The sequence below is a fragment of the Melanotaenia boesemani genome, chromosome 3, assembly GCF_017639745.1.
Source record: "Melanotaenia boesemani isolate fMelBoe1 chromosome 3, fMelBoe1.pri, whole genome shotgun sequence".
In the NCBI taxonomy this organism is placed as follows: Eukaryota; Metazoa; Chordata; class Actinopteri; order Atheriniformes; family Melanotaeniidae; genus Melanotaenia; species Melanotaenia boesemani.
Window position 1 is genome coordinate 18,365,673 of NC_055684.1, and position 144,179 is coordinate 18,509,851.

Here is a 144,179-nt window from a genome sequence, read left to right on the forward strand (position 1 = left end):
CTGCAGCCAAAGACGCGTCATCATGTCACAACATATTTTATTCATTCACCTTTTTGTTATACACAATCATTAGTTCACTTATGCTGCACAGTTAAAAATCTGTGTCTTTGTTTTTAGCTCTGTAGGTCTTTAAACACCTCTTAACTGCAGCACTACATGAGAGAACCACAATATATTTTTCTGGGTGTTTTGATGTTAGGAAGTTTGCTACTTCATATCATAAATAAGGCTGTGACTGGCAGCTTCCGCTTAATTGTTGCTTCAGCTTCCCTGCCAAGCCAGAACCATGTGCAATCTGATTCAAACATAGCTTTATTTACAACCATTAGTCCTTAAAAGTTCCAATTTTACCTCTCAATCATATTTACTGTACATGATGGGCTGTATAAATCAGATCCAGAGTCCAGTTAGAGCTGGACATAATTCTCTGGAGCCCAAACCCAGATGTTCACATTTCTTTGACACAATAATTCATCAGTTCAGTCAAAGGGTCTTTTAGCAGTATGTGATGCATTAGCCACTGTCTCGTAACTCTCCTTAAAGCTGGCTCCTGGGGTCAGATTTTTTGAGCTTCTTACCAATTAATGGCAGTTTTGTGGTAAACAGATCCATGCCCCCTGCGCCCGCAGGAATCACTATCTTATTTCATTCTGATTCCACTCTCCATCATGTGTTGGGAGCGGGACATGATGGAAATGACTCGTGACAGTTCTGACCCATTTGAAGGTCTTTCCACACAACATGACTCTGTGAACTCTTTCTCACTCACACTGGTCTTAATGTCCTTGGTGGCCACATACAGTTTTCATCTCACCGCCACCATTACAGAAAATGTGCAGTGACCTCCTGCCTCCAGAACTGTTGAAGTGATGGGAACATTTGCTGTGACAGACATTTGGGTTTGAGCTACTTTGAATATTTGTGAAGTCCTGCTTTTTGTATTAGCTATTCAACTTTTACTACATCTTACATCTTAAATATAAAGTATTTGTAAAGAATATGTTTTAAGGTGTGTGTGTCTAAGTGTTAAACAGACATGAATAATAGAAATTAGAAAGTTCTTTGAGGTCTAACATTGCAGACATTTGTTTAAACATTCACAAAGCTGGTCAGTGCTGCTAACATTGAAGTAATACATTTATGCAGGAGTGGGTTTATTTGTTTTTAAACATAAGCCTTTTACAGCCCGTGCTTTGAAAAATGCAAAAAAATAAACCATAGCGTGTTCTAGATGTTCACTCTTTTCATAGGTTGCCAAAAAAAAAAAAAAAAAAAAAGATGAACCACTGAACTGTTTTTGATCTGCAAAAGAATACGATCACACATTTTGAGGCACTTCTCATGAAACTGTGGTGTGAAACTGTAGTGATGACAGCCATGGCCAACGGCATCTTTTTTTCTGATTGTCTCTCCGTCCATCTGTCCAATATCACAGAGACGCCCTGAGAGAATTTCCTCAGCTCCGGCGCCAAATGCATGCTTTGATTTAATTAGATTTTGGGGGTCAAAGGTTAAGGTTGCTATGGCCACACAATACATCACCATGGCCATAACTTACAAATTCACATACTCGTCATGACAGGATTGAACAGATGTTGAATAAAATGATGAACTGATGGCAACTAATATGCATAAGTTCAAAGGTCAACATCATCATAATATTCTACAATATGAATTAATAACTTTTTCATTCATATTTAAACTGATGTCTGCTCTCATGGCTGTAGCTTTAAAATCTGTCAAAAACGGGTTAATCTGCCATCCAGTGAACACAAATAAGATATTTGTCCTCTTTTTTTAAACAATATAACAGTGTGGACAGAACAAGGATGACTAAGCTTACTTCAGTAAAGTCAGATCAGTTTCATTGTCTTATCTTTTGACCTTACAGCCAGATGCGGGTAAGAAAAAAAACCTCTACAAATGTGCAAAATGGAAACATGGATACAAACTGCATCTTCGTCCATGCACAGTTTTTCATCTAATTCTTTATAACTTACTAGAGGCAAAAGGGAATGAGTTGCTCACAGGGGCGTAGCAATGAATTATAGGCCCCATGAAAAGTAGAGGGCTGCAGGCACCTCCACAAATCCTCTGTATCCCTCCTCAATCATCATTAACTTCACAAAAAACATGTTCAATTTTCTGCCTGCAACTCAAACGCAGATTTTATAGTCCTAAATTAAGAAATGACTTATGTTCTGTCTGATAGCTGCACATACACACCATTAACAGTCGTATAGCACTCTTTAATCTCCCGCTCACCCTTTTTTCCTACCCCAGATATACATTATTATCCCCTGAGCTTAGATTAAAAGCCTTTCAGTTTGAACAATTGTTTGCTGTTCTGGGCTCGGACTCGTCCAGGTGTAGGAGGGTGGGGTGAATTTATGGGTGGTCGAGAAAGGGTTTGGTGCAGTATCGGGGTCCCCCCTTTACTGAACTCCTGAACCCCCTAGTCTCCCACTTATGGAGTAAACCTCTTAACACGCGCCATTCTCCGCCGGGTCAGGCCGAGGTCTCTCGCCTTTCACGCGTTGGCCGCTAATGAGGTTTCAAAATCTCCAAGCGGGGTAAAGGGAGTCTGACCTACGCTGAGCCATAGAGAGATGGCAGCTCTCTTGGCCAAATCACTTCTGACATAAAACCACAGAACAATGTGCAGTAGGCTGGCTCGGGGGCTACACTGAGAGAAGTGACGGTAACTCCAGATTTACGTTGACCTCAAAAATTATCTCTGAATTTGCAGCTCCTTTATGATGTGGAAGTAATGTTACAGTTGTATAAACGTAAACCATTTACTAATTTTGGAGCCATGTCTTTTAATACCTGACTGAGTGCAGGACAGGAGTTTGGGTTGTTTCTAGGTGACATTTTTACAAGCCTGCATGTGGGCTAAAGGAATTTCCCTGCATGTTGTAATGCTACAAGCTAACCATGCTTTTAACCACATATACTGGACAACTGTATGAATATTTTAAACTATTTAAATGACCTAGCTTACAGAATCCTGCTGTTTAGAGGCAACACTACTGATAAATCCATAAACTTTTAAAAGTGTTAGTTAATTCATTTAGGCCTACACGTACACATTAAAAAATGATCGCCATAGCTCTTAAAATATGCAGCTGGGCCACACTTTGTTTTGGCTTGTTGTTGGAAATTATCAGCAAATGTGTTCCTTTATTCATCCCTCTGAATTTGTTTTTTAGCTTAACCCTCTGAATCAAACAGGGACTACATGTCTGGGTATTATTTTAGACCTAATAAAACTTGATAGATGCAAGAGTTCTCTATCAAGGAAGACACTTAACATTTTATACGTTTGAAGTTTAAATATCAGGATGTTGCATGAAATTTAAAACTCTGTCTAGACATCTTGATTTTGCCGTCCCGCCACATCTAAACACTGATTATCAGCTCACGTCCGGACCACGTCAGGCTCCCCGCTGCCTCACGAGCCCCTCACAAGCTCCAGATCCTGCACTACTGGCTTTCTGGTTATAACTGCAGGTTCAGTTTTATTAATTGTGGAAGAGACTGCAAATGATTATAATAATAGAATATCACACAGGTTTTGTTTTCCTTCTTTCTTTTTTTTTAACACATTCTACTAAAATTTCTTAGAACCGGTTTGGATTTTATGTTATTTTTACACTTTTGCTTTTTAAATTTCTAATTGAGAATAAACATTTATTTAAGTAAATATCATTATTTTATTTTCTAATTCTTGTCTTTGTATGCTCTATAATTTTGTCTTTAATCTCTTGCTTTTTCACTCAGTTTGTATTTTATGTCTTTATTTTATTATTACTCTGTAGTTTTAAAATAAAATATTTTCTTTATATTATTTATTTTTAATCAAATTAATATTAATTTTTTAATTTAGTTTGCTTTTGTTTTTTGTACTTCCTAATTTTAATCCATAGTTCACGTTTCAATTAAATGCATTTCTTTGTATTTAATATAATCTTGGTTTACTCTTATTTTAAGTAAGACTTCCTTGCTATTTAATTTTATTTTCTCTTCCTCTTTTTCTTTCACTGTATTTTTAATATGGTGTATTTTTGCATTTTTATTTTCACTGCTATGAAATAAAATTTCTATTTACTGTTGTGTACTTTAGTTAGTAAAAAAAAAATGAAATTTATACGAGGAATGAAAGAAGCTATTTTAAAATAGGTTTTATGAGTAATTATAACAAACATTTTAACAAGTCTGTTAAAAACAAATCTATTATCCAGTTTATAGTAGAAATAATTTCATATTTTATAACTGAATGAATTTGAAAAGAAAGAACTTTTTTTTAGCCAGTTTACACACATATATCACAGAATCAAAAATGAAGGAATTTGACATTTTTAGGTTTTGAAAAACATAACACATTTTTTTTGTGTGTGTATCAAGGCTCAGTCTTTCATAAATGATCTGAAAGGTTTTAACATTGAGAATTCAAGTGTATCAAAATTAATATTAAAATATAACTCTTGGGGAAGGAAAGTAGATGGTTTCTACATCAGTTGTAGTGAACTTTGATGTCCTGCAGACATTCATCTTCAGCAGTTAGATGCTTTTCTCTGTGCCGTGGTGATTCCTAATCCTTGTTTACCAGCTCAGAGAGCGGTCGGCCTCAGCTATCAGTTCTCGTTTGCTGATTACAAAGAAGAAATTCAACTCAAGAATTTATTTTCAATTTTACAAACAACTCTTTCTTTTTTTTTCTCTCTCTCAAGATAAAAGTTTTTTGCTGTTCTTTATGAATATTAGCTATAATATAAACATGTTTTGGTTCCTCTACATTCCTCTCATTAGCAAAGAATTTGTTTTACATTAAAAATGACATTTTCCCTAATTAGTTTTAATATATATTATACAATTATTTTCACCACAAACAACATTGTAATGAATTAAAAAAAAGATTATTTAAGTCTGTAAATGAACTATTCATCACTTCTTCGTTTTTATAACAGATCTTATTTTTTTTATTGAGGAGAGTCAAGTTGGGCTTTCCATTTTAGAAAATAAACCAATGACAATATTACAAATAATGAAATTGTTACATCATTCACAGGGTTACAGTCAATATACATTTTTACAGAAATACAGGATCTCCCACATCAGTCACAGTGGTCTGAACCGGCACTGGTCTATTATGTGGGCTTTAACAGACCAGGGGAACACAGACATCCCCTGCCTGTTATAACCAAGAGCCAGAGTGGTAGTGGTGGAGGGTGGGTGTGTGGGAACGGGTGTAGAAGCGGGGGGGGGGGGCAATATGGAGTAACAGAAGGGAAAATAGGGTTATACAGGAGAACACAAGTGCCAGGATGATGTTGCGGTATGAATGGTTTTTTCTAACAGAGGGAAATACCCAGGCTTGCTCTGAGCAGCAGCCGGTGTTTGTCCATCAGCAGTGTGCTGAAGCACCCAAAACACTGGAGACCTGCCTGCTGCAGCATTTACAGGCTCACAGACAGCATTCCTAACCGAAAACCTCACTCCAACAAGCTACACTTGCACATCACATCAGTAGAGGGAGCTCCAGTGTTTCATGCCGCAAGCCATTTAATAGGAGCCATTTTCTTTTCGCCGCAATAGGAGGCAGACTTCTTGCTCTGACCCTGATGTAGTTAAGTGGTGCTCAGATGCAGCCCAGCGGGTACAGGCCGGGAAAGCTGGTGTTTATGCACACTATCATGTAACTGTAACTCTGAGAAGTAACGGTTTTCTACCATCCTTCAAAAAATTGGCACACAATGAGGGGGAGGGCTGAGTGGTTTTACTCTGCATCACAGATGAATTAAAAAAAAAAGGGGGGGGGGGGGGGGGGGGGGGTAAGATACTGTTTTCTGAAAGAAAATGCAGCTGACAAATGTTTAAAAGCAGAACTTAGTGTCACAACTGCACTGCATCCGATTCTTTTTTTTTATATATATATAATTTTACAATTAAAGAAACATTTTGAAAGTTAAAAAATCCATAGTTTCAACTTTTAGTCTGAACTGCACTTGAATGTCCAGTCCAGTAATGGACAATGATGGAACATGAAATGTTCAGTCTATTTTCAGAGGGAATAAAATAATGATTACAGTGAACAAAAATTACCTTAAAAAAATGTCTATTATAAAAAAAGTGTAACATTTTTCAATTCTTAAGGTTGAATACCTTAAGATGAGATAAGGAGATGAGATTCGTCAGTGCTCAGCTTGAACTGCAACAAAACAATTTTTCTTTTGTGTAGTAAGACTTGGCAGATAAAGGTAAATACTCCATAAGTTGTTCCAAATTCTCCCAAAGTTTTTCTTTTTCCTTTAAATTAAATTTTAAAAAAAGTACCGTTTGCAACAAGAAAATAGAGACGGTACACAAGATAAAATTAATTTAAGCTCTACTCTCCTCTTACAATGTCTGCCCATATTGCTTTTTAAAGCAGTTTCTCAAAGCAAATGTCAAGGATAATTGCTTGATTAATAACTCAAAGTCTTAGCAGCATTCATGGACAAGCATCTGAATGAGCCATAAGGGGGCTTGAGCAGAAAAAAACCCCAAAACAAAACAAAAAAAAACTCACCAGCCTTTCGCATATTTGAGTAATTTCTTGCGCATTAAGTGCTTTTCCTGACGACGGAGTATTTGCCGTGCCATGAGAAGACATCCTGCCTCACTGAATAAAACTGATGAGCTGTTAAGTACTGAGAAATGGAAAAAGAAGATAAGCTAAAGGTCAGTAAAAAAAACAAAAAAAAAAAAACATTGGTGGCATTTAGGTCACAGCATTGCCTCTCACTTGCTCCTCAGCTATGAATTAACAGCTCATGATTCTCCTCCTCCAGTTTCCTACAGTATGTTATGAAAAGCTTCCAGGGAAATATTTGCTCTGATGTGTCATACTGCAGATGAAAATAACCAAGCAGAGGATTGTGGAGCAGAAAAAAGAATGAAAAATCAATCCCTCCACTCTTGGCCATAAATTCTATGGACACCTGGGGAAAATGAAAGGTAGGATTATAGTGGTGCAGTAACTGAGGCTTCTTACTTTCTTTTACCTTGGCTTTGGTGCTAAAGCTGTCTGTAGTGGCAACCTTGAAAACTCAGTTCAGCATCTGAGGATTTGGTACAAGCAAACATGGAAGCATTGTCCAGTCTGGAGGAATCTCAGCAGTATGCAGCGTCAGGACAAGACATGACAAAACCGCCCCGCTGTTGAGCGTCCAAGCGTCTGCTGCTGTTGGTGCTTTTAAACACGCTGAGACGAAACGGGACAACTGGCGACAGCCGACTACGTGGAGATCAGAGGAAGCGGCAGACAGGTGGCCGACGGGCATGTGTGTGATCAGGAGGACAGAGTGGCTGTGATCAGGGTGCAGCCTCCCCACTGTGACCAGACACATCTGAACGATGGCTCACAGCTGGACATCCATGTCTGGCTGTCAGGCCTCAGAAAGGAGCTCAGTGGGGGCTCTGCACTGCTGATATCACTTATTGGCTGCCTGGTTCACCATCTCTGGGGATTCTCCATATTGCCATATTGCCATACCTTCATAACCCTTACAACAGGTTACTTGCAAGACGACAGACATTGATTGACAGCATCTGTACCCATGAGACAGCATTGCAACAACAACAAATGCAAAAATACCATCTACAAAATGAAACAAAGACCTGTTACAAGGTAATGCTGGTTGTCTACATGGTTTTATGCACCGGCATTATTTATCTTTCAAAAATAAATTCAAAGCATTGATGGAAGATCTGGAGTGTTTGCTGGAGTCAGACAGTAGACTTAGTGCAGAAAAAAAAAAAAAAAAAAAAAAGGAATAATAACAATTTAATAACATCCATACAGAAATTGCAATTATATGACACACAATTTAATTTTTTTTTGTTTAACAAATGTCTGACTGTATTCTATTCATGAATCTGTGTGAGGGTGAAACAACTGTGTGGTATCAAAACACTTTTAACCATAAAATATCTTCTCAAAAGGAAAACTGGAAGAGTACTTAATATAATGCAAGTATGTCACATCCAAGCTATTACCAAACAGAGTTCTAGTAACTGGAGCAAATCAAAGCACTGTGAAATTAACCACTCACTCAGCATGCTATCAAACACAAGTTCCGACACTTGGGGAGCCACTGCTTCTTTGTGCATGTGAAATGTGTGTGTGCAACATTTGCATGTATGCACAGACGGCACTGGAGATGAAGGAGGATGCTATAACAGGACCTACTGTATGTATGGTGAGTCTAATGTAAAGAGTAGATTTCTTCCTGTGAGAATCTCTGCTGGAAGTAAGTTTTGCTGTTTTTTACAGAAGCTTTTTTTTTCTTCATTACACAAAGCAGCTAATGGTGACAACAACTCATATTCCTCCCTGTTTTCAGTTCTTCTGCGCCTGAACTGAACAACTTGAAAAACCTTCTCTGAGTCATCATGTAACGGCAGGTCAAGTGCATCTGATATGTACAGTACAGGATCAAGACGAGAGTGTGAAAGGGAAGAGTTTTATTTGGCAGGCTATGAATATTTCACGGTGAAAGAAAGGTCTTTTGTGAGGGGAAGCATAGTGAGAGGGACGTTTTGTCACAAAATGTCCAACAATATAGAAAATTCCTTACAGTGAGAAAAAAAGGCTTTTTTCCCTTCTCTTTAGGGTTGATTTCACTGCATGAATTGTAAGTCTGATAGAATGTGGGTTTGACATCAGCCTTTGCCACAAGTTGTCCATTTCATGGATTTTTGTTTCATTATGTTACTGGTGAAACCAGTTGGACGCGTGTGTCGGGTTCCCCCCGGTTTCCTCACGGTTTGCCTTTCAGGAGGTCACAGAGAACTCCGTGTTTCCACATGATGTCCAAAATCAAAAGCAAAGACAATATCCACACCTTGTTGAGGTTGTTCTCCTCAACTCTCCTTTTTTTTTTTGCCCTTTTAAAGGGTAGCTTTCCTACTCAGTTCATCTAGTGTACAACCTTATATCATCTATAAATTTAGATAAACTCCTTTCCTTACCAGTTTTTCTTCTTTTTTTTTCTTTTAAAAAATTCTTTACAAAATTATCAGGACAAGCAAAAAAAAAAAAAAAAAAAAGAAAGATAAATGTTCAACATCAAATGAAAATTGGTGAAAGATTGAAAAATTAGTTGCTGGTCACTTCTAACCTCCCATGTTTCTGGTTCTAAAGGTGGGTTTGGCTGTGGGCTGCCTGGATCTTCATCGTGTGGACTTCTGTTGTCACAGCTCCCCACAGCTGATCCCAAGCTTGGAGGGAGAGTTGGGGTGGAGGGAGAAGAGGAGAGAGGGCATTGGAGAGGAGAATGGACCTGATGGTAGCCTGGTGGGAAGACCAGATACACTGTCACTTGAAAACAAGAAAAAAAAAAGAAAAAGAAAAAAAAAAAGAAAGAAAAATCCACTCCTTCCTCCATTCCCAGAGCCCAGCATCCCAAACCGGCTTTATTTTTTTCTCTGATCCACTCAGGAGGGTCAAACCTCCACAGACTGGATCTGGTTCATCTGTGCCCGCATCATCTGGACACTGTTGAGGATCTTCTTTTGATGTCCTGCTAATGTCACACCAACCCTCAGGATGTCACTGTAAAGCACAGAAACAGATGTTACCACGGGCTATGAACAAGCTTTCATAACTCATCTATACATCTGTATTCACATCTCATTGTGTGTATTTGTATAAAACTCAGTCTGGCAAGTCTCAACCAGGAACAGCAGGTAATAAAAAATGCTGTCACATGGTGATATGACGACATAAGACATGACTGTGTGACAGAAAAAAAGATATAAAAAGTAGGAGCACAATAACACAAGCATTAAATTAGTTTTGCCTACAAAGAGTTGTGTGTTCATGCATTTTTGAGGCCAGGGTGTTTTTATTATCAAACACACACATAAAAAAAAATAAAAAACTTTGAAGGTCAGTTTTTCTGTGAGTGAAACTTCTTGGATGATGTGGTTAACCCCGCCCATCCTACACATCTTAAACAAATACTTAGAATGACAAGCTCGCAACATCTCTTTAACTAAAATCTGCCATAGACACAACATTCATGGCAGAGGTCACATGATGCCAAAATAAACAGTTCAAGACTGTGTCAAAGCTAGTGGCATCAGCAAACAGTGTTTAGTCACTGCTGAGCAGTCACTTATCCATGAAACAATGAATTTCCTCTCCACTCATGCTGAATCTCAGCAGTAATCACATTTGTTGGATTATACATCTGCTTTGTTCAGAGAACTGAAGCTAAACATCTCTGTGGGCTGATTTCTGGCTTGTAACATTGTTATCCACCAAAAGGAAGTGATTTATATCCATTTCTCTACAAGCGAGACAATTTTTCTTAAAGTTCTTTCACTTGGCATATACTGGTGTTTCCGCTCAATCTTTGAACTGAGGTTAAAGAGAGGCCTGCTGAACACATGGCAGAGAATAAAGGGCACTGCTACGCTTCTAGCTATTGTGCCCACTGTTCAGGCTTGCAACTACAATATTACGATCTGATAATTACATCCAGAGCTTGCATCATTTATAGCAGACCACAGGCAGAGTTTGGCTCCTGCTCTGGTTTTATACTCAGACTCTGAAAACCCACTTAGAGTTATCATAGCGAGTACAAGGAATCACTAGCACTTACTCCATGGTCATCTGAGACACTACATCAAATGTAGAAAAGTCAGAATTGGCAAAGTTGTCTTTGTACTGGCCCATCTTGATGGCATCCAACCACTCATCCACAGTGCTGAAGGTGGAGAAGTCTGGGATACTGCGGTCCAAGAGAGGGAGATGAACACTGAGGAGGAGAAGGGGGGACAAGTAGAAGCCATTAAGAATAATGATAATAGAAAACAGCGGGTCTAATGTTGTAGTCCAGACCACCTGCGTATGATTCAAACATGAATAAGGTTACATTTTCTAAATAGGAGATGGAAGTTAGAGAATCCCACAGGGATAAAACATGAACCAACATTTTCCAAAGTGATTCCTCATAATTTTCCAAATGAAGTGACAGGCTTCAGGAAGCCAGTGTATCCACTTGGTGTCTGTGGAAAATCTGGCCCATGGTTCTGCCTTCCACCACAAATTAAAGCAGAGACTGGGATGAAGGGAATCAGCAAGCTCTGGCTCTTAAAGAGAAACTAACACCCAAAGCACAAATGCTTGAAAATGTTTTGTTTTGAAAACTCTTTCAACCCAGGATTTGCCTAAAGCATTCGTGGGAAGGATTGGATGCATCAAACCAAAAGGCTTTAATTTACATAACCGCTCGGCGCCAGGAGAAACAACAGACACTGTGTTTGGCAAATGTGAAATGTGCCATGGATGACAGTGTAGTAAGAGCATGAATTTCCTGTTAGGAATGAAAGCTTTCAAATTGATGGAATTTCAGATGCACCGTATGGTTGGAAATGCTATTCATATCAGTGTGAAATGATGTTAAAACAAAAGGCCTGTCTTGTGGGATGCCTATGGAAAGGAGATAAAACACATATGCAAATACCACACGAAGAGTGAAGAATGCAGGACAGGAAAGAGAAAACCACAGAGAAACATGGGAGGCAGCAGTAAATCACATGATACAAAAGCAACACTCACCCTGAAGTTAGAGGGGTCATGGCCTTCAGCGTGTTGGGATTGCGGATCATCTTGTCAAGGTTGTTAACAATCTGGCTGAACTTGGGCCGGTTGTTGCGGTCCTTCTGCCAGCAGTCCAGCATAAGCTGGTGCAGCGCACTGGGACAGTCCATGGGTGGGGGTAGTCGATAGTCCTGCTCTATGGCATTGATGACCTGCGGGGGAAGACACAGATGTCTAAGGGTCGCTATGAGGCTCTATGAAGAGGAGATCAATTGATGGAGAGGAGAGAATGTAAAATACAGTTCTGGAGGAAGTTCTGATATCTTTTCCAGTCAAACATCAAAGTGTGAAATACTAAGTTGAAGTAATTGCAAGTCCCGCATCAAGTATTCAGGAAATGCTTTGGTTTATTTAAAGTGCAGTAGTGTAAAGTACCTATAAGACAGCTGTCAGAGTGCTTTCAATTTGCAGAATTAGGAAGGATTTACAGTGGCAGGACTAAACTAATAGCTACTCAAAATGGGACTAAAGAAGGATGAATTGTTTGCCCTCTGAAACAACTCAAATCTAAACAAAAAAACGATTGCAAGTTCAATTGAACGTCATATTGCAGATTATTACTCTGTGCTGCATTTGCATCATTATGGGGACTGGATCTGGGCTCCATCATGAACTGTTGCAACACAGATGTTGCAGCTTAAAGGTAGTGACAATGTGAATAACTGTTTACTGTAAGTTATACTAGAGTTAGATACTAACTTATCTAGTGTTGTTTTAAAGGGGAAGGACTGCTGTGATGGATTTGCTATAATACAGAGAGTGCTAATACAATTTGAGCCATGATAAGTTTTTAATATTTTACTATATATATTTTATTTTAAGTTAAGTTAATGGTATTTGAAAGAAAATCCTAAACTGCAGCTGTGTATAATCCTAAAAGCTATCCTACAATCATGTCTAAAATAAACTAACCTTTTCACCTATTTAAAACAACTGCTGTAGCCACTATCAGTGAATGTGCATTTCTGCATGTGTCAAATGTATCATTATGTCTTAGTACATAATAATGACTAAATATATGTATTTGCACAGAAATCAATAGATTAATTGTCCTTGTAAGAAGCTGTAAAGCATCAGATGAATAAACCTTACTCCACCGACTTGCACTCTGCCAGAAGTGACTTTATCTCTGGCCTGTACAGTGTATTTAATGCTTTCTCTCCATAGTGTCACATTACAGATGTGTCTGACACTAGCATACAGAGGTGGTGCACAGTTAACAGAGAGAAACAACCCGGAGGACACTTGTGAGGAGAACGCACAACCTCCTGCTCATTATCAGGGTCATTAAAGAAGGTCCATTCAGGCCCAGATTAATCTCATTCACAAGACCTCCAAACGGGGACCCCGATGGAGCAGAAACACTATCTGGAGCTACTAATATGATAACCGTTGAGGTCCTCAGTCCCTCTCAGCACATTAGTGTTCTCACTTTCAATTTGAAACTATTTTCATTATCTCTCTTCCCATAATTTGCTCTCTCCTCCACTACCCAGAGGGAAATAGAAAATGGAGGCTCCAGTCAAGAGCAGAAATTGTCCACTGAGCACTGCTGTGCATTTCAAATGATCTGATTATGTCTCTGTGGTGAGTGTGGGGGAATTTTCATATAAAACCCATGTGTTTAGCTAAGGGAAAGCAGATACCAATGACAAAATGCTTCTCTGAGGAATTTGAGGCAGTAATGAAACTCAGAAAACCTAAAGTGTATTTGTGCAACGAAGCCTTGTTTAATAAGGTTTGAGGGGTCATTAAGACTTGAAAGTTAACAGCACATATAAAAAGATGACAATAAGCAGGTTAAATACATACATCTTGATTGGTCATGTCCCAGTAAGGCCTTTCTCCATAGGACATGACCTCCCACATGACAATCCCATAGCTCCACACATCACTGGCAGAGGTGAACTTCCTGTACTGGATAGCTTCGGGCGCAGTCCATCGGATAGGGATCTTCCCTCCCTGTGAACACAAAGGCCACAACCTAAGCATGGGAGGCGAGACCGAAATCTGACCGTCACAGTGTCCTGGCTCCGGAGAGAGACACTGTTCACAGTTACAATACTGATGGTAATCCAAACTGGGAGGTGGATATAACAAAACCCCTGGGAGGAAAGTGTGGTACATGAAATACTGCAGAAGAAGGAAGCAGAGAACAGGTGAGGGATGATGTTTGTCTTGATAGGGGGGCAGAGTGAGAGTGAGACTGCTGTGTGTACATCAATCCTCAATTTAACCCTTACAAAAGTTTCTCCAAATGAATGGGAGTCTCTGAGTGTCAGGCAAGTGCTTGCTGACAGAATCAAAATCTAAGAAGACTAACTGCGTCAGCTTTAGTGTGTCTGAAAGTAAGATTTAAATATTTCATACCAGAGCACTCGTGTAAGTGGGATCTGATGTATCATCTTCCAGGAAGCGAGAGAGGCCAAAGTCTGACACTTTGCACACAAGGTTACTGTTGACCAGGATGTTTCGGGCCGCAAGGTCACGGTGCACATAATTCATGTCTGCAAGGTACTTCATGCCTGAAGCGATGCCACGTAGCATACCAACAAGCTGGATCACGGTGAACTGGCCATCGTTTTGCTGGGAAACGAAGACATTGTGTTATTATATGGCTTGAACTGCTTCAACACTACAAATTTCATTTCTTGACATTGTTTGAATTCCAGAAAGCTCCTCTAAGGTAATCAAGTTAAGATTTTTTTTTAAAGAAAATAATCCCTTAAAAATAGTCTATACAAATAGCTTAGATGTAACTCTACACATTTGCCTAATTTAACATATGCAGGTCAATAGTTAATTAGTCCTACTTCTACCCACACTGTTTGCTTGACCCCATCTGCACACATTCCAGTTGACTACAACATTACAAAGCTAAAAATGTGTTGCTAATATTTCATAAATCAGCTCTGACAAGTCTGACACAGCTAGCTGAAGGGATTAGCTCCTTGGGTTAGTGATGCATAAAACTCTGCCTGTTAGAATCAGTCTTTTTGAGAATGTCATTGGTCCATTGCTGTTCTGAAGAAAAAATGTCCAGCCATGGTGTTGAGGGCTTATTTCACTCACAATATGCATTCCAGCATATAAAAAAAGCACCATATGGACATGTTAACAAGGCCAAAAGCTTGAGTTTCACCGGAGGCAGCCTTTAACTAGCAAATTGTCTGCCATGTGTCAAGGTTTTTTAAATTGTTAGATTTCTTTTCTTTTTGCTTGGTAAAATATCACCATACCTTCACCAACAACCTTGATTACAATGGAAAAAATGTAGATATGTATTTTCTATTGAAATAATTAACATCGAACCACATATGAGAACATTTATTTTAGCAGTTCATTTAGTCAAGTTCATTTGGACATAAAATATCTACATGAAACCCAACCAGTATGTGGTTAACACAGAAAAGTGACTTTAAAGTATTAGTTTCCATAAAGCAACCCTGCAGGATGCTAACATAATGGTTTGGTCTGAGCTGAACCAACCTCTGCAAGGCTAGGCAAGACTAAGCTGGGTCTGGCTGTCTGTCTACAGCTGTTACCCTCCCTGGTTTGGTGACGGCTTTACCCCATGCATGGGGAAAGTCTGGAGTAGTAGTGCAGCTGTGTCTCCAACTGTGCACACCTGCACTCTCCCCACCACCCACCACGACTCCAGGCAACCGCATGATTCCGGAGAATGGAGCACAAGAGCACGAGGCCAAGTGCAGACAGACAGAATGGCTAAGAGAGGAAACCAGGAGAACAGGCAAGGAAAACCCAGAGCACAGCCAAATTCCTTTAACCTATTTCTCTTTCAAACGCTTTGCTGCTCATTAGCTGAGTGGATGCTTCTCCTCACGTCAAGCTGCTCCTCCTCATGTAACACAGTAATTAACCAGAATGCATTATTCATGAAACTTTCTCACAAATAGACATTGCCACATAACCTGAGTGCTATGTTTGCATATATTTTAATTGGAAAGATTCCTCCAAGTCTTTCTGGTCAGGTTAGGTGGAAGGTAAACCTTTAGTAGGAGTAAAGGTCTAATGTAAACTATATGAACATTTTTGACAATAAAGTCTGACGTTCAGTTCCTTCACTCTTCTCTGAGCTTAAAGTTGGCTCCAAGTACCATTGCCAAACAGATCAGCATTGACTGGAGGGACCTTTATAAACTACCAACCACCAATCTCCCCAAAAGAAGCAAACCATATTCAACGGCTTTGACACTGTCAGCAACTGTTGTCAAACTGTCACTGATAGGTGCTACAAAAATTCCCCGCTGTTTTAAACACAATGGGCTGTCAAATCTTTTTAGCAAACAACTTTATATGCACAAACAGCTTTCACCACAAGATCAAATTCTTAAAAGAGCTGATGTTTTGCATCTCAGAGGTCTGAGGCAGAATGCAAATAAAGGCTCTGAAGTCAGCCTGAGCAGCGTGCTGACAGGAGCTTGTATGTCAGCTTCTTGAGGATGCTTTTGATGTAGTCTTGGAGAAGGGAGCTGACACTAAAAAGCAAGGAGAATATTAAACTGTTGGGAATTAATTAAAGGGGGAGGTTGTTTTCAGGCAGCTTAATGTTATATTCAGTAAATTTCAGATTTTTTAAAACAGGTTTATGGAATTAAATGCCTTCTAATTGTGCACATAGTTTTATGTGTTTACTAGCATCTAAAAAAGTACACATGGCACTATAAAGTAAAAAAAAAAAAAAAAAAAAGTATACTTCTTTGCTAGTCCACTAACAGTGGTACAGCTCAGGTTCAAAAGTGTATATACGCCTTATTGCTGGAGAGTCTCATCACCAGTTATTCTCTCAGATTGTTTTAGTGCAAGTTTTCTCTTTAATTTTGTTTTCAAGGTGAGCAGCAGAGCAGACAGGAAGTCGATCAGATCCAGCTACATGGCAAATTTCTTCTGGGTAATCCTGATCAGAACAGCAGGTTGCACTGCCTTAGTGGGGAAGCCCATAAATTGGAGGAGACTGCTGCTGTCTCTCACACCTGCTCAACATGCTCAAATGTCTGTTGCTGGTTTAAAAAAAATCATACAGCAAAAAAAAATGATCAGTGCTGTAAAAACTGGGTGAGCTTTGCTGTGCACAAGCATGATTTGGAACTGGTACTTGTGGTTAGCCATGGTCTTTTCTTTATACAGAGTCAGCAGTGAGTATAAACATTTTTTTTTTCTAAAAAAGGGGAAATATTTTTGGTCACATTCAGTCCAGTCATACCTGTAGTGGACATAATATTTGTCTATAAATATAGAATGTGGTCCATGTCTAAAGGAGCACATTTAGTGGAGAACTGAGTTAGTTTATGTAACAGGTTGAGGAAAAAAACATGAAAAAAACTTTTCTCCAGGATAGACTAGCATACTTTTTCAGACAGGACTGATAATACCACTAAATAAGAATACAGTCAAAGATAAATCTTACAATCAAATTTTTACTCAATACTTATAATTTAGGAGTAAAATCTGTGGCATTCCACAGTGCTGTGATCCAAGCTCAAATATTGAGACAGACTTAATGACCACTCTCTTAAACTGTAAAGTTGCAGTTAAATACTAATGATGACTTGTCTGGCATCTCATCTCAAAGCCAGTTTCACTTTTAAACAATTGACATCTCATATTGAGTCTTGCAAAGTATCTGAATTATTTATGTGGGTCATAAATAAGGGAGTATGGACAGTCCTCTGCTATATCCTTCTCTGGTAAGATTATGAAAATTAAAGATCCAGTGAGGTTGTGAGCTGTGCAGTATTTCTTGCTGGGCAGTGCTACATGGCAGAAATGATGGCCTCTGGTTAGTTTGTGACAAAAAGTTAGCAGACAACTCAGCGATTGTCTAGAGACGCAGACACTGTTAGAAAGAGTCATCACAAACTCTTTACTAAAATCTTCATAACAATTTTTAGGCTCTGAATGCTTGAAACGACTACAGCTCAGAGCTATCAGCTGCTTTCTTTAAAAACAAATCTTGCTGAGAGTTAATTAAACTGTTTGTACTAAATATAACACTACCTTGGATTATCATAATTAAGTATCAATAATATTTGTAAAACAAAAACAACAACAAAAAAAATGGTTTCTCACTCTGAGGAAAGTGTCAAGAGACCCATTCTCCATGAACTCGGTGATGATCATGACAGGACTGCTCTTGGTAACCACGCCTTCCAGATGAATAACGTTAGGATGGTCAAATTGGCCCATGATGCTTGCTTCGCTCAGGAAATCCCGTCTTTGCTTCTCTGTGTAGCCTGATTTCAGGGTCTTTATGGCCACAAACATTTCCCTTTTACCTGGGAGCTTGAGGTTGCCACTGCAAACTTCCCCAAATTCTCCTATTGAAAGGTTCAATGGACAAAAGGAAAAAATTTGATTACACTCAGAGTGATAAGAACAACTGAAGTAAGCAGCTTTCTTTCATCTAATTCTATTTAGAAGTCAGCTATAAATATATTAACATCCAGAGAGATTTGTACATTACCTGCACCAATGACCTGTTCAATCTTCACGCAGGATATATCAATCTCCTTGGCAAACTCCCTCACAGCCTCATTGGGGTCCTCATATGTGAATGGATCAATGTAGATCTTCATTCCTGGAGTCACTTGTAAGAGAGGAAAGACTCACTACAACGTTTGCTCCTTGTGGTCATACATTACATTCCTAGTGACCAGACAATCAAATGCAGCCAGACACAGCAACAATTCAATCACCTCGAATTCCCACATTCTTGTGCCATTATGGAATATTTTCTACTGACATTCATCTAATGAAGGTTGGAAGATGGAGGGGGTAGTGTAATTACAAGTGGTTGTTATGACAAGTGCCTCCTGGCTACTATATGGCTGTTCAGTCAGCAAGGACACAGCATTTTCTAAGCCTCTCAGCTGTGTCATGGTGCGCTAAGTTATACATAAATTTATATGTATATGTATGTGTATATCATCTCCAGTGAGCAATAGTTCCATTAACACTTAGGAGAGAATTCTGGGTCCTATATCAGCATCGCTCAGCTCCACTCCTGGAAATAAATTGGCTGTCCTAAGCCCTGTTGCCAGGTAAATTGGCTTAAGGTGGCCTTTAAGTGTTCAGGGACTTAAGTGTCCTGAGTTTTAAATCCGATTATTCTGCCCGTACCTCTACATCAGACCTGAGGCTATTTGAATGGATACTGAACTCACGCCTGAGCTACTGCAGAGCTAGAGGAGCATGCACACTGCCTCAAAACCTGGCACACTACGCTGAGAAAACATGCTGCAGAGAAGAACAGATGGAAAGGATCTTATACCAGGCAACCCCCCAACCTCCCTCCCATTACTAAACCCTACAATCTCCTCTCAAGCTCAAGCACTGTTCAACAGACCTCCTTCCTGTAATGGCAAAGACCACCAAAAACAGGGGCAGAAGCCTTGACTGTGACTGGTGTGAGGACAGGATGCACACAAGACACATTGGCTACTGAAAATAGCTGTGAAATACCCAAAGCTCTTTACTGGCACACTCTTCACTGATGTACAAACTGGACTTATTTGCACAGTGTAAAAGGATTCTGTTGAGAAAGTTGTTACCTTTTGGGTTGAATTTATTTTTTGAAAAAGATGAAAAGAGGTGGTAACTGCACAATAAAATAAACAAAATAAAGATGGGGCCATAAACTTAGGATGGAAATAGTTGTATGCTTTTTTAAACTAGGCAGGAAAGAGACAGATTAGTTTTAATATCTTAGACGGTGGCAGGCTGAAATGACTTCTCAGCTATTTCTCACAGACTAATCTCCCGCATTATTACCATTTCAACTCTTTGCTACTGCACTGTATGAGGAAAGGAAATCATTGAGTAATTTCATTCATTCACCAATTCTTTTGAAAATTTTGACAATGGAAAATGACTCGAGCATTAGCATCCTAATGGCTTTAACACAACTGAAGACTGACCTATTTCTACCTCAATGGATTTAGTTAACTATGAAATGTGATGTACAGAGCACACACTTGAACACTGATTTTGACACGGTTAAATCCAGGCTCTAAGTAAGCACCATCAAACAATGGGCAAGATTAGTCGGAACTGGGGAGCGGGGACAGTGAAGCTGTGCTGTGTAGGGTCTTAGCCAAGGACAACAGCAAGCAAGGTGGTAGCCATGGAGACAGGTGTGTGAGGCAGCAGAGTACTGAATGTTTGCCATGGGGATGACTATGTGACATTGTAGTCATGGAGACAGATGTTTCTAGTGCTGCGGGAGAAGCCGAGGGTAAACGTGAGCAGAGACGAGCGGTGGTTTACTCACTGTGGCCGCTGGTGTAGTGCTGCAGTTTGTCTGTGTATTCAGAATCGCCCCTGTCAAAGCCACGCCTGCTGGGGAAAAGACAAAGAACTCAAGCTCTGGTTCAAGAAAAAGGGAGAAGGGAGGGGTAGAGACATGAATCAAACACCCTCAGGTCTGCCAGCGCTGAAGATTCATCAGCTACGACAGGACTTAGAAGGCTTGGAAGTGTTATTTTTATTTTTTGCTGCACTGAAAGGCATGCTGCTTTGCAGTCATGCAGAGAAAAACATGTGTTCATGTTTATTTCCAGAGCACACCACTTTGGTAGCTGCATCGATTGTTTAAAAATGATGGTTTATCAAACAAATTGTCCTTTTTATTCTACAATGAAGGAAAAGACGGAAACTGTATTTCAAGAGTATTAGTCAGAATGTCTTTATTACAGAAGACATTCTTAACCCATTTCAAATAAAAAAAGATACAGTGTAAAAGATACAGGATCAAATTTTGGCCAATTTACCCTAACTGTATGAGTGTTTATTATTTTCTTTCTTTTCTTTTCATTTTTCTTTTTTTTTTTTACAGTGACTTAGATTTTAGTACCTCAAAAGTCCAAGACTGCATCCTACACATAAACAGAAAGCATCAGCATCTGTCGTTGAGGCAGTGCATATGTGAGATTTCTGAAGGGCATATTTTAAGTAATTTTACCAAAATCTTTGCATAAATCTTACAGTTTCTATTTGGCTTACAGTCCACTGCACAATCTGCTGTGTGTCATTATACAATAACTCATGACAAAGATGTAGTGTACACACAAAGGCTTGGGGGAAATCCACTGCAATAACAAGAGGTATGCTGAGAAATTCATCTTCGATATCCTCCTTTAAGTTAAAATGCAGTACAGGTGCAGACCTACATCTTTAATATTAGTGGCCCTAGTGGGATGTGAAATCTTAACCTTGGGTTATAAACTTTTGATACCCACTAATCTGCAGGGTATATCGAGCTTTCATTTTTAAAGATGGTAACTATAGAAACGGAACATAAGTTTACTTATTTCCCTAGCTATTTCTGATCTCATTCAAGAGAATGGTATTATAAAAACTGTGACAGGACTGACTCACCGGTTACAAACAATAATGATGACGACCACAGCAATGAGGAACACCAACCCTGCAGCAGCTGAGCCAATGATGAGAGGCAGTTTCTCCTGAATGCTTGTGTTGTATTCCTCTGTAAAAGAAGATGCACAGAGATAAACATAATGCTTTGCACATTCACATATGCACAGTCATGCAGACACACAAGCTGAAACATATGGGGAAGCATCTGAGCCCCTGCATATGGAGGGTGCAATGGGTGACAGACAAGCATACGGCTGGGTGAACCAATAAGCAACTTGGCATCTTGACTGCCTGCATGGACCATTTTACAAACCACGCTGAATGTGATCAGATGCCACAGATATGGACAAATAATCTGGCAGAAAGCGTGTGAGGAGAGGAGGGAAAGCATGTCTGGGTGAGACCCAAACTGATCAGACAGCCAAGAATGAGAAACGAGCTACTGAATGGGCACAGAGACAGAGAGAGAGGGAGCCCAGTAATTTTTTTTTCTTTTGGAATACCACAAATCAGACACAATTGCATTATTTTGGTAAGATACACTGGTTTCTGAGTATGAGTTTAGTCCACTAAGCATAAATACTGAATTCAATATAGCAGATGATTTATAACAGTATTTTTTTTTTTTTGTAGGTATAACCAAATATTTTTAATGCAAATTATTTAGTAAAATTACAACTTGTCTAACTGCAACTCTAAATGAACGCTTTAAACAGTTTTCAAAGTATTTTTTTTACATAATACACCAATTTATCTTCATGTTGTGCTTGTTTATCCTTTTACATTCAAATCTCTGCAGCATTTACATCATCTGTTTAGAGATCTGTGCGTGTGACAGAATCAAGGATGTTCGTATGAGGATTCAGGTTAATGATGGCCCCGGGCACAACAGAATGACGGAAATTAGATGTTTAGAGGGAAAAACCCAGGCAAAGCTCTTACATTAACCCGCTTGGATGATGTTTACTGGATGTTTTATCCATTTCCCAGTTGTGTTATAGTAGACAATATCATTTTTACCTGATCCTTGACTTAATGGATTGAAGTAAATCATACAAAATCTATGTCCAGCATTTTTCTTTAAATAATTATCTTTTGTGCAACAGCTAAAAGAAACAAATCTTACAGGCTGAATTTGAATAATGTAATGTTTACCACAATAACAAAAAAAAATATTTAAATAAAATAAAAAACAACTGGCAGTAAGAATATTGTTTTTTTTAAGTACTTAAACTGTGTAACAACATGCCGCCTTCTCATTCCTGCAGCTGTCTGAGTCCATACTGCACAACATGGTGTGTTGAAAAGCCATGCATGAAAGGTGATAAGAAGTCTGCGTGCTCTGGTGAGCATTGGCTGAGTTCTCACCCTCCGTCATGGTCTGGAAGTACAGCTTGCCACTGTAGCGTCCAAACCCGGCCACAGTGCGGGCCCGGACCTGGAACACGTATATGCTTCCTGGCTTGAGGCCACGGATGACCACTGTGTTGGTTTGACTTCTGATGGTGGTGGAGTTATACTCTGATTGGTCCTGGAAACACAAAGACAGCACGTTGACTTTGGGCAGCTCAGTAATAGGAGTACAATTGCATAGGCTAACAACTATGAAATGCCACACAAATAAATAGCATTTTATGCTAAATCTGGACTCAGGAGACAATATCATATTACGATATGTAAAAATACATGAAATTATTTGAGCTAAAACATTACGGAAAAAACGTTGTGGTATGCAAGAGACATCTCTACATTTAGTTTTTGTCAAGGCAACCTTAGATGAACTAATATGAAAATTGTTGGATAAAGTAGACTGAAAAAGCCAAACATCCAGCAGCTGCTTTAAAGACAGCAGAGGTGATGGCAGTTTCAGGTCAGGCAGCTCCTCTGAGTCACGCTCCTTGATAATCAGAGCTGTATTCCACTGCCATACTTTCCTCCTTTCCAGAAGCCTGACAGGTTTGAAGACTAAGACTTTTTTTAGCTACTTCTTTCAAATACATTTCTTAGCACACACTTCTGAGCCACAGCAGGGGCCAGGACAATTGTTTTCGCAGCTTTCTCTAACACTACCAGAAAAGGGAATTATATTAAAATATTAAAATACTTGGCAAATAGACAGAGACTTGATAAATGCCGTGTATTCATGCATCTGCACAGGATAACAAATACATATGTTGTTACATCTGTGAATGTATACATGTACTTCAATAACCAATGAGCTTGAATCTACAGACATTTGTGACAGTGAGTGTTCTTGTGAGAAAATATTCTGATTTGGAGAAACTTGCCCTTCAACAACTATTTTTACATCAGTCAGTGTACAATTGTTTCAACCACAAGTCTCAGCGCATCAGTCCCCAGTGGTCCGACTGTAGGGCTGAATGTGGTTTCCTTTCCCAGTGACTGACCATGATTCTAATTGGAGGAGAATGAGCAGAGGTTCTTAGCGATGTTCAGAAGCTACATGCCTTCAAGGATCTGCTGCTTTGCAAACGAGTGTGAGGAGTATCTGAATTTAAATACGCAACTGTAGAAAGACTTAGAATTTAAAGAACAGGAAATTAATATATACCTATGGATTAATAAGGATATAGAGTAAAAAAATGTGTCCATGCACTGGAAAGACTGAGTGCATATTATACCTTTTCATAATACTGTAGTTCATAGTCCAGGATGATGCCATTTGGCTGGTCTGGCTGAGACCAGGAGAGGGTGATGCTGTCCACAGTACGACTGACCTGATGCATTATTGATACAGTGGATGGAGCTGTGAAGAGACAAAAGCAGTGTGTTAACTATGAAGCAAATCAATCATCATCAACTTCACAGTCATGCTCCTAGATTTTTACAGGAGCTTTAATCTCACAGTATATCACCGGCTTCTGCAAAGATGTAAAGCCGTAAAATCTGCAGTATATAATATTCTGTAGTCTCCTGTTAAGAGCATCATGGCTAGACATGCAGTGCAAATTGGCAAGTCGCAACACTGACTAAACCACATAAGCAGCCTCATGGGACTTCCCAACATCAACTCGTGACTTTGATGAGATGAATTTACGCTTGTGGTGCTAGTGATAACAGACCACCTTCTGCAAATAAATCATTTTAAAATCACCGGACCACCATGTAATACATGAATGACGGTGCCTTTTGTCACCCACATAAGACAAACATCATAAATCATAAGAGATGCCACCTAACATCCCCTTTGTGCTGTCTTTTTTTTTGCCATTTATTTCCCAGTAGATAAAAAACATGCAGCCATATTGCAGAATTTGTATCTACTACAAACTCTTACATCAGTAAAAACAAATTATCCAAGTTCAGGATTTTAAGCGTTATCAATGATAGATTTGTGATAAAAAATACTTTGTTTTAAAGTTAATATTGAGTTGTGTAATATTGTATGAGTTGTGTAATACTAAATATATATTATCTGAAAAATATGCTGAACCATTTTTATAATCCTTAAAAGCAACCATCGGATGACCCGTGATTGTTGTGGACAGTTGCAGCTTTTAGTCGCTCACACAGTAATGCGCAAACTCTTGATCAATGGCTTGTTGCAGTTACTTTTTAAGCATGAAATCAGAAAAAGAATTATTTGTATTAAGTGTATTAAACAACAATAAAGTCTGTACAATTGTAAGAAGCTACAGTGTAAAGGCAGTATATGGTAAAATATGAACACATTTATTCTTCAGCATCACCTGAATCCTCCAGATGGACTTTAAGCAGTCTTCAGGAATATATATTCAGGTTTCTTAAAGGACATTCCTAAGCTTTTCTTTGGACATTGGCTAGTTTTTATTCTGTTCTCTGTCGCAATGATCCCACACTGCTTGAGTCGTTATGTAGAGATCGGAACTCTGAAGAGGATTCATTTCTGCATAAGGCATGTTGCCACTGATTTTCATTTTCTTAAAAATGGCCAATTTTGACAAAGCTACAATGAACAATAGATGGATCAACTAAAAGAAATCTCTTCTGTCAGGTCTTGTAGGTTTTTTATTAATTTTTTTTCTATTACTTAACAGCGTTGCCTTGAGATTCTGTCCATTTTCTCCAGATATGTTTTCGTTTTAAGCCTGACAGTTCTTCTTTTTCATCCACTTCTCCAGTTTCAACAAATAGTTTAAGGACATATTGCCTATCATGTCTTAGATGACTTTTTATATTGCTTAAATGAAGATTAAATAAATAAAACACAAGCACAAGCACAGCTGAAAGAAAAAAAGTTGTCAAGGCCCAAAGGAAAACTTTCAAAGACTCCTAGAAACCTTCTAGAAACTATTGATCGAGACTACTTTAAAGATGACTAGTCTGGCTCCTTGTAAGCAAAATATATATATATATATATATATATATATATAAAAATGAGGGGTGGCTCAAGAGCTTTTTTTCTTTACAGTACTTTATGTCTGTAAAATATGCAGCATATACCTGTTTTATAAAGCAATTTATTAAGAAATATTGCAAAAAAACTTTCAGAAAACTGAGCATAAGAGGAAAATGTTCATATTGCTTTTACATCATGTAACTTCATATAACTGTTTAATTTTATTTATCATTCTTTTTAGCAAATAATAATAATAATTAAAAAGAAGTAAATAATTAACCTCCAATGTTAAATTTATTCAGTTTCAAATTTGATTTATTTTAAACAAACCAAGATTCAGTGGTAATCTTAATAAATTGTTATGTCATGGGTGGTCTACTTTAGTCTTTCCAAGTCAAGTGACCTTAAATATTGTCAGGTCAGAGGGGGGCGTGATCACCTCACGTTGTCCAGCAACCATTATGATTAGTTCAGGGTGCAGCGGGTCAGCGTAAAGCTAAGAGAAGCTGAGGATAAAAAGCTCTGTCTGGGAAGCTTGGCAAGGCCTGCAGGCCTCAGTGTCTGAGCCGCTGTGTGTGTGAAAGGGTAGGGTGGGTTGAGGTGTCAGAGAAGGAGGGGTGCCGGGCAAGATTTATGTACACCAAGCCCCACGTTCATCCGTTTCAAACCCGTGCTACACACACACTCGCACACACATAGCTCTCAGCCAGCAACACAGTGGCTCCCCTGAGTCCCAGCAATAAAGTCAGAAGTCTCTCCCTCGGCACGCGTTCTCTGTGGAAAATCCATTGACTGGAAAACTACAACAGCCACGCCTCTATGATCTAAGTCTCTAACGTTGCTAGCATGTGGTTTTTACATATTATATATAAATTATTTATCTCCAGTCCATAAAATAAACTGATTATATTGAAATATCAGGCAGAAACATTTTTGCATGTATTGTGGTGGGGCAGTAAAGAAAATACAGTAATGTAGGTGACCAGTGACCACAGTTACTCAAAGCCAATAAGGTTTATACCCTAACTAGCAAAGCCTTGTGTCTTCTCTCACCAAAAGAAAAAAAAAACATCCGTCTGAAGCAAAAAATTATGATGTCTCACATCAAATGCGGCGGCCAAAGGACTGAGTATGTTATTATGTGCTGCTGTTGGAAGATAATTAATGGAGGTTCTGCATTTCTTCTCCAAGCAAAGCCGTCTAACTGTGATGGCCTGTGACTTTTCAGTGTATGCACATCGTGTTGCTGTCCTGAAGCCAGAGGTAGAGTCATGTATACAATATCCAGCCAGGACACCAGCCTCAGGAATCTCCTCCATCTCAAAGTACTCTCTAGTTTGTTTAGTCACAAGACGACAGCCTAATAAGGCAAACAGTACCTCTAAGGGGAACTCACGAGTATCTCATTACGGATGTACGTATATTCAAGACTGCCACATGGCCTTTTCCTGCATAGCATTTCCATTAAACACACGGAGCAGCCATGCCTGGAAACCTGATACAGGGCCAAAGAAACAAAGGCGGCTCATGTATTCATGTACAGAGGATGGACACATGCCAACATGAAAAACTGTTGGAGGAGCACACTGTGGTTTGCTTTTGTTAAAGGACAACTTCCAGACAGCCAGAGTGGCAGTCGCCATGCCTGGCCTCAAGAAATCGATAAGGGCTGGTGTAACGGAAAACAAACTGAGATTAAATTAGTCCAAGACATGACTGTTTGGGATAACTACTATGTAAAAATGTAAAGTGTTGAAACATTATGCGAGTTGGAAAAACATAAAGATGTTTTGAATGTAGATCCAGCTGTGCAGTGTATTTTAAGTCAATTCGGTACATGCATTTCAACCAAACATGACGTTCCACCAATTGACTGTGGAATGTGGTGGTATGCCAAGTCAATGTTTCAATGCAATAATGCCTACACCACTGATCCACATATGAAAACCATTTTAAACATCTAATTTATGCACTCCAAAAGTCTCTATTTCACTTCAAATCTTCTAAAGTCTACCTAGATTTTTTTTCCACAGCTTAATCTATAATTTAAATGGTTAAGTAAATACTTGGTTTTCATTGTGTCAACATAAGTCATTGAGTTATGCCACTAAATACATGCTGCAGTTGTTTGAAGCCAATTTCTTTGTTGTTACAATAATTATTTCTAAATCGTGTGGATTGCACACCATTTAAGACAATTAGAAATTAAAAACAAGGACATGAGAAAACCACTCTGTTACTTACATAAAGCAAGCCAGTTCTGTGTCAAGTAAGATCGATTGCTTCGAATTAGGAAAAGCACACTTTCATCGGATGGTGAATTCATAGTTTTTTTTTTTCAATGAATGCTCTATTTATGCTTTTTAAAACTAATGAAACCATTACATTGACAAGGACAGCAATTGTAAGGCTATTTTATTAAATTAGATAGTAGAAGTGGAAAGAAAAATGTTGGGATATTTTATGAGAAATGAGAGAGAAGCATTGTTGTTGATTTTTTCAAGTTAATATTTGAGTGACAAGAATGTATCTTTTATCCAAACCAAAAGCTTGAAAAGCATCAGTGTTGTGAACAGTAAGTGCTTGTTTAAGAGTATATTTTACTCAATTTTAACAGTGAACAGATTGTGTTTACCTCACATATACCAAAACTTCTACAAAACTTAGAGATAATCAGTGACAGTGAAATCAAATAATGAATACAGTGAGGCATGAGGGGGGTATCATGTTGCTTAATTGAGAGGGGACAGGCAGCCCCAGCTGTTGTCAGAGAATTAGGTTTCAGACCCCACATTATTAGTCAGCCTTGCATCTGATAGAAAAGACTTTGGAGTTTATTCTTGCATGACATTCTGGAGTTGAACCAACAAAGAAGGACACATAGGCTTTGTTTTGCTCAGCATCTCTAATATGTTTTATGGCTGTGTCTGAACACCTAGTGACTTCCCTAATCAATTAAAAATCACATCTACAGGGTTATTTCCACTTATTAAAATTCAAGACAATTTAATGGGGCATCACTACACTAACACGCATACAGCAAGGCTTTTATCCATCCAATTAATGTATGCATCTGTAATGTTAAATTACAGTCTTGGTAAGTTTTTCCACTCTCTGAAGTACTCCTAGACTTCTACCGTTTGGCCTGTAATAAGCACTACTATGAACATGATGGGCATCTTCATTAAGCAAAGCTGATGAAGTGGGACCACTATGGAGGGTGACTGGCAGGAGCAAAAGCTCTGTCAAAAGCTTTCACAAAAAAAAAAAAAAAAAAAAAAAAAAGCGTGTGGTGGTGGGGGAGACTCTCACTGGACAGACTTCTAGGAATGAAGCAGGTTTAAGGCAGTCCTGACCAAGTTTAGTTTTACAGAGTCTTGTTAGAGGCATGGGCCATGGGAGGAAAAATCACTGCATTTAAAATAATGGCCACAGCTGACATGGTTAATGAGTTTATACTTTAAAAACAAAACATGAGGAAAATCTCATGAATCATATGTTTTTGAGAAGTATGTTTAAAGACTTTTATCTGCATCTTTCTTGCAACCCACTGTGTCTGCAACCATGTGGCTCTGATTTGATTAGACGTTCTGGTACAGAGAGCAATGCTATGATTTGGGGAAGATGGGGGGAGGTAGCAAGAACAGGTCAGGGCTCGTAAATCCCTTTTCCTTTTCATTGTAAAAATCGGTTTCCCCGCAGAGCAATCTCTCCCAGAGGGCTCAAACCAGCTGGCCCTCTACCAGGCAGTCTCCCAAACTGGCTGCCACAGCTCCGTTCTGTCCAACTGCCGTCCATTTATGAGCTGCAGATCGAGATGTCTTAAAGGGAGAGGCCCATATTTGCATGTACTTTTAGCATGCTGGCAGTGTGCCCTGTTTCCTCAGCTGCAAAGGATTGTGGGTTTTACATCTATAAAGATTTTCCAATGCAGTAAAGCTATGGAAGTGAGATTTCAGTTCATCAAGCTTTAAACCAGCTGCATTGGAAATAACAGAGGACTATAATACATACATATACACACCATAAGCTAATTCTAAAAGAGGCACTTAAGTTTTAATATACACCAAACTTGCAAATCTGCAGTTAGAAGAAATGCAACTGAGATTAGTATGTAAAGACAATATTACAGAGAAAATGAGAGCTTTATAAAATGAAAATAAGCATGGTGTTTTGGTGATCTTTCTAAAGGATCTGATGAGAATATAAATAGTTTTGAGCAACTGCCTAGTCTTGAGAAAGCTATTAGAAGGGAAAGAAATTCAAGAGCAACTTAAAATTAACATAATAGATTCATTATCAACAAATTGAACACGTATAGTATTTTAAAAATATTTATGATTATTAAAGACATAAAAAGGCATTTAAACTGGGCCAGACCACACTATATTTTAAAGAGTTCTTTAGATTTTGAAAAAAAAAAAAAAAAAAAGAAGCAATTTGGCAAAAAGAGGCATTTAAATCCTAACAAAGATCTTGGATATGCCAGTTCAAAATGTAGAGATGGCTGAGCTCCTTTAGGTGCTCTGTGCTGACTACGACAGAACAGACAATGTTTAAGCTTTGCACCATAGCTATGCTGAATAAAAGCTTTGACTCACACAACTCTAGTTTCACAGCTGTTCAATCATCAAGTTGTAGTATCATCTGTACGGAGAAAAGAGCTACACACTACAGGATGCATGTCTATATTTGTCTCTGTTGGAAAGGCCAGGGCTGGCTCATCTTGAATTTGATGTCAAAAACATTGGAGGCAACAAAATGCTGGAAATGTAACTGGTAATAAAATGAGGAACATATTGTCTGTGTTTAAACACAGAAACAGGAACATGACTTTGATTTTTCTGAGACGTTTCATCTTTAAAAAGCTCTTTTTAAAGTTGTGCAGAAAAACTTTAATCATGCTTTAATTGTATACAGAAGATAAAATAAAAGATTTAAAGAATCTGGGAGCATTTCTATGTGCAGGGGACATGACTGAACATCAGTAATGGATAACTGTAATCTTCTAACTCAATCACTGTATTAAAAAAGGCATGATTCAGTCATGGAAATCACTACAAGGGCTCAGGAACACCTCCAGAAATCCTAATTATTTTTAGCCATACTGCTGCCATCAATCTCACGAGGAATTAATATCTTTCATGAAATAGTAAAATGTCTCCCTCTCAGCATTTTATTAGCTTTTTATGCTCTATTGTGAGTAACATATTGGTTTATTATATTTGCAAATCATTCTATTCTGTTTTCATGTACATTTTACAAATATCCTTACTGTTTTTGGTATTGAAGATATATTTGAAAATTAATTAACTAATGTTTTGAGGCATCGTCATTAACAACTAGTATTAATGTCTAGGAGGAGATCCAGTCTGTCCATTCCAAATTGCCAATGATGTTGTACCTTTAAAAAGAATGATGGTGGGTGCAATTTGCATGATCTGTGTGAGCAAACGTAGGCAACGCTGAAGATGAGAGCTATTGGTAATTTGTGAGTAGGAGCAGGAGGAAACGGCTCGTCGTGTTCAAAGGAAAAACTTCAGACAGTGGCATGACAGTCACTCATACAATGACAACTCTGTTTTGCAGCCACCTTCAAAGGAATGCTTAATGTTTATGTCCACTGGAATTTGAGTGTGCTTGGCAAACAGAGAGGGTGATAGAGAGCAGTAGTCCCTGGTAGAAGCCAAGAGCGGAAGTGCTGTTGGGTTTATCACAAACCCATTTGCTTAATTGATGAAGTTAACTCCATAAAGTTTATAGAAAAAATAATAAATTAAAAAACAGTGCTGGTTGGGTTGTGACCCCTTTTTGCTTCATAACCTAAATTTAAATGGCACCATCATCATGCCTTTTGGAAATAAGAGTAAATAAATTACTGCATTAAATCAGTCAATTATTTATGCATTTCACTATAAAGCCAATGCACTTAACGATAATTAACTGTGCATTTAGGTTACATTTCTTTTGGCAGTGCACTGGGCCAAATGATCATGGCCTTTTAACCTACATAAGCAGGTGATGTTGATTTTCTTTTTCTCTCCTTTGCAAACCTGCAGATCTCAGTCTGATGGAAGAGATCCATCTAATACATCGAGGGAAAAAAATCACATGGCTACTAAATGATTTATGAACAAGATCAATTAATTAACTAATTTTGACATTTAATGTGTGAATTCTCTTCTGGGGAGTCATAATTAAATTCATATTCCAAGCACAGGTTATTTAAAACCATCTGATGAACCTCACTGTAAAATCTGCAGACTTCTTACCATCAGTTTACCACGAATCAAATCTTACTCCCTTTCTCTTAGAGTATTTCACTGAGTCTCTCTTTGTAAACAGGTTGTTTAGTGCTGTGAATGTGGTGTATGTGTGGCTGGCTGCTTGACTCTAAAGGTTCTGTCAGTGCTGAGCTCCAGGAGCCTGCTGAGGCCTCCTGTCTGTCTGCCGGGCTGACCTATACTAGCACCCACCATATGTGCCCTTCTTAACACCTTCTGTCCCTGTCACACTGCAGAAAATGTATATTGGTGGTCCCTGTCTGATGCTTAAATGAGTCTCTTTATTGTTCAGCCTGCATCTCTGTTGCTGTCATGTATTTAGAACTTTCTAATAATTGCTTATAATTACCTTATAATAATGACAAGCTAATTAAGATGTTATGGCTATTTTATGGCTTCATGTAATGAAGGAACAATACCATTTTCTTGATAAGGGATTTACCAGAATTGCAGTGATAAAAGAATGTTTTAAAGCTTTTTACAATACTTTTTGACAATACTGCACATAAATAATAAAAAAAAAAAATCTTATTTAAATGTATAACAGGGCCAAAGAAACAGAAGTATTTCAATAACTGGTGTTGCTGTCCATAACAATTTGGTGACCATATTTGGCTATGTTGTGGATATTCTGGCAATCCCACCTGGCTCTGCACCAGTGCTTTTTGCACCGTGGCCCAGTGAAGCAGAAAAGTTCTCAGTCTTCTGGTTACATTGAAAATGAGCCATTTTGATACTAATTAAATCATAAATCTTCTGTAGACTATATGAAAAGGCTGCCACCAATTATATCATACACCCTCAGTGAAATGTGGTGTGCTTCCACAATCAGCCAGTTCACCTGATAAGAAACCAATTCAGGCCCTCTCAGGCTTCTCAATAGCAGCTCACCTTGAGATGATGAAAAGCCTAAACAAATATGTCCTCTACATATAATATACAAAACCACTATAGAAGGCAAAACTGCAAAAGCACAGCGTGTGCGCAGATCAAATTTATCTGCAATTCATTCAGAGTATACTGATATTTTACATCCAGGTAGAACACAATTTTTTCTCAATAAAACTCAGTCAGTATTTTTCAGCACAACAGCAAGCCAGAAAGCACAAAAATAAAACACACACAAAACAACAAAACCAAAAACAACTGAAAGTAAAGCATTTTTTAAACAAAATCTGGACACTGTCCTCAGGACATCTTAGAGTACATGGCATACGGTGATTTTTCCACCCCTGCTGTGCTTCAACAGAGCTGCGCTTTTTAACCATTACTGACAGCTGAAGAAACTCTGGATGATTTGACGTGAAATCAAACACTTGCTTCCATGTGTGAGCAATATGCGGATTACATTTCCAACCTGTCTATCCAACCACACGTCTTAGACTGTGTGAAGACAAAATACTAGATTAGGGTTGTGAAGTCCGTTGGGAGGAAATCGCTAACTGCATCTTAGCTGTCATATACGCCTGAACTTGTTGGCAACAATTTGGTTGACATGGTAACAATGAGGAGGGAAAAAAAAGACAGAAAAAAGACCTATATAAAATGTTAGATGTGTATTCAGAAACGATATACCCTGGTGTTATAATTCTTAAGGGGCATCTCATGATTAAATTTTCACTTAACCGATGTGAGCCAGGCAAGACATTAATGTTGCTAGATAAGCCAACAGGCCCATCGGACAGTTACTTATTCTAAGTAATATATAAAACAGTAATATTTTAATATAAATAAGAAAAGATGGTATAAAATAGGGAGAAAAAAATGTTGAGCATTTTAAACATAAATTATATTAGAAGCTAATCTCTGCAGCATTATTATGAACCATTGGCGGACCTTTTTATCTTGGGGCAGGTAAGCATCTCATCATGCAAGAAAAACAATTTCACCACATTGCCCAACAAAAGGGTGACTCCTCTCATATATTATTCTAACCTGACAGGGTTGTCTAAACAAATCAATAATGAACACATAAACACACAGCACAGAGCCCATAAAACTAGCCCAGCATTGTTTTCATCCTTCCAAGAGACTCAGACTGCAACCACAAAATCTTTTTTGAGACAGAGGAGCAACATTTTACATATCGGTGTGCCAGTGTGGCCTGTAAATAAGCACTAAAGTTAATTTATTAAAATTTTCCCATTTCTTTAATAGTCATCACATATTTTATGAAACAAGAACAGAGCAGGAATTTGTGGTATCATGTATGTCTTGATGATAAAACCTGTGTGGCTCATCATATACATAGATCTGTTTGATGAGCCGCCTGCTGTCTCTCTTGGTTTGCTCAAACCTTTTGAACTACATTTTTCTTTGTACTGGTGCTCCTATTTTTAGAGGAGTAAGTGGCAAAAGTTAGTCTGGAAGGCATAAAATGCTTTACGCCTTTTCATTTATCATTTTCCTGGGTATAGTTTCAAGTTTAAAATTCTAGCTTTGTGATAACCCTACAATGTGGTATTAATAAAATAACACATGGTCCCTGCCTATGTGTATTATCGGGTAACTTAACTGGGTTACCAATACAATGGAATGAAATAAAAACCTACAAATGGTAAAAATAGAACTTTGTTAGAGTAAGAGCGATGAAAGGAGCCTTCTCAAAAGTATGTATACAACCATATGTCGAACCTGTCAGTTGTAAATAGCAAAAGGGAAAGTATTTCACTTTTGCAAGACCTGCCGTTTAAGAATATACTTGTGTGGTTGACAGGAGTACTAAGTCACTTGCAATCTACAGTATTTGGGACATTGGGCAAATCTTTCTGCTTAAAGATTTGCCACTGATTACATCATTTTAGCAGCAGAGCACATACTTAAACAAAAATAAATAAAAAATGATGAGAGAATATAACCTTTCATATTTGCAATTCTTGTTTAATTGGAATATCATCAACCTGTAAATGTAATTGTTAAAAAAAATATCTATGACAGAGGACAGCAATGAATCAGTGCATTGATATATTTATATATGACCCCATCTGCTGTTTTGTTCCCACAAGTTAAACACTATGCATCATGCCCTCTTTGAGAGACTGGTCTCGTATCAGCTCTCTCATCTGTCAGAAACATTTATAATCCCTGTAATACATCCAAAGATGACAGCTTGAGGTTTTTACCCTTGTCTGTGGCATAAAACATCAGAACTCTGTCACCTCCCAAACTCATAATGTCACACAAGATTTTTCGAGATAGAGCAATACAAAAATGAATTGCTTAAGTGTGACTGATACCTAATAAATTGATATAAAAATGAAAAAATAAAGGTTTGAGACGCATTTCATGCATCCTGAGTAGTCGACTATACATGATAGAAGTTTTGGAGAATTAGTCATATGCTTATAAAATAAACATTGATGTCGTTCTGCCAAGTATTTTGTGTGTAATCAAGTTCCACGCTTTCCAGAGCAATCACCTCCTTTATCACAGAAGAACTGTCACATACCGCCAACATAGAGGAAGGTTAAGCCTGTGAGTAACAGGGTGTGCTGAGTGGCTGATTGGGTATAGAGTCTGCAAGTTTTTCGTTCCACTCTCCCCCCTGCCATCCTTCACACCAACAGGTCATAGCTGAGGAGGCAGCCATCCAAACACGATATGAGACATGCTTTCACACTGCTCACTTTGAATTACAGAATAATTTGTTGCTTTCACGCAGCATTCCAGCTTGTTGCCAAAAGATGCTTGAAAAAGTAACTGATTACACATATGCATACAAATTTTCATAAACTTAAACTTTTGTTTTTCTCCATTCTCACTGAAAGAGTGAGGCTTGGAACTGCCAAAGATAATTAGGGATGACATGATGTTTATGTAACCTCCAAGCCTCACAAACCAGATGCAATTATTGGCTCCTGGTCTCTGTGACCCCAGCCCTGTAGCGTTTTGCACCGCAAAACTCCACTGTGGTGTCACAAGCGTGAGCAGAAGACAGGGTGATGGGGGAAGGTGGGAACATTTTATGGGGGTGAGCAAGAGTTGAGTCCTTTTCACAGCTCCCTCTGACGGGAGCTCTTGCTTCCTAATCCAAAGTGACGGGCACTTCAGTGGAGAGGGCGCAGAGCCCCCCAATTTCCGCCAGGACCCCTCAGCAGGAGCAGCAAAGAAGCCAAGGGTTGGGGTGGCAGCCTTATTGTGGCCCAGTGAGTCGGAGTGGGGCAGGGTCCTCATTACAACGCTTAACTGCACTCACAGGCCCTCATTAACCCACCACACCAGTGACTCAAATCAAAACAGACAATAAAAAGAGGTCAGCGTGTGAATAAAAGCTTCCATTTTAGTCCCAGCATTGTAACTGAGTACTTTCTGGCATTTTTTTTAAACAAACAGATCTTAGCCAACATTGAAATTCAGAACAATAACTCAGTTTAAGTGAAGAAATTTCCAACTTGTGTTCAGTTCCTGTTTCACCGCTTTAATGTATACTTATGGGCATCTGAAACCCACCATCACCACCACCAAAGGAAAAAAAAAGTATGCTAACAAAATGCAAGCATTTCCTCTGTGCAGGTGAATGGATGATGCAGCTATATTACAGTATGACATTGTTGGGATGTAAACCCAGTGCAAAAATTAGGCCTAATCTGAATCTGCATGCATATAAATTGCTGCAGAGACATAGCTTAGCACAGCAAATGGTGCATTTCATAGAGACAATTAAGGGGCAACTCCAAGTTTCTGCCTTGATGCAATAATTAGAGGTGACAGTCACATGAAACATCTGTACAAGGGACACTAAACATCATATTTCTGAACCACAAATATACCACACCGTTTTCCAAAAGGCCTTCATTGTTGTGAAACACTAGTTTCTTGTCCGTTTTTGAAAAGGTGATCGCTTTTATAGTTTTAAAATATGGATACTACTACCAACACATTTTTCCAAGTGTAATTCCACAGCTAGGTGGGTGGATGATAGGATGCTGTAATCACTGAAGAGGATGAAGTGGGGAGACAGCAGCTAGCTGGCTCTCAGCTCTCCAGTCTGAAACACATGGTGATGAGGTCACACTATAAAGACCAACAGGCCATCACATTCTGTCTGTCACATCATCACTGGTACTCTGCTTCCCATTTTAGAGCCCTTAATCTGCATACATCACCATACAGAAGAGGAAAGAAACTGACTTTGAGGAGGCCTATACACTGAGCATTAGAGGAATGAGTGTGATGGAAAGGGCTCTATACTGGGCATGAGACAGACGAACAGTACAGGAAGAGAAAGGAAGAGAGGAGAAAAACATATGGGGAATATAAGTGGAGAAAAAGACAGATGGGCCCACTTACCAGCCTGGTTAGTGGTAATGTTGACTGAGGCGTACTGAGGGGAGTAGGGGCTCTGATCTGACACCCCGTTGACAGCCTGCACCTCAAAAGTGTATTGCGTGTGGGCCAACAGGTCACTAATGTAGACCCGGGTTTCTGTCAGGCCCAACTGACGGGGTAAAAACTGTACGTTGTCCCCACAGCGGGTGCACCCTCCCCGCCCACCACCACAGCTTTTGCAGATGATGTTGAAGACTACATCCTCGCGGCCCCCTGTATCTCGAGGAGGCATCCACTCCAGCATCACAGAGGTTTCATTGACACTGGAGATCACGCCCTGCGGGGCTGAGGGGACAGCTGGAAAGCAAGACAGATGTTGTAGTTACATCACTTGATAATGCAAACAAACAAATATTACAGATAAAAAGCTCTCTGATCAAAATGTTATTCATGAAAACTATTGTTTATTGTTATTCATCTCGGGTGTGTTTACTCTTTTTCCTGTTCAGTATGCAGAACAAGATGAAATAAAGAGGTAAAGAAAAAAAAGAAAACATTTAATCTTAAAAATGCACATTAACAAACTGGTTATTTAAGGCAAGGTATTTACTCAAAAAAATAGGAATAACATGAATATATACTAGAGCTTAGAGCCCCATGATCATGCTAATAAATCCGGGTTGGCAACATATCACAATAATTTTTTTCTCTTTTTTTTCCCCTAGGTTTTAAAGATATTTCAGTAAAAGAAAAAAAATGATTTCTTACAAGGAGAAAACAAAAATTGTGAATATAACTGACAGTAATGCACATCTACAAAATATAATGATTCAACAATGAAATGTATTCAGTCTAGAAGCTTCCTCACGTCTGCTGTAGCAAGGGACAGTACAGAAGACATGCCGCTACACCAAGTGTTATAGCCTTTTAAAATGACTACTTAAGATGATTATTATCATTATTATTATTTATTTACTATGTATTCTTCAATTGTATAATTTCCCCCTGGGCATTATTAAACTATTGTTAAATTAAATTGTTTAAGTGATTTTGGCATGTTTTCCAACAAAGCTTTCTATTCAGGTGATAACATGAGCAGATTATTCAGTGAGCTAATGTCCTCAGGACACAGGTGAAGCATCAAAAGATCAATGAGTCAACAAAACATCTGATTATACGCTGAAACTGTTGGGTCTTGTCTCTAGCTGAGCATGACACGTATTATGTAATATTATCCATGGTGTTATCATTGTAAACATGGTAGTGAAGCGCCTTCAACTGAAAAACACTGTTTCTACAACAATAACCTAATTCTAATTATCTCAATTAATCACAGTCATATTCAAAAACGTACTTATTCCCTATGCCATACTTACGCATGTACGTACATACTTATACTTGTACAATACATATAATGTGCATTCTCCCTATTTAGGGAACAGCAAATATACATTATATATATATATATATATATATATATATATATATATATATATATATATATTTCTATTGTTGTTAATATTGGTTTTAGAAGGTGATTGGTGTTATTTTCCTAAAGTAACCACCAAGGGAAAAACGCTTGTAAATTTGGGAATTGGCAAAAAATAATTTGAGGTTATTGGTTAAAAAAATTATTTGAAATCACAAAGCTTTTCAGGAGAGAATGTATTTGAGTGAAGGGCTAAATATATACTGAATGTCTTAAATAATATCCATTGAAATGGTGAAGATGAGTTAGTACAATGACAACTGAGGACAATTAGTTTTAGGCTGGACCAGCGATGTAATCGACTTTAAGTGCTGGGCTGTATGAATTTAGTTGGTTTTGGCTAACAAGGTAGGGAAAATAATCAGGAAAGTGATATGAAAAAAGGGGGCTGTCACTCACAAAAGCCAGAACTTCAAGGATAGCCAAGGATGTAATTTTATGATAGAAGTTGTGTTGTGCCCTTGATGGTGTGAAGGACATAATTACTATCTCTACTTACACAACCCCTTCACAGGACGGGAGAAAATCTACAAGCTTGCAAAGATACTATAGCCTCTGTGAGCTGACCGCATTCCAAACTGGCAGTGCCTCTTCCCTCGGGATGCACACTTACACTCTCTCATTTTCAATCCTGGTGTCCACTTTGTCAAGTGTTTTTTTAACATCTATTCTTGACAATTTTCTCATGGAGGGTCGTATAGAGTTACTACTGCTGAGAGAGACCTACTGTTTCTCCTATTGAGACATTCTTAGCAGCTAGGCATTACAGGGTGGAAACTTTCCACATGGTTCTGCATGTTGAGTGACAAGGCCAAACAAACAAACAGTAAGAACTGTTTATTTTTTACAGACATGTGCACCTAATTATGGCAGACATATCCTCCAGGACTAATGAGATAAACCATTCCACTCCGCCCACGACATCCTAAATCTGAATCGATCAATTCTTATTCAACTCCCTTTTAATTTGCAGCAATTAACAGATCCTCAGCTCTGGAAAAAAGGCCCTTTGGAGTGCCCTTCTCGGTGAAACATAACTCCTCCTTGGCATCTCCTTCCTGAGGAGGAGGACTAATATCCCTCCCATTAGCTGGCGGGCCTCTCTGATGGGCCTGTTCTCTTGCTTTAATCAGACCGGGCCCCGCTGCGCTTAATACGGGTGACGTGACGCTGTTGCTTTCTCATTCACAACAGCTGCTCAACTCCCAGAGCCAGGCTTATGCAAATCTCCTTTGTTGAAGACCATCAAATTTTTTCCCTCCTCTCACCCTTTCAACAGGCAGAAAGAGAGAATAAGAAGAAGAAGAAAAAAAAACAAAAAACAGAACTGCAACTTTGAAAGGGGCTTTTTTCCCCCTCCACTCACCCCCATTTTTGTTTTATTTAGACCCCACTTTATGCACCAATTCTCTCTCTTTCTCACATGTGCACACTCTTTATCCCCCCAAAATTTTCTGCATTTCTTTGTATCTCTTTTTATTATTACCCCTTTCTTGCTCACTTTTACTTTGCCTTATCCATCTATCTGTCTTTTTTCTCTCCCAACCTCTGTGTCAGTCTCAAATTCAAATTCAAATTCAACCAGCTTCATTGGCATCACAAGAGAGAGTCTCCTCGGCTCATTCTCCGAGACTGACCCCTCACAAAGCAATGCGCCCTGGCCCACTAACCTCCGGTCTGGTTTGGAGTACAGACTGTGTGATGTTGTGGAAGGGCAGCTGAGCCTTGTGTGCTGGGTCAAATCTGTGGACAGCCACACTTAGAGCACATCAGCATTATGTTTGTGTGAGGGACAGCTCTGACAGGGTTGCTCTGTTCAGACTAACACTGTCCTTTGATCTTGAGGCTCTTCTGCATGTGGGTGTGAAATGTATTTGTGTCAAAGAGTTCATATCTGAAACCAAAGAGAAACTGTTCATGTCTGTGAACAAAGTGTGAGTGAATTGAAAGTTCACATACAGTAATTCAAATCCAATACGTACTTGTGCATGGCATCTGGAGAGGATCAGAGTCAGTACGGTAGTATCCATTGCGGCAAACGCAGTTAATGGCACCTTCATTGGTGGTACGGCTGTTAATAGGACACTGCATACAGGGCTCATCTCCTTGCGTTGGTTTGAAAAATCCCGATGGACAGGCTAAAAGATAGAGGAGAATAAGAAAGATACATGTTTTTAAAAAAGCAAAATAACAATCAATTTCTGTAACTAAAATTCAATATTTTTTGTTTTATCTTGTTGACAGAAAATACATCTGAGCTTGTCTTGTCTGTATAAATATATCTTTTATCATTTTCTGTCAAAAACAGACTAACAACAATAAAACAGGCTGCAGCTTAAACACAGTAGTTTGTATTCGTTCATTCAGCATTTCAAATGAGTTTCTTTGCTCTTTGCTTACATTGTTCTATATGAGAGAAGCCAGCAAGCAAGCAGAATTTAAAACATCCAAAAAAAATACACAAATCATGAGTTCAACATAAGCACAAGCAGACATAAAAATACACAACAGTGTAGCTTTGCCTGTGAGGAAACACTCTGCAGACATGGTGGCATGTTATAAGTTTGCTTTGAATAATTCACTATGCTATAGTTGTCCGAGAAAGCTATGAAGTGTCCTGCTTTCCAGTTAAAACCCTTTTTAAGGGTCTCTTTCTCGAAACCTGAGGAACATACAATAATATAAGATGTGGTGAGGAACACATACACTGCATTGGCTGTTTAATTTTCTGCCAGTGTGTGCGACTGCATGTTGATAAAACCTGTGTATTACTATAAGCATCCGTCACTTCTGTTATAAACAAAATAAGGGATCTAATAAATTCTCTCATTCCTTCCTCCACAGTCACTTTCTCTCTAAATAGTCACAGCTAAATAAAATTTTTTTTGTATTTTTTTTTTTTTTGGGCACTTGCACCTGCACCATGTCAAGAGCTCTGGTTTTGCTTCTGGTAATCCAGCTCCCACGTGACCCACTCATAGAATATAAATACAGAGGTGTTGGAAGTAGAGTAACCTGAAAAATTCACACATGGGACATGCTGCTTATCTGAAGTTAAAACCCTTCAGGTCTTTCAGTATGTTAGTAGCACTATAAAAAGTGAGTAATCCATTCAGTCTGATGAAAGGAAACAAAGAACATATTCCTATATATGTGCTTCCTTTTGGAAACATTTTATTAATTTCAGGTTAAGTATTTAAGGTTCAAAGCAGAGCTTCTTAAATTTAAATATCAAAGCTGAATTTAATGTTTGATTTTTAATTTCTTTTGCATAAATAAATACCTTCTTGAATTCTTTATTTCTGACAAAAAAAAAAGCTTCTTTGCATTGCAAAGTAATAAAAACGTCCATTATTTCATTCTGGCGCTTATAGCTCAGCAATACCATCTGGAATATGAAAACACTTGCGGCTGCAGTTCCTACTTAAATGGGGTCAAATTGCAAGACAGAATTAGTCCAGGTCCAATCTCAATGTTTATGTTAGAAAAACACATCAATGCACACTGAGACTGTTCAGGCCACTGATTTAATGCTTTTCCCCCTTTTGTAAAACAAATACAACACTCAGAGCCGTCACCTTTAAAAACCTAATTCTAAAATTGTGATAAATGAAGACATCTTGTAAATGAGTCAGCAACAGACAAATATGTGCTCTAAAAGTAATTAAAAAGTCTAATATTATAAAATGCATTGTTACTTCAACCATCTTTCAACACTAACAAATTTTAATTAGTATTCATATTTATGAAAAAACATTAAACTGCGCCTGGCAAAGCATATGCTATATACTGTATCTTATAGATTACTTCAAACATCAGAAACGACCTAAGTAGTAAATCTGAAATAATATTAAAGATCTCCTCACAAAGAATTGGCCTTGACATGTTTTTCTTCTTCCATGATTGATGGAGGTAAAGGTTTTGGGCACCAAGCGAAACATGAGGCCTGGACATTCACATTGCCAGTCAACAGGGTCTGTGAATGAGGCCCAGGCAACAGCTATGTGGGGAATTGGGACTGGACCTCGAAGGCACAGTGAGGACTATGAGAGTGCAGGTCTCTGAGGAGCAACACCATAGGAAACAGCATAAAGACATAGTGGGGGTGGGAGAATAAAGGTAGAAACAAAGAAAGGGGAGAGGTAGGGAATGGCTGTGTTCAGTAATTTTCAGCCAAAGAATTTTTTTCAATTTGTGTGCCCATTTTACATGTAAATGTGTGTAACACGTATTGCTTAAAAACCTACATGAAAGGGAAAGTGAATTAAAATAATTGACTCACACTCACAAAGCCATACAATGCCAAGATCCCACAGTGGTTGGATCTAAATATTCTGTGGTTGCTAACGAATAACCCACTAATGGGTTATTTAAATTGTTTCCACTGAGCACCAAACCATCAGACATTATCCTGTGTTTACTTTATGGCCATTAAATTTGGTATCAAAATTACATGAAAAAGATCATGTTATTACTTTACATTTGGTGGGACCATAAAATTCTATTATGTGCTTGTAAATCCCATTAGGAGCCAGATGAGTCCGACTTACAGAGTCTAGATAAAACAGGTGACATTGTTAGAAAAGAAAATAACAAAAACATTTAATGGTAGCGATTTACCTGCAAACACACTAGTCCCAGTGATAACTGATTAATGGTAAAAGAGACTTAAGCCAATCCAGATTTTTTTTTTTTTTTTGTGAAACCCATCCCATTCAGTTCAAGATGTAAAAGTATTATATGTCTTCGCATTCCTCTGTGCTTTGACATGGCCATTATTTTAGGGAAATATTTGGGGAATTTCCACTTTATACTCAGATGACAGATTTTAAGAGTTGCACAGTTGGCTGGTGTCAGATGTAGAGCAGCAAAAACATGGAGAGCAGTGATTAAAAATCAGATCAGGGCTTTAATTCCCAACCTCCCCACCTGCCAGATAGCTGCTGTTGAGCTGTTTGATCATCATGCTGGCAGTGGTGCTAAACACATGAGAACTAAAGGCTATTTTTTATGTTAGCTCTAACTTCTGATATCCTCCTGGCAAGAAGCGTTAATTACTGTAAGAATATTCATTGACAACAGCTCCACTGTTGCTGCTGTTTCTTCTACACGCAGTTATTAATATCATCAAAAGCATCAAGCAAACACACCACATTTTGCTCTTTTCTCTGGAGACTGTGAACATGGGTTTCAGAAATGGGACTGACAATGAAATGTGGCAATAAGTCAAGAACAAAAGCCACAGAGAAAAGCTTTAAGGGGAATTTATAAGCATTTCAGACTATTTTAATGGGAGCCGTGTTAAAAGGCCCAGATCACCTTAAACTGCTTCCAGGCACACAGAAGCCAGACTTACATTTAAAACTTAAAATAGAAAAATAATGAAAACTTCTGCTGGTGGAATAGAATTGTTTTGTTTTCAGTGTTTCCTGATCATTAAAGCACTAAGTTTATGTTACTTTAATCTAACGCTACATCTTAAAAAATCTTCTGAACCCCCACCACACACATACCTAACCCCCAGCTGCTTGTGTCTGCCTATGTTTATGACTGCTAATAATATATGGCGACATAAAAGCTTTAATTAGGGGTTTTTGCAAGACTCACAGAAAAAAAATAGTACTGAAGGAGCTGTAAGGCAAGGTAAGTTGGAGAGCTAGGGTGCTGCTTAGGTTTTATAGCAAGTAATTTGCTGGTTGTTTCAAAGTTTTCCTGACTGTTACAGACAGAGTGATTTATAGCACATTAAATAAGAGACCTGCAGCAAAAACTATCTGAATTCTACAAAGTATGTTAATATCTGTGTATGTGTGTGTCAAAACAACTGAAAAAAAAAAAAAACATAAAAAATATTAATGTGAACAGCGACTGCATGTTATTCAGTGACAAAATGCTTACAGAGACTCAAGAAAACTGAGCTTTAGACTTGTTCATTTAATCTGAACATGTCCAGCAGGTCAACTTCTATACAATCATCTTGTTGTTTCCAAACAATTTAGTCCAAAACTGAACCCTAATCTTTAAAAAATAAAAATACAGCTGCAACACCTTTCGAGTCTGCTTTAACCACCATCTCTGATCTGCTGTTGAAAACAGGAAAACTCTTTGTCCAGAAGTCTGCAGCATCACAGCAACTACAGCACACCCCTCCAGGCATCTCCTCCCCATTTTCCCTTTTCTCTCTTTTCAAGACCCAATGGACCCTCCTGAAAACTGCTTTATCTAATGAACACACCCTTAAAGAAGAGACAAGGGAGACAAAGACGGGCAAGGGTTGCGCATGTGTGTGTGGTGTTGAAGGTGTGAGAGACAAAAGCCTGCAGGGGTAAAAAAAGAAAAAAAAAAAAACCAGAAGAGGTAGGTTTTGTGAGCACAGCAGGAAAAAGTGCTGAAAGCAGTGAAAATGGCTAGCATCAGAGGGATTGTGTGGGTGTGTGGGTGTGTGTGGACGGTTGGTATTTCCCTGTATTCCATTTTGACCAAAGAGCACCAGGCCCGAGAGCCGAGTTCATCTTTGGTCCTTGGCTTTGATTTCATAGAGGTGACAGATTAAAGGATATCAAGATACAGTACTGTTCCTCCAGAGGAGAAATTAAATTAAGAAACTTGTTACCTTGTGCAATAGCTGTGTTGCTACTTCTACATCCCTGACTCCACAAACACAGTAAACTGAAGCTTTAACCAGTCGCATCCAAATAGAAAGGAACTCTGTAAAACGACAGTCATGCCAGAGATAAAGCAGAGAGCAGCTACAAGTTGTGTGTCTATTACTGGGACTGAGAGTGAGCCAGTACCCCCTGCCCCCACCACAAACCCTCCCCCTGCTTTAGCACTTCCATGGGGAACACAAGCTAGCACTGTTTGCAACACAGGCTCTTGTGATTCAATTAGGAGCGCGGTCCTCCTGGCCATCTAATTCAATCAGGCTTGTGTGAAAGCTATTAGGCAACTGGCATTCGCTTCACCCCAAACGTACACAAATGATATATTCATTTCTCCCTGTAGGTTTCCATGTCTTGTGCAATTAACAGGTCTGGGAGTCTGTGTGGCCTCTTACATTGTAAGCCAGGACAGCCCCGGCGTTTGAGGGTAACAACTGGTGACCTACAAGGTGTAAATCAGGCTGTACAAACTTAAGAAAAGGATAGGGTGAAATAAATGGGTTATTTTTCAGAGAAACTCGTCTCATGTTCAACATGTAGAACTTAACTTTTAGAGTGGCTGGGGCAGCCCCTTCACTTTACCAATAAATAACTAAAGAAAGTCACAGCCACTAACACTGGCTTCATTCAGCAGTGAAGTGAAATTTAAAATCGGTATAAAATCTCACATCAAAATGTAGATAAATTCTGACATAATGAATAATACTAATGCAGCTGCTTTTTCTTTTTTTGGTCTTTTTCACTTTAACAGATACGCAATCTGTGTGTTTAAGTGGTATGAACACCATATGGATGCTTGCTGATCCAGTCATTTTATATAGATACATTCATGTAAACCTGTGTGTAACTGTGATTATCTGTTTGTGCATGGTATTTGGTTCATGTGTCACGGGATATGGGAGGGTAACAGGATGATTGGAAAGTTACTTTTCTCCTCAGCATTTTGCTTTAAGCTGCATCTTCTCAGCAGTTGTCATAGAGCTCAGATCCCCAATCCTCCCTCCAGCAGACTCCTTTGGGACAGATTAGGAGCCAAAGTGAGCGGCAGATTAGCTAGAAATGTGGGACACCTGGGAAATGAGCTCTGCAGGTGTGGGCCCCTCAGCAGGGCTTGGACATAAACTACACACATAAAAAGACCTACAATGTACACACTTTCAAGAAACTTACAACACAGGATACAGCACACACACACACACACACACACACACACACACACACACACACACACACACACACACACACACATCACGTGAACACATCCAGAGCTCATTTAATTTCATCTTCCTCTGGTACATATACATTAAATCATAAATAAACACAGACCATAAAGCAGTGAGCTACTAATAAACCCAATCTGGCCACTGTCCAGAAGACAGATTTAGCTCACACAGCAAGGACTTAACCTCATGTGGTATATAGACAGAGCTCACCATCACAAGGTTTGGTATTTACAAGGACAAAAAGAAGTGTGAAGTGCTGTTCAGAATGTCAGTGGTAGCTAAAAATACTCTGTTAAGGAAATATTGGTCAGATAACAACTGGTGTAAATTAATTTCCCACTAAGTGACCTTATTTCTCATTATCTCCTTGACTTTGTCAAAAAATAACACTAGTGGGTAGACCACATCTCTATTAAAACTCTTACCTTTGTGGGTATGTTTGATACCCACAATGCCCTTTTCATTGTAGTCCACTTCTTATATTTGGTTTACCTAAAACGACTTGAGAGCTACGTTTGTAGGCGAAACAGAATTCAGATTCACACCTCCCCAAATGAATCAAACTGTGTCTGTTATGATATGAATGTCTGTTATGTGTACGCCACGGACTGATGGAAGGTTCACTTTGACAACATTGAGTTCCACCTTTTGTTCCACCTTAACAGTTAAGAAGTTAACTGAAGTTAAAACAAGTTTAGGTTGGGTACTGTGCTCAACAAAAACACAATGAAATGTCCAGTCGGAGGAAATCTGGAAGATCTCTATAGTCGCTACATCAGACAAGCTGCCATACATTACGTGACCACTGCCTAAAGTGAGTTTCTCACTTTTGAGTCTTGTTGCAACTCTCCTCGACGGGCTATTAATTGACCCCAACTGCAATAAACCTAAAGGCTGTAATTATACACAAGCAAGCCCAAACTCTGAACTGCTGTCTTGTCATGTGCACATTATGAACGGACACCGTTGTAACTGATGCAACTTTCCACTTACTTTATAAAACTAAGTCTACAACTGTCCCCTGACAGGCTGAGAGACGCATCCTGTATCCATATCATGTCTAAATAAAACCTACCTCCTAGGTATATTGTTGGCTGTCTCGAAAGTGGCAACAAATTAAGATGTAATCTGTGCAACTTCTCCCTTTCTTGGCACCTCATATCTGTGTAAGCACAGCACAAACTTTACCCTGTGTGAAACCCTCTTTAGTTGGTTGGAGGGGTAGGGAAATAAAGCCCAACAGGTTAAATAAGCTAAAGGTTGCTTCCTTTGGTAACAATGTTAAAACTAGACAGATCTTCAGAATCTAAAGACAGATTAACAGGAAAGCACAGTTTTACAAAGCTCAAAAAGATTCCTGGATTTCAAAGTTTAAATACAAGAAGATAAAATATACATGCAAACTTGGGATTTTAAATTGAGTGATTTTTATTTAATGATGACTTAGTAATCAATCACTTTGGTTATATGGCATCACTGTTACTTTATATTACAATTAGGTAAACATATGCACTGCTTCACCTCTTTAACATATCATCTTTAGAAATGATCAGCCCCATGTGGCAAATATTAGTTTCGTGATTTAAACAAGCAGAGTGGCCTTATGTTTTGGACCATCATGTTCTCATGATGATCATCAGGTCATAAATACCAAAGGCGGTTAAAAAAATAATAATTGAAAACTATCTTGACCGCAGTATTTCCATACCGTCTGATAACTACCATCTGTCAATAAAGAAGGAAACAGAGATGAAAGGATAGTATCAGTGGAGGCATACATGCAGCGGCAGCACAGTAATAATGTCTGGAATTTTTAAAGCACTCTTTTTTTCCTTCCTTCCCCATTTTCTTTCTTTTTTTTCTTTTCTTTCATGAAAAATAAAATTGGGGGAGGGGGGGCATGAATGTGGAATGGTGAAATTACAGGCATCTGAACCAACACATATCTGCGGAAGGCAGGAATATGAACAAGGACAGATAGTGGGCGGTTATGGGAATAATGCGGAAAGGGTCATTTCATGCAGGCAGAACACTTGACAGCTTGTTCTCCAGAGGATGTAGGGTTCCAGTCAGGTTGCTGGTATACTCGTTTGGTACACTGTGCAGATGACTGGGGTATGGCAGGAGGCAGTCCCCACTGTTGGCATTCATCTTTATTTAAGCAGCCTTGTAAAACATTCACTTTCCAAACTGAAATCATCTACATTGTATTCCATTATTTGTAATGACGGCTCATTAAAGGGGATGAAAACAAAGATAATAGGATATAATTTGAAACTGCTGCATGGCCTTTGTATAAAGTGGCTATGCAGACAACTGCAAAGATGGGTAAATATGTTCTGTAGTTTAGCCCATTCAGATGGGATTAGTACGTATGTATGCTGATTAGTAGTTAACAAATAGTTTAAATCATTCTGTTCAATATATTTTCTTAACCAATAGTAATGAATGACTTTGAAACCAGAACTAGGATTGCTTATAATATTACCATATCATATCCCAGTAGTGTTTTAAAAAAATGTCTTTTCCTATTATAGTTTGTGTAACTTTCTAGCTGAGTGTCTGTTGGACTTCATACAGATGCATAAAGTTTCACAAAAGCTGAAGACAGGCGGAAATCCGGGGGGGACACAGGGGAAATGACCCCACTTTCCATAAAGTTTTCCCCTAAAAAATCACTTTAGTAATTGTTTTAATAAGGATATAGTAATGTTCAATATAGCACAACACAAGCGGTGAAAATTATAAACGTAAAACAATGTGTTTTTTAAAGATTACGATCCCCCTAAATAGTTTTGTCTACATGTCTTTTTCCAATGTGCAGGGCTACTAATTGCTCTGTGTTTCAACTCTGTAACAATCTCACAAGATGAGGAAACTATAGCAGTGTGTGAAAGCCAGTAAGTAATTTATCTCACCACAAACACAAGGTTGTAACAAAAAAAGCGACATTTCCCCAGCTTTGTGCAAAATCAGCTTCTTTTTTTTTTCTTTTTTTTTTAATCAAGAAGCCCGTTAAACGGCTGTATACTAGCAGTACAATAATGTACGGTATGTCAACACAAAGCTCTTCTTAGCTCAGCGTTAAGAATCTGTTTGAATTACGTTGATTGTGTAAATGTTTGAAGAGTTAGGTCATTTCAAACAACATAATGTAACGTTGCCAGAGAGATGTTAGGCCCATTTGGAATTACTGCGTCTATCTACCGTCTGACTTCACGGTGAGAAGAGAACTTTGTGAGATGCCAGGGGCCGACTACAAAAGCAGCATAGCCAAGTCGGACAAGTTCATCAGTGGATGGAAGATCTCTTTCACCTTCACCTTGGTGGGCACAATGACATCAATAATGTAATTTTACCTTTGAAATGATCCCCAAGTTCATCAACTGACGGCCAGGGGTGGGGGGGGATGATGGAGAGAAAGCTTGTATAAACATTTCAGTGGTATTTTCACATGTATACTGTTTCTCGAAAACCTCTGTTTGGGCTTTTTTGTTGACAGGAATGTTCAGACAGAGCAACATCCATCACCACAACCTTGGAAATATTAGACCTTTAGAGATAACTAGATCAAGACAGCGTCCTCTGTTGTGCATTTTTTCTCTTACATGCTGAATTAGACCAAAGTTATCAAGAACATAACACAGTTCTTTGGTCTCTCTGTCCTCTGGGTTATCAGCATGAATGTTGAAATAACCAACAATAACTACACAGTCAAAGTCAACACCGATTATCGTCAGCAGTTCAGGTGGTCGAAAAATATCAAGGGACAATGCGCGAGAGGGGGAGGTCATCTGGAGAGCCACATATTCGAACGAGGCAGAGTTTTTATAAGATATCTGCTGCATTGGAGGGAGTCATTAAACAAAACAGCCAATCCTCCACCTTTCTTATGTGATCTAGCTTAACTCACAAAGCTGAAGTTTGGAGGGGTCGCTTCTATAAGACGAACTAAATAATTTTCTCTGTCTAACCAGGTTTCTGTTAATAACATGAAATTTACTTTGTGCTTTGTAATAAAATCATTGATTAAAAATGTTTTTTCAGCCAAAGATTTGACAGGCTGCGATACATTTTGTGTTGCTTTGTTGACGTAACAAAACATTAGCCCGTCCTGGTTTTGTAAAGATTAGCCTAATAGCAATATGAAATTATTTTGTGGCCTATTAATAACACCGAAATGGATTTATTACTGGGAGCATTACATGTAAGAACCGTCAGAAAATCAGTTTGCATTAGCAAGAGGTTGGACAGACAGATAAGATAGCATGCAGTAGATACATGGTTACAGATACAGATGGTTAAAACATTTTATTTATAGTCCTACAGTTATAAGTTATAATTAAAAATGAGGGCTGTGCATTTTTTGCCATATTCTTATAAAGCTACTTTGACTATAGTGGAAATTAGAGCAGGGTGCAAAGAAATTGTGTTAGATGTGATGATAAAGGTGTATCATTATTATTTATTATTACCCATTATATACTGGTAGCACCATTGAGACCTGCAGTCTCATTTACAAGAGAGACCTGTTTATCTAACCTAACATGCATGTCTTCCACCTTCCACCTAATGCTATTGTTGAAATTGCTGGTTGAACATAAAAAAAAAAAACCTGTATAACCTGAATTACTGATTTTTTACTATTTATTGTTTATTTATGCACTGGCTGACAGGGTCAGTGATTTTTACCAATACCAATACTGAGGGATTTATTTGTTTTTACCTTACTAATGGAAACAATAAGAAACTGTGTTTTTTGAAAAAGTCTGTGTCCACTCCAAATGCATCTTTGGCTTCAGAGTTTTTAAGACCACTGATGATTCTGTCTACTTTCACTGAGGTTACAGTGTGAGATCAAGAATAGGACAAGCATAATTTATTGTGTTTGGAATAAGGGACCCTTATTGTAAAGTACTTATGGTGTCTTGCAATTTTCTTTTACATTTGAATGAGAGATGACTGGACCAGTTTACTTCATTTACTGCCACCTCCAAGTTGTTCATTTCACTTTTAGGTATTTTTATCTGATTCGATTATGAGGACGAACAAGCCTGCTTTTATATAATTTAATTGGAATGAGTACCAGATTGTTGTTAGATAAACTAGCCACCATATTATACGTTCTTTCGTATTCTGTTACATTTGTTGCTGAAAACAATGTTTCTAATGATCTACTTCATGATCATGATTACTTGTAAATGTTTTAAATTGTTTACGAATTGATTTGTGAACAACTACCTCGGTCCAGGACAGCTGGTCCTGTGTGGAGCAGGAAGATGGTTGTGCCTGTGGAGGGATCCCAAGTAACAGTGTCATAAAGGGCAGAGGTGAGTGCGGTAATACATTGTGACTGTCTATTGGCCACTTCCATATATTTGGTCAGTAGGGCATCTTTGCTCCGTAACTGCCTTAATGCCCGGTGGATATCTTCCAACAGTCTTTTTGCTAGCTTTCCTGAGCTTTGAATCATCTCCAGGATACAGGCTTAATCTAATGGATGTACCCATTAGATGGGTTGGTTTGGCTAACAGCTGATCGGTGTTAAAAACATAATCAGTGTTGATAAAAGTCTTTGACAAGGAACCAATCTATGAGACAAAACAATAAAATAAAAAGAAAACTTTAAAATAATCAGACCAAAGTCAACACAAAGTTTGATAAGATTTAACAACTAGCAAAAAGAGTAAGGACATGTGTCAGTAATCACTGTGAAGCTGTCATTGTTGAGGAAAACAACAACAACAACAACAAAATGTGGTCTGCCTAAACAAAATCTTATATTTGCCTTCAAGGGAAGAAATTATCTGCTGCTCCCCAGAATGCAGGGCATCCCTTAAAACACCTGCCCATCAATTTCTGAAGACTGTACTCCAAGTTCAAAATGAGTTGCATCTGAAATCCTTTAATTTCCCTACCCCATAAACAGCAGCTCACATAATAAACCATTCTTACTACATACCACAGCCCTCTCAGCCTGCAATTAATACATTTTTAAGGTATTTGCAAAAGACTGTGTCTATAATATGCACTCTCTGAGACACGCAGATCGATGTGTCTGAACTCTTTACGAGTTTTGATAGGGGCTGCCAGTGCCTTAGACTCCCAAACCCCCAAATGCGCCCTTTCTCAAGGACAGCCAGTTGCTAGGGCAACAGGAGCCATTGCTATGTAAGGCAGCTTCCCCGCACTGTTATGCAGGCTGCACCCAGACCTTACAACCCTGATCATAGCCACAGACTGCTGATGACAGTGGGAGTGGGTGGAGGAAGCCGCGTGAGTGGAGGAAAAGGGATGGAAAAGGTAGAGGAAGGAGAGGAGTGGGACGAATTCATGATAAATAACCTCAATGACCTGCTGAAGACATGCAGCATGTCAGTGGAGAATTCATATACTTGTCTTGGTAGAGATAAGAAGTAATACTGGATGAATTATGCTGCCCAGTCCATGAAATAAGCAACCTGTTAATGCTGCTTTACTATTTCAAGAGCTTCTCAGAATATATAGAATATCATCAAAATCAGCATCTACTTTCTGCCCAACACATCATCCTTGCCACTACAGGTGAGAGGCAAGCTGAGAGATGGGTAGTGGTGATGGGAGTCCTTTGTGCCTAGAGGCAGATGTAGGAAATAGCTGACAGAAGCAATCACTTGTCTGTATGTGTCTTTTTGTGTCTGTGTTTGTAAAGAGCAGCACAGAGAGCAAAAGAGAGCCGAGAAAGAGAGGAGAGAGGGGAGAGAGGGGGTGCTTTACCAGAGTCCAAACAAAGGCAGCAAGCAGCAGTTCCAAGCTCAGCAACAGAGGCTCCCTAAGGTGCAGTCTTGCTGATGGACAGGTGGCATAAAGGGGCTGCATGTTGTCCAGTCAGTAGAGACAAGGGGTGGGGAAGAGGGAGCAGAGAGGAGGGGTGACAGGACGAAGGGAAGTGGAGAGGGGGGTGCACAAGGAGCAGCTGGTGCTGGATCCTGTCACTGTCCCAGTCCAATACATATAAAAACACACACACATACAGCACAGAACACAGACAGTTCCCTAAGATGGAGTATACGTATCGAGTTCAGAGGCCGGGTTTTATATCTTCCGCTATCTCTCCCTGGAGTGTATTTATTAAAGATGATATCAATTGTTCCAACCACAAGCATTTAATGAGGTACTAAATAATCTAAGAAAATTATATCATCCGTCTGATCTCCACAAGGAGAACAAAGAAACAAAACAAACAAAAAAAAAAAAAAACATGCTATCACCAGAGCACAAAAGTATATTCTAATATTTTTTTGGCAACCATTTAAACATTTTGGAAAGAAAAAAAATAAATAAATAAAAAAATTGGACTAATAATCCCCATGAAAATTCAACTCATGACGAAAGATTCAGAGCAGCAAAACAAGGGTTTGCCTCAAAAGATGTAACCTGAAAATTTAAAATGAGTCATTTCCACATTTACAAAATTGCAAACAAAACACAAAACGCACCCAAAATATATTCAACAAGCCACTAAAACTGCACAAGAACATGTTTTATTGGAATTTTGGGGAATTGAAAGAATTCGTTTGAAGGCATTAAATGTGGAATGGATTAAATAGCCTGACAATAGCTGCAGAGTGAGGTGGTAGTCAGGCAAACTTGAACTGACTAATGCCTTTAAATTTGTAATTGATTCATCTGTAATAAAAGATTGCATCTAATAAATAAGAGCTCCCCGAGCTATTCATATTCCTGTCCACCACAGCCCCAAGTATGACTGTATCCTTAACCCTAATAAAGGAGGGGATTGGGTGGCTGGTCTCCCTCACATTTGTCCTAATCAATGGAGGCTGTTCAGCCCAGACCCCGGGGGTCAGTGAAATTAAGTACCCAGCTCGCACACAGAGGGATCAGGCCAATGCTGGCGTGGAGGGAGAGATATGGAAGCTCTCTGTTACCTTGGTAACTCCACTGCTGCTGTGTTGTCCCAAAATTCCTGTTTAGCTCTTCATGTTAGCATAGTTCGTGCCATTATGATTACTCTACAAAAATAATGATGTAGAATTTTTGTATTTGTACAGAAATATTGACATTAGTTTAAGTTTGATAACTTAATTGTTTTACTATATTTACGTGGCAGATGTAATCTCTGTACATCTAAAGCTCATATTTTACGGCTCATCTCCTTATATTTAGATGAGGTTTTAGGTCCACATTCATCACATGCTTGGGAATCATATAAAAATCTTATCTTAAACTGGATTAGTCGTATGACTAAAATTCATACATGCCACATGCATATTATTCCAGCACAGTCCACTGGCTTAAAGGCAGATTTCCCTTTGGCGCTGCACTTTCCAGTGCTGTCTATCCGACACAGGCATACAGGTCAGCACATAGCATCTTTGCAATTAATGCTGAGGTGCTAAAAAAGGTAACTGTAAAAACATAATGGTGTAGTAGATGTGTCTACCACCTGGTAGATAGCTGTTCTTACTCATAACCTGAGAGTCATGTAAGTCATCAAAACTTTGTTTATTTTGTGCCCCACATAGACTAGAAATTTTCTGCAATAGAGAAAAGATAAAAACAACTTAATTTCCATAAAGTTGCCTGAGCTGAAAACACACACAAAGCTGGTTCAAAACCCAGTTTTGTGTCTATATTGTTGGAAAAGTTGAGTCAGCCTCAAATGAGTGAGTGCCTGCAAAAAAGACGGCTGGCAGATTAGTCTTGGGTTCCTGAAGGCAGCAAGATTATCCCAGAAAGGCTAGCAGGGGCCATGTCAGTTGCACTAAGACTAAAATCCCCATCCACAGCACACATATGAAATGCTAAGTGCAAAGACTCTTTACACATCTTAGCCTGGCAGAAATACTCAGTTGGTGTAGCTTCCAGGAAAATGCCAGACAAAGCAAAAGTATATTTCTGTGACACGTTTCTTTGTAGTTCAGGTTTCTGAAATCCTGATACCTATCAAAAACTACTTTTTGTGTATAATTTGCCCAGCATGTCTGGTACAAAGGAAAAGGGTGGAATGAAGGCACAGTTAAGTCTTCAATCACTTCCATGGGAAGTGCATCTATTCAAGACCTTTGCTAGCCAGAAGTATAAGCAACTGATCAAATAAGGAAAGTCTTGGAACAGTGGTAGGTATTTTATCTATATTTTTATAGCCTCTTTTGACTGTATCAACTGTTTTTTTCTTGTACTGTTTAAACATCCTATCTAACTGACACAATCCCATCTCCGAGTTTTCACATATTTGCCAATAACGGGATTTAAAATAAAATTGGCAACAATGCATTTAAGACTTCTGCATTTTGCCTACTGGCTTTCCAAACTGGACAGAAATGAATAACATCTAAAAGGCAAAAGGCATCACCAGAAGCCTCCAAGGAGGTCAAATAACTTCTTATCAGCACACTAACAGGTTCTGGCTCGACAAGCTCAATTAGCTAGCGCTTAGTGTGGTGCATGTGAGGACCACGCTCTCAGCACGAGGCCCACATCAACAGAACCAGAGAGATGACAGACAAGCCAGGCCTACAAAGACCTGATTGTGATGGTCCCTGGAAAGCCTGTGAATGGGTAAAGCAGTAGGCCGGACTTATGTTCTCAGGGGCTTTGTGATTTGGTTGATAACAATCTTCAAGCTGAATGAAAATGCCACTGTAAAAAGTCCTTCGAATGAATTACTTCCATTGACGTCCAAATCCTGAAATGAGCATAACAGAAAATAGGAACAGTGTTGACAAATTAGTTTTAAATGAAAGATTTCTCTCCTGAAAATGACATTACACTGTAACAAATACATAGTTTCTTTTTGCATACTCTTGTTTTAACAAACAACGCCTGACAGCTTGCAGCTTGATTTTGACAGACCTGCTCTTTTGTTTGAAAGAACAAACACATAAATAGTGAGATATTTAGGCATGACATTAGAATGTTTTTATAAAATAATGACGGTATTTCTGGATCTCATCTGCTTTAAATAGCATACCAGTGGTCTTGTTGATGCTCATCCATTTGGCAGCACAATACTGACAGGCACCTCAGAGCTGCAATTTCAATCAAGGTCCGTCATTCAGTAATGGGAAGTATGCCTGCTGGCATGGTGCATTCACAGATGGAATTCAAGACATCTTTTGGCAAGCTTTTGCTGGCCCTATTCCCCATTGCTACACTTTAATAGCAGTGAGGTACAATACTGTGAATGATCCATGGTTAATCATGCTGCTTGTAGGCACAATTGATTCTTTACTGTAATGTTGCAACTTTGCACCACACTGAGGTAAAACATCTGCTGATGTTCATAAAGAGCATAGACAAACACTGGCGTGATAATCAAAATTTTATAAAACTGAAGCTTTCACATGCACTCACACAGGCTATCTGCATGGATGATGGAGGCCACTATGAATGCGTGATAGCTTCTTGGCCTATGCAATACAACTACAATACCATTACAATTCAACAGCAAGGATGTGTCTTCCTCTCTCCACAGACTCCTCATGAAGGATGCACCAAAAGAAAAGAAAAAGATTATCCACAAGCAATCTATTGAAATAGGTCATTATCGCGAAGGCATGCTGTGAATGTACCGTGTCCCCAAATCAATACATGAATTGCTATATTTAGTAAGAAGGTCGCATAGAGGAGTTAACAAGGCTCCGCATGGAATGAAAGACATCAATATCAGTGCTGGTCTTGAGAGGAGCCTGCTCATTTTAGATGTAAATGCCTACGGATTGTCTTCTTTAGTGAGAAATACTCTAAAGATTGCTGAGATATCCCATATGGTGTCTGAAAATGTCACAGTGTGACCTTAATCTTTAAGGTACTGCAATGACAGATTCAGCAGTTTATTTCAGAGTGATTTCAAAACTCTACAGACTAACTGTTTAATAGAAAAGTGTAACGGCTATTCTTGAACTGATTTTTATAATGTCTTAATTGTAATTTTTCTGTTTTGCTCTTTGTATTGTACTTATGTGTTTGCTGGCCTTTGGCTTTTGTGCTAAAATAAGGTTAAATAAGAAAAAAAGCATATAAATGGGACAATATGACAAAACTGATCTCTGTTTTTCCAATGAATTTAATATTTGTGATTTTCTTTTAAACTAAATTTATAATTTACATTTTTTACAATGACTCGAAACAATTACATCTAAAAATAATATCCAATAATCTTTGTTCTTTGGATCAGTTCTTTACTAGGTTTTAAATGTCTGTCCCCCTGTGAGATAACAAAGTCCGTCTTTTAGTTACAACCAAAATTCTCACCAGCATCATGACTGCGCACATTTGTAAAAAAAAAGGCTAATACAGTGGGGAGAAGAGCAGAATCAAAGAAGCTTCATTAATACCTGTGACTAATGTATTCCAGACAGTTCTTTTAAGCCTGTTACTTCACAGAGTGGAGATACCCATAATGCAAGGAGAGTCCACGGTGGCCCTGGTGTGTTGAGATGGTGGCATACAAAGTATGTTGGTGGGGTGTAATGAAAACACCCGGCACATAAAAAACGCCCCTCCCCTACCACCCACCTACCCAAAAAGCGAGCATAACTCTGCTGAGACCACACAGCCTTGAGATGACCACAATAAACCAGAACACTGGTCCCAGCACGAAGTGAGCATTTCCCAGGCATTAATACGCTGCGAGGCCAGTGTGGGCTTTGTAGTAAACACTAGCGGGTGGTTAATGTCAAACCGGAGGAGCAGGGTACGTGATTCTTCTGTTTAGCCTGTTTTCTAAGTCCCTGTTTTAGTGCTTGTTATTTTCCAATATGTCTCTCTTTGAGTCACAAAGTTGTCCAGCTGTGGCTTTTTGCAAAGCAACAACACACCGTTTTTCGATTAGTAGGAAATAAAATGTGAGCCCATAAATAACCGTGTATTTCTTTTTGTTTTTTGGGTCAATAATCAAATCTCAATAATTTCTCTGGAAGTAATGGACTTTTAATATCCTGTAGAATCATAACAGGACTTTATTATGGTGACATCAATCAATCAAGTCTACCATCATGCTACTCTAAATGTACAGTGTGAACTGTCTTATTTTCCTATGTAACTAAATTTTACTATATAAATTGCCCATTCATGTTGGTTTAAAATGACAAGGAATTAAAAGTCTGCAGTTCAGCTTGATATAATAGAAATAAAAAAATAATTACAATGTAATGTTCAAACACAATAGGGGCGTGAAAACTCTCAGAACTATACTGAAAGGAGGCTATTTTATTTTCCCACACAAGGCAAAACAGAGCAGCCTTCTTACAAGCTTCACCTGATTATTAGCATCACCTCCTTCTCTAAAATTTAGCATAAACAGAGTCCCTTAAGGCTTTACAATAAAAACTGTGAGAAAATAGGACTTCTAACAAAGCAAGGACCAAGAAGGTGTTGAAAAGCAGCAATGAGGGGGATGGTGAGATTATTCTAACCCATAAAGCACTGATAGAATAGGATGTGCTGGTAGGAATATTCAAACTGACTAGATAAGGATTAGCCTGGCAGCTTGTGCTACGCCTTTTATCTTCTAAGGCATGGTTCGAAAAAAATATGCAGCCTTTGGATGAACCCAGTCCTTTACAAGAGCTTTAGGAACGTCAAAAAATGTGTCCAACTGTACTTTTTAGCCTAAAGCTTGGGAATTCCACAGGAGGGCAAAACATCTTATTATATTGAGTAATTTATTTGCTTAGCAGCTGCCCAAAGGGATGTAAAAAGTTTTAACATCCAAAACATTCTGTAAGTAGTCCATTTACAAAGCCGAGCTGTCCCTCGCAGCGATGAAAACCCATCCCCCTCAACTAGGCTTCCACAATGAAACCAGGCCAAGATTGTTTTCTTGTCAGCATCAAGTAAGCTCATCCTGAACAATTACAGAGTTAATTGAGTACTGTATAAAACAAATTGAAAAAAGGGGAAAAAAGGTAAAGAAAGGTGAACACAATGATAATGTGAGATGGAATAAAAGAAAGACAAATGCCTCATGAATATCATATGGATGTGTGTGGAAGGCAAACACGGAGACTGAATTTAAATCATGTATCTGACAATGGTAAGTCTTGTGATTATGAGTAGATCAATAAGTGCACCCTCACGGAGCTGCAGACACTTGGTTTTGTAGAAGTGGGCATCTCTTTGGTTTAATTGTTTTATCTTGAGCCGCGTACATCAACTTGCAATCTGATAAGCGTGTGCAGGAGTCTCTCTTTCCTCAATATCTCTGGGGCCTTGACATTTTATAGAGTGAATGACATGAGCAATATGTCTGTTGAGCAAAATATTATTTACCTGGATTCTCCTATAGGTGAGAAACACAGAGGTAGTAATTTGAAATATTAAAGAATAACAATCCTGTGGTCAGTGAAAGAGGAAGACTTCAATTTGCACCTGTGGGGCTTTGGAGACATGTGCTCAATTTCAAATTTAAAACCACTCAAAAACCTACTGGGGAGGCTGATGACAGAAAACTTTGCTACACCACTCCAACTCTTGAGTTGACATTAGCCTGTGGATTTCTAAACATTACGGAATTAAATCCCAAAATAAAATAAATACAAATATAAACAGCTGGAATTGGTTGTTGACTTTGCTCAAACACTGCCAAGGACCCTGTGGCTATATAAGGCTTATGTGGACATGATCACCTCTCAGGGATTCACTGAGGTTAACAAAAATGTTGGCCTTGAATCCAAGGCTACTCTCAGTTTGTTGGTTCTTCTTATTTGGTTTCTGGAAGTGGAATTAGTTGTTAATTGAACTCAGATTTCTTTTTTCTTTCATTTGAGAACAGCAGGGTGTGCTCTCTGAATCTAAATCATTTTGATAGCCAAGTAATTAAATACACAGAAATTCATCTAAACGAAACTGCAGTAGAAGGTGCAGAGATATACTGCACAAGAAAAGAAGGTGAAAGGAAGAAAGTGTTTGCATTTTACAAATTAAATTGGTTCATTGGAAATAAAACCAACTTATCTGCATGGGTTCTGACATTATCCAGATAGTAGCTCACATAATAAATACATCTCAATAAAGAAAAAAGGTGATTTCCAGTTAACACGTGGGCATTGGGTTACAGTATGTTTTGAAAATACTTTAAACCTGCCTATTTGTTTTAAAGTAGTTATTCAAAACATTTCAAAGTAACAATTTCTCTTGTTTAGATCGCAACAGTTGAACAACAATAAATACATTTTCAAAAGCTTTCACTTTTTTAATCCTATTTTTTAGCTTTACTACTTTTTTTCCATGATGACATGAAGTGTTTGGATGTTCACAATATTTACACTGGTAGTACTTTGCCATCTTGTTTTAAGTTTAAATGAAAAAGATGGTCTCTACTGGTTATCTTTGTTGATGGGTGGTTAGACATGCAAAACTGATAGGAGGAGAGGAAGAGGAAGAAGCTGCTGCTTTCTCTGTGTCCATATTGATATAACCCATCTACACCACCCAGCCCCCACTTCTCTGTGCTCTTTCCATTATCCTCTCTCCCAGCTCTTGGCCTCACCAGTGAAGCCATTTAATCTTTAATCACCTGTACTTTAACAAGGGAGATATCTCTTGTCTGTGGCTGATATTACTTATTGTAGAACCTGTTAATAGTTCAATAGCAAATCTTTTATTTTAGAGTGCAGCCAGACTACACCGTAGTTACATATGATCCTGTTTTCTAAGTTCTTCTTAACAAAAATAAGTCACCTGAACTGACAGAAAACAATTCATTACTAAATTCTTTTTCTATATAATTATAGTTATTGTCATTTCTACTCAGTATAAAGGGCCACATATTGTATTGTAAATACATTTACTCATGGAATATCTGTTATGGTGTATGATACTGAATGATCATCTTTAATGAAGCTGAATATAGAGGCAACACTTTCAGCTTCTTAATGTGCGATCAAGGAGCTAATTGTGAATGATGTGCTCATTTCTTCAACACTTTGAAGACAGAATACATATAACATACTTAACCACTGTCAGTAATGGATATGCTCTCTCGCTCACTCTCTCTCTCTGCTCTCTCCCTCTCTCTCTCTACTCTCACTCACTCTCTCTGCTCTCTCTTTCTGTCACTCTCTCTTTTTCTCTCTTTCTATCTCTCTCTCTCGACTCTCACTTTTAGAATATCTCTAATGTAGGTCAAAAGCGTACAACATAAGACACCATAATTTTCACTTCTGTTGACCGAGTTCTTTGGAAAACAAGGTCACTGATCCTCGAGAGGGATTCCTGTCTTTAAACAGTGTGCTTGATTGTTTTTTCATCTTTTATCCGGGCAGATGCTTAATTCATTAGTCGCCTTTTTCTGAGAAGGTGACATGATTCCACAGACAGGACACAAGTCGAGGACATCAGAGAGAGTAAACAGGAATGTTTTGACTAAGCACCGGCCTTGTCTCTGATGAGAAAAATGGGGCTCATATGAAAGGATATGTATACTGTACAGCTCTCATTTCCACCACAACCTGTCTGAGGCCGGTTTACTGCAACCACAGCCAATAAGTTCTTAGAATTGTCACCCCGCTATGCTTTCATGGAGGAACACCAGAAAACTGACTGCAGTATTTCGGGTTCAGAGTGCATGCAGAATGCATAGGTGTTACAAGAAAGAACCAGGCCTACAAGAAGATAAGATGACCAACGATGTGAAAGGAGGTACTGGGATTATGAGAGGTCAAACTGTCAGAATTTGAGATGCAAAAGATGGTGTGGGATAATGAGGAGTGTGACAGGGGGGCATGTGGAGCAGAGCCCGACATGTGCAAAAACATGTGGAAAACGTTTACAGGCTTAAAGGCCGTGATCTCTGAGTTCAGGGCGATTCAAAGGGATCGCAGGTCACATTATCACTTCACTGGATGATAAATGTGCTGTGAAGACTAGAGTAATAGAATGTATGTGCAAGACTACAGGCTAACAATGCTTGTGATGTGACAAAATGATTTCTGCTAAAGGAAGTCATAAGTGTTTCTACAGTTCTATGCTGCTAATGCAGACCACTACATCTTCACATATTTATTGCTGTGTTGGTGCAATGGTAGGTCATTCATCTGATATGGATCTTAAGTGTGACTACATTGCACATGTAAACACTTTTCTTATTCACTGTATCAGACAGACTTTTACTTTATGGTTACTGTGCACACCCACATGGTGACAGTGAAAATATGATTTATAAGTCAATGTAGGGCTGGGCGATAAATCGAATTTAAATCTGCTGTGCTGTTTTCTGTTGCAAATCAAGCGCCACTGGCATTGCAGTGCTTTTCCCAAATCACACCGGGCAGAACATAACTGCTGGTCTGAGACAAACAATAGCTACGTGGGACCTGGGTGGAAAGATGCTTGTCTGTATTACCACAGACAATAAATAATCGTGACTGTCATTTTTCCCATAATCGAGCAGCTCTAAGTCAATAATAATGTATATTACAAGGGTATGTGCCAGTTTGTTTTTCCTCTGTTATTAGACTTTGTATTTTCTCTGTCATTATCAGATGTAACACTGTTATTAATGTTACACTGTTATTAATACAGTAATGCAAAAGTACCCAAGTATTACTTGAAAATTCAACTATTCACTGAAGCCATCAAATAAAAAGCAGAGTATTTGCAGCTAAACTGCTGTGGGGAAAAAAGAATAACACAGTTCAAACTGGGAATATACAAGTAAATCTTAAAAAAAGCACTTAAATGCAACATGTAGTTTGTTTTCATTGCTGCACAAATCTCCTCCCTTGGCCTCACTTTCTCTTGGAACAGATATAGAAACAGAAGATAGCACATCAGAGAAATAAAGTTTCTGACCATCCTGGAATCCTATCACAGTGGGGAATAAAATCACAGTGGACTAAAAGCTCCTGAATGCCCCCTGAGGCCTCTGCGAACATAGTGACATGTCTCAGAGCTTGCCTGTTTGCTTCATGCTGTTCCAACATCCTACACTGTGTACAGACCAAAGAGGCCGCCTCTATCAAACACACTTGACGAGCCCTCCACTGGATCTAAATGAAAAGATTAGTAAAGATTATCAAAGGATGCTGGCTGTGATGCAGATATTAAGTCATGTTGGCTGTGATGCCATTTAGCAGGCAAATGTTGAAGTAATGAACATCTGCTCAGTCCCTAATTTGTATTCCTTATGCTTAACTAACAGCTCCTCACAGCAGTCAAAGCAGCCATCAATCAACAAGAGTAAGTGTGGCTTTTACTCTAACATAATATTGTCTAGATGCCTATTGTGTAAACAAAGTGATTACTTTTTTTTTTCTTTGTTCACTTGCTTATGGTGTTACTGAAATCCAGTGCAAACCTTCCTTCATCTTTGTTTGTACAATACACAATGCAGCAAAAGCCTTGGGGTGTGTGTGTTTGTTTTGTTTTGAGTCTTGTTCCAGCTCTGAGGACAGTCATCCAGTCATCAGTGAGGCTATTCCTCACTTGCACTGTTAGTCAATTAGAGCTGCCATTAAAGACAGCGGTGGCGAGGGAAATAAAGGCGACGGCATGGATTTGTCTGTGCTACGCTGATTTCCATCCTTAAACCCTCTCCAGACGAAGAGACTGCAATAATTGGGATTCTGACAGTGGGTTATGGGGACTCATTTCCTGCTTTCATCCCCCCACCCCCCACTCCCCCTTCCCCTCTGCTTTTCCATGCAATCATGTCTATCCAATCATGTGTTCCTGGCACCTACCTTTGCACTCAATCCCCCCAACTCTCTTCATCTACAGCCACATTTAGCTGAAGAATTACTGAAGCCTTTCCTCCTTAATCTAATTGCTCTGGTGCAACAACAGGAACCTTACTTCTAAGTACTTATGACCACTGATGCATACCTCGCCACGAGACTGTCACTAGACACCCTTGTGTTGTTTCATATTCTCCACACTTTGACCCAAAAATGCTTAACTTTCATGTGACTTGCAGACTACTTGTTGTGCACGTCTATTTGATTTATCTCTGTCCATTACTGAAATATTTAAATCTTGGGTGCTGTTACGTGTAGAAACAAGTACAAGAGGATCATATTGGAATGGAATTCTAAGTGTAAGGCAGATGTAGAAATGCATGACACTTCAATGCAAAATTTATGTTGTGATTTAATGTTTCTCTCACTTCTTCTGTCTATGATCAAGAATTCTAAGCCTATCTATTTCTTAGATAATTTAATTGGTAATACTTTCAAAATCCTCTTGATGCCATTATCCCCCTCCGTATCTCATATCATGGGGTGTAGAATACATAACACCACTGTTTATCCACAGTCATGGCGTGCAACATTATCTCTTTCTCTCCCTTCAAATCTGGGCCAGAAGGCCACACAAACTACCCGACACGTTTCATGATAAATTTTGTTTTCTTCCTAAACATAGGCACTGTTACTAAAAACATAACCAAGAAATGAATCAAGTTGTTGTTATCGCTTTGACAGATTGTCTCCATCCAAATTTTCACTGCTCAATAACACAAGCCACGCTCCCACCGTCAAGACCCTTGAACCCACAATAGCATGGGGTTAGATGATCAGATTACACTGAAAGACACACATGGGCATTGTTAAGGGAGTTTGCAATTCCACCCATGAACATGGCTCTCTTTGTGCCCCAGTGGAGAGAATGCTTTTCATTCTGGAGTGAACAGCAAGGGCAAACAGGACCTTATGTGTCTCTGTGGTGCACCATCTCCTCAAGGCTCTGATGGGAAATCAGATCTCTCTTTTCAGGACCATCTCTGCTGAAAGGCCCTCATACGGTTCCTTCACTCACAGCACTTCTTGGAGTGGTAACTTAATCTCCCTCAAAAGACAATTGCAGAAAAAAAGACCCCAGCAATTTGATGTTAAGCACCCCCATTCTGCTGTCAATATTTTGACAGATTTCATGACAGCATAATTATTTGTCAGGATGCCTGCCAAGGGTTTAATTGTTACATGCGTAATTACACGTTTAGTTTAGAGGAAATGTTGAACAGTGCATTGGCTGTGTTATTAATATTACAGTACAAATAGTGTCTTTCATCTAAGTTGCTTTGTGGTGTCTGTGTGGCACCATAATCCAGCCATGAAAGAGGATATCTTCGTAACCCTTTGATGGCACTTCTCACAAATCAATTCACTACCCCATTATATCGACAGGCAAAGGCACATCTTTTACAAATCAATTCATTATCCAACCTCTAGCAGTTGAAAGGCAGTGGTTGACCACAGCTTCAAGCACTGATATCAGCTTTCAGTTTTTGAGAAGATGATTAGAAAGCACAGAAAAAAAAGGAAATAACTGGTGGCAGCCTTGAAAAACCCACCGAAAAATAGTTTTTTAACAATGGGAAACCTAAAGAATAATATCAGTTTTAATTGTAATGACTTTAACAGTTCATAACTATTGTGTAGGCTGATAAAATCTGTTACATGGCATTTTGCTAAATTCCTCAGATGCGTTCACAGATACTGCTTTCTTCTTATAAAGCTTTAAATCAAATCACTATCTCAAAAGATAAAGGAAGACTGAATAACAGAAAATTGCCAAAGGTAGGTGAATTTGTGTTTGGTAAAATCAGTGTGCAGCTGTAATCGAATGTAAAACTTTCACTGCTGTTATGGTGTTGATGAAGAAGAGAACACGCGATACAGAAAACTCTTGTAGACATTGAATAATAAAGCCAATGTACAGCGAGTATAGAGAAATAAATAACTGAGTGGTGAGAAATAGAAGATGAAGAATTTTTGTCAAAAAGTCTTATGGCCAGCTGTGAGGATAGAAAGTGGATCAACATGCTTTCCTTGTGCAAACATCATCTAATTGTATAATCCCATTTAACTTAAAAATATACCATGACTGAGGACACCCATGAGATCTTTAAATCCACCACATGTAATAACTTACATGTGGGTGAGAAAACATACAGTGTTACGAAAGGATGTGGATTTTGCATTGACAGCTGCACCAGAGGAACTACTGAATCTTCTCATGCCTTGTATGGGTTTGTATTCCTAAAGGTAGAGCTTGTGTCTGTCCTCATTAGTAGTCACTGAATGGGCAAGGCAGTGTTTGTGAGGCAGCGCCCATCACGTATCCCCCTCCGAGCACAGAAACACCGGGGGGATGTGCTGTAATTACAGGCAGACACAAGAGAGGCAGCAGCAAACTGATCTAAAATGCGGCTGGATGGATTCTGGTGCTGAGTTGGATCAGCATGGCTCCGGTCTGCAGCTTACATGCTGTCAGGCTGTGTGAAGTGATCAAGATCTCTAATCACGTTGACCAAATACCACCTGCCAGAGTGTGACATGGCACAGGTAAATGCTGGGTATATTGATGTTTTCAAAAAGCCCGATCAATGTGTATGTGAGATTCCAATCGACAGGACAATGCTGGCAATTAAAAAAATAAATAAATAAAACCTCTTTGTCCTGTTCGGTGGAAGGAGGCCTATTACCTACAAAAGACTAAACACAGATTAATCACTGAATTACAAAGAATAATAATGGCTGTTCTTATTTCTTGTGTTTCTGTTTGTTGTTTTCTTGTTGCACTTTTTGTGGGGAAAAGCTAACATGTTTTAAATCCTTTAACAGTTGGAAGAAATTAATTTTAGAAAAATAACTTCATGTATATAACCCAAACAAAGACACATATTAATTGTGCAGTAAAAAGTGCAGCTTGCCTAAGTCCAGGTTAAGGGACATGTTTTTGTTCAACTGTGTACAATACTCTGTGTGCAACAAGATCTAGGTGAGTTCAGGTAATAATTTGTTCCATATGTAGTAGCTGAGAAGAACTTAACTAAATATATTGTCACATGGCTTGGAAAGACAGCTATGTGTTTGCAGATAAAACCATGGCAGGAATGCCATATTTCCCAGTGTATTTAAATTGGGAGTAAGGAAGGGCAGAGGATTATGGTATTTGTCATGAAAACGTGATGATTTGAATAATCTGTGCACAGATTTTATACTCTCAATCGCATTTTTGAAACCTGACCTGGTATCACAATTAAATGTGATTGAATGGTTTCTAGGAACAGTTTTAAATTAAATGTGCACTAACAGACATAACCATCACAGGAACAGAATCCTGCAGCGCTTGGATTACTCTGTCATGATGGCAGAGCAGACCAGATTCATTAGGCTTATAGTACAGTCTAATATATGATAAATAAACATAATAAGACCACAACATACCTCGACAAACGGTTCCATTTTCCACAGCCTCATGCCCAGCTTTGCACATACAGCGCCCAATGGGCACCATCCATTCTCCATCCCCATTGCAGTAGAGCTTAATAGGCACATCCACCTCCTCTGCATTCGGGATGCAAACACCTCTTGCGGCCACCAAAGAGGTGCTTTCTGCTCCCGATAGCGTCTCCTGGAACAATGCCCCATTAGTGATGATCCGAGGACACTTACGGTAGAAGACCCGAACAGCAATGAGCGACATGCAGCCGCCATAGTCCTGAAAGGCCAAGTAGAAGCCATTTCGTGACACAGGACCAAAGCTTCGAATTTCTGTGTTGATCTTCATCACTCTGCCCCCAAGGTCCACCTGAGAGAAGCTCTCATCTGCTGCAATGGTGTCAACCTTAATCCAGGGATTTTCCATCCATGCTGGAGAGTTTCTGTTGGCCGTGTCAGCATCCGACTCATAGTAATATAGATTAAAAGTCTCTTTACAGGAGCCTGGTACATTGGGGATGCTACTGCAGTCCCTCACTGAGAATTTCATCTCCACATGGATCCGTTGCGCACCTCGTCGCCGGATGTATTTTGTCCGTACCCAGTTGTTCTGGTTGCTGTCAAAAACATTACAGACTTGGTACGTCCTGATGGTGTTCATGTTTTCATCATAACCGCTCACCTCCTCCCACTGTTGAACAAGGATACACAAAATTAGTGAATACACTTTTTTTTTCCTTTTGAGTAATTCAATAAGATGTCTGACTTTCATACAGAACTGCTGCTGCAAAAAAAAAAAAAAATTGGTAGCTGAGGCACATTGTTAAAATGATTCATTCAATTAAGTGCAATTGAGCTGTAAAGCAGTAAATGGGCTGCATGTTTCTTATTAATGTAAACTGTCAGAAAGTCCCCAACGATACCTTTTTTCCAGCAATAACACGTATGTTTTCATGGGCACTTTGAAACTATAATGACTTTGATTGCTGGAAATGATCAGCTTGAGGCAATATTTTGATTAAATTGATTACACGGTGAGAAGAAACATAATATCTCTAATAGCTCGCCTTGAAAGGATACATTAGCTTTGCCTAAAGGAACAAATGAGAAGTAGCCCTTCCAGCATGCACTCCTCTTTGTCAAGATAATAGAACTTTTCTGAACTTTAGGAATACAATGAAGTAACAAATATTTTCAAAGCAACTGTATTTAATTTATTTATTTATTTTAGCCCATTGTTATACTACCCATTAATGTTTATAGTTTGTGTATACTTTTGCCACAACTCTCATTTGGCTTCAAGATTAAATTTAAAAGGTTTATTTAGTCTTTATGTTTACAAAGAGGAATAGTTCTGATATTCGTCCTCTTTTTCCTGTCAGAAAACAACTAAAACTCTTTAAAAGAAACTGGAGACATTACATGAAATCATGTGAACCCAGCATAAAGGCTTTTGTTTACATGATGTGGGTCCTATTTATTTTATTGATTCCTAATAAATCACACTTACAGCACAACACTGTTGCCACATATGCACTGAGGAAATATAACACAAATTTTTCATGATCAAAGTCAAATTAAGCTGGCATAATCATATTATACACATAATCATATAAAAATAATCAAGGGGCAAATTTCACTCCAGGTTTTCTGGGTATGGTGTTCCGCTTCAAAGTCAAAGTATTGCACACCAATTTGAGTTCTCGCTGTGACTCTACAGAGTCCAGATGAAACCTCTGTTGTTTTGCCTGCCCCTTGGCTAGGGATCAAACCAGCTTTAAACACTGTGCACTCCAACCACCATGCAGGTCATGACCTCGACCTCGGCATCTCAGCCAGGAAAAAATGCCATTCTCACCCCTCTGAACAACTTTGCATCTGGTGCACCCTCTACTGCCTCCTCCTTCACTCTTCACTTCACAGCTGATATAATTTCTCAAATTAGTGCCCACTTAGTGAGGATTTTGACAGATTTTGACAGGTTGGGAGAAGAAAGTCACCCCTTGTGTTACAACGCGCATTTTGTCAAACACTTAGACTAATTAGAACAGCTTTAGTTCTTAAATCCCATGCCCCAATTAATCACAGCTAGTGCGATGCTTGGCTTGACCCCGGACCATCATAAAAGCCTAAACAGAAGAGTCTGATGTGCGGCCAGAAATGATAGTAATAATGAGAGAAAAATAATACTGAATGCATAAAAAGACTGTTTATTTGGAGCTTAAATAAGTTTTTCTCCTAATTTTGGCTAATAAGAAGGGAGGCTGTAAAAATATATTTCATCAATCTTGTGTTAAAAGCTGGAATTCATGGGCGAATTACTTCTGATAAAACACACAGACAAGTCAATTTTCTGTTTAGACTTACAAAGACCTAATTGTTAATGTATAATTAATTAATCAGTTTTAACGTTATGATCGTACATGTATCCTGAAAGTAAAAGGTGGTATGGTTAGCGGGTAAATCTGTTCTTTGCCCAGTACTGACAGACATCATCATCCCTGGTTATGAGCAGGCAGCCATTGACCTTCCCACTTGTTGAGGAACAGTGGGGAGGCTGTGGGCCAATTAAACAAGAGTGGACAGCCTGTTCTGGTGAGGACAGAGCGTTGGACAATGACAGTTTAATAAAATGAATGTGGAGACAGGTTGCTGCTAATGAGGGATGCAGACTCAGGGAAACTCTTGGAAAAAGTGTTGGCAGTGGTATGGGGGGGGGGGGGGGGGGGGGGGGGACTGGATGTAGGAAGGGAGATTGGGGGGATTTTGACAAAAAAGACCCCAAACAAAATGTGTTTTGATGAAGGGCCCCTTTTTGTCCTGTCATGGCCTCTTTGCCCTCCTTTCATCACAGCCAGTGGAGGGAAGCAAATGGGGCATAATAAGAGCCTAACGATCAAGCACAGAGTGTGAAATTAGAAGAAACGTCTTCATTTTCACAGCTTTTTCCTCTTGCTCTTATCGAGAGTGCTCTGAAAGGGTGGTCATGTGTTTTAAGTACAGCAGGTAGAGGTAACACGGGTGGTGGATGTCAAGTCATTTTAGGTGGAGGTGATGAACTCTCAGATGATGAGGAAACGAAACCAACCATTTACTGTAGTAAAATCATATTACTTTTAGTAACATGCTTTATTTCTACATTTCTCTAAGAAAGCCAACATACAGGTTGAGAAAATGTTAAAGCAACATTTGAGAGTCACATTATCAGATATGTGTCTTTTTATTTTATAAATTAAACACAAGGCTACTTCAATGTTATCAATAAAGCAAATTAGTTTTATGATGAGAAGTCAATGGTGCGAAAGAGGACGCATGACTAGCTGCAAAGAAAAGCAAAGTGTTTTATGTTTAAATTGCTCTTGTTGGGGTCCTGCGCCAACAATGCTGGACTGAATGGTTTACACAAATGAGATTTTAATGATTAGTAGCTCTGTGTGTTGTATTCTCGTAAACTATTGTAATCTGTAAACACTAGCGATCAACTAGAAGTTAGAAACAGTGTAGAATTGCAGAGAGTTACATCAATGACATTTACCATGTATTTACAAAAGGACGACTCAGAGTGGACTGGGAATGTCAAGAATTTCCACCTACCTTTGGTTTGGTTTGTTCTCACACTTTGCTTCACTCACACAAACCAAAAGACCTGGACAATGTCAAGTAGTTACAACTGCTCGCTAGGGGCAGTATTCCCTGAAAAGACCATTGACCAAAAAGAGAAAATGCAGAAAGAAGAAGAAAACCAGGCTCATTGATTGGCCAGGATTCATTCACTGCAGGTAAATAATGCAGCAATGCCTAGTTTATACAGTTTTGGGGTTTCTGTTTTGGCGTTCAAACCTAATGCAGTTTTCACTAGAAGCTGTTCAACAGGAGCAGCAAAAGAAGAAGCACGCTATCCTGCATGTTGCACTATGATACGCTTTACATCACCTCCCTTCTTTGGTTCACTGGATGGTCTGTTGGCTTTCACAGTGTCAGCGAATCAGACCAGGGCTCACTTGCAAGTGAACCAAGACTCCCAGTAATCAAGCAGGCCAGAGTTTTCTTCTATGGTCTGCACCAGAGTGCAAATGAGTGTTCACACTTAAATGAAGTGAACGTGGAAGAGGACCAGGGTTTGTTTAAAGCGGGCCAATCTGTGCTAGTGTCAATGTGCCCTAAAAGGCTCAAACTTGTCCATTGTTTTCAGGCGATCTATACTATGTTAGCAAAACCTTTTACAGGTCTGCTAGTTGATCTGATATAAGCCAGCAATTTATATGACTTTACGGTGCCAATACTGAGAGACAATTACCTCATACAGAAAAAAAGTATAGAGGGAATATTGATTATGATGCTTGGAGTACGGCGTGAGTGGTAGAAGCTACAACACTGTATGTAAGCTACTTCTCCCCTGTTCTACAGAGTGCTACAGTTCAGTGATGCGCACTAAGATTGAGGTTCAGAATCAATATCACTTGTTCCACTCCAGGAGAAAGTTCAGCTGACCTGCAATCCATATGTGTCAATGACAATAGGGCTCTGTTTTATCTGTAAAGCCATGTGGATCGTACTGACAAAGCTGAATTATAGACCGGAGCTGCCCACTGTATGGCTGAGACAATTCACCAAAGACAGCTTCATTTACAAGATGAAACAATTCAGTCAACCCCATGACCCCATATGTCTTTAGAAGTCACTGTAGCAACTAATTAGTTTAAGAATGTATCATAGAGCGGATGCAGCACACAAATCTTAATCTATATTTGCAGTCTTGGTCATTTATTGTAGACTCATTCACAAAGAGCAAACAGAATGGTTCAGAGTAGCGCTCAAGGACACACTGTATGTATTATGTATCTGTCAGATTCAAAGGGATTAAAACTGACACAAAAGCAACTGTATCCTAAATGAAAACAATGCTAAAGCTTCAAAATGCCCAAATGCTCATATCTGCTTCCAATGACAGTCTGATCAAAAGGCAGCTGCAGAAAAATACATGGCTGTTGATACCTGTTATAGACCATGTACAGTATCTGTTACCACTACAGGTCTTAAAAAGCTTTCAAGCAGCAAAAAACACAATTAAGTTGTCAGAAATCTCCATTTTTCTGCACATCTGTGCAACCAGGAATACCAACATGCACGCTGTCAGAATGTTTATTGGCTGCAGACAATTGAGCACAAATCCACTCTTCTTGGACTCTTTGTTCAGCAGCTACTCAGATTTCAGATAAACACTTATATTTCTGCCTGGCTAACACATGTTGAAGACTTGGTGTCTACTAATACAATTGCTCATAGATTTGTGAATAACTGCAAAACATCTTTGAAGTAGATGATGAATTGACCTCAAATACATAAGATGCACTGTATAACCCACTGATCATCAGTGTCAATTCTAATTTAACATGTTATTAAACATCTAATTTTAGATCTTATTGCTGCTATCAGTTCACTGCAGACAACAGCAATGTACTATGTTCAAAGTAAAGCTTTTAAAATTTAAATTCAGAAAAAAAAGCTTGATCGATAACCAACAAGTGGTCAAAAAAAAGTCCAACACGAGTCAAGCACAGTATGTCAAGCAAGCAATCAAACATTCAACGTTTTCATCATGTTCATATAACACCAAGCTCCTATTTATCACGTCTTGTCATTGCAATGTTTGAATTAACCTGAACTAGCCTCACGGTCCTCAGCCACATTGCATATCACCGCTTTATCACTAACAGAAGTAAATAAATTATTCACACAAAAGCAGAAAGAGAAGCCCAGTGGAAAACTCCTGGGGCACACTCGCCCCATTTGCAGTTGTGGGAAATCTGTCAGACCAAGAGTCCTTTCCCTAGAGGGACAGAGGACAAATGACACCCACTGTCTGCATTCAATTACTACATGAGAGGCCATGGGAGCCAAATCCTGGAGGAGACCGGGCCTCACAGAGAGGAGAGACTTACCCACTCACAGCCTTAAGTAGAACTGTCTGCTGTAGTCAGCCTCAATTACCACTGTCCACTACTAATGCATAACATATGAATAAGAAGAATGTTATTTTACTCCGAGTCTGCAAAACTGCATGACCATTATATCTGAATTTTTCTTTGCATACTTCTAAGGGTATAAAAATAAACTTCAGTGATCGACAAATTACTGGTGAAGGAAAAGAAAAGGTATTAGATAAAACTATGTCTTGTTGGTTTGCTGCACATGTCCACAACTATATATAAACAACCACAAACATATTCCAAAGGAATTTTAATAAAATAAGTGGTAGTTTTGACAAATCAAAATTGCTTTGCTTAACAAACATTTCCCAGCATGCACTGCATATTGCTTTCCTGCAGAAGTCTATTTTTGTGGTGTGTCCCTAAGTGACACGAGATATATCCTGGTACAGGACCACATTATAACACATCCATAATGAAAACCTAAGCCACACACACCACCTCATTAGGTTCACTGCCTATGCAGAAGACCTCAGTTTTGCTTCCGCTGTAGTTTTGTGTGTGTGCTCCCTGGGGCTATAAGTGTATTTCTAAGTGGCTGCAGTTGTTGGTGCTTCAGTGTAGCAATGAATGGGTCAGGACATCTGACCTGATGTTCACATGTCTCTCAGCTCCACTTGAGAGGAAAACATTGACCAATTGACCCTTCACTGCTAGTTGGCTTTACATCGGCTCATGCAGTCGTATAGCAGATATTTAGTGAAGCAAGTTAAGTTAGTCAGTGTTATTACCTACGGTTGATCACGAATGGAATGCTCCAAGTTTGAAAAGGAGAAGCTAAAGAAAAACTCAAATATCTTTATATTGTAAAGTTGGTTTACTTATGCACTGTTAATTATAAAAATTGGTCACAGCCACCTGTTTGGACGACCATTATTAACTTTTGAATAAAGATAGGATAAGGTAAGTTAAGTTTAGATAAGATAGGACAAAATAAGATAAGATAAGATAAGATAAGATAAGATAAAATTAACTTTAATAGATAACTATATTAATGCAAAAGGTAACTTGAATTCAGCAGGTAGTCATTGCCATCTTGGATTTATGAAGCCAGAAGGGGTGGCTGTGGATCTAAATAAGAACCTAAATATGTCAAACCAAAACGTAATGCACAACTTCAAGTCTTAATACATTTTAAAAGTGTGTGATTGAAAATCCTCCACTATGTTTTCACTTGGCTTGACAGAGAAAATAAGCGACACAGACCAAAATTGTTTCTTTGTTTGTTTTGCCAGGCTGTAGTTATGCTTACTTATGCTGCAAAGTTGGGCATTTTAGCAGTGATGTTCTGCCTCAAGTGAGTTTTTGAAGAAATACATGTTTTGTGGTTATGGGAAGCACATCTGATTGTCATTTTACATGATTAAATACCTAGTTGGAAGCAGAGATTGCTATAAAACTTGATTTACACATGATGACACATGTTGCTGTCCAATGGAAATCATACACCGTAGGATGATTTTATAGATATTTAAATTAATTTCTTATAAAAATGATTTGACAGGTCTTATTCGTATCACCTGTAAAACCAGAGTGGAATAACAACAACTGCCTAAACATTTCTGATATGATATCTTTCTGTTCCTTGTTTGCATTTCCTTTGTGTTGCAATGTATCACATGCCAAGTTAGGATATATTTCATCCAGCTATAGAGAGTAGTGAAAGCCAACTGCTGGTTCAGTGCTCTGCTGGATGTCACTGATCCACTAGCTAAGCCCATGAAGCCATGCATTGCAGCACAAGTGTAAGACAATAGCTTCTGTAAAGCGCCCCTTGCTGTTATACTGAGAGGGAGAGCAAGCTCTGGTTCTACACCTGTTGTGTGGGGACATAAGGGACAAACTATCTCCATCCAACTCATTATTCGCTCTCCAGTGGACTGGGCTCTTGACAAGACTGGCTTCAAATCATAAAACTTTAGTCCCCATGCTGATAAGACCAACCTATACCTGACTAAATCCAGGGGCTTAGTGATTTTGCACTTCATTATGCACCAAGAGCAGGATGTATCATAGCTGCATTTTTATTTAATTTTTTTTAAAGGAAGCATGGAATTATCTGGTGTCAAAGGTAGAAAATAACAGCACATAATAAAAATCCCCATAGATAAGCTTTTGTGTTCCACTGAATGTTAAACAGAGAATTACAGAACACAACTGGAACAGAAGTGATCACCGAAGTGCTTGGAGGACCTGCGTTTCATATTTAAATTTTAATATTTCCTCACTTTTAGGCAATGGGAACATGTTCATTTACACAAAAATGGTTTGCAACAGTGACCTTTTCATGTCTTGAAGTGATCTGCTTTATTTATTTATTTATTTCAGTCTCAAATAAATGCATTAAAGCATTAAATTTGATTCTGAAAAATGCTGACCAAACATTTTGCTAAATCTAACTTTTTACAAAGATGAAAGAAAGATGTGTTTTAAACGGTCTCTGAACTGACTCTGTGTAGACTGGATACAGTGCTGGCAAGAGAAAAGGAAACCAGGCATCTTAGTGTTTTGGTTTTGATTGAAGAAATTAGCAGGGAGGAGACAATATTCCCTCAGGTTTGGAGTGAGAAAGCGCTCCTTCTCCTCAACAGCTTTGAAGTTGTATCGTGGAGCTGTTGGTGAGCAGCTTTCTTTGATTTTATCATTTTTTCTTTGTTTCGGTGCAAACAGACAGCCTAATAGTGTAATCCAAACCATGTTTAATACAAATCACATAAGCATAAATAGTGTTTTGTTTTTTTCTTCTTCTTTAATGCACCACCAAATGAGTTTACAGTGTTTTCTTTTTCTTTTTTTGATCCATTCTAAGAACTCTAAGTCTTGTGGTGGAGAAAAAAAGCGGAGCCTGAGACACTGGTTTTGGCTGCTTTAAGTGGGCCTGGCTTGCATGTGACAGAACTATTGCCCTGGCAAGCCATGTGGAAATATTGTGCATCAAACACCAATAAGGCCCATTAAACACATTGCTTCCAGTTTGGCTTAAGAACAAATATACTGAGCTTTAAATTTATGATTCTTTATCCATTATGTGTTTGTATTAAAATAGAGCCAAAAAGGATTAAAAAATTATTTTCCAACTTGAAACTGCCATTAAAAAAAGGGGTTTTGCAAATATTCAAATGAATGGATTAAAATGTTTTTTCTTCAAATATCACCAGCTGTATGGCATATTAAAGACAAAAGAAAAATGTTTTATTTAAGTCATTTTTATGTTCACAGTTTGATTAGATTAGAGAGAAACAAAATATCTCACTCTGGGGGCGGACAGGCTGGCTCACTGACTGACCTTTTGACCTTAGAGTGAGAAACCAAAACACTGACTATCAAAAACGTTTTCATGGGGGATTGAACAAATTTACACATTAACAGGACTTACACAATAAACAGAGGATCACCACACACCTTATCTTTGTCACAATGAAAATGGCCTAACATGGCATGCAAACATATCATTGCTTATGAAATAATTACATTAAAGTGTCATTCTTCTAAGCAGAATGTAGTGGAAGTAGAGCAAGCTACTTACGCTGTTGTCACTTGACCCCGAGACAGGGTAGACCGTCCAGCCGAGCTCTGCCGTGGCTGTGGTGGAGTCCATGAGTGTCTCTGCGGAGATGAAGAAAAGGTAGTGGTCAAATATTTGGCTGTGGCTAAAGACAAACTGCTTGAGTGATGCAACCGTTTTGGGAAAAAGAAGTTTATTTTTTAAACATCAAATTTTCTGTTAGGTCTACTGACACATCTGAATATTTCTCACAACTGTGGAGGTTTGCACTCCAGGTTCAACAAAACTAGCAATTAGAAATGTTTTGCCTTTAAATGAAGTGAAACTGATTTGGAGTGGTTTTAAGCACAGGTTAGATGAATCCATGTCAACAGACTTATATTATAGTCCTTATGTCACAGTGGGGAAAACAACAGGCTAAAAAAGCTAATCTCCATGGTACATAGGAGAGGCCATCCTATGTACCATTGATTAACTGGTGGAAAGAAACACCTCTGGTAATTGGGGTCAAAGAGAATGTGCCTCCTGTGTGTCATGACGCTCTCTATGGCACACATTCCTACAGCCTGGCCCAACCGTCTGTCATATGCCTACTAAGCTATTCACACAAACGCTTTTGTTGCCTTTTTTTTTTTCTTTTTAATCTCTGTACCCATGCCCTTATGACTGCTTTTTCATCAAAAACTTCCTCTCAGTTCTGCTTTGCTCTGTATGTGACAGGGGGCAGGTCTAATGAATTTTTACTGCTGATTAGCCCTCTGTCAGTCTTGCTCTACAGTGCTGAGCTGCAGCAGATGGAGAGAGCATTCATCAGGTTCAAGGCGTCAGCTGCAACTCCAAAATGCCACAGAGGGATTTAGAAGCCCCCTTGACAAACACGACCACTAATCTTAACATAAGTCACAGCCAATGACTGTAATACAGGTCTGCTAGAGAACCGCGTGCTTTGTCTCTTCATTAATATGGTGATATGTATTGACTGAACTGGTGCGAATAGCGTGGGTTAACTGAAAGCAGATCTTGATGACGAGGTAAAATCTAGATAAAATGTAAACTTTATTTATACAGGTAACAAGTGAGAAGAAAAAAAAACAAGTGGCTAACAGCAATATTTTGTTGTTCTCTGTGTTCTCAGTTCTGTGCCAGCTTGCATGATATTTTAGAGACTTTCATTTGCTTCCTAACCGTGGATTTCCTCTGATTTATATTCCAGAGAAAGCCACAGCTTTTTAATTAACAGGCTCAACACGTATTAGTTTTTTTTTTCTTCTTCTTCTTTTTGAGGGCCTTCTGCTGACTTGCAGCATCTCACCAGTACTCATAAGATATAATACTAGATTCCACATCCTATTCAGTTATCACAAAGCCCAAATCTTATAATTAAGCAGACGAGACTGCAATTGAGCAGCTATTGATAACCTTCTGTGTGACTCAGAGCTGAGCAGTCTACATGGGTGTTAGGCAGTGAAATGGTAATTATCCCCCCATAATGATAACGATAATTAGTAGGGGAGTAAAGTGAGAATAATGAACCCCCTCTGTGGTTGTGAGAGAGTGTTGTGGGGGAACAGAGAGCAAATTTCCACAGGAATGTTAAGGACGGCAGGGAGACACGTCATCTTCTTCCCCCAAACCTTCTATGTCTTTCTCCTTCTGTGGCTGCAACATGCCATCCGTTTGTTTTTCTCCTCTTAACCACCACTCTCTCTCGTCATTGCTCCTCCATAGTGCTTCCCTCATACTTTCTACAGTTTTGCTCTTTCTCACGTTTTCTCTTCCGTCTCTCGCACAGGCCTCTGCTCCCTCCCTCGCCCTCTCTTTCATGCTCTGTCTCTCTTCTGCTATCAGTGGCTCACATTCTGAACGAGTAGTACCTCACCATGAAAGACTGATCACTTTTTTTCCCTCCTGCTGTCTACACTTGAGTCTTGGCAGCCACACAGATTCATGACCTCCCATGAGGCAGAGCAGCACATAGCTCACCACTGTCAGCCGCAGCTTCTTTCTCAGTGTGAACACCCAGCCGTGGCAGAGCACGGATGCTCAGCAAGCTGAATATCTCTCAGAAGAAGGACATGACATGAGGTTCTCACATCGACACATAAATCATGCATTTTTGTTTTTAGTGACTTGTTTACAGTGTGATCATTTCAGTTTTGCCCCTCATGGGAATAGGCTTCAGAATGTGTTGACATCAAGTTACCACTAACCCAACCAAACAACCTCTACTGTAGTTGTGGGAATGACAAAGTGAAGAATGTAAACTGTGACTGATGAAAGCCTTTTTTTGTTGTGTCTATAAGTAATTAGCATAATATCCTTTTTGTTGATTAGCTGGTGGATCATTAGATAAACTAGATTAAATCCCTGTCTTGTGTATTTTTTTTAACTTTTTAAACTAAACAGTTAACCCCCTTAATGACTGAATTGATGTACAAAAACATAAAAATAATAATAAATATAGTAAAATGCAAGGATAAAAATGTTAAATACAAGAAACCACAATTAAATATTAAATAAATTAATAAACTATTTATAATTACAAATAAATAATAAATTAATAATATAAAAATGAATACATATATAATTAGATTAATTAATTAAATCCATAATTAGCAGCTTGTCTCTCATCTTTTAAATAAATAATCTCTAATTTTGCAAAAGGAATAATGATGTTCGTGTTCATGTTATTGTGAAATGTTCTTTCTACTTGGTGTTATTTTATTATTTTTTTAAAGGCATGTTAATTTAAGCATATGCTTTGTGTCTTAGTTTAAAAGGTCAACCATTAACCATTCTCCATATTCGAAATATTCTGGTGGTTTGCTATAAATCCCACATTACTGAAACTGTCGTCAATGTTTTCCTGGAGTCAGTCAGGAAAAATTGCAGCATTAAATGTGCTGTAGCTCAGTAACAATTTTACTGTATGATGCTCTGCAGTATGTTGTGTAATAGATTTGTTCAACACCAGAATGTGTTGTTCAGAAGGACCAAAGGCAGAAATCCATCGCTCTAACATCTGATGACAAATTGCAGCCTCTCAATTTCCCACTTACAGCAGTAAGTGTCTTTGCATTATTTGTAGTGTAGTTAAGTGAGGCATGAAAGTGTTTTAACTGTTTGAGTACATGGGAAAACGGTCTCTATGTTGGCAGTAAAAGACAATAGAAATACCTTACTGACTACAAAGGAAATGCTTTCAAATATGAAACATTAATGCGGAAAGTGACACTGTTACTAAAATTACAGAGAATATTAACAATAGGATGGTAAATAAAAAAAGTTTTTTTTTTTTTACTTGATACTCTCGACTGTGAAGGTGGCTATGAATATGCAATGAGCCCTAAGAGTCTAAGAAAAGCCTACTATAAAGAGAGTGCTTCCTGCAACACTTCCTGAGAGTAAGGAGAGAGTTTAGTGCAGATCTTAGAGCTCTCAAGTGAGAGGCTGTCTGAAGTGACAGGCGAGGGGAGTGGAATGGGGTGCTGTGGTACTATAACAACACTCTTGTCTCTGAGAGGGTCAATGCTGCATCTCAGCTTTCTAAAGAAAGCAGCAGCGTTTTCAATGCGGAACGCAGAGAAGAGGTGTTCACAGAAAAGATGTTTCAACACAAACAACCACAGCAAGTAAGAAAATAAACAGCAAATGCATCAAGACAAGACTTTAGCCAAGGGTTTAGCCGTGACATTAAGCTGTATTATACCATTCATATTAATGTGCTGTTTATGCTGCATTTCAGACCACTTATTGTGTGTAAATATGGTTCACTTTCTCTTCACAGAGGGCAGCTTGCAGCTCGATCATTTTTTTCCTGTCATCCTGTTTCTCAAAATTTGCAGTTGGCTTATAAAAGACTGACATTTCACGATTTGGCCAAAGGGCAAACATCAGGGTTTGACGGCTGGCTGACCAATTAGGTGGAAGAGAAAGACAGATTTCTGGAGTCTGAATGATGGATGTCTTCCATGAGTAATATCTAAACAAAACCCATGTACATCTTCCCAAGGCAGGCAGTGGAACAAGTAAAGCTTTTAAAAGAAAGGAATATTCTTTTTAGCTTTTGGTCACAAGTTTAAACTTGTAAGTGCACAACAATGCAATGCTACATTTCGAGGTATTTTTCCTTGGTGTTCTTTTCTCAGCATGAGGAATCTGATTTGAAAAACGCCTTTGCATACAATTGCATCATAGCAAAAACCTTGCATGCAAATGACTTTGACATGGTAGCTCAACAGGAATCAAAAAGACTAAACCAATTTTCAAACAAACTCGCCCACATCTACATCCTACGGATTAACAAGGGTATTTTGAGAAAGCAATTGACCTCCAAAACAGCATGAAGCAGCTCAGAGGCATGATTCCTTTTTATTTTTCTTGCTAGTGCAACTGTAACCTCTGTACAGTACGGAGCAATTCCCTCAACATTTAATCTAGAACTGACATAAACCACATATGATACTTTCTATTGCTGTGATAATGTCAGCTTTCAGAGCTGGAAAGCAGCTAAACAATTCTGCTCATAAAATCTTAAACCACAGCTGAAGGACATCCACATGTACGTGACTGAACACCTGAAACCTCTTCATTTGATAGTAAATGTGGGAAGATTGTAGTATGAACTCAACTTGCAGAAAAACATGATCAAGCTGATCATTGTGCAAAATGTAGACTCCTACAGAGGACCATGCAAGGAATCTCCCCAGATTAAGTGGAAAGGGAATGATATGCCCCTGAGGAAACCAGAGATTTGATTTATAGCTTTATTGATGGACGGGGCTACTGTATGGCCTGTTGGAAATAATAACAGTCTGTTTCATTTAGAGGGAAGTGGATGTAGTCGGTGGTTCTGAGAAGTTTAGCTCAACCTATCTGTCAGCACAAGCCAAGCTCATTAAGGTACAGTAATGTTCCCACCACTTTATAACAACTATTTCCTTTGTGTTAAAAAAAACTTTAATGTCACTTTTACAATGAAATTGGCGTTAAGGACATTGATGTATTGACCAAAACCACAATGGAAGGTTTTTTTTTTTCTGTTTTCAAATGTTAAAATTGGATTGGCATTAGGTCATTAGCCATTAGTTGTTTTTGAGTTAGAAGGATGATGTTTTGGGGATAGGTGAAGTAAGGCTCAAAGTTCAGCCTCACCTCATTAAGGCTGCAGTTAGCTGAGTTTTCCAAAGCAAAGAAAGATGAGAGAGGAAGCCGGTCAGTTCATTTTGGCAGAGTATAGTGAGTGTGAAATATAGTACAACACACACAAACACACAGAGAGTGGAGCACTGACTGCTGACAGAATGATACAGTATGGCAATCCCAAGGGCCTCAAGCAGGATGTACGACAGTAATCCTTACATGGCCGAGCTGTGTTATCAGTCAGTACAACTGAATTTGTCAGCTATACCAATGGGCAATAGCCAGAAACAAAAGTAAGAGATGCAAAAACTATGTGAAGTATCCCTGAGACACCAACTACATTTACATGAACAAATTTTATCCGTCCCATTTAAATCAGTCTGATCAGAAATTCCAGCTAGCAGTGCATGCTAATTTGGAAGGTTTTAATTTTTTAATTTTGAACCTTTTGACTGTCAAAATGCTCTACAGTCTTTAACTCTTTCAGTACCTAACAAAAGGTTGTGTCCGCTACAGTTACATTATCTTCTGCTGCTGCCATTTACCTCTTACCTGAAACTCATGCTGTCACCTAGCCCCCAGGGGGTTTAGGCAACAAAAGTGCTCCATGTAAACGCAGCTATTGTCCTGCTGGAGGACCTAAGAGTAGCTGCATTTACAGTAGGGCTGCATGATATTGGAAATGACTGACATTGCGATTTTTTTCTAATTCTACAATATATATTGTGATATGAATTTTCAACATATGGTTTGAATAGCATTTAAGTTATGCTGCACTCTGCCATCTTGTTGACAATTAACCTGTACTGATCTTACCTAGTTGTGTGAATGTTACAAGTTTGGTTTTTGTCTGTATTTGAGAGTTTGTTGTTGCTGCATAATAGAGCCTGACCAATATGAATTTTTTAAGGCACAACAATTTTGTTAGAAACGTAAAGAGTCAAGGCATATTAGCCGTGTTCCAATTCAGGGTCTGCACACTTCGAAGTGCAGATCGTTGGCTGCATACATCATCATGTTGCGCCAAGCACTGTCCCATTTTGAACGGCCTCCTAATCCTCCCTACAAATCCACACTTTGTTTAGCCTCAAACGAAAGCTACTGGTGATGAATCCTTCGCAGCTCTTTTCTCCCAGAATTCATTGCAAAAGAGGTAGTGGCAAATGAACAACCAAGCTCAGATGAATGTTTTTTTTTTCTTTTTTATTTTGTTTGTTTTTCTTTTTTACAGTCCACTCTGTATTCATATTTTATTTATTTATTTCTAATTTTATTCCACTCTGGATTTCTATCTTTATTTTATTTCTACTTCTATTCCACTTTACTTATATTGTATATTTTACTTCTATTTTTTATTCATAGTTTATGCCACGTATGACACTGGACTACTGTAACAAAGCAATTTCCCTTCGGGGATAAATAAAGTTGTCTGTCTGTCTGTCTGTCTGTCTTTTTACTACACTTTAGTAGAAACCCTGACAAGACCAAGTACATTAAAACTATGTTTGTTAAACGGTGGCATTAAAATTCTGTAATATTTGATATTCATGGATGTTTAAGAGGTTTATGGAGAGTCTACTGGCTGGACAAAAACAGAGCCGTAGGTTTTTTTTTTTTTTTTGGTTTTTTTTTGTTTGTTTGTTTTACATTATTATTTGGTTGGCGTTAATGTTCACTAAAGTCTCCGATGATATGCAAACAATCATTTCAGAGGTTTAATTGACTCAATGTTCTATGTTGCTGCTTTAGTAAATTCTCGTTGGCTAGGAAGGCTGTCCCATTTCACGAACGTTAAGCAGGCTTCAAAGTGTGCAGACTACTTAGGACACTCCATAGCCTACATAGTCTGCACACTCTGAAGTGGGCAGACCCTGAATTGGGACACAGCTATTGAGCATTTCATTAGGCAAGGTTTTAAATAAATAAATAAATAAAAACCCTTCTTCTTCTGAACAAGTACGCATTGCGCATGTCAAAAGTGTTATGATCGTATCAAATCTGTCCATCATGTAAATACAACAGATTGGATCACTTTATCCAGTATCCATGTAAACATGTCAGCTGGAATCTCTGATTAGATCGATTTCAATCAGATAGATTAAATATGTGTCCATGTAAACGCAGGTACAGACTGGTATAAAGGCAGCTCTTTATTTTTTTTTATTATGGTGGAATACTCTTCATCAATAAGGTAAATAAGAATTAACTATTACCCAACTAAAAGTATGACAGGTAAATTTTCCAACAAAACTAGTCAGGAGTGGGAAAACAATCACTTTATTATACCATGAAAGGGTTAGGTTTTTCAATCACTGTCATCTTTTTTCACCGCTCTGTCATGCCAGTCCTCCTAAAGAACTGCTTTTGTCTAACACGCATTAAGGTAAGTTTTTAATATTGGCAATAGTTGTGGGTGTATCATTAGTGGACACTTACCATTAAAACAGTTAAGGTCTAAGTGACACCATATTTCATGGCAGAGAGACATCAGTCCTTGCAATAAATCGTGAGCTGGAACAGTCACCTGGCCAGTCTTTCGCCTTGTGAAAGAAACCTGGCTACTAACACAGGCTTAAGAATTTATAAGTACACTTTCCATATTTTCCAAATCCCTGACAATCTAAAAAGGCCTGTTTAACAGATCAGTACATTTTAAATTTTGCAGTGGAAAATTCTGTAAAAGTCAGTCCCGCATTTTTATAAGCAGCAGCTGAAGAGATTGGGAGTATGACTCAAAAAAAGGTGGCTGTACAAGTGACATTCATCTATCCAATCATTTTAAGTGTTTTATGAGTACTCGGATGTGAAACTACTGTATGAGTGCAGTCGGAGTACCTGCAGCAAAGTTAGACAGGGATACACAAATCACTTTCATCAAAGTGACAGCTTTGCAGATACTGCTACTAATTGACTTGATGGAAATCACAAGCCACCCACGCCTTGGTTACAAGCCATTAGTCAGAAGTGGGTGATAAAAAAATGCACATAGTTAACTGAAGAACATAAAGAAATCCTTCCTTTCATAATATTTGTGGTCCATGGCTTCACATGAAGACTTGTTTTTCTTTCCTTTCTCTCACTCTCTTTCATTTTTGATCCACCTTAAGGCCATTTAGGAGCCGTAGAACCGTGACATATTTGTATAAGTGCAAAAATGAAAATGTATTGATGTGTTTATTTACAGCGCCAAATGTATTCAACTAAAAGTCAGAATGCTAAAAGACTAATTCCCCTCTTTAATTTGTCCTACATGAGATGTTGTCAGTGGTAGTCAAGGGAGCAGCTATCTCCATGCTAACCAATTTGACTGGCAGCTGAGACTGTAAGGTAGTAGAGAGGAAGTGAGTTGGTATAATGTGAATGACAGGATGCAGATGTATGAAACATTCCACAAGTCACATTTGAGGTTAACAGTGTGGGTATGTGTGTGCATGCATTTGTTTGTTAAATTTGTGTGAATGATAGGTACCTCATTTTATTGTGAGGACCTGTCCTTGTTTAGCTGATAAAAGGATACTACCACATATTATGAGCTAAGTCCAGTCATTAAAGTCTGACAAACAAATCTAGTTTATGACCTATTCTACATCCTTTTAAAGACCCTTTCATCCTCTGAAAGATGCTTTAACAGCTGTTGTAAATTCCTGTGCAGGGGCTCTGGGTTCTTATCATTGGAAGTGTAGCGATAAGGTTTAACTTTTAAGGTTCAGAGCCGCACTTCTGACAGGGACTAATAAACATCACTCAACAATTTATCTATCAGCGTTAAAGTATGGCAGTGATTTCTAACCCTAACAACTCATAAAAATAAAAGGCTGTGCGTTGTTCTCTGATTTGGGGGATTTTGATTTTACATGAACCGTAAATATTGGAGATCTTAATAGGAAAGATGTGTAACCCAATTACCTTTAATATGATCAATTCAGTGGCATCGTTTTTATCCAAATCAATCACAAATCATTTAGTTGTAAAATATATTATTCATAAAAATACACCAATTATAAAGGGGTTGTTTATCAATTATTATTAATTAAAATAGACTGTATAACAGTGTGGGGGTTGAAGGAAAAGAAACCAAACAACATGATAGAGGACATCACTTTAATGTCCCACAGCTGTCTGTCCTAATTATCTATATTATACTATTTATAGATCACTATTCCCTGTAGTAAATAACTCTATAAAATCACTTCTGAACCATTGCAATGGAATATGATGCTTTAAATTTAGAAAAAGGTTTCAAATATTTGTGCTATGACAAGTATACCAACAATATGCAGAGCAACATGCTGAAAAGCACCTTTGAAAGCCTCCAAGACAGTGAACCAGCCTTAAAGTTTGTTAAAGCACTACTCTGAGTTACTGTAGTTTACCAGTTTTACACATTTAGCTGTGGTTTATTCAACTCCTAAAAGCTTGAATTGAGAAACACAAAATTCCCACTGTTCCACTGTTTACCAACACCTCACTTGGTAGTAACAGACCACAGCAGCGTGTGACAAATTAGTTTCTCATATCATCATATATCAAACAAATTTGTCTCAAAACTACCTTAGGTCTAATGCTGTCCCTTTTTTGGTGCACACATGGTTTCTGGGTCAAGTATTAGGGGAAGGCGTAATAAGATACTGAGACTTAGTCTTGTTTAATGATAAATCGGACTCATCTTGGGCTGTAAATGTTTCATGGAGTCTAAATAAATGAGTAGCTTTTCCTCGTTGCAAACTGTCTGCATTTGTCCCAGGCTAATCTGTGCTAATCTACAAGCAAATAAAAAAGGGAAATGTCCCTTGTAAAAGTAGAGTAAGTAATAAAATAACTTCTCAAACCGTAGTATAGTTTTTAGGAACTTTGCTAACAGATATAGAAAGACATTCAACTTTATACTTAACTTCCATAATTGTCTTGTAAATTTTGATTCTGAAAACACATACTATGTAATTTCTTACTCTGTAAAATTCTACATGAATCCCACAAATCCTGATTTTCCTCTTGGATACACTTAGGAAAGTTTGAAAAGACAGCTCTGCTGTGTACTCTTTCTATTTTGTGGGATTTTTTAATACAGTGATGCCATGATGGTTTCTCTCTTTTAGCATTCTTTTGACAGCTCACGCGATGATGTTGAATGAACAATGACACTGGCTTCTTGATGAAGGAATGACCTTGCTCCGATTCACAAAATACTCACACACACATAACACATCTGTATGTATACAAGCCACCAACTACTGCAAAGTGCATGCACTGGTAACTTAATCTGATAAAGTAACAGAAAAATGTCCATAAAACAACTGAGAATGTCCCGGCAAAAAAACAAACAAAAAAAAACACATACAGACATTTTACCGTTAACTGTACAGACACTTTCCTTAAAAGAAAATGTTGTATTTTCATAGTGTATGACCTGTTACATTCACAGAATGATGACACTCTGAACAAAAGAGAATAGTTGAACCAACTTAAAAGATTTGCTTGAGTTGCTAATAAGTGATTGATATAACTTTATCCAAGATTAAATTCTTGTTCAGCATGTTTTCTACTCCCAGTGAAGTAGAGGTGTTTGTCACTCCTTGTACTGTCCACCACATTCTTGGTGCCAACTTTAACAAAGCAATTTTCCCACTGAGGGACAAATTAAGGTTTTCTTATTCTTATTAACATTCAAACAGATCTGAACATCCCAACAAAATTGTCAAAACGTAAACATAACATAGGCAGTAAAGCACATAACTGAGATTTATTTATAAATATGCATTTCCCATAAGCCTTTGTGCACACTTGCCACTTTGGATCTGTGAATCTGGAGAAAAGTGTATGTAGGATACAAAAGATATGTCGACCTTGTTGAACACTGAGAGTAGAAAACTAATTTCAGATGACTCCAGAACACAGGACTCCAGATATTTTTAAGTCTGAGAAGAGTTCTTTTCCCATGATGCAATGGGAATACTAAAAAAATACAAGTAAAAAAACTGTGAAAAGTTAAAATGGAAAAGTCCTTAACATTTTCATATTACAGTTGGCCTTATTTTTATTTATTTTTCTTAGAGTGTATGAAAATACCTATAATTACACCCATAATTAAACTGGTCTCATTATTTTTTATGTACAACAGCTTAGAGTATAAATAAGTAATAGACTTTGGACCTAAGAATTGTTGAAATATAAAAAATTATCAAACATGTTTTGGGAACAGTTATGTCAAGGGCACACACCAGATTTATTAGTAAAACAGTCAGATCATGTTTGAACCATTTATTAATATACTTTAAGACTAAGTACACACAAACACATGTATTTAAAAAGTGTTTTTTACTCCTCTATTCCCCAAGAAAGGAGGATAACATGACAGAAGTTTTCATAACAGTTTCAGGCCAGTTTCATGTGTACGGGCACAGCAATACAGCAACTCAAGGTCCAAGCAGGTCTGCACCTGACCAGGTCTGTTAGTAAGGTTAGCACCACTGCTTTTTTGGTGAGGTTCACCATCATGTAATCAGAGGGGATATTCCAGCATATTCTAACATTAAACTTAAGCATTTCATGTTGCATGCCAAACTCCTGTTTTTCCCCTCCACACATTTAAATGTTAAAGTCAAAGTAAAAATCTTCACCCTGAAAGGCATTTTTAAAATTTGGACAAAATGTGGACAAAAGGTGGAATGTGTTGAAAGACCTACCAAAAATCTGTCAAATGTTCATGTTTTCTCTATTCATTTCTTTTATGACTGCTGGATGGCTGAAGTTATTAAAATTTCTGCATGTTCTTAATGGAACCTGTGAACTGGAAGCAACTCTGCTTGTCTATTTATATTCTATTTACCATTACATTTGTCTTTATATAGCATTTAAAAAAGCAACAAATAGTTGATCAAAGTGCTGCACAATAGATAAAACACCGGACAGAAATAAAACATAAGAACCCAAAACTAATACAAACACTAAAAACAGAGAGGATACAATACAATCTGAACAGATGGTAAAAACAATGTCAATCTCACACTGTGTTGAAAGTGTGTTTTCAAATGAGATTTAAAAACATCAGCTGAGGGAGCTTATCTAATGTGCAGAGGAAGTTTGTTTCAGAGCTTTGGGGCCACAACAGAAAAAGCTCAATCACCTCTCATTTTCCTTTGTGATTTAGGAATCACTAGCAGCATCTGGTCAGCCAACTAGAGGGAACGAGAGGGGGTATAGGGGTGTAGCAAGTTGGACATATACATATGTAGGTACAAGACCATTAAAAGGCTTAAAAACAAATAACAGGACTTTAAAACTGACCCTAAAAAGAATAGGAGGCCAGTGCAATGAGGCACCAGAATGATCTGCTCTCATTTTCTTGCATTTTTCTCTAGCTTAAGTCATATCATAACATCTTTTAACATACCTTTAAAATACAGTGTTGAATTTACCTGGAAACATATTTGATTGGCAATGTCTACACATATACAAAACAAAGCCCAACTTACAATTATTAAATAAATCAAATGAAGTAAGATAAGAAACTGACATCTTTCATAACATAATTCAACTCTGTCTCGCCCTAAGCCAACTTTTTTTTTTTTCCTTGATGACAAGTTCTCTGTTCTGCTTCCAGGTACAACATTTTATGGCTTTGTGTCATGAGGAGGAATTTGAACAGTATTATTGATGTGTGAGAGGTCAGGTTGGGGAGTTGATCTCTTGCCAGTCAATATAACCTGTCTGCCAACAAAGTCATCAGTTCAGAGTTGTTTCTCTGTCTGGGCAGATACTGCAGCCTCCCACACTTACTCTCTTCCAGATGCACACACACACCATCCACCTCCCAGACCTCATGGTAGTTAATCATTGGCAGAGCGTATTTAACCAATATATCATCTAACATACTTGTTACTTTATGTTTGGGGAGAATAATACTTCAGAAAAGGAGACTTAAATAACTGTGTGCTTAAAAAATGATGACCTAGGAGGAAAAGATGCTGCATGCAGTTGTGCAACCCACAATAAAATAGTGTTATTAAGGATGACATCACATACCTATCATTTGAAAGAGGGAGTCTAGCTGAAAGGGTGTAATAATATGTATTAATGGGTATCTTTACTTGCGTCTGCAGCCATGTAGGAAAGGTAAAAGAGGAGTAATGATTTATTCTCATTTAGCAGAACATCATAGACACACTGTCTGGACTCCTGCTCACCACTGTCCTCCTCTTCTCCTTCCTGTTTTCTACAGGCCACCTTCTTTCACCTCCTTTATGTGCTCTCCACTCCACTAGATTCTTAGGTATTGTTACCTACATGCCACCATCTGATGTTCTTTTATTCCAACCACAACAGAACCCCATTTCCATTTGTAATAACTCCTATGCTGCACTCCAAAGAGGCTACCCGTGTACCTCCAAACCGCCGTGACTGTTTAACCATCACCACCCCATCTGCTTTTCCTGATGGCGACCACACATTTCACGGAAGAGAGAAGTCAAGGGGATCACACGGGAGGTAAGGCATCTTGGTGGATTCCAGGCCTGTGAGCTAGATCCTATCCCACTCTAGCTTCGGAAGAGTTATGGTAGGGTCACAACCCCCTGGAGGTCCATAAAGCAGAGAATGGGAGGCAGTAGAGGCCAGTACCACAGCCATATGCCTTCTTGCCTGCCTGCTTCACTTCTGGGACCATTACTGCATCCAATCACACAGACACGCAGCAACTACATGCCTCAGAATAACCCAAATATCACTTTCACTACAGGCATCCTAAAGCCCCTGCAATCAACATCCTCTTAATCAACAACTGCACAGCAGAATGGAAATTGTGTTCGCCTACCATTAAGGCACTTTAAAGTCTTAGCACTAGCCAAACTAACATACACTGGGAGATACTGGATACCAGTGGTGAACAAACAGAGAGCTAATGGTTTCATGGTGGTCAAATGTGAAATAAGACAGAAAGCAAGCAGCAGTAGAGCACAGAAAAAGGGAAAGGAGGAGAAAACTCTTAAGAGGACAGCACTAACATTTATAAAAGGCAATCTTTTCTATATATATACATATATATATATATATATATATTTTTTTTTTTTTTTTTTTAACAGAAGTCAAGTTTGAATGAATTTGAAAAGTATCCAAAAGTCCTTTTCCAAAATAGTCTGAACTCTGTTAACTACATCTCAAAGCTACAAACTGTTTAATGTGAGGTGTTAAATAAATCTAGTACGCAACATGGTAGCTCTAACAATTCCTCTCTGAAGTACACAGGACATAACTGTCAAGTTCCCATGTGTCTGAAATGCAGCGAGCCATGACATTTAAGAATGTATGGCTAGCAATGTCAATCCATCTGTACTTATCCTTTCCTATCAACTTAATATTTTATCATGTGTTGCTATAGAATTGACTCTATATGATGAGATTGAAGTGTGATGTGGCGTTTCATATTTGGGTCCAGTTCTATTATAAGTCCCTGAAGCCCCTCTCCTTTAACAAAACAGATGAGCTGCATATCTTTGCATATAGATTTTGCTATCTTAGCATGATGGCACTTATACAAGCATCGGGCAACGGGCCAGCTGTAGCTGATTGTGCTAAATAGCAGGCAGTCAGACAACTCTCAAGGCTTGACGATTACTAACTTAAATGAGCTGCCGGCACTGTCTCATTTGGGTGGCAACCAAGAAGGTGAGTCAGTACAGATGCTGTTGAAGAGTAAAACAGCTTTCTACAAAGTTACAAATAAAGTTATCTTTGTTCATTGTTATATCTTTTACAAAAAATAAAGTAAAATCAAAAACTTCCAAACACCACCTCTTTACTTGGTGTCAAAATTGTCCTTTTAGAATCACTTGGCTCACTAGTTTCTGCCATTTTTGTAGCACTTTAGCAAACATATTAGCTTACTTTACCGAGAAGTAAATGGGGCATGCATTGGGTAAAACTGAGAGCAGAGCACCCTCTGATAGATCACAAAGTAAATTAGGAGTTGGATGCATTCATATGGTCTACAGCACTTACAGGCTGCAATCTTTTTAATATGAAGATACTGATGTTCAAATCTAATAATGCTCATAAACTACAAAGAAAAAGTTACAAAGAGAGAGAACAGCAAGCTCATCATAAATAAACTATTAATTTAACTGCAACAAAGTGTGTGAGTAATTTTTAAAAATAAAAACTGTAAAATTTGACTAATATTTTGTATAAGGGGTACAAAAAGTTCTGACTCTTTAAGAGTCATGGGGTATTATATCAAGAACAATAAGGTGTAAATCAGATTAAACCTTTTGCCCAATAAATTGGATAAATGTTTGTCTTACAACCTGCAAAGTAAACAAGTAATGTCTGGCTCAAGTAATGCCTGGAGATGCTTAGTGGCTCTCTGCAGAATGCAGTCTTTCTTTGCTCCAAAGGAGCGAGCCCTCATTCTGTTTGTTTTGTAGCCATTACAACCACTTAGACTGACAGGGTACTTTGTTTCCCTTATCTCCAGAACAGCTAAAATGCATAAGTGTTTTAAGCGTCTGTTCAACCTTGGGTTTAACTCCTATTACCATGTTTACTTGTGACAGGGATGAAAGACAGATTACTTTTGAGGGAGCCGTAAAAGGGGCTGCAAACTTCTGTCTATTGGGGACTTTCTGGTTTCATTCCAACAGGAAAAAGACAAAAAACATATGTCAGCACCAAGGGCTGCCTCTGACAGGTGAGCACATGGGAGAGACACCCAAACAAAGCATGTGGAGAGTGATGGCAACAGATAATGTCTCTTGGAGGAGGGAGCGGAATATATGCCATGGCTCCAAGTCAAGAGGCAAAAGCCATGTCAACATGGCCAAGCAGCTGCTGTTGCTATGGTAACAGGTGAGCAGTGTACTGCAGCATGACGAGCAGGATGTCGTTAACAGTAAAAGATGACTCCATTCCCGTTAGCCAAGATAACTGGCCTGTAGGAGCAAAAAAGAAGTGATAATGGAAAGTAAATAACAGAAGCAAAAGAAACCTGTTGAAATACCTGGTGCCACATAGTGTTGTGTTATCTTGCAGGTATTCAAGCCTCTTTAACATAACATAATTTATTTACACTTATCTACATGTTATTTATACTTGTATGTATAGTTGTGTTACTCAGCATCAAAACCATTATAAATGTAAGAACTGAATTCTAAACAAACTTTACTGGAAACAATTAAATAGTGTTTTTGACTTTGATTCTATACAGGCTGATTATTTGTGTCTTTAACTAACCAAAAGAAAAATAGTATAACATCATGTGTGCATGCACTTTTTTTAACCTTTGAAAGAGGTTAGAAACATTTTTGAGATGGAAAAGCATCAACAGGTGGCGTAAAACAATGAGGAATGAAACAATAAGACTGCCAGAAGGATCTTGACAAAGATTAGGCACAGACATGGGAATCAAGAAGATATAGATAAACCATAAAGTGAAGGACTCAGCCAGCTGAAGCACAGAGGGACCGATTCACAAGCCTGGTGAGCGGTTGGCATGCAAATCAAGCCTGTATGGGGTTACGGGCAGGGTGAGAAGCGGGTGCGTGAAGAGGCTTCACAGGCAGTCATTTGCCAACATTCAGCTCCCATCAATATCAGGACCGATTAATGAGGGGCTGGGGGGTAGAACAGGGAGAGGGAGGGGGGAGGCAACGGCCAGGTGTCGGAGGAGACACAGAATGGGAATAAAGGGGATGAAGGCAGTGATCCGCAAAAAAATTCCTGCCGGGCGGCAACGGGGGTGGTGGGGGGTGGCTGGTAGTTGTGCACTGCAAAAAATGATTGCTAAAAATCCTGCTAAAACCTGCATATTATAGCATCGTCCTACTCGTCCAATTCGTTAAAGGATACTGTAACAAAAACTCTCACACTTACATACAAAGCACACACTGAGGTTTGGCTGTTCATTGCCTTTCCCGATGTATCTGTTTATTAAAAACGATCACAGGCTGACCAAGTTTGTAAAAGTATCACTCAATGACATCATGTTACATGATATCTGAGTACTGAACATCAAGTACTTTCACATTTCTCAGGATGACAAAGATTAAACATATCAAGCTTAACCTCTTCTAAGAAAAAAGCAGTGAAAAAAGAAGTAGGATTACAGATTTGACACTTGGTCAGGAACAAAAAGTAGGAACCAGCACTGGACTGAGTGACTTATTTAAGTTTTCTACAGCATGGAAGGAAGACAGGCATAACAAAGATAAAAGAAAGGGAAATGAAAGTTAATCTGTGTGAATGAATATCTGTAAAAGTCCTTTTGGGAAAGAGTTTTAAAGGTTATAATCATGTTTGGACCTTGGATAGTGCTCCTCCCCCAGCGGAAATGGTCCCAGTATGGATGACAAAGGGTCGTGTTCCTTTAGGCATCTGTGAGCCTAAAGTTGTGTCTGTTGTGCCTGTTGTACATGTGGGTGGCCATGCATGTACGTGTGCACTGGTTTTATGGGTGGAGTGTGTACATGTGTGTATACATCTACGAGTATGCATGACTGAACGTGTATGTAGATTTAGTGCATGTGTCTGTGTGTTGTTTGGATATTTGTGTGCCTGAGTAGACTTGCATGTGTGCTGGCAGGACACAAAGGCATTAGTGCAGAGTGGTTTAGTGTGTGTATTCGAAAGAGAGAGAGAGAGAGAGAGAGAGAGAGAGAGAGAGAGAGAGAGCGCTGTGGGCCCAGGGGAGATGGGATTTCGGGGTGACCACTCAGTTGTGTGGTGGGGGTGACCCCCTTCACTTCATCTATGACTGGCCGGGTCATGTGACCACTGGTTCTCACAGTGGCACTGAGCAGTCAGAAACAAGAGAGCAGCGTGTTAGGGCCGCATGCCTGTTTCATTGTTTGTGCAGGGTGCCTCACTGCTGAATGCGACAAATCAATCCTGAAACATCAGCATCAACCCACAAGCACAAACTGGACTAGTTGAGGCAGGACAGCGGCAGCACTGTGCCGACTTGTCTCTGGGAACTGATTCAACGGCTGTGAGGAGTATTTCCTCCTCTATCTGTCTGTGTGCCTCTTCTGCCTCTGGCTCTTCATTTGTTTCGCTTGTCTGTTCCTAATGGCAGAGAGAAAAAGGAAAATATGTCACCCTCTTTCTCAAAGCTGAGTAGCAGCACATCAATAGCCTTACAGTGTTGCTATCAAAACAGCTCTTTTCCCTTGATTTAACTTCTGCTAAGCCATAACATAGTTCTAGACGATTTAATACCTTTGTCTTTACTCTGACTAACAGCAGTTGCGTTTCTTCTGGGACAAAATTAAATACAGCAAGAGTGCCATATGGAAACTACAGTTTAATTCAAGGTGTCAAAAAAGGCTTTTGGTAAGTGAATGCTTACCAAGTGGACTGACAAGGAAAAACCTACGATTTAAAAAAGAACAAGCAGAAGAGCGGTTTGGGTGTAGAAGCATAAGCCTAAAAGCTTGATAGTTAGCTTTACAGGGTGACAGTCTAAGAGCCACACAGGGAACCAAACTAGAGATGCAGCAATCTCAAACCAAACTGGCTTACTGATGAAACAAATATTTTGTGGCTTTTACTGCTTTCAGAAGCCTTGGAATAATTTTAAAGCTTTTGCCTTGAGTTACATTCAATCAGCCAAACCAATGAAAGTAAAGATTTTTACATATTTTCAATCACCACAAGCCAAAGATATGATAGATCATTTTAGATAGCCTTTGTGAATCCCCAACCATGGCTCCTGATTTCTCTAGAGAGTTTCCAGGTTGTGTTGGTGGTTATCACAAGGTCAGCTTCAACCATTGACTACATTAAACAAAATGAATAGAAGAATTTTGGCACTGCAGCTGTGAGAAAACCACAAACACAAAAGTCGCTTTGATTTCCAGACAGCTCAATGATTCCAAAGGGTGGAGTCTGGGCCTGGTGAGGACAGTGTGTGTTGGGGGAGGGTGTTGAAGGAGGTAGTAAGGGACTAACTGTGTTTCTGACAACTCCTATGTGGCACCGGTGCCTCTCTCTCTCTGGTGACCTGATAGAGCGTTTGGGCATTTGCTGAAAAACCGGCCCCATCCACCACATTCTGACAAGGGCTAAAAGGTTAATTGAACCTCTGTGCTGTGCCTTCCTCTGTGTAATTTACTGTGATTAATGCTTGGAGGTTATTGTCAGACTCATTTACTAATTGACCAAAGTGCTATGTAATTAACCACATCTGTAAAAATGTTTCTGGAACTGTACAGGCTCCATAGGGTGGTGTTCAGACAACTATGTCCTACTTACTCAATAAACAACAGCTTTAAAACACAAGCTCTCTCCTCACACTGTCAGCTTGCTGTAAAGACTTATGTATTAATTTGTTTGAAATAATTTTATTTAGAAGTACTGTCAATAAGAACCAAGATGGCTCCATCACCAAAGTTTTCTTTAGAAAATACTGAATAGTCTGACAGCAAAGAAGCTAAAATCATGAAGATCATAGTGTTCGGGTGTGACATGTCCAGAATAATTCTTACCCCTTTTTTTTTTTTTTTTTTGTGAGCTACTGTCTCTTTCCCTGTGTTGATAATTTCTGGATATCTCCTTTTACCAAAACAGCTCTTATATACAGCAGAATGAAACTCTTTCTGTCATTAGCTTAATCCCTTCTTGTGTTGACTTTGTTTTGCAAAAGCATCAGCTATTCATGAGCTCAAAAACTTACAGGGAACATTTATTTGGATTGTCGTCCATGAAATTCTGACATTCTGCATGAATACTAGAAATTATGAATATAATGTCAGCTGTTGAGGAGCTTAAATTTTTAATAGAGTGCCTTTTTTGGAGGTGGGGGTGATATGGATGGCCAAATTCCCCTGACAGCATGCTGTCGCAGCTTATCTCTAACAAAGAGTGTGTGTGTGTGTGCATTCATTTTCCTGTGTATTCTCTCTGCTGCTGGGGTGTGTGCCTGCATACATTGAGCACATTCTGCCAGCCCAGTGCTGAGACCTCGTGCTTCTGCCTGTGTAACTGTGTGTGCACTCAGCGCTCTGGGTGTCTTGTGTATTCTCTTGCTCTTTCTTGATAATGGGTGTGTATATGTTTTAATCTTGGATTACTTGGCTGACTCACACGAGGGCTTTCTGTTTGCCTGGTGCAAACAGACAATTATTACAATGTCCTCGAGCTGAGAAGGAAAATCATTACAGAATGCATTCTCCTATTATATTATAGACAGAACTGAGACATATTTACAATCAAATTCACTGCGATGTATACCATCTGTTCGAAAAAATATTAGATAAGATGTCTGTTTGTGTGAAGGACATGCTTGGTTCTGATTATTTGATAAGTCTCCAAACTGAGAATGGCTACAAGATATTTAAAAGAGCTAAAAACAGTTTCACTCTTAAGTTTTAATAAGATTCACAATGTCATGTCAAACTAACATTCCTCACAATTTTTAAATGCATCTTTTAAAAGTAATTACAGCAAAGTCAAACTCCCCTGCTTAATTGTTATTTATGAGCTTGAATTAATTTCAACTAAGTTCTGGGGTACATTCAAATGTGTTCTGACCTTGGCAATAGGACACAACACAGTAATGCATTCACACTGTTGGCAGATTTATGCAAATAAATGGAAAATGGAATATTTGATCAGGTTTTTGCTAACCAAGGTTACATGGCTTGAGGTTTTCCTCTTGAATCTTTGATTCCGACTGCTTTGTAGATGTCCCTGTCCTACAGCCATCACTATCAACCTATACCACTGTAAAGGCAGGGTGCGAACCACAGGGGAGCTGGGGGAGCTATAGCTCCCCTTAATGCAGGCATGTCAAACTGGTCCAGCAAAGGGCCGTGTGGCTGCAGGTTTTTGTTCCAACCAAGCAGCAGCACACCAGATTTGACTGATTCAATCAACTGATCTCAGTCTTCAGACAGCTGATTGGTCAAACTGTGTGCTCTTGGCTGGCTGGAACAAAAACCTGCAGCCACACGGCCCTTTGCTGGACCAGTTTGACATGCCTGCCTTAATGAAACATGAGCTCCCCTAGAAACAGGATTTATGAAATGTTGGGGGAGCTATATAATACTGACAATAAAATGTATGCTGATTGCTCACAAATTCACTGTGGCCTAAAGTATGACTATGGATGCTGTAATTATTGTGACCACTGAAGCGTGGCGGCGCTCCAAGTTAAACTTCCTGTAGATCTACGTTAAATACAAAATAAAAGAAGTAAATGCGTAAAAGGTAAGGTAAGACCTGCTTTAACTATTTACAATATGGGAAACTATCATTGCTCATTATATTGTGTATGGCAAGCATCGCTGTGTACGTGTGTGATATGTGGGGAATATTAACTATGTAAGTTGATCTTCGCAAAAAGAGTGGTAAAAAATTTTTTTGCAAGGGACATTTGCACCTGTTATGTATTATTGTTGCATAAGAGTTGTTAACCATTATGTATTGGTACGCCTATGTTCTGTGGGGCAAGCTGTAATATCAGCTGGCATCATGTTCTTACTTGCCGAAAAGAGATAGGAAATGCAAAAAAGCGGCTCCCCCTAAGCCCACTGTATGGTTCGCACTCTGTGTAAAGGTAGTACAGGAAAACAGTAAGTCACTGTGCTGAGCTCCAGAGGAAAGGCAGGGGGAATTGAGGGATTGAGGGTTGTAATTAATTTACTGCTAGATTATGCTGGATAATGTCCATATCATTACAAACTTAGACTGACAGTGGTCTTGGCGTGGATAGTAAGGGGCATATGTCAATACACAAAAGAAGGAACAATTGTGGGTTTTTGGAGGTTATTAAGGCCCTTGAGATATCGCTAAGAGGGAAATGGTGGTTAATTACATGAATGGGGACATATGCAGGGGAAAACACCCCTTAACTGAAACAAAATAGCTTGATAGAGATGCCGCATTCTTATGGGCTGTGATTCATGGGCTTAGAATGAAAAGTTTCGAAGAAAGCAGCTCATTTCCACTAGCATCAAAACAAATCTAATAAAGGAATACTTTAAGTTATTATAAATGATTACAATTATCTACTCAATAGAATATATTTTATTTAGTTTAATATCTTAGTAAACTTCAACGATACACAAATATGTGTTTGCATTTCTTTAAGGCAAGTTTTGTTAAAATACTGATGAATAAACCATTTCAGAAAATCCTCTTGTGGATGTTATGCATGATGCATTAAAATCTGTTCCAGGAGAAGTATTCATATTGATTTTTTTTTAATTTGGATTAGATTCTTATACAACTTTCTAGCAGGACCTGTGTTCCTAAAAAAGTATAACCTGCCTTTTTTCCTTTGTGCCGTTTTGAAGGTCTAAAATGAGCAGATTGGATAGTCTACAAATGTGCTCTGTTGCTGAAAAAAAAAAGTTTACAAAAGATGCATCCAGAAAAATGCTTCTCTGGGTTGTGTCGTTTCTCTAACCCTTTCAAAAAAATTTGCACTCTTGCGAAGGAAGAAAAATGCTTGACCATTCCAAAGGCGTTCTCTCGCCACATAAACTTCTCCTTTACCCCTTTGTGTGGTTAATACCTTCATGTCTTTCAGACTTCGCTTTCCCCTACCACTACCCCACATCGTCATCCCAGACAAGCTTTAGTCCTCATTATACACAGCTTCCACTCTAGTTCCCAAGATTAGGCAAATGAGCTAAGTCTATAGACAGCAACCCGGACCCTACCCTCTTTCAAAATCAATCCTCATGCTCACTAAAAACTTAAAAGCACTTAATAAGTACAATTTTGCTTTCTTATACATCTTTCAATTGTGGTTTAGCAGAATATAATTGATAATGTATACATATATATATATATATATACATATATATATATATATATATATATAGAGAGAGAGAGAGAGAGAGAGAGAGAGAGAGAGAGAGTTTTTTTTAAAATATAAGCATTATTGTTTTTCTTTTCTATTCTAAATTCACCATGATACATACAGAGTGAGCATTCTATAAATAACAATACCACATTCTTAAGCCGTGGAGCAAATCCCTTCAGAAAGCACAAATGAAGGCCCTTGAACGATACACATCACATGCAAAGCAAACATAATTCACCATCAACTAAATCACTTCCTGTCATTCAAAGCAGCAGGCAGTAATACATTACTGCTCACTTAGTCTTCAATGAACTCCTGCACTAACTGTATGCGAATGCTTCAGTTTGTAAGAAGATTACAGAGAGACCAGAAAAGGTCTGTTGGCCTATTAACAATTTCATACTAAGAAGTTGCCTGTTCTTTGTGTAATTCATGCATAAAATATCTGCAACAAAAAAGCCACATTAGATGATAGTCGAAGTCTGTAGCAGCAACAAATATGAATTGCCTGGCCACATTGAAAATTACCAGTTGATTTGTATTGCTAAGTTGTAAGCATTCCATTTCCAGTCTTCCTAAAACACAATAAACACATTTGCTGGAAGAGTCCAATCTTTCCTTATCAGTTAATGAAATCTCATATTTGTGAGCCCCATATCCCAGTTTGGACCATATCCAAGCTATGTGCATTTCACTCTAACAACAACACAACATATCTATACAAGGACACAGTATGGTACTGTGCCTTAGAGAAATCTGTGACTGATAATAGCTATACACCTCTTGTAGTTCCTTGGGTCACCCAATAATCTTAACTCTCTCATAGTTTTCATTCCCACCTTCTATTACAAGAAGACTGGTCAGCTTAGAGAGATTTGAAGGTCAGTAACTAGACAAAACAGACTTGAAAATACATAGGACCACCTGTATTCATAATATACACATTGCATCTGGATGCAAGGGAAGTTTAATAAACATTAGATAGAAACAGTGTTTTCTGTACGGAAACTCTGACCAAATAAGTTAACATTACCCACAGAAACAAGACATCCCATTACTCTCTAAAAGACATGGACACCAGAGTTTTAAAGGTAGCAGCAAGTACCTAAAAATGTAGACATACAGTTGATGAAATAACTCTTTCATGCTTTTGGCATTAACCTTGATGTAAATCCCTTTCCCATCTCTTACTCATGAGAGGAACAAGATAAAAAAATTGTTAACCCAGACAGTACTCACTCCTTGACACTTGGTCTCAATTTATTCTGCTTGCGTGCAACCACTTCATGAGCAAAATTATTTTCTTCTCAGAATTCAAGAGGCACACATAAGAAAAATATTTTAAAAAAAAGAGGCTGGGGAAAGTAAGGATGGGATGTGCAAAAGTTGCCCAATAAATCCTCAGCTATGGCTACATGTGTTTGGTCTATATTTGTTTGGTTTCATCCATGTAGAGTAAGACATGACATATAGCTGGAAGGTAAATCTGCTTCACTGCTGATTAATGCAAAAGATGTTGCGGCCCTTTCAAACTCCAAGAGAAGTGTGAATCCTCCAGCAGGCAGCCAAGATAATAACAATTACTCATAAATAGCTTTTGGTTCGATCTAAGCTGGAAGACTGCCAAAACAGCACTTTCAAAAGAGCAAAGACACCTTTGCCTTTTAAAGCAGCAGTAAATCTCATTGATTGGAGTTAAATGCTTTCATTTTGTGGGTACTGGCTATTACACCAAGCAACGTGTAAAAGGGGGAGAGATCATTCAGAAACAGCATAGTACTTAACTAATGTTCATTTTAGATGAAGTCAATATTGGACTAAATGAGTTGAATAGTGCTGTGGGTCTGAGGTTTTACAAATCTCAGGAAACATGACTGTGCATATTTTCAGCAAGCTGCAAGTACTTTGAGGGGACAAGACAATCCCAATCCAAATCTTCACCTTTGTTCTCACTGGAAATACCAGTATTGTTTGTCCATCAACTCACTATTTATCTAACATACAAAAAAAGTACAAAACCCAACTTTGTCTTTACAACCATCTAAAGTGCAAATCATGCATTGGCATTGTTTCATTGGCATGCAGCAACATCAGTACAAGCCATCTTCCAACAACTGTTATCGTCACTGTTTCTAAATATGGAAAATATGAACAAAGAAAGAGACAGGACAAGGTTCTCTCACTGCAAGTAAACAGTATTTGTTGGCTGACTTCTATGGTTATTTTTAGCTATTTTTATTACAGCATTCCACAATGGCTCAAACTCCCCTTAAGATTACCATTTTCAGACTTTGACATCAAAAGATTTAGAAATTCATTGACTGTGATGGCATCTGTGACCAAAAACATATAAAACACTGATAATCATTTGCGTGAAAAGAAAATTTTGTCGCGTTTATGATATGATGTAGAAGACATACAGACTATACTGCTGACTAGAATATGTGAGCCACAGAAAGAGAAAAGAAAAAGAGATGTAGGAATGACCCTCACTGCTACATCTTTAACTTTTGGCCTCCACTAAAAAACTACATATTCGATTTCAAAGAGTAAGCATCAGAAATTTACAAGTAGATCTTTATCATTAGCCCTTTATCAAAGAAAAAATACACGGATGGATGGATGGATGCATAGAAGCAGAATACCTTGTATATTAGATACTTAGGACAACAGTCCAATTTTAGCCTCCGTATGGTCTCTACCAACACTGAACGGGATGGAAAGTAGCATACTGAACCCAAAATCTTTGCTCTTAGAAGAAATATAATGGAGCTTTCATAAGATATTGTGGCTTACAGATCAAATATCTGCAGTAATCTGTAGATCTTGTGCAGAGAGTCATAAACATGTCAGTCCTAACTGTCACTATCTGATCCAAGAAGTGCATAATGTGATACACTATTTTAAATAGAACTAGCTAATTCCCCTCCCAATCTGCTTGTAGCTGACATGAGACAATTCTGCTCTTCAAAACACGGGCAGTCTCCCTTATATCAACCCAAGCAGGCATGTCACTCACTGTAGAGGAAAAAAGCAAAAAGCTACATCTTCCCATGTGGTTTCTGTAATTGTGCAAAGGGATATTAAAACCCTGAATGCTGATCAAACTACCTACCTATCTACCTACCTATCTACCTATCTACCTATCTATCTATCTATCTATCTATCTATCTATCTATCTTGGAATGAAAAGTAGGGCAATCAAAAACAATTCTTACACATATAACTTGAAAGGCAGATAGTCCTTCAGGGTTCTAAACTGACTAAGCTTCCTTCAGTTCTTTGAACCCCCTGCTCCAACTTCCGTGTTTGCTAATGCATATCTTGTGCTTGGGGTCTCAGATATTATCCATTGAAATTTACTGAATACTTAATCTTGGTCAACTGTGCCATGCATGTAAATGACATGCTTACTTCTACAATAATTCCAGAGAGAGGCAGATGATGTACTGATCATGACAAAGTGTCCTCACCCACATCTGCAGTGTGCAAAAAAGGCCAACAGCCTAACCGATCTAAGCCTTGCTCCTGATGCTGGCTGCCATCATGTGATGTAGGAAGCATTTGCATGGTGGCAGAAATTACATGCTCACCTCTACAACCTTAATGAGGGGATTAGGTATGATTTCTTCCTTCCTACAGTCCTTGAACCTAACATCATCAGGTCTGTATAATATATTACTCTGACTACATCCCACCAAGCCTGGCTTCAATAATCCACACATTAGATACGACTGCTGACAAGGAGAAGGCAGTTGGTTGTAGTCAATTTAAGATGCAGCCGCCCAACAAAAATATGAGATTATTGTTTGTAGTAAGTCCCTCAGCAGTTCCAGCCCTGGGTCAAGTATGTGCAATCAGCTTGAGTCCACTGGCCAGGGAGCTAAAAAGGAACTAATGACTCATGCTCTGCTGATGGCTCTGCTGTACATATATGTAAGAGTGTGCGTTTCTTTGGCTTTGAGGCTTAAACCCTTACTGCTCGATGGCACTGATCAAGATGGAGGATGACAGAAAGTGTGCCCTGACAAGTTAATTCACTGAGGGAACAACCATGTTTACCAGTCCTATTAACTCCATACTGAGTCATATACCGCTTGCACGAGCAGAAGATTTTCTGTGCAGATAGTCTTCTTTGAAAATCACATCCTACTCAGTCATGTACTTCTGTTGGCATTGGTGGAGGACTTTAAGCTACACATAAATAGATGTCAGTATTAAACAACAGCATCATTGCAATTTGCATTGAACAAATTAAAAAAATTCAGCTTTACTTGTTCACAACAACCAAAAAGAGATGACATAACGCCATACCATTGTACTTACAACCAGTCTGGATTCATATGTTCTACCATGCCAACTCTCCCTTGCAAGCAAAGGTTAATTCAATTCTGCTGCTGGGAAGACTGTTTTCATACCCGAAATTATCACCAGGTCAGACTTTTAGACACACAATATGTCTTACTATGAATTGTAAAACCAGTTTGTTCATTTCAACATTAATCAAGGTATCTTGGTGGAAATTAAATGAACTTTCTTTGTCATTTCAAAACGGACTAAAAGCTGTATTTTAGTGAAATATTTAAGTTAATGTAATCATGTAGCCATGACTTGCACACAACCAATTCTTCTGCAATTCTCCACAACAGGACTGTCCATGGTTACTGGGAAATATGCGATCCAGCTGCAAAGTCCTGATATAATGGATGTCTGTTCACTTAACCTGACCACACTTTGCCTCTGACACAACCTTGCACATTCTCTAACATAAATCCCAAAGGAGCAATTCACAGTGTCAGTGATGTTTAATATAACCGATCTACTAACCCACCTGTTTTACATCTCCCCTGCCACTCCTACACTCACTCCTACAAGTCAGTGGTAGCCACATGGCTAGAAAAACCAGTTGGCTTGAGTGAACAAGGTTTGTTTTCTGTCTTGTTTTCACTGAGATGCCCTTGAGCAAGACAAGTATACCTAATCGCTCCAGTAGGAGCTGCTAAAAAGTTCCTACTGAAACAGCTTGTGCAAAATTGTATCAGTGTGTGCACAGTATATCAACCTTCCTCTCATCAAGCGTGCTTTTCACTGGAACTGAGAGCTGAGCAGTGATCTGGGCTGTGGCTCAATAGGGTGAACAGAGACAGAGAGTTGGGAATAAAGATATTGCTGGGACTACCCAGACAAACTGGACGGGGACTAGAGAGGGATGTGGTTGGGACAAGGCTGAAGTCAACCAAGGCTGAGAAAACAACCACAGTATTCCTGTTTAACTATGTATTTAGTATGTTTCATAAAGTAGACAAACGTGTGTAAGAAAAAGCATTTTCAAAATAATTTTTAGAGTTAATCTGTTTCTTGTCTAAAAAAAAAAAAAAGAAATGAATCAGTCCATTCCCTTTCCTGGATAATAACTGTAGTTTACAGAAAAAGTAAACAAAGCCAATTATATTATGGCCAGTTTTAAGAAAAAAATGGGAAGCTGAAATATGCATTATGCCAGCATAGAAAACAAGACAAAAAGGTTCTTTAGAGTAAGTAAAAAAAAATCCCTGCTCTTTCACAAATATTGTATATGTACCTAAAGACTCTAGCATTATAATATTCAGCTATTGTTGACTCCTGTCTTGGTCAAAAGCTTGTGTTTGTGTAAGAGCTGTTTAATCGGATTCAATTCAGTGATGATGAGTTTCTCCATGTGTAATGTCAGATGGTTTCAGACAGCCCATTAAGTGCTTCAATTAGACCTGCTGGTTCTCACCTCCTCCTCACTCCCTGTGAAATGGACTTAACTCTTCCTTAACGCAGCTGTACACAGCGTCAGACACGCGCTTATGTGAGAAGAAAAAAAAAATAAAAAATACACCATTCACAGCACACATCTGGTGCTGATTGCTTGACACCTTCAAAAGAAAAAAAAAACAGCACATATGTTTCTTTATAGCCACAGGCACAATCATGTCTCTCTTGACAACCTAGCAAAGGGTCCTTAAATCATTTGGCAGCAGAGAAGTCCTAATCCAGAGACAGGGTGACAGGTGATGTATTTCTACAAAGTGCTACGTTTCTATTCACGATCCCATTAATGTTTCACATTAGTATTGGGATGACAGGTGGCACCAGGTCAGAGAAAGGGTTGCAAGTGGCAGGCCTAGAGCAGGACAAACAGGAGATAAAGATGGCTGCAAATGGGTGTTCTGAAATCAAGCTTTTTAAGAGTGAGCTGTTTAGAAGTGCCCCCTGCGTACCTAACAAGAGTCCAAGTGTGTAAGGAGCGTAAGGAATTTAACAGACTTCTTTTGTCAGTGGAGGGATAAAGTGTAGTGAATTCTTAGTGGTGCTGCCTTGCTACAATTGGAAGGTATAGTTTGAGAAGTACCGTTTACCTATTGTTGAAGCAGATGCTTTCTGAAACATATGATCTGGTTTAAACATGAATAAGTGACCATTTGCTGAAGAATAATGACTAAATTACGTCTTGTAGAGTCATAGTAAACAGATGGTCTACATGGCATTTGAATCTACGGCTAATTGTAAAGAACCATACATCAAGAGTGTTGTGTTTAGAAGCTGTTCCAAGGTTAAACACTTGATCTCTTTAGGCAATAGATTTTCATCAACATCCAAGTCTCCTTGTGACTTGAACATCGATAGTCCCTGTGCAATCAGTGTATTTTAAACATACCACATGGAGCTTTTGTGTTATACTTTTGGCTGTGAGAATAATTGTACAAACATTGTCAATATATGTTCTTGTTATTGATCAAGACTGGAATCCTTCCACTAATTGGCTCTTTTGTATGTTAAGTATCAGAAAGCTTTTCTTGGATGCTTTCAAATGTAGAGACTCTAACTTGGAGGGGCTTATTCCAACCTTCTAGCTATTTACTCACAACTTAACCCTTGTCAAACCGGTCTTTACTGACTTACATAATTCCTTACCTGTGCAATAGTTTTTAGCAGAGTTTAAATGCAATGGATGTTAATCTACTTAAATTAGGAATGGGTATTTTAAGTGATTTCTGAAGTCGACTAATCAGGCCAAATAAAATGACTTAGTGGATTAGTCATGATATCATCATTATTTCATCATTAATAAAATGCAAAATACTTATCTCCAAAAGGAAATTATAAAATGTGAGTAAAATGCTAATTGTATAATGCATGCCCTACAACCCACAACAGTTTGTTTGTTTATTTTTATTTCATTGTTTTTATTTAATTTTATTTTATATAATTGTACAGTATGAAGCAAGGGGTCCTAGGGTGGGATTAGTATCAGGGCAAGTGGTATCAAGGAGCTGTAGCTGTTGTGTTTTGGAGAACGTGTGAGCTAGGCACCACGTCCACAAGGGCATATAGCTACAAAAAAATAAAAAAAAATGTCTTTCCATCTGGCCCCTTTCCTCCTAAAGTGCAACATGTCTGTGATGGCTTAATGAATCCTCATTGTGCTACACTAGCTTCAATTATACATCCTGTGCATTTAACTTTATTGTCCAGTTCAGAGAAACACTGCCGTGTTACACCAGTCTGTTGCTTCCGCAATAAGTGCAAACTCCGAAAAAAACAGCCATTTATTTTATCTGTTTCTGCCTCCAGATCATGGTTGGGAAACACAGGGAAGATCATTCCTCCTGGACCGAAGCTGCCATCCTTGGTTGGGAAGGGGGAAAATTGGAACAAAAACAGCCCAATAATCTTTATGTGTGCCCAATTTAACACAGCACTGTAAACAACGGTTCCACACCTCTGTGTGATGAAAACATAGCTCTCCTACAAAAATAACTGACTCTGTAAAATAGTTGTCAGCTTTTTGCATTGTTCCAACTAATCAACTAATCAGTTAGTCATGCACATCCCTAATGTAAATACCTGCACTCAAAGTTTAAACTAACTCAATCTTCTGCAGGGTGAAATATCAAGTCCAGCACTACTATAATTTGTCAATGACAATGTCAAGTTTATTTCTATAGAACATTTCTACAGCCAAAGTCTCCAAAGTGCTTTACACAAACCAATAAAATATGAAAAACACTCGAACAACATTCTGAGACCTAAAAATTCATTTTATTTAAATGACTGGGATTCCATCTACTTTTAACACTTCACTATATACTGTTCTTCCATTCACATTTCAACATCATTAATGTAGTAGATGATGTCATGTAAATGTTAGTGAGACCAGACATTTACATACCATCTGAAATAAAATAGAGTGAAATGTGTGAGAAGTCTATAATTCTACAATTCTATATTGTATTTTTGGTTTTGTTAACTAAACAACAAAATAACTATTAAATATTTTCAGTCATGTGGTACTACCTACGATGGAAAAGAGAGGCAAAAAAGAGAGCGGCACAGTACAGAATCATACCAAACTATATAATGGAAAAGCACCATTAGTTATTTTTAGAGAAGCAAATTCAATCTTAGTGGACCACAGCTCTCGTCTATCAGCAGTGACTCTGGGACTGCGGTACAAGATCATGTGACAGGCTCAACAGTTGCAGCCACACTGGCCAGATGTTAAAAACTTGTGTGTGTTTTGTCTACAGCCAGAAATATAGTCAAAATTTTCAAAGATTACTCTCCAAAGTGTGAGGCGTCACAAATCTACAGGACTAAGCTATATGTTTAATGTTAATATTAGTGTCTGTGTTGTTACACCCTATCTAATAGCACAGATTATTCTTACAAAAGAACTAAAGTCCAAACCTTTCTTACTTAATTTAAAGTTATTTCTAGTGAAATCATAATTCAGCAAAATGATAATCATCAAGGAACGTCTTCAAGACACGTCTCAGTCTAAAATCTGCATTGTAACTGAATGAATATTGAATATCTTACAATAGAAGAGAAAACATACAAAAACAAAAACCAAAAGAAATATGAATTCTTTTTATGACAGCATATTCTAGGTATATGGTTAACAAGAAAACGACAGGAAAATATTAGCTGAAAGGCCTAACCTTATGTTCACACCTCCTCATGACTAATCCAGCTTCAAGCCTCTGGTTTCTAAGTTAATGTCATAATTCCAAAAAAAAAAAAGAAAAACGCATGACGCTCAACACTCCAGGTGTCAAGTTTGAAATAGTGTAGGCAGAAGTATTTATACATTTGTGTGCATGTGTGGTACACATAAAGACCAGGAGACAGAAAATAAGCACGTCAGTATCTGCAAAACCGAGATTAGGATGTGCCCACGCCTAAAATCTGCCTGTAAGGAGAAAACAATACGGGTCTCAGTTTTATGTTTCTCAGAAATAGGACATATTACTTTAGGCGATTAGATCAAAGGAAATAATTCTGGCATAATATGCTGTTTTACTGGCTATTTCAAAAGAAAGAAAAGTTAGGTCACATGCTGAAATGACACAAAGCCTTTCCATTTTGCTCAGTGAGGCAAGTTAAAGCTGTAAGTCAAAACAATTGCCATTGTGTTAAAACTGCTGAATTCAGCGTGCCCAGAGGACATTTAACGCAAGTATTTCAATGACTCCTTTTAATGAATTTCTCTTAATTTGTAGCAAGAGTGCATGATATACCTGTCTATGATATTACTTGTCACATGGGGCAATCTTTTTGAGCTGGTGTGTATGGAAACTTAGTAATGCAAGAGGTTGTATCTGAGCAGAGTGAGCAAAGTGAAGTCAACCTATTTTATCACTCTGAACCACGGCAGTCTCAGAAAGCTAAACAAAACCTGGGTCCACACCCCTGCCAGAGTGTCCCTCAGATGAGGACAGACCACTAATCCCAAACATGTCTTTTCAATAATTCAAAGCAACAGGGTCCCTGACAGTATCCCCCTTCTACTCGTAGGCACTACAGGGATGCAGTATGCCTGCCTGACCAATACAAAGTGCTAAACCATTTTTAACGGAGAGCAGCTTTAAAGTGCTCAGTTGAGGTGTAACCAGGCTGGGGCGTTACCACACCATGCAAGTAATTGTACCCTTTTTGGAGTTTCTTTCTTGCTGGGGCCCCCCATACCTCTTTTTTTTTGTGATTCCTTTATTATATTTTAAGGCAAATTGAAAAAATAATCTGCTGTACTTTGTGACAATTCTTTGTTTGGTTTGAAAGTTCTGCTCTATCAAATAGCTAATATTTTACATAACCAAAAATTGACTAATGGTATAGGGCTATATAGATTTTACTGTAAAATTTACAATCTGTAAACCCCTATCAATCCATGATGACACACTTTTCCACAGCCTCACAGCAGGAGATAGCCATGATAAAACACTCTTCCCTCCTTTTAGCTGTGTCCTTTCAGCCTTAGCTCACCCTGTCCAACAGATAAGAGAAAGCCTCTCGTTATCAAACTCCTAATGGTTTTGTGGATTCTACATGAAGCTACAAAAACTGTGGTTTGCAGATCAAACTCTTGGTGCCACAAAAGCCATGGCTGTCAATGGCCTGGTTTTCCCAGAGACAGAGCGGCAATCTGTTGCAACTCCTTATCTGGTAATAAACTATAATAAAGTACAGATCAAATTATGTAGAACGCCAACTGATTCAATTTCCTTTAAAAACTTAACACATGATGTACTCATGGCCTGCAAAGTACTCCATGTGTAACATACAATAAAGACAGTTTAACGCACCTTTATTGATGTCTAAGCTTGCTTGTATTATTTGTGTAAGAAAGATCTATTCTATGATAATAATATACTGCATGTTTAACCCTATTATATAACATGCATTTCATTCAATGGTCTCAGCTGGATCTTTGTAGTGATTTCACAGGCACAGCAGGTCTCCAGAGATTCTATAGATTTACTATGGGTTTTTCAGCTGCCCTCCCAAATGATCCATTATTATTCCTACCTGACAGACCCATTCCAAGGCATGAAAAACAGTCATCATTTCACCATCTCCTTATATATCTGACATCCAAATTACCTTTAGTCCTGTGTTGTGAGTCCAGATTTTGTTTTACTGAGTCTAAAGGACATGTATCCAGTTTTCTTTGGAAGCTTAACAGAATGATTCTTGAGACAGTGTTTCCTCTCGAATCTCTTTAAAAGGTTTAAAATTAGAGTAAAATAACAATGAACTGTTGGTTGAAACAAGAGATGAGCAAGATGTCATAATAACACGAGCTCTTACAAGTGAGTGGCAGATACCTCTGATTGCTTCCTCCAGTAGATCCATTGCCAGTCAAGTGATTATGTAAATTCAGGTGAGTTTTCTCCACCCAAATGGTTCATTTATCATCAGCCTTGCTGAATATGAAATGACTTTGATAAAGTGTCAACTGATAGAGCTTGATAAACTCAATCATAGGATCCTAATCTTTGCTGAGTCTGGCTTATTGATATCGGAGCTGTTTTCCAAGGTTGACTGATGCCAGTAAAATCAGGTCGAGGAAGAAGAGAAAGATGTTAAATCTTGTTTTTCACCAACCCAAATTAAATCCATGCTTGATACAGATTTGAGGAAAATGGAATATGAAAATAGTTCTGAATGATCTTACTTGTTATGTCTTTAACCCTTTCGTTGTTGTTTTGTTTTGTTTTATTTATTTTTATTGTCAGTAATATTGTTGTGATCTAGCAATTTTTCAACATATGTGGTTTAAGATTCCTTTGTTGGCACTTCACAAACCATAGTGAGATAAGAAGCAGTCCGTGATGATGGAATAATTAATATAAACAGCATGTTCCAAGCTATGTAATCAGTTCCAGTTACTGTATTAAGTAAGACGTTGCACGACCAGATACACATTACCAAGAATGACACAAAGTTTTTACCACAAAGGAAAGTCTGCATTCAGGATAATTCTTTGATGTATACTTCTATCTTTATATCTCTTCAGTGCAATGTTAGACGAAATTACGAGATGGGCACAGAATTTTGCATTCTGAAACACAAAGTGAGAACTGCAGAGACTTTGCTGCCTTTGGGACTAGCAGAATGTCAGTCTGATCTTTTACCGACCCGGATTCACAACTGTCAGCTCTTGGCAAAGGGTTGTGATCCCCTTGGAATATTAAACAATTATCATTAATCTTTTTAGGCAAATGGTAAAGTCAACTGAACTGTCAACTCTTTTTGGGAGTTTGGCTCTGTCAAACAAACTGGGTTAAGCACTGCTTTTTGCCCCCTGGTTGTGCACCACCTCTGGGATGACATTGCACAGAATCCCATCTACTTGGGGGAGGAAACATTAACTGTATTGTTTGAGTGTTATAATACATGAAGAATAAAAATGCCAATTCCAAAAGGTTATAAAAACCACTAATTTGGTGTTCACAATTAATTATTGAGGATTTACATTTCCCTATAATTAGACTAAAAGAAGCTGGGCACTTAAAGTGTGATTACCCTGCTGTTGTTTTGACATTTGTCCAGAGGTTCGTCTCTTCGTAGCTTTTAATCCTGAACTCTATGCATTTAATCATTATAACAATTTCATCACAATTATCCTAATTGTTTTGCAACTGCTTGCTTTTTAATAAAAATGTTTAATCACTCATGAAACTGAACTCCATCAAGTTCCAGGGCCTTTCATTTTAGAGAGTACAAGATTTTGCAGTTTTGAATGCACTTTCCAAATTAATTTAGGAAAATGCAGGATGGGCTCTAACTCTACAACCAGAAAAAGTCAGAGCCAAAGGCCAAATCAGTTAATTGCCTTGTGTTAATTCCCTATTCTCTAAGCTAATGCAATTACTTGTGAATAGAAACTATCACACTTGAGGACACAAAAAGTCATTTTCTGCTGTTACTATGTCTCCCTCTGTTTTTCTAATGTCACACCCTGTTTAACTTATTGAATTTATTCATAAAGCTTTAAATTAGCAATTTAAAAAAGTGAAGGTTTTTTTCAAGCAGCAAAAATGAAATACAGCGCAACATATTTTAAACAATAACCATAATTATTATAAATATGTGTATATACAGGCATAAAATAATCCAGATACAGAAGTCTGATGTATTTCTGTTGCGGTTGTTGGTATCAGCTGCATCATCAGCAAAAAACAAAAGTCACACATTTAGTTGCTGGCAGCATCTTAGCTGGAGTGTTCGTCTGTTTGAGTAAGTCTGCTTGACCTCACTAGGGTCACTCAGTGAGAGACTGGGTTTTTTGTCTAAGGCATGCTGGCAACAGCTAACAAGCTGCACCCAAAGGGGAAGGACATTTTTATTGGCTTTGGGAAGTGAGATTAGATGTTGCACACTCTACCAAATATATAACTACAAACAAAACCAGAAAGCAGAAGTGCTCTTACATACTAAGACGCTAGTTTCCACTGAGAAGTGATGGGGGAGGGGGTCTTGCTTGTGGACAGACGGTGTGGCCCAGAGAGGAAGAATAAAAGAGGGGGAGACAGAGATGGATGAAAAACACAAGGCAGATGTCACGTGGGTCCAGAGCCGCTGATAGATATGATGCATAGCTCGGCACACAGGCAGTGGTTCAGGTAGAAAAGGCTTCCCTTTGTGATGCAGATGACAACACAATCAGCCCCGCTTTGTCTCGGACGATGGGCTCTGCTCCCGGGGACATTGAGAGATAGACACTAATCCGGTGGGTTTGTGTTCTCCAGGCACACTCATAAAGGCAGTGTCACAGTACCTGGGGTGTGTGTGGATGTGGGTCTCTGAAACGAGGTCTGACCTCTCTCAGGGTACACTCTCCCTCCTCCTCTTCTGTCTCTCTTTCTCTGTGCATCCTTGCTATGAGGAGCTGGCTTTGGTGGCTGATTATTAGAAACGCCGTGTTGTTAATGCGCATGACTCACATTCATGCAGAGGGTGTGACATGACTGAGGGTTACACTGTAACGATCAGCTCAGCTCTAAATTTCAAGAAGAGTTATTATTTAAAGACTTAGAAACTGAACACCTAGGAAAAATGAAGATTTATACAGTAACATGGACACAAAATTTTAAGATTCTGCACAATAAAGACTCCTGTCAAATCAATAACACTGCACATACTATACAGACTTAGATCTAGAAGAGCCATTTTGATAGTGAGCCCTTACACATTTTGTTCTATGAACAATGTCTGGAAATACATTTCACTGTCCCCTAATGACTTTGAGTCCCAGCGGGTTTGGATGAATCAGGCTCTCCATAATAAATATGACTTACCCAGAGACTGTGCAATGCCAATTAACATGTGCTAATTAAGATAACAGGATATAAGAAAATCCTTGATCTAGATTCCTGTGTGAGATATTAAAAAGGTTAGAGAGAGGTAAATGCAAGAGGCAAGGTTTCACCACAACTATCTATACTTTTCTCTTCCAGTATCAGCAAGAAAAGCAAATGCAAACTCATTCAAAAGCAGGTTAGGCATTTCCATTTAAATAAGAAGTTTAGCGACACAAGAAGTGTTTATAAATGATCTACACTCCAGCACTCCATTCCCAGCACACATTCATCTATTCCTCTGCTTACAGCCACTGTAGTATTTGCTCAAGGGAACGCTGTTGAAACCAGTGGCTGGAAATTGGGACTAAACATATGCATCTACAACAAACAAAGAGTGGGATTTTAACGACACACGTCAGAAGACAGGTTTGGCTGCTGAGTAATTTATATGTGGCATAAGACCACTTCAAACAGGCTACCTCTTGATAATTATTAATGAAATTTGTAATGGCGTCACATGAGTCATTTGTGAGACTTACAAAATTGCTTAACATTATTCAAGTTAAAGAAAAGTAAAATACTCAATATGGTGAACATTACTCGATACAATCTTTGTGCATAAAACAAGCCGGTCATTCAGCATCATGCCTGGGGTCAAAATTCTCACCCAGTTCTCACAAGAGTTGTCACAAGATTAATATTCAGTAGCTTTTCATACATTTAGCTGCTTTATTTTTGTTAGTATTCCTTTTATTTTGATTTCTTTGCTCTATGTGTGTGTGTGTGTGTGTGTGTGTGTGTTTTAAGCACCCTACAACAAATCCAACCAGTTACAAGTTCTGTCCCTGTGAGTACAATGATCATCACTTTCTGGTTTCTATACTGTTTAGTAGCTGACAGAGAACAAGAAACATCAGGACCTGTGAATTGTCGACTGTGGCTTTTATTTAATGAATGTACGTATGTAGGCATCTGTTAATTTTACTTTAAAGTATGAGCTTAACATAAAATCATAAAGATTTTGCAGTTGTAAATGAACGTTTGGAGCCAGCCCCTTAAAATAATGTATTATCTTCTCAAATGTCAACCAATGCATAAAAAAATTGTTCTATCAAGTAGTTTAAAACTCAGCTGTGAGATTTTCATTTAACAACCTGGCCACTACCACAGTGTAGTTCCTGTATTTCTTTGTGTGGTCAAAACGTCCAGTCAGTTCGCCCCAGTAAGAACATTCACCTCATCAACTATGACCAGTTTAAAAGCAGACGTTTAGTACAGTAAGGAACGAGTAATCTGCCACTACTTCTCAGGTCATGACACTTTGTATTGGTTGTGGAGATATCTATAAAAAAATCTAAAAAAATAAATAAATAAAAACATGTTGACCCTTTACAGCTTTGCTTAAGATCCAGCAATCTTGGATCACTGGATGCAGTTTGGTTTTTCTGGCCAGGAACCCAATTGTGAAATGTGCAGATATGATAGCTATATTTCATTAACGGCCATTTTATTAGTAGTTTCTACAACCACTCAGAAAGTTAGTCACACGAGAAGCTGTAACTTAAATTTACCAAGCCCCATGTAATTCACATATTGTGTACAAAGAAAAACCATTGGCTACTTTATAATCCGAGATACATAACACAATTGTTGTTAAGAAGCAAATGTACCAAATCACGAGGTCCTGCTGTATTTTTTGTTGCAGTGGTTAGTCTTGCTGTTTATCTTTATATGCTGGATCTGATTAATGGCTGGAGGTGATGTAATGCTTAGAAACAGGGCATTTTGTCAAAAGTATTCCTTTGTTTAAAAGTTGTGGTAACTTCCAGACTGGTTTTGCACATTTACCATCATTACTATCAGCCCTTTTCTCTATTCCTCGAGAAATCTTTAAGGAATTCAACCACTTGGAAGGCACATCCCCCAGCAGAAAGTTCTCTGTCATTCTTAATTACAACCTATTTGGAGTTATGATGGGTGCAAACCTAATCTAGAAGTGCCCCAAGATTAAGAATTAAATAGATCATGAAAGGTCAACTTTTACAAATATTACAGGGACAAATGCACAGCATATTAACTTTTAAATGGATGTGTAGTTGTCAGTTGCCAGCTATGTCTTGTAAGCACTGATACACATATTGAAAGATCTGAAACACCTGTTGACTCTGAAAATATTTTCAATTCAGATAGCATCAACAAGCAGCCATACCTGACCATCTGGTCTCTGCAAACTAATCAGGCCTGATTATAAACCCAAACAACACCTGTTCTTTTTTTTAAACAGATAAAAAAGAACCCCTAACTGCGGTAGACCCAAAGAATATGAAGAATTTTGATGTAGAGGAAGTGAAAGATTTATTGCAGTACTTCAACCACACCATATAGTTCTCTGTATCAAGCAATAAACCACCATGAGTAGCGGTTCTGTCACGTGACAGTTGGCTACCGATATTGACAATTAGTAGGTTTAATTATGTTCATAATGTATAATCTAGCATTACCCTGTGTGGTAGAAAAATTAAGACAGGTAAGCTCATCCATAGATGTTGTCCATAGGCTAAAACCTGTTGTTTTAGCCTATGTAGTTACATCTGAGAGCTACTTATGAGATTCCCAAGAAAAAAGTGCAATTCTCTCCAGAATGAACAGCAGTAGGCTATGCTTGAAGTACCAAGATGGTAAGCATATTGATTTTAAAAGTATTTTCAGGTCCAAATGTGCAACAACCTGAAGCTGTATAAACACTACTTCAACACCAATTGACTCTACTATTGCATTTCTTCAGCTTCAGTTCTTTTGTCCAATATGTTCCAGAAACTAAAATACCACTTTAGCAAATGTCTGGAACTCTTGACAGCAGGAGAGAATGGACAGTTGGCTCGTGAAAGTCACCTAAAGCGCTCGGTATTGAACAGCTGAAAGCACAGAAACTGTGTCAAACAGCCTATCACGTGTTGGGCTTAAACCTAAGTTAAACTGCTTGAACAGGTTGATGCCAGGAGCAATATGTAACTATTTTCCTTGAAGAGCCAACTGGGACCAAAACCTACAAAAACAGAAATCCCCTGTGTGACGGTTTTGTCAAAGTTGAGTTATAAGCCCGATTTGCTTTTAATTGTGCCTAAATAACATTTAAAAAACAAAATTAGATGTATTTTAGTCAAGCATTTATGATTAATGTAAGCAAGGTTTAATAACAATGCATACAGTGTCCATAATAAACAAGCCTGCTCAGTCCCAGTGCCTGTAAGCATACGCAATGCAAGAAGTAAAAAATTTTCTTTAGCTAATAAGGGATACTTATGCCTTAATCTCACCCTAGAGGTAGCCATAGATGTCTCAGAAATGTGACACCCCCTTCAAGTGAAACAACTGGTACCAGCACTAATTGAAATTTTGCATGCAAAGTGACAATGCCTGGGCCCTCGGCAGCATGGATTAAGGCTTGAATAGAGACAGATTCTTTGTGAAAGCCTACTGTGGCGGTTGGCGTGCAGGCCAGCTCCCTGCATCTGCTCATTGGGTGGACTGAGAAAACACTGGATTGTATACGGTCGCTCATTTTACCTTTTTCTAATCCTATTTCAAAACCTGCCTCTATCTGTCTTTTTTGTTTTGTTTTTTTTTCTTTTTTTTTTTTCTTTTTGCACCTTCCATGTCACATTCATGAATGTATTTCTTCTAAAACAATTCCGGTCAGAAGCAGCTACTGCATTTACATATGAAAGCATCTTTACTAAACTTGGCAGGACACAATTATGCAGTGTGTTAAACTGTCAAGCTATCATATATTGTGTAAGACAATATTGAATGTGTAATCATAATTCAAATCTAATTTACAGTTATAATACAGTATGTAATTTACTATAATGTGAGAAATTAACTTGCCCTGTTTTGCCAATGTTCAGCTGAGTGGGCTCCAGTTTTCAATACAGAGATGAAGGAATGCAGCGCACACTGAAATGCAATCAAATCTGCAAGACATTTTTTAAAGACTCCACGCTGTGATCTCATTCTACCACACTTCACCATCCTCTACTGTGGTTGCTGTCCCATTCTGTTTCCTTCAAAGGAAGAGAGAAAAAAGAGGTTGTATCAAAGTGATCTATCATCCTACTGACCCCAACAACGACTTGCATACAAGTCTAGAGGAGGTTGTTGTTGCATCATAGCAACACCAAACCTCCCAGAAAATGTTTGGACACTACAAACTCAAACATTGCAATAGAAGAGGGGGGCAAGAGCAGAAAAGCCAAAAGATCCGTCTAGTAAATCTCATCTCCTTGTAACCATATAGGCTACAGCAATTTTATGGCCACGGATGAAACTGAGAATTTCCACTCAACAGAATTATATGAGCCCTGCTGTTGTTAGTCGGGCCGTCAACTTAGCACTGATGACAATGAATGGGTTAGCTTAATGAAAGGATAAATCCATTGTGTGTTTTCATAGACATGTTTGACAGAGCTAGGCTAATTTCCTTGGCAGCATAACATCCATTAATTTACAAAAAGAGTCTGTTACTGTTAACTAAACCAATAAGTCATGGCATCAGCTTACATTAACACTAATCAACAGTTTAGAGTTGTTTCCCATTCCACGGAGTAAATGCTTTTTAAAATATGGTCGAATGACTCTAATGAATGAACTTCATTTACGGGCTGGAGTAGTAGAACAATAGTGGTCTGAATAGAAACATGATGCAGAGGAAAACATGCAGAGACTACATTTAAACACCAATGCCAGCTTATAGTATTGTAGATTTAACATAGTTTTACACCGTTGTTGACTAACTATTTGTGAAATGGACACTTGGCACGCATCAAGGATTTTGTTAAGTCCGGCCACCGTTTTAATCCTCTAATCTTCTCTGGCATGGTCCCTGGCTGATTCATTGATTATTTGTATAACAAGATGTCATTTTCATGATTGCACGCGAGAAATGAAGTCTGTAAGAAACACCACTAGTGAACTCCACACACTTTTTAATGCTGATTATTTTCAACCATTATTTCTAAGAGCGACGTAGCATTTTGCTAACATATGATGTCGCTCTCTACTAAGAATGAAGATGGCTTAAATGTCGTCTCCGTTCACTAAACGTGTCAAAACGATCCACTGGAGGGCTCTTTTCCATTGCATGCTGGGATGGGGTTTATTTTTTTCAGATTAGAGCTGCAGTGACCTCTTTCTCAACTCGTGTTTTTTTTTTTTTTCCTACGTAAGCGATTCTTGCAACTTCATTGGACAATCGAATAGGGTGAGTCACAGGGTAGAAATGAGATGGGGGGACTGTATTCAGTTGACAACGGGATTAGCTGGGTTCCGAATCCTAAAATTACGCACAAACAGTCCAAAACATACTTACAACGTGCATGCTGTGTGTCCGATCTAACACTAAGTATCGGCAGCATTATCTGAATGCAAATTACTTGTATTAATATACTGAAATGGATATTTGAGGAAAACGCCGACCACTATTTGAGGCGATGCATGATCAAAGCCTGCACTGACGACTATGTTTTACAAGCAGAGCAAACAGTTGAAGAGGCCTTGTTTATTTTAAAGAGACAAAGAAAACAAAGGAAAGTGGAGCACTGTAAAGTGAGAAATTGTCGTTGTTTTTGGCAATTTTCATTTCCTGTGCTTTTCTTACACTTGGAAAGAATAGCAGGGATAAATTAAGATAAAATAAATAAATAAATAACTGTTATAGAACTCAAGTAATCATAATATCGCTTATTAAATGAAAACAAATTGTTATTAATCTTATTCACATATTTATGGGATGATGTTACACAGCAATCAAATATTACTTAGTTTTTCCCTCAGTTTATTTTTCATTTATATTAATTTTAAATCACATTTTAAGTTTAAACTTCAGGACTATGAGGTAGGAATATATATTAAATTTAACTAATTTAAATATAAACCAATCTAAATAGTTTTTGTAAATTGATAGAAAAAAAATTTTTACAGTATAAGTAGTAAATTGAGAAAAAAAAAGAGAATTCATGGATTTCATTAAGTTATGTTGTACATATCATTGATAGATCTAAAAGTGGAACGCACATATAATATGCCAAAATAACAAGGTTGTCCTGAAGCACTTAAGAGCAAAAATACATTTTTTAAGCTTTCAAAAACAATATAACTGCCAATTTATAATATAATGTCTGCCGGTAGGAATATTCCCTTTAGTTTTGAATCTGTAGCTGAACTGAAGCAGTCTCCAAAAATAATATCAATAATGATGTTTGTCAAAGTCCTCTGTCCTGTCTATACAAATCTGGGATATTGCACAAAAGGGTTAGACTGTAAACAGCAGTGTGATTTTTTTTTCTTCCTGTTTTCTTTTAGTTGTTGCTTTATCCCACACTTGCATTTGGTTTAGTTTTATATAGTTTCCTTGCACTACCTGTAATTATGAGGTTAAGTTAAACTGACCAGAGGAAGAAGACACATTTGTTTTCTGAACGCTTCTTAAAAATAGATTGAATAAATGACAAGGTTGACACTTTCCACTCTTTAGTGTGGTGTCTCCTAACATGTCAAAGGGAAACCTGAGTCCAGCATTGCCTCTATATGTAAATATTTTACAGTAAATTTACTGGGTAGCAACATTTATACTAAAGGTAATTTGCCTTCCTGGATTTAAAAATATATATTTTTACATGAAATAAAAATCTCAGTATTAAACCCATTTGTTTCACTAACTATATTAATATAAGAATAGGTGAGTATTAAGAACCCATGCTGTACAATTACTACTTTGGAGCGTCACACATACTCCTGCAAACATATATGAGCAAATGATTGTTTTTCGCAATTCAACCTGTTTTATTGTGCGTTGAGCCACGCTGACTGATGCCTTTTGCTGCTTTGCAAAGCTCCGCGTACAATTGACAGATTGCAGACCTGAAAGAACCTTTTGTGAGTTAAGCTATGGGATGTTCTGTTTGTATCTTCGCATATTTGATCACAAGAAAAACGGGGAAAATAAATGAAAAGGTTCAATAAGAAGTCCTCGATTGTTTTTGACGCTTATATTACAAACTGTTTGACAACTGAGAGCGACACACCTCCACAGACAGAGATGCGCTTGTCATTGTCCACGTTTTCTGTCCTAACGTAGCTTAATGTGCAACACAAAAGCCAGCGGTTTAATTCCGTAATTGACGCTATTAACGGTTAATAGCGTCCTTTGAGCCAATTTCGAGATGCGAGAGCATATATTATTGTTTCTCGCTATGAAGCCCAGTCACAGCAGACTCCGTATGTACCATTTAAGCACTATAAACGCCACGTCATAAATATTAAAATACACTAACTGGGCAAAGGAATTATATTTTATTAAATTAAAAAACCGTCCATGCACGCGCATTGTCTCAAACTCAAGCCGGCATGTGTCTTCAACCGATGGGATGGGAACATTAGCTTACCTTCAAGAGCTATTACGACCGGTATGGTCCATAATATCCATAGAATATCCATTATTGGTCACTTATGACGCCCAGACATTCAAATAAAATTAGTCCCGAAAGCCATTGACAGCTAAAGCAGAGAGGGGACTAGCGGTCCTTCTCCTCCAATAGAGCGATCCCAGATAGCAAAGCAAAACGAACTCAAATCTGAACCAAGTTTGGGCGAAACCAAAAGAAACACAGACAGAGGGGGGCACTGAGCAACACAGCCGCACAGCTCCGCAATTTACTGCAGCATTAAATTATTGCGTTTCATACAGAACAGAAACAAGTACCATATGTACGTTACTGATTATAACATTTTAAAAAATGTATTCCTGTTATCGATTTAGACCTTGGTGAGGAGAATCATCCATCCCCTACATATCCATTTCAATTTACCCCGCTGTCAATCATCGACACACCGACAGTCCACGCTGCCTCACCTACCGATAATTAAGTGTTAAGGGACCTTGTATAAAAGAAGGAGCAACTAAGTCTCACCATCACACCGACTCAGATAGGAGTTACACGTTATTGTTTTTATCAGACAAAGCTCAGGTGTTTCATGTGAGTTCACTTTGAAGCTCCCGCGGCACTGTGGCGCTGGCTGTTAACAGGTGAACAGCAGGAGAAAAAGAACTGAAGTAAGTTTAACATTTTCTTTCCGTTTTCGCTTTGTTTTGAAAGTTTTACTGATTGCAGTTCTAGTTTTACTTTTAATGACCTTCAAGCAATGAGCTCAGATTTTTAAGGGAATAATGAGTATTTTTATTTTATTTATTTATCTTTTTTAACAGTTAGTTTTATGTAGCGTTATACGTTTGTTTATTATGGTCTTGTAAAATATTGCACGATAATCTGTATGTTGTTTAGCGTTTCCGACAATCAAATTAGCACTGAAATAATGCTTAATATAGTTATTTTTTATATATTTTTCAATTAAGCTTTAGTAGATAGGTAGGTAGATAGATAGATAGATAGATAGATAGATAGATAGATAGATAGATAGATAGATAGATAGATAGATAGATAGATAGATAGACAGATTACAGTATTCGTCTTTTTCAGACTATTTTGTGTCTGCATTGCACATTAAAAGAATTATGTCAACTTCGACTTTAACTGTGAGGTATAAAAATGACAAGGTCCTTTATAACGGGTCCCCTAAAAATGTGTATGTATTTATACCTGAAGATAAAACATAAATAAATAACAGAAAAAAAGAAAAAAGAATTAAACAATATAAATGTCTAATCAGTAAATATCGACTGCATGTGGTATTTGTATTGTAAAAACCATTGAACTTGGGTGATTTAGGACGTGCTATGAGATATGCAAATTTTTAAACTTTTCTTTGCAGCAAACTTAAACTAATAAATATGTCGTGTGCGGAATTAAAGGAATCACGTGACCCAACATGGCATCGAAGACCTAAACAGCGACTGTTTAAGTTTGCACATTGGAGTTTGGCAGCCCCATACTGTCAACTGTCTATCAAAACTCCATCAAAATGTTATATGTTAATATGTTAATATTAATTATGCATTCAGTAATAATAATACATTAGACTTTGATGAGCTTCTTGCAAGCTTTTATTTATTTACTCATTTATTTAATTACTTACTTATTTATCAAAGTTTTTTCAAAGCAATATAAAGCCCATTCATTGTTCCAGTATATATATATATATATATATATATATATATATATGTGTGTGTGTGTGTGTGTGTGTGTGTGTGTGTGTGTGTGTGTGTGTGTGTACATATATATGTATATATATATATATATATATATATATATGTATGTATATGGGAGGGTATTATGCACAAAAATGTCATATTGCTTCTTGCAAGAAAGTGACAGATATGGCCAGAAGACTATTTTGCTCGTGAGAATTTAGTGTGTCAAAGAAAACTTGAAGAGAGTTGCCTTATAGATATGAAATCATTGAAGCGAGCTTGGAAACAAGAAATCAGAATAAGTACTTTGTTATCAAACATTGCCTTCTTATTACAAGCTATGGCTTATAGTTATGCAGCAGGACTCTCATGAGTTAAATGAGCCAGGCTGATTTATTTGCCTCCACTGGGCTGGACTGTATTGATTCCAGGTCACTTGACTGGCTGGCTTCAGATCATGTTCAGGTGACTTCAAAACAGATGGAACAAAACGGCAAGGCACTTAGAAAGCAGCTTTTCCTCAACATAATGAGTTCCATACAAGCTCAGTATTGACTTCGGCCAGAAGTGAAGTGAAAGATGTTGAAGAAATTATATTAATGCTCTTCTAATATTGCCCTGAGAGTTCTCTCTGCCACGCTATGTTATAATGGATACAGTGTCTGCTACGGCTGTAATGAAATATTTAATGCAAAGCAGAGAAGTTTGAATGTGGCAGAAATCATCCCACCTTCGTCTGCAAGTCATTAATCCGGAAAACACGAAACATGCAGCACTAACATTCTCTAACACAGCAGCATTGAGACGGCACAGTTTACTCCAACACTGGCTGCAACGGTAAACACAAAACACACCATGCAATATATGCAGCAAATTACCAACAAATTATACCGTGATAATGCTTTCAAGGTGCATGAAGAATTGATTTTCAACAACAGGCTTAAACAAGCTTACAGTGTAAATGATGTGAGCGCAGTTTGACCATCTGCATTCTGTAAAGTAAAGCAATTCAGAGCCTCGTGTTCAAAAACAGGTTCTTGTGTGTTTATTGTTAACAATGAGAACATAAAAGATACTAAAAAAAACATATTTTCATTAACTTGACACTGGTGTATTGATAAGATTAAATGAATGTGCATGTTGTCCATTTAATTTCAGATTTATTTTGTATACACATCACAAAATATATGCATTTTTATTTGCTATAATGACACATATCCATGTATTAGGATTGCAGTTGCTGACTACAGCATCAGCACTGTTTCTGATCCATTCATAATTAAGCAACTCCAAATATAATTCAATAACATGGAGCCCGTAAAATATTAATATTGGTTAAAATTAAAATTTAATTGAAATATTAAATATCTAAATAACAGTCCTTCCGTTTTCTTTAGTAGTGATTTCCTCTTTTAGCAACTTTGGAAATGTTTACATATGTTATCATATATTACAGATGTTTAAATTTGAACAAGTTTTTTTTTTTTTTAATTATTGTGTATTTTAATGTCTCAAAATTAAATTAATTTTCATTATTGAATATAGTGCATTTGCTGATAAAATATATATTTAAATGAGTATGTTTATTTATGATAGGATGGATAATGATGGCTATGAGGCTGTGCAGGCCTGGAAACGTGTGGAGTCATTCCATGATTTGTTGCCTGCTTTAACACAATCTTCAATACCAAAGTGAAGCAAAATAATCTAAATATCAAAAATCATAATGTAACAACATTCAATGTATACAGAACCAATATCTGAGGAGAAATGTACTATTTACAGTGGATTTCCTCTTCAGATCCACGTGAAGCGTGGTTGCATCAACACTGCCACCTAGAGTTTAAAAGCTGAACATTCACAGAAGCATAGTTATTACAATCTTTGGAAATTTAAAGACTCCAATACTAGTTAAGCTTCTTTCCACTTTAAATAAACCTTTCATTGCCTACACAGTTTTTGTTAAATTGGTGTATTTGTCTATTGAGAAAACTACTTTAAAGTAAGAGTTGGTAATCAAGCAGAAGAAATGATTGAATAGTCTTAAAATACATATTCTTTCATTCAGCATTTAATCCCGTCAGCAAATCTAGTGATGCTTACAATCTGAATAATCCTTGGATTTTTTTAAAACGAGGATTTATTTTTTTATTTGAGTTTACTTGGAGATTTTAATACTTTTGAACACTTTTAAATTATTAAGTTGGTTTTGTCAAATGAGGTCTTTTGATGATTATTTTGATGATTATTTACCCAAATGGATTTTTTTTTTTTTTTTTTTGTATATGTAGCTTTTATCTCAGTCTACTAAAAATAATAATAAAAAAAAATGCCACTATAAGTTGGAATCAGTTCCACCTTGAGTCTTAAACTGCTTCTGATGAAGTGTTGGACCCAGTTGGCATCAACAGCCTGATAAAGGGACAGAAAATAAAATGGCCTATTATCCATAACTGATAGTATTGCTGACCCCTGACCCAGTGCTGGGGAAAAGCCATGGACTCCTCTAATCTCGAGAGACCTTTTGCACATGGATTAACCTTGGCTGAGACCACAGACATCGGACTAGAATCATCTGGATTGCACTCAGTCCGACAAAGGATTTAAACAGGTTTTTAATTGTACATATTTGTGTCAGCTGATAAGGAAATCTTTGTTGTTGAATTCCTTTTCCTTTTTGCAAAGAAGACACACAAAATGTTTATTGGAAGAAAATATATTTACTAAGTAGAGCTGGAAAAACGATGGGCTCACTGCTTATCTTCCGTGAATAGCCTTCTTCACCCCACTGCACTCCACACACCCACCACCACCTTCCCAGCATATTGGTTTACCTCTGCCAAAAATTTAATTCAATCCCACTAAGTTGCTTGAGCTTTAATTAAATAGACCAAGAAGCTTGGCAGGATTTCATTTACTTTCTCGTTAAGCGAACTTTAAAGACACTGTAGAACTTTCACTAGTAAACTACTGGGACCCGGAAGGAAGAAATATTACTGTCGATCCTTCACTTATTTAAAATCAAATAACTTTGTTTTCAAGATCAGAACTGTGCTTTTTCCACTAAAATGGGACGACATGAAGGTGTTGACTTTGGTTTATAGTGCGACAGTTAAGTAAAAATGTGTTGAATGGCATCGGCCTGTCTGAGGGCAGACAAAGCTTTTTATCATCACAATAAATCTAAGCACTTTTGCTATAAAAGAGAAGCCCAGTAAAAAGTCATTCAGCTGACAGTCATGACTAAGTTAATGCTTTGATTAAATGGCAGTCATCAATCACGGTCCCCCCTTTCTTTTCTTCCTAACCATCCTTTTAAGCTTTCCTCTAATTGATATGAACTGCTTACATAAATCTGCTACTGCGTTTTGATGCAGGACGTTAACATTGTGGTTTGCATCTCTAAACCAAAGATAATCTTTTTTCCTGCAACACAAACTGTGTGATGGCCTACACATGTCATAGTCATTATCCTATAATAAGGGTAATTTTGCTGTTGTAGCCGAAGCAGTTGCATTAAAATTTATATGCTTGTCCTTTTTTTTTTATTTATTTTTTTTTTTAAATTGTATTTAAAGCAAAAAAAAGCCGCTGAGCTAAAATGCTTTTTGAAGTGACTTAGATTTGAACTCTGGAACAGTTTTTGTGTGCCTGCAGGTCTTCTCAAACCTTTTCTCTAAGCAACAAAATGTGAACCGGTGTGCTAAATTTGTCCGACAAGACTAAAATGAAGTCAAACTCGGCTTTATTCACAAAATGCAATGAGTTATTTCCAACACTCTTTCACAGTAAAAAGAAAAGTATCTTCAGTGCATCACAGTTTTCTCATTTCTACTGCTGCTACAGTTCGATGTGGCCCAAATAGCTGGTGTACATAGAGCTTGTAGGGAAAGGCAGCCAGAAGTCAACTTGCTTTATTTCTCTGCAAAGACATGTTGTCTATCTTTCTATCAGCCGGCAGAATAAAGCTAAATAGACCAATACAGATTTTGTGATGGCAGTGAAGAAGTGGAGCTTGGCCAAAGGAAGAACCCATCGCTCAACTTTTTTTTTTTTTTTAATTACCATGAAGTGTTTTCTTTTTGTTTTGTTCATTCCTTCCCTTCGTGCTCAGACCTGCAAAATGCTGGCTGGTTTTAAGCAACGCTGTCACTTGGGAAAAGATTTTTTGTTTTTTTATTTTTAAATAACAGGCCCTGGGAATGAATTTAAAATGTGTTGCACTCTTACCGAGACAATATGCATAGTTACTGTTTTTAGTGGAAATAAGAATTAGTTGTGATCAAAGACATTTTTTGTTTTGCAGAATTTATGCAGAATGAATATATTAGGAGTGAAAATATTTTTGTTTTGGTAGTATTATGTAATTAATCAGAAAGTATGCACCATTAGATAAAAAGTACACCGTATATTTAATTAATTTTAAATGTTGTAACAAGAACTGAACTGATTAAAGCCAGACTGCTGAATATGGCTCGCCTCCTTATCTTTCCCCTTCTCTCTCCATCTAGACTGTCGGCCATCACAGAGCAACAGATGGAGGTGCACAACAGGATATTACCACTAAGAGGATTCCTGTTTCTTTGCCTGTCACTCTGGACTTTTTTGTTGGGACAAAGTCTTTCATCGTGACCCAGCTCGACTGGTTTACTGGATCTAATGTAGAGTTGTTGTTTAAGCCCTGTGAAACCCACCACTACACAGGTTGACCTGCTTGGCAAGCAGACATCCCTGATCAAGTTCGCTGTGAATTACATTAAATTAATCAGGTGGGATTAGAAAGTCCTGGTAGTATAATGAGTCTTTGAACTCTGTACTTTCACTCAGAACTTGAAAGTATGTGCCAGCTCTCTGTCTAGGAATGACCCAGTGTCAAGTTTATTCACCTGTTCAGTACAACGGTAATACCATTAAAGCGGCAGCGTGTGCTTCCCATTAAAAGAAAACTGTTTTTTTTGTTTGTTTGTTTTTTTTTCCGGCGATTAAATTATAAGACATTTACATTCAAAATCCACGTTTCCTCTAATGTGTAAAAACTGAATTTCTCTAAATGACCTTATAAAGAATTCAATGAAATCAGTGTAATCAGCTTTTTTTTTTCTCGCTGTGACCATTGATAACGTCACAATAAAGTAAGCGTTCCTCCCCTCGAGTCATATTTGAAAGCACAAGAGTTCATGGATTAACCAGGGTGTACTGAGATCAGTCAGTTGTTTACAGCCTCAGTGACATGGCAATGTCCATGAGGAGGATGCGAAGCAGTCAGATAAATAAACAGTAAGGCAATAAAAACCGCAGCTCCCAAAATATACGAGTGTTTATGGAAAATCATCTGAAAGAAGTAGGCATTATTGTTTTTGTGGTTGCAACGATTACAAATACAAGTTGGATTTGATTTGGTTATAACTAGGACTGTGTTTTCAGTCTTTCACTTTATTTAAACTCCGGTATCTCTAATAGGCGCAGAATTTGTGTTTCAAACTTTTCTGGCCGCTGTTATGATACAAGTCAAGACTGTTGAGAATGGAAAGTTGATCCCTTCTATAAAAAATTTATTGCTCCAACATATTTTAGAGGAGTGACCCCCCCCACCCCCGCCCATCTAATGGCACAAAAAGCCTGATAACATGTTGACCCTGCCATTCAAAAAGCTGAGCTCTTTTCTCCCTTTTAACAAGCTGTAAATGATTGAGGATGGTGTATGTGTGGGTTATTCATGCTTTGTGAAGTTTAAAATGTTTAGACATATATTTTATTTAAGCTTTGTATGTTTTGGTTTATGGCTGTTTTTAGTACATGCTTATCATGTTAGATTATCTGAGTCGCTGTTTGCTGTTTAAGGATTTTATATGTCCACATTACAGATATTTTAAATTCTTGGGCACTGTGTGGTAGTTTTACCAGCAATTTCCTGTTTGGTTTGAGTATTATCACGTTTTGTACTCGCTTAATTTACTTTACTAGCATACCTTTAAATCTGTACTTCTCAAGTTAATATCACACTAATGATTTTATACTAGGACAGGCTATTAGACTTAAAGGTACCATATGTCAAGCTTGTCCACTTCAATAAAGATCTAATGAAAGCCCCACAGTCACTCAATGACTTTATGAGATGTAGAAACTATTGGAGAGCATAAAAATGGTTAATTTAACCTGGTTGCTGCTCTGAGGGATTTTACCTCTTTATTGTGTTTCCTTTGTATTTAACCTCAACCTTAAAAGGAAGCAGGAAAAGTAACCGGGAACCTCCCGGGGAACCAATTATATTTCCTCCTGTGTTCTCTGCAATGTAATGAGTGCAACACGATCTTTTTCTACTCTTAAAGTGTTTTTTTTTCTTATTCTTCCTTTTCTCAGTAGATTTAAGAAAACTTTCTTTTCTTTTTTTTCAGTGACCCCTTTAGCTGACCTGTACATTTCCTGTCCTGGTGGAAATCTCACACACTTTTAACCCAATGAATAATATAACATTTCAGAAAGTACTTTCCTATATGTAGTAGCAGCTTAATATTTAAATTAAATCATACAGTTTTACAAGCTGTTAGACACTTCATGCCATAAACATGCCATCACTGTCTTTTGACGTTTGCAAGATTAAACTTGAAATGCACTGATGAGTATTTCCTCTGCAAATCATCATGCTGAATTCAGCTGAAGTTTTATGTATTCACGCATAAAATTTCAGCTCAAACAAGCACAGTACCTTTAGATTATAAACAGCCTATAGCAATTCTTTTTTTTTTTTTCTTTGTGTCCAGAATTTATCTGACACCTATAGGATACTGAGATTTTCAGCAGTGATGACATGACAAGTAAAGGATGATATTTTATGTTCATAAAATATTCAAGATGGTGTGCAAAGATAGAGGCAACATTCAAGCTAAACGTTTGTTGGACTAGAAACTGATTTAGCAAGCGGCCAGCCCATATATCAGGGCGTCTTGGTTTAATCGGAATAACTTAGCACTTAGCACAGAGTGACGCATGTTTGTGTGTGGGTGGCAGGACTGCATTGCGTGTTGGTGTCCATGAACATGTCGGCATACATGCAAATGCCTTTGCACGTCAAGTTGTCTGTGAGGAGAGGTTACAGAGGGAGCTAAAAGTGAGGAACAGAGTGAGGAAATAGAGCAGAAGAATACGCGCCTGACATAAAGAAATCTTGAATAATTCTGCCTTAAGATGTGTGAGGGCTGCAAAGAGCATCCAGAGGTCGTTCCCATAGCAACCTTTGCCCAGGGAGATCACTGACCCTCCCGCCATGTACTACAAGTGGAGCACAGATTGTAGGTCACATATGGCACCAGCGATCCAATCAAGCCTAATCTGGCTTGACTTGTGGGTTATAAATTATACTGAAAAGCTGGTTTACACTGTGGCTTAGCTCATCAGTAGGCTCAACTGTATAATAACGTCCATGTTAATGGAAACGTCATGAAATGACCCATTAAATCTGTATGTTAAGAAATATATATATATTTTTTTGTTTGTTTGTTTGTTTTTTTTTTTTTGTCCATCGGTGAGAAAAACAAAGCTCAGCAGTTGAACTGCTAAGCACTCAACCACCATTATAAAGATTAATTGTTTGACTTGAATGTCCCATATACATGCATCTACATATGTATTATAGCATTGTAAACAGTTAGCTGTGGAGCTACATCCACACTAGATGCAGGGAATTTTCACATGCAGCCTCGGTTGTCCTTTGCGTCAATTCCTTCACTAAACAGACAAGTGATGAATCACTGGCAAGCTTTCACATAGTCCCTCACTGTGTCTTGTTGTATACTGGTGTGATTTTTAACCCTTTATTACGTAACCAAAGCGTTTTCCCTCGAAGTTGTTAAAGTTAGATATCAAAGTAATTGGTAATATTGTAGATGGTTTATATTTTTTACCTGAGTTATAAATCTGTTAAACATAGACCAGAAGTAAATATGTGTGCATGTGAACTTAACCATCAGTTAAAAATGGCATCATAGTTAAAAATGCATGAACTTTATAAAAGTTTAAGTTGTAAAGAAAGAACATATCAATAATTCTCTCCATTGTATCTAAGAAATGATCAATTCTTATTATTTCTTTTTATAGTCTATTTAATGTTTGAGCTCTCTTTGCAAATTGTTAAAAAATAATATTTGGAATTCAACCTTTTAATAATTCTAATAATTTTCTTTTAACGCTTACAAACTTATTTTTTTATTTATTTAATTTTTATTTTTATTTTTATTTTTTTTATTTAATCCAAAAATGACATGTTCCCTTTTTATTTGAATCTGACTTGCAACTCAAAACTTGAAGCTTGCAGTCTGAAACAGAACAACAGATACATGTAGTTGTATCTATTATGTCACTGAGTTGCTTGCTGAAGATGTTTTTGTAAAAAAAAAAGGGCTGGCATGTGCTTCAGCCTGTACCTTTAATTTGCTTTATCTCTTGTTTTTTTCTTGCTTTATGATTTTATTGAGAGATTTTGAATGCTAATCAAATGAACAAACAAAAGAACCTAAATCTACAGAAACATGTAAGAAGGATGTAGAAAAAATGAAGAAGATACCTAATATTAGCAACAAGGCCAGTTTCTTAATAGAAGCAGGCAGCCTATCCTATTTAAGAAAGAGATATTGTGTCATTTTGACAATTTAATATGTTATTACTTCAACTATGGTATTTATAGGAGTTAAAATGGCTATTTTCAGACTCTGAAAAATGCTTCATTATTTAGCGAAAAATAAAATATCTTATACTTCTCTTTCTATCAGATAAGACATTCTCACTGCTTCGTTTCTTTTTAACATCTCTGTACACACATAAACTCATCAGTGCGGGAAATTCTGTGGAAACCCCCTGTGAGGGTGTGAAGCCTGCACCCTTGGAGCAGAAACACAAATATGAATGATTTATACATTGTGCAGCTGAGATATTGGTATTGTGTTGCTGCCTGACCTCAAATGGGCCTTATAGTTATGTTTTTTTTTTCTTTGTGGTTGCAGAGGACTCACTTTAATTTTTGCACACTTTCAAATTGTAATTAATGCCAGATTCGTATGTGCACTGTAGATGGCTGCAAACAGAAGAGGACACAGTCTGATCAGGATGTAATCAACAGAATGATGGATGAAAAAATTTCTCATAATAGTCAAAGATAACTTTGGAGCACAATGTTTTTAAAATTGTGTATTGGCAACAATATAATTTTAATCAATATATTTGTATTTAGCAAGTGATTTTAAGGCGGCGAGGCGGCACTCAGTCCTGACCGCTAACCGTCTCTCCTTGCTCTATCACTGCCCCGTGGTTCCCGATTTTATGAGTGAGCTGGTAATAATCACGGGTGACTGGATTTTCACCTTTTTTGCTGTGATCTATAAGTGAGGGCACATATGGGAATGCTTGGGGTCTGAAGTCAGGGGATTCTTTGCATCTGCTTCTCATTCCTTTACCTGCTTCTTATATGCTCCAAACTGAGCAAATAACACATTACATGCGGAAGAATTGCTGTAATAACTCAAAAATGTTAAACCCAACTTATTATTACTGTGCAAACTCATTTTGCACCTACAGAAGTTTTGAAGCTGAGGATTTTTTTTTTCTTTTTTTTATAATTTTTCAGAAACATATTTAAAAATCTTGCACATCTTGAAATGTTAAAGATAAATGCTTGTGTGTGTTGATAAAGCTATTCCAAGTTTTCAAACTAGAGTAAATAATTACTTCTTGTGTTTAGGAAACAAAGTATTTTATAAAAAGCAGACAGTTCAGTATTGAAGATATTTGATTTAGGCTGTTAAATACAGGTTGTCATCAATGGAGAATAATTAAAAATACTTAGAGAAATACTACTGTATGTAGCTTCTGTGGAAATGTCTTAACATTATGTCTCTTACCTTATAGGAGTTACTGTAGTCAGTGGTCTGGATATCTGCCTTTAAAAATTACTCACACTTCATCATCTCTGGGTCACAACGGGGGAAAAAAAAAACTTTGAATGATGTGAATAATAAAGGACAAAACTCTATCAGAGGCTTGAAATTTCACAAAATGACATATGACAAGACACATTGTATAAAAACTGAATGAAATCAAAGTAAATGCATAGATATTTTCAGCTTTACTCAATTCAACTCATGTTTATTTAAACAGTGCATTTCAAGCAAAACAGCTTTAGTTAGAGCAAGACAAGATTAAAAAAGTTAACACATATTAAACTAGTTTAATAACTTTAATTCATATGAATTACAGTAAAAGCAAACAGTTAAAATATTTATTAAAAATATATTAAATAAAAACTGAGCATAATAAAATAAACAGTGAAACAAAAGGTGCTTTGTATATTTGATGTTTAGTGTTAATAAGCAGAAATTGTATCCGTACCCCATGTGAAAGCAGTTCGTTTTACAGAAACAAACCTCAAAATGAAAAGCTCTGCCTCCCATTTTGTTCTAGAAACTCTGAGGGGACAAAAGCAGAGCCACATACTGAGACTAAAGTGTTGTCGTGGGTTGACATGGAACAATAAGATCTCCCTGACAGGTCAGAATGAGAAGCACTTAACTCTTTTCTGAACGTTAACAGGGAACTAGCATACAGAGACAAGCACAGGCAGAATATCCATCAGCTTTAGTGAGCACTCTGGCTGCAGTGAAAGATTTTCAGGGAATTATTCTGGAGAAATGAAACTGAAATAGAATTTAAAATTAAATATATCCATTAGTTCCACGTTCAGCAATGAAATCATAAACATAAGTTATCTAAAAAAAAAAAAATGTAATTTCTTCAGTGGAATATTTATTATAAAGTAGTAAACTGGATGTTACCAGAAAGGGGTTTGATCATATGATAACTTGACAAAGTGGATCACACAGAAATGAAACATTTAGTGTTTTACATAGTTTTTTTTTTATCTTCCTTATAATAAATAATAATAAATTTAATTGATAGAAATTAATCATTTGTAGACACGCTTTAATATGTTCTTTTCATATTGAGAGCAATTATTTCACATTAAACAACTGTAAGGAGAAATTCCATACAATCAAACAAAATAGCATAAATAAAACACCTCAGAACAGAGTGAAAAGCAAAGTTTATTTTCCCTAAAATCAATAAAGTTTGCTCTTGCTTAGTCCCATAATGCAATGTCTGAGAAGCTGGTAGAAGTGTCAAAATGCTGCTGCGCAGACTGTAAATAGATCCTTTAACTGCTTTTTAAAAGGGAGCTGAATAGATTAAAAGACAACTAATGTAGCAGTGCAAACCTCCTGATCAGCAGCCATCAGGTTCAGTCATGTCACGTCAGCCCAGGCAGCTTCTAATCTCATGTTGTCCTTCTGAACTCTGCAGCTGTATCTTTAAAATGTCCTCAAGGTTCACTGAGCTTGATGGAACTTTCTGGTACAGTAAAGTGCAACCCAGCGTGAGTGATCGGGCCTTTTCTTGTTACTGAATCATGCAATGTTCTACCTCTCATATGGCTTGTTTAGGGAAAACCAGCTAGTTGTGTGAACAAAAGAAAGAGAGGTGCGACCGGTGAGAAGAGGAAGAGGTGACAAGAGCAAAACTGTGACACTAATGCAGTTTGAAATCGTCTCTAATGCCCTGTTTTGAAATTGGAAAAATTGACCTTTCTCACAGAGGTGACACAAGCCTGCACTATGAGATGTTGCAAGGGCTAAGTGGAGGTTTGCAAGAAAGCTGCAGTTGAGCCTGAAGGCCGAGCAAATAATTCATGAGTAATTTAATATCTGGAACAGAGTGCACTGCACTCAGGATGTTGGCCCGGATAGACAGTGATCTGGGAGCAGGGTGGGGGCGTGGAAAAGAGTCAAAAGGGTAGACCAATGACTAGTTAACGCTGCTCTTTAACTTCCATCCACTCTGCTGCTCTAGAGATAAAGAGTTGCCATTAACCTAAAATAAACTTTTGTCTCAATGACACATCTCCAAGAGCTACGGTACTGATCTGGGACATGCATCAGTTTTGCATGTGGAGCAATCTGGTTTTCCTGAGTGTGGGCTTCACTTTTCGTGCTGCTCTTTTGTTTATATTAATAACTGGTTTTATAATATATTAAAAACTATTGTGCAACATGAATAAAAGCTTACTAAGAATTTAACATCCTTACCTAGAAGGATTTATTTTTTCTTTAAAAAAAAAAAAAGAAAAAAGAAAAATGCCAATTATATTGGTATGCATGAATTCTACTTGTCCTGCATGTATTTATAGCAAAATTCAGGTCTTATGGTACCTGACTCTATATGCTATTTGTTAAAAATGGTAGCCTATCTGTCACTGAAGTGGTACATCTGTCTAGTTCACTAAGACTGGAGTTATAGCACAGCTGTAACATTCGCATCTCGCAGTGCTGGAGAGCTCTCAGAGAGCACTCAAAACATTTTAGTCATTCAGGTGTTAATAAATTAGTCTAGTAGAAAACACTGAAAATACACATCCTGGAGGAAAAACATCCAACAAACTTACTTCGTATTGCCATCAATCAAGTAAAATCAAGTAAATAAATGAAAACATGAGCCAAGATCTTTATTTGGCTAATGTGCTAAAGCTGGCACTACTGGTTGGTATCTCATGTGTCTTTAATAGTTTCAGGTTACAATATAAAAGTAGTCATAAAAGTTATATTTGAAGCAGGGGAAGAGAAGAAACGAGCATAAAATCTGTTTTTATCTCTCATACTGCCTACTGGCTATGTCCCTGAAGTAAATAGAAAAAGCCACAAACTGTTATTTGTTTTATTTATTTGAGATCTATTATAGTTTAAGAGCGGCGATGATCATCAGAAGAAGATATGCATTATTAGTAAATAGACTGATAGAACTATAGACTATAGATTGGCATCACCAAGTATTTATGCAACAATGCTCTGAAAATGAACTGAACAGCATGTATTTAAAATTATATTTACTAATATCTGTTGTCTTGAGTGTATGTATCTCAGAGTATACAATATTTGGGTTGATTTTCTTTTCAGTCATTTACAGATTTAGTTCAGCATTAAATTTTCTGGAGGCAGCTATGATGCATTTGTTGTGTTTGGACGGTTTTATGAGGCATAGCATATTGAAACGGTATGATGCCAGTTACAGTCACGTGGGGAAAATCCCTTGGCATCACTATCTACTGTTGGCACACACACACAGTTCCATATCAGAGTGGGAAAACATGTTGATGCTTTGTTGTGAGCAAAAATGTGCATAAGCAAACACACTGGTCACTCAGCTGTGTATAACACAAGATCTTTACTATGATCTTTACTTATTAATGCAGTTGTGACTGACAAATGCTTAGCCCTTTATCTCTGTTTTTCAGATTTGATCATATAATCTTATAGTAAATAGTATTTTTCTATATATAACTAAACAAAAAAAAATGCATTTGCTTCAGTTTTGTTTGTTTTCTAAATGTAATTCATGAAATAAGTTCCACTTTACCAATCCTATATAATACAAAGCCTTGGTATTTCACACATTTTCATTAATATTTACTGGACTCTCAAAGGGGCTTACATTGCAATACAACTCTCTCTCTCCAACTTTGAGGTTGCTAGGAGATGGGGACCAATCCAACTGTTGTATGAGTGATTTTAGGCCCAAACAGGTGCTCCATAGGTAAACTATAGGGTAAAACCAGATTAATGAAATAAATTCATTCATCAATTCTTTCAGCCTCCCAGGCTGGGAGACCTCTGGAGCCTTTTCCCTGTAGCATCAAATTTTCAGTGTAACCACAACTTCATCATTTTGTTATATTTCAGTACCATGCTGTTTACTTTTCATATGAAACAGTGAAATTAAATGAAAAAAAAGTATTAATCCCAGAGGGAAATTGCAATTATGGCATGTTAAATTTTGGTGTAACTCTTAAAGACACCCCCTGTAGAGGTGGAAAAGCCAACCAACATGATACATCAAACAAACTTGCAGTACAAATTTGCAGTATTTACATACCAGTCACTAGCCCAAAAACAAAACAAAACAAAAAAAAAAAACAGAGACAAGCCTCACAAGTCACTGAGGCCAAATCAGATAAGAATGGATATTCAAATAAACATGCACAACGCTATGATAAATAAAGAGAACTTGTAAGAAAAGCCTGGTCCAGTAACACTTAGCACCCCAAAACTGGGCTGGCTGCCACATTCAGACAACAGAAAAGACAGAATTGTGGACTGAGAAGACCATGTGACTGCTGCACTTTTGTTAGCAGAAGAGGCTTTCTGCCACAAAGTTCACAAACAAGTTGGACAGCCTGGATTTCAATAACAGCCAAATTAACTGAGCTGAAACAGATGTAGAGCTGAACAGGATTCTAGATGACCTGTATGGGTCAGCTGTACTCTAGGTCCTGACAGAGGATAGTGTTGGATACTGCTTTATCCTCTGGACCTAAACAGAGGAGGAGATTGACCACAGCTCAACAGACCGAGGCAGTTAGAATTCAGATAACTCAGATAACTTCGAAACCGATGCGGGGTACAGATGAAGGACATTATCTAACTTGTCTGGCAGAAATACTGTAAACTGATGGTGCTTTAAGATTATCTCCAAACCCTAGGAAGGAACTGACAGTCAGTTTTGGCAAACTCCAATTCTTTGGGGACTTCAAAAGAACTAGAAAATCTTGGATTAAATTATGTTTATCAAACCCATTACTTAGGACAGCTGAAGAAGGCTCTTCTGCTCGATAGGAATGTTAGTTAAAGCCGTTTTGTTTTTTAAATCCTGCTACTGCCTGCTCCTGTTGAATTTCAGGCTATAACTACATCCTTCCATGGATTCCATGAGACCCAACCCAATCCCTGTGCAGCACTCCAGTGTGAACTGTCTAACAAATGTTTATTTGTCCATCCATCAATTGTCTTTACCTGCTTATTTTAAAGTAGGGTAGTGAGGGGGGGTAGGACCCTATTCCAGCTGCTATAAGGCAAGACCCTGGACAGTCTATCATAGGGCAACAACATGAGACAAACCAACATGTAAGTTTTATTAGATTTACATGAGAGTAAATCAATAGACATGAGTTAAAAGCAAGTTAATGTTAAATAATTCCTAAAACATACTTTTACTTAGTTTCATGAATGCACATCCGAACAAAATAAAAGTGGTAAAGTCTAGTGTAACTTTGTATAACAAGTCGAATCCAGAAGACGGCAGTAATGCATTTTGTAGCTGTTTGTAAACTGCCATGAAAATAAATGGAGAAGAAGAATGTGTGTAACACACACATGGACAGGTGAAACAACTCCCTCACACTTTCTTTAACCGAAGATCATCATCTCACCAAGCACTGCACTTAAAGTCCTTCTTTAATGTTAAATCATTTGTCACTTCCTAACTTTGAATAAAGACTGTGGTAACAGAGCTGTAATGAAAATGGGACCAACAGTTTATTTTCTGACGCTTTCGCTCAATGATTCCCAGTCAGGTAGTCATGGGCTGTGTAGCAGTAATCATTAAGCAACATTTTCATTAATTGAACTTTCACTCCATGACCTTCCATATCCCATTTGTAAGCATTTTAAGTAAAAAAATTCTACATGTGTTTTTAGTGAAGAGGGAGAATAATGTAGAAATTGGTGTTGAATTTTCTTCATTAACGAGATCTTTCTTGAACAACACACATCTGGAAACATGCAATACCTGCACACATAAGTCAGAATTCAAGCTACTTTCACAGATTATTCATGCCATGTTCACTGATTCACTTCCACATCACAGAAGCTGGCTTTGAACTGTGCTGTTGTAACAGACCAGATGCGCCCTCTCCTCTTTAGCCTTAACAATTTTCCTTTTTTTAAATCTACAATTTGAAACGTTTAGATGTGAGAACTTATGTATATTTTCCTCAATTTTTTTTTTTTTTTTTTGTGTGTGCGTGTGTGTCCCTGAGCCAAAGCTTTGTATTCCACAGCAGAACCATAATTTTTTCATGTAATGCTGCCAGAGGACATGAAGATCTAAGGATCACAGCCAATCAATATTTAATAATGACATTACTTTGATTTCTCTAAATGGATTAAAAATGATAAAAATTTATTGGCTTGAATAATATTTAGTATTTATTTGGCCATCTTTGAATTGTTTTCAGTTAAATATGGAGTTAAAATACTTTGCATACCTCCAAAATGCATTGCAGCTTTTTGTGACAATGAAATAATAATAAAAAGTGAATAATTATAAGTGAATGTAAAATATTTAATGTTTTAAGTATAACACTGTCTTTTATTCTCACATAGTGAACCCTGCAACTTAAACATTCTTTACATCTATTGTATAACATTTGCTGGGAGTTATCGTTGCAATAGTACTTAATTAAAAAGACATGAAGTCATGTTAATCCCCTCTCATAAAGTCTAATAGATATTTTTACATGCTTTTTTCATGTTCAGAATAAAGCTATTGTGCATTGACTTTTGTTTATCTGTTATATTTTTTACTCTGTAAAGCACTTTGGCTTGCTCATGAATGTTTGATAAAGTACTATACAGTACATAAAGTTGAGTTGAGTTGCATTGTGGTTATAGGCGAACTGAGATCCTTCCTGGAAGGAGATGTTAAGGTCATTAGCATGACTGGTGCTTCACCTGTTCATACAAGTAAAGATGTCTTCTGTGATGGCACCACTGACACAACAAGATCCATGTCAGTTTGTGACCTCCAAGAGAAGAGCTCTTTGCTCGTCTCTCATGTGGCTCATGATGGTGTGAAACTGCTGGCATCAGAATCAATAGCTGTCAGCACACTGTCATTTCTGATTCCACAAGGGACATTTACCACTGTAGCTGGTGGGAAGACCTGCAGACATCTTTGATGAAGACGGGAAGGTGAGGAGACTAAATGAGAATTTGCAGGTTTCCCTACACTTAGATGTACCTGTCACTTATTAGTCTCAGGTGACTCGATGTAACTTCATGGACACAATTGGTTTCTAGACTGTGGCGGCAGAGAACTGCTTAAAATCTAACAACTACTGCACAGATATAAGGTGCTGGAGGGCTTGTTTAAAGAACTGAATTGAGTCATAAAATATGATTATTTTTTGTAATAGTAGAACTTAACCTATATTTTCTGGCATTATGTATGTGGTGAAAAATGTGATTATATATATATATATATATATATATATATATATAAAGGTGTAGTGGGGGCGCAAAATTCTCAGCAGGACAAAATATCTAAAAAGAGACAAATACACGGATTTAATCTACATGACATTTTTTTAAGTTAATGTTAGATAAAAATATCATTCACTTATTTATTTATATAAACAAAATCAAATATAAATTATTTATTTATTTATTCAACTCTTTCACAAGTGTGGACTTAATACCTTTTTATACCTTTTTTTTTTTACCCCATTTTGGTTGCACAAAATCATCATTTGCGACACTGGGTTCTGAATGCTTTCTGTGTGTGTGTTTTGCAGTTGTTGGACGTGTTGACAGCGAGCACAGGATAGCAGAGGGCTTGTGCTTCTGCAGCATCGAACCTTACCATAAGCCACGACTGGCTGGATCCATAGTGTCACCCAGGGGTCGCGATGGGTTTGGCCCTCTGAACTCTCCAATGTCTGCTGAAGCATGAAGGCATCAATGCTCGCACCCCCCTGAGGCGCTGCTGCCCACAGCCCGGCTACATGAACCCAATGCATTTATCCTGCAGTGCAAAATCCTGAACAACATCAGTTGTTTGCCTCTGCAGGCTGAGGCTGATCAATGGGCCACCCACACTCATTAATCTGGGTAAATGACAATTGACAGAGTCTTGTACCATGGGCGTAAAAATGAAGTGTGTGGATGTGATGAAGCTGACGCAAATATATACATTGAATGACCTCTTTCTGATGTTTGGTTTGACCCTAAAACTTGAGTTGGTCCCATTCTGATGCAAAAACCTATGACATCATGTATTAATCAATATAGAGTTTTGTCGTGTCATCTTTAAACAATTCTAGTCCTGTGTGTTTTGATTTAATGTTTGACAGTTTTACTTGGACATTATTTCAACATTTTACCCACACTAAAAGAGTTGGGACATTCTGTAACGATTAAAAGTTAAGACTATTCCTGGAATGAGCTATGTGTTAATCATGATCAATAACTTTCTAAAATGATCACTTGGCTTGGCAAAAAAAATAAAGGATGAATCATGAAATGAGAAAAGCATGCAAAAAAAAAAAATGATTTATTTATGTTTTCTTCTGGTTGGTTCTGGATTATCAGAAAATTCAGTTGTTTGGTCAAATCAATAACCACATGTAGACAAGCGTAATAGTCCCTAGGCCGTAAAATAGCTTTGGCCCAGATTCTTCTCATGGAATGATGGCACTTCAAACGTCTGCTCCTATTTGCTGCTCATACAGACCACAAAAAAAAAAAAAAAAAAAAGCTTGCTGCACATCAACCAGACACACAGCTTGAGTGTGTCGTGAGGACTGCTGCAAATCTGGGCCACAGCTCATTTTACCGTGATCTAGCCAAAGAACAGCAAATAAAGATACCAATTAGACAATGCTTCATTTTAGAGTACCACAAGGGAACATGTTTGCAAAATTCAACCACAAAAGATGACAAAATATGAGAGCACACAGCTTGATTCAGATATCAGGTGATGGAAAAAGACTAAACTTGAATGACTGAACTTTCACAAATAGTAAGACATTTTGTTATATCAGACACATGGAATATGGTTTGATCTTCGAATGTGAAGCTTTTCACTTGTGATCTCCTTGGGTTTGTTGTGTGTGTATGGTTTTTCTCTGCCCCCTAAAGGTCAACAACATCTAAAAATCAAGTCAGAATTTCTGCACATTAAGATAAGAAAAAGATGTTCAGTGTTATAGACATTCTAGAATCATAAATAGAATTGCTTTAAGGGGGATCCAATTAAATAAAGCCCTAATTTGCATGAACGTCTTGTAATGCATGTCAAAAACAAATGCAAACCATGTGAATGACTAAACAAGCATGAAGCATGAAGCGGCATTGGCAACAGATGGAATTTTCCCCCACTGCAGGGACATTCCATGAAAAGCACATCAACCCTGCAATTAGGTTTACTTCTCAACCACAAACAAACACACACGCACACATCAACTTTCATGCATTCTCTATCTGTTTGTACTTTGCAAGTGACACTGAGGGCCATTCACTGACCTATATATTAGGGGCGTGCTTGAGTCACTTCATTCAGTTGTCCTTATCTTTGCTTCGGAGTAACAATACAGTAGGTCAAAGGTCAGGAGAAAGCCACTGAATGACCAGTGGTCACACCCATAAACATGATAGCAAAGAACAAAAAGCCTTGGCTGCTTGTTTATGTCATGAATGCTGCAGGCTTGGTCTGTCAGCAGCCTCAGAGATGACACCACTAGGGAAATCTCCAGATCCAGCTCAAAGGGCCACAGTGTTCTTTCAAAGGGCACACTGTATAGTTTGCATTTGCAAGTAATTTAAAGGCGTGACACTGAATGGTGTTTAAGTGGTGTGTACAACACCTGGTGGAGAAATAAATCATTGAAACAAGAATCAGTTCACATGTATGGACAGACTGCCAGAGTCTGTTTAGTGCACTCTCAACAATACCATATCACTTTCAGCTTCCAACATTTCTACTATCACCCTTCTTTCAGTAAAATATTTACAGTTTATAGCTTCCTTCAAACGTATTAGCAGCAGAGAAAAAAGGTAGCATGATAAATAAGGATCTAGAAATTTACAGCATAACACAGCCAAAGATGAGGACTCAAGTCTATAACTCGGACTCGAGTTGCACTAAAGTCGCATTTCCAGTGACTTGAGATTAGACTTGCACTCAAAAGACTTGAGACTCGTGAACAATCTTATTGTTTTCATGGTCTTCTCTCTGTCTGATCGCCTGTCGGCTGTCTGTGTTCCTTCACACAAACAGAAGCTGGTTTCCGTTACAGATTTTTACGAAATAAAAGCAATATTTCTAAAAAAAAGTGCAATCGCGCCATCTTTACTTGAAATGAACAGGTCACATGTACCCCTATGTCACATTCAGAGGTGTGTATATGCAAAAAAAGTGTTTCCATTAAACTTTTGCGATATACTTTTATACTGACACTTTTAAAAAATCACCTCATGAGAGCCTAAAAACTTTTAGCAACATTTGAGAGGTTTTTACAAATGTAGGTGTTTCCATTTCCATTTTTTATTGTGATATTTAGGTTTTGCACAATTCTAGGGTTAATGGAAATTCACCTACAGATGCATAAATCAAAACAATAGCAACGTCATCACATCTGTTGCTACATCGACACTGTAACTTTTGGGTATTAAAAAAAAGTTAAGAGAGACCAAAATAAGAGCAGCAAACTGCAACGTCTGTGGTATAAGATTGTATGCACTACAGCATAAAATTCCTGGATGCTGGATCCACCACATCCACCTTCACCTTCCTGGAGAGCTACTGTAATATGAAAGCTTCGAGCCTCCGCAGTATAAATGTTCTGTTGTTACCTTTGTACTAAAATAATGTTAACGCCATCAGATTGTCTCCACTGAAAGTGTTCTGAAGAAGAACATTTACTGACCACAGTTTCCATAAGCTGTGACTTTGCCATGATGACTAACTGGGACTAAACTGGGAACAGACCCATTGTGAACAATGTGGTTTTACTGGGTCTGTTTATTAGATGCAGCTGTTGCTGATTTTAGAGTGTAAGGAATAGTTATTGGACCTGCAAGTATTTGATCTAAATTAATTATAATATTGAGAGTATTTTTTCTTTAGATTTGAACAGTTTAACATGAACCCTTTCTCTGCTTATCTCAGTTATTTCAAGCCCTTAAAAAATTAAGATTTTTCTTAGCAGACCAGATGGCAGGCGCCACATGGCAGATTACTCATTACAACTAAAACTGACTTGTGACTTGACTTGGATTTGCCACTTAAAGGGGCAATAAATAGAAATTCAACATTTTTAGGCTGAACGTTTTTTTTAAAATTGCTAA

General features: G+C 38.0%; 1 protein-coding gene across 4 annotated transcripts; it reads right to left on the minus strand.

The window, feature by feature from the left end:
- Positions 1-7,885: 7,885 nt before the first annotated feature.
- ephb2b (eph receptor B2b) lies at positions 7,886-121,611 on the minus strand. Of its 4 annotated transcripts, none has more exons than XM_041981075.1 (16): positions 121,478-121,611; positions 76,998-77,077; positions 67,488-68,172; positions 40,412-40,567; positions 36,962-37,297; positions 23,692-23,816; positions 22,418-22,580; positions 21,050-21,158; positions 19,944-20,008; positions 18,138-18,251; positions 17,744-17,991; positions 14,024-14,239; positions 13,466-13,615; positions 11,612-11,805; positions 10,653-10,808; positions 7,886-9,598 (listed from the first exon to the last, which is right to left on the minus strand). In XM_041981075.1, exons 1-16 carry the CDS (start codon positions 121,527-121,529, stop codon positions 9,490-9,492), a joined length of 2,958 nt encoding a protein of 985 aa, XP_041837009.1. In that variant the 5' UTR covers positions 121,530-121,611; the 3' UTR covers positions 7,886-9,489. The 4 variants fall into 4 exon arrangements, with proteins under 4 accessions (XP_041837009.1, XP_041837007.1, XP_041837008.1 ...); XM_041981073.1 differs by having other exon boundaries at positions 18,138-18,260; XM_041981074.1 differs by having other exon boundaries at positions 19,944-20,011.
- Between the last annotated feature and the right edge of the window lie 22,568 nt (positions 121,612-144,179).

Bases quoted from the DNA above. Each gene is read 5' to 3' on its own strand.
- ephb2b (XM_041981072.1), bottom strand. From the start codon at position 121,529: ATGGATATTCTATGGATATTATGGACCATACCGGTCGTAATAGCTCTT. The intron at 18,261-19,943 runs GTGAGTAAACCA...CTCTCTTACAAG, and splicing joins GCACTACACCAGCGGCCACA to TGACTCCAGGAATGAAGATC. The intron at 17,992-18,137 runs GTAATGTACAAA...ACCTTTCAATAG, and splicing joins TGAACAGGTCATTGGTGCAG to GAGAATTTGGGGAAGTTTGC.